This window comes from Bufo gargarizans, chromosome 11 (assembly GCF_014858855.1).
Source record: "Bufo gargarizans isolate SCDJY-AF-19 chromosome 11, ASM1485885v1, whole genome shotgun sequence".
In the NCBI taxonomy this organism is placed as follows: Eukaryota; Metazoa; Chordata; class Amphibia; order Anura; family Bufonidae; genus Bufo; species Bufo gargarizans.
The window spans coordinates 99,310,798-99,454,976 of NC_058090.1; the positions used below are offsets into that span (position 1 = coordinate 99,310,798).

Sequence of the window (144,179 nt, forward strand, 5' to 3'; positions counted from 1 at the left end):
GCTACCGGCACCACACCGAGACCATTATACATATATAATATACAGCAAGAACCAGGGAGTGACCGGGGGCTACCGGCACCACACCGAGATCATTATACATATATAATCTACAGCAAGAACCAGGGAGTGACCGGGGGCTACCGGCACCACACCGAGACCATTATACATATATAATCTACAGCAAGAACCAGGGAGTGACCGGGGGCTACCGGCACCACACCGAGACCATTATACATATATAATCTACAGCAAGAACCAGGGAGTGACCGGGGGCTACCGGCACCACACCGAGACCATTATACATATATAATCTACAGCAAGAACCAGGGAGTGACCGGGGGCTACCGGCACCACACCGACACCATTATACATATATAATCTACAGCAAGAACCAGGGAGTGACCGGGGGCTACCGGCACCACACCGAGACCATTATACATATATAATCTACAGCAAGAACCAGGGAGTGACCGGGGGCTACCGGCATCACACCAACACCATTATACATATATAATCTACAGCCGAGAGCCCACAGCATGAACCAGGGAGTGACCGGGGGCTACCGGCACCACACCGAGACCATTATACATATATAATCTACAGCAAGAACCAGGGAGTGACCGGGGGCTACCGGCACCACACCGAGACCATTATACATATATAATCTACAGCAAGAACCAGGGAGTGACCGGGGGCTACCGGCACCACACCGAGACCATTATACATATATAATCTACAGCAAGAACCAGGGAGTGACCGGGGGCTACCGGCATCACACCGACACCATTATACATATATAATCTACAGCAAGAACCAGGGAGTGACCGGGGGCTACCGGCATCACACCGACACCATTATACATATATAATCTACAGCAAGAACCAGGGAGTGACCGGGGGCTACCGGCATCACACCGACACCATTATACATATATAATCTACAGCAAGAACCAGGGAGTGACCGGCGGCTACCGGCATCACACCGAGACCATTATACATATATAATATACAGCAAGAACCAGGGAGTGACCGGGGGCTACCGGCATCACACCGACACCATTATACATATATAATCTACAGCAAGAACCAGGGAGTGACCGGGGGCTACCAACACCACACCGACACCATTATACATATATAATCTACAGCAAGAACCAGGGAGTGACCGGGGGCTACCGGCACCACACCGAAACCATTATACATATATAATCTACAGCAAGAACCAGGGAGTGACCGGGGGCTACCGGCATCACACCGACACCATTATACATATATAATCTACAGCAAGAACCAGGGAGTGACCGGGGGCTACCGGCATCACACCGACACCATTATACATATATAATCTACAGCAAGAACCAGGGAGTGACCGGCGGCTACCGGCATCACACCGAGACCATTATACATATATAATATACAGCAAGAACCAGGGAGTGACCGGGGGCTACCGGCATCACACCGACACCATTATACATATATAATCTACAGCAAGAACCAGGGAGTGACCGGGGGCTACCGGCACCACACCGAGACCATTATACATATATAATATACAGCAAGAACCAGGGAGTGACCGGGGGCTACCGGCACCACACCGAGATCATTATACATATATAATCTACAGCAAGAACCAGGGAGTGACCGGGGGCTACCGGCACCACACCGAGACCATTATACATATATAATCTACAGCAAGAACCAGGGAGTGACCGGGGGCTACCGGCACCACACCGACACCATTATACATATATAATCTACAGCCGAGAGCTCACAGCAAGAACCAGGGAGTGACCGGGGGCTACCGGCACCACACCGAGACCATTATACATATATAATATACAGCAAGATCCAGGGAGTGACCGGGGGCTACCGGCACCACACCGAGACCATTATACGTATATAATCTACAGCAAGAACCAGGGAGTGACCGGGGGCTACCGGCATCACACCGAGACCATTATACATATATAATCTACAGCCGAGAGCCCACAGCATGAACCAGGGAGTGACCGGGGGCTACCGGCATCACACCGAGACCATTATACATATATAATCTACAGCAAGAACCAGGGAGTGACCGGGGGCTACCGGCATCACACCGACACCATTATACATATATAATATACAGCAAGAACCAGGGAGTGACCGGGGGCTACCGGCACCACACCGAGATCATTATACATATATAATCTACAGCAAGATCCAGGGAGTGACCGGGGGCTACCGGCACCACACCGAGACCATTATACATATATAATATACAGCAAGAACCAGGGAGTGACCGGGGGCTACCGGCATCACACCGAGACCATTATACATATATAATCTACAGCCGAGAGCCCACAGCATGAACCAGGGAGTGACCGGGGGCTACCGGCATCACACCGAGACCATTATACATATATAATATACAGCAAGAACCAGGGAGTGACCGGGGGCTACAGGCATCACACCGAGACCATTATACATATATAATCTACAGCAAGAACCAGGGAGTGACCGGGGGCTACCGGCACCACACCGAGACCATTATACATATATAATCTACAGCAAGAACCAGGGAGTGACCGGGGGCTACAGGCATCACACCGAGACCATTATACATATATAATCTACAGCAAGAACCAGGGAGTGACCGGGGGCTACCGGCATCACACCGAGACCATTATACATATATAATATACAGCAAGAACCAGGGAGTGACCGGGGGCTACCGGCACCACACCGAGACCATTATACATATATAATATACAGCAAGATCCAGGGAGTGACCGGGGGCTACCGGCACCACACCGAGACCATTATACGTATATAATCTACAGCAAGAACCAGGGAGTGACCGGGGGCTACCGGCACCACACCGACACCATTATACATATATAATATACAGCCGAGAGCCCACAGCAAGAACCAGGGAGTGACCGGGGGCTACCGGCATCACACCGACACCATTATACATATATAATCTACAGCAAGAACCAGGGAGTGACCGGGGGCTACCGGCACCACACCGACACCATTATACATATATATTCTACAGCCGAGAGCCCACAGCAAGAACCAGGGAGTGACCGGGGGCTACCGGCATCACACCGACACCATTATACATATATAATCTACAGCATGAACCAGGGAGTGACCGGGGGCTACCGGCACCACACCGAGACCATTATACATATATAATCTACAGCAAGAACCAGGGAGTGACCGGGGGCTACCGGCACCACACCGACACCATTATACATATATAATCTACAGCCGAGAGCCCACAGCAAGAACCAGGGAGTGACCGGGGGCTACCGGCATCACACCGACACCATTATACATATATAATCTACAGCAAGAACCAGGGAGTGACCGGGGGCTACCGGCACCACACCGACACCATTATACATATATATTCTACAGCCGAGAGCCCACAGCAAGAACCAGGGAGTGACCGGGGGCTACCGGCATCACACCGACACCATTATACATATATAATCTACAGCATGAACCAGGGAGTGACCGGGGGCTACCGGCACCACACCGAGACCATTATACATATATAATCTACAGCAAGAACCAGGGAGTGACCGGGGGCTACCGGCACCACACCGACACCATTATACATATATAATCTACAGCCGAGAGCCCACAGCAAGAACCAGGGAGTGACCGGGGGCTACCGGCATCTCACCAACACCATTATACATATATAATATACAGCAAGAACCAGGGAGTGACCGGGGGCTACCGGCATCTCACCAACACCATTATACATATATATTCTACAGCCGAGAGCCCACAGCAAGAACCAGGGAGTGACCGGGGGCTACCGGCATCACACCGACACCATTATACATATATAATCTACAGCCGAGAGCCCACAGCAAGAACCAGGGAGTGACCGGGGGCTACCGGCACCACACCGACACCATTATACATATATAATCTACAGCCGAGAGCCCACAGCAAGAACCGGGGAGTGACCGGAGGCTACCGGCATCACACCGAGACCATTATACATATATAATCCACAGCCGAGAGCTCACAGCAAGAACCAGGGAGTGACCGGGGGCTACCGGCACCACACCGACACCATTATACATATATAATCTACAGCCGAGAGCCCACAGCATGAACCAGGGAGTGACCGGGGGCTACCGGCATCACACCAACACCATTATACATAAATAATCTACAGCCGAGAGCCCACAGCATGAACCAGGGAGTGACCGGGGGCTACCGGCATCACACCAACACCATTATACATATATAATCTACAGCCGAGAGCCCACAGCATGAACCGGGGGCTACCGGCATCACACCGAGACCATTATACATATATAATCTACAGCCGAGAGCCCACAGCAAGAACCAGGGAGTGACCGTGGTCTACCGACATCACACCGAGACCATTATACATATATAATCTACAGCCGAGAGCCCACAGCATGAACCGGGGAGTGACCGGAGGCTACCGGCATCACACCGAGACCATTATACATATATAATCCACAGCAAGATCCAGGGAGTGACCGGGGGCTACCGGCACCACACCGAGACCATTATACGTATATAATCTACAGCAAGAACCAGGGAGTGACCGGGGGCTACCGGCACCACACCGAGACCATTATACATATATAATATACAGCCGAGAGCCCACAGCAAGAACCAGGGAGTGACCGGGGGCTACCGGCATCACACCGACACCATTATACATATATAATCTACAGCAAGAACCAGGGAGTGACCGGGAGCTACCGGCATCACACCGACACCATTATACATATATAATATACAGCCGAGAGCCCACAGCAAGAACCAGGGAGTGACCGGGGGCTACCGGCATCACACCGACACCATTATACATATATAATCTACAGCCGAGAGCCCACAGCAAGAACCAGGGAGTGACCGGGGGCTACCGGCATCTCACCAACACCATTATACATATATAATCTACAGCCGAGAGCCCACAGCATGAACCAGGGAGTGACCGGGGGCTACCGGCATCACACCAACACCATTATACATAAATAATCTACAGCCGAGAGCCCACAGCATGAACCAGGGAGTGACCGGGGGCTACCGGCATCACACCAACACCATTATACATAAATAATCTACAGCCGAGAGCCCACAGCATGAACCAGGGAGTGACCGGGGGCTACCGGCATCACACCAACACCATTATACATATATAATCTACAGCCGAGAGCCCACAGCATGAACCGGGGGCTACCGGCATCACACCGAGACCATTATACATATATAATCTACAGCCGAGAGCCCACAGCAAGAACCAGGGAGTGACCGTGGTCTACCGACATCACACCGAGACCATTATACATATATAATCTACAGCCGAGAGCCCACAGCATGAACCGGGGAGTGACCGGAGGCTACCGGCATCACACCGAGACCATTATACATATATAATCCACAGCCGAGAGCTCACAGCAAGAACCAGGGAGTGACCGGGGGCTACCGGCACCACACCGACACCATTATACATATATAATCTACAGCCGAGAGCTCACGGCAAGAACCAGGGAGTGACCGGGGGCTACTGGCATCACACCGAGAGCATTATACATATATAATCTACAGCCGAGAGCTCACAGCATGAACCGGGAGTGACCGGGGGCTACCGGCATCTCACCGAGACCATTATACATATATAATCCACAGCCGAGAGCTCACAGCAAGAACCAGGGAGTGACCGGGGGCTACTGGCATCACACCGACACCATTATACATATATAATCTACAGCCGAGAGCCCACAGCAAGAACCAGGGAGTGACCGGGGGCTACCGGCACCACACCGAGACCATTATACATATATAATATACAGCAAGAACCAGGGAGTGACCGGGGGCTACTGGCATCACACCGAGACCATTATACATATATAATCTACAGCCGAGAGCTCACAGCAAGAACCAGGGAGTGACCGGGGGCTACCGGCATCACACCGAGACCATTATACATATATAATCTACAGCAAGAACCAGGGAGTGACCGGCATCACACCGAGACCATTATACATATATAATCCACAGCCGAGAGCTCACAGCAAGAACCAGGGAGTGACCGGGGGCTACCGGCACCACACCGACACCATTATACATATATAATCTACAGCCGAGAGCTCACAGCAAGAACCAGGGAGTGACCGGGGGCTACTGGCATCACACCGAGAGCATTATACATATATAATCTACAGCCGAGAGCTCACAGCATGAACCGGGAGTGACCGGGGGCTACCGGCATCTCACCGAGACCATTATACATATATAATCCACAGCCGAGAGCTCACAGCAAGAACCAGGGAGTGACCGGGGGCTACTGGCATCACACCGACACCATTATACATATATAATCTACAGCCGAGAGCCCACAGCAAGAACCAGGGAGTGACCGGGGGCTACCGGCACCACACCGAGACCATTATACATATATAATCCACAGCCGAGAGCTCACAGCAAGAACCAGGGAGTGACCGGGGGCTACCGGCATCTCACCGAGATCATTATACATATATAATCCACAGCCGAGAGCCCACAGCAAGAACCAGGGAGTGACCGGGGGCTACCGGCATCACACCGAGACCATTATACATATATAATCTACAGCCGAGAGCCCACAGCAAGAACCAGGGAGTGACCGGGGGCTACCGGCACCACACCGAGACCATTATACATATATAATCCACAGCCGAGAGCTCACAGCAAGAACCAGGGAGTGACCGGGGGCTACCGGCATCTCACCGAGATCATTATACATATATAATCTACAGCCGAGAGCTCACAGCAAGAACCAGGGAGTGACCGGGGGCTACCGGCATCACACCGAGACCATTATACATATATAATCTACAGCAAGAACCAGGGAGTGACCGGCATCACACCGAGATGTGTAATAATCTGCAGAATATATCACTATGTATCTGCCAGGAGGCGGAGGGTGCGACGTTCTGCAGGCTTTCCTCGTACATGGCGGTCGCTGATCTGCGGATATCCCTCATTATTCCAGGATGTCAGTAAATCTCCTCCACAATAGAGGATGAATGGGGACAGATGTCAGAAAGCTGCAGAACAGCTGCAGAAAACCGCAGCGCCCCCTGTGCCATATTATCATCCCCCGCTGCAGATCTCTGACCTCAGCTACCCTGCATTGTCCGCTGGGGGTTGTAGTGCTATGCCACCTGTATGAATGATACCATAGACAGCCTGTAACTGCAGTGAGTTCTTAAAGGGGCGCCCAGACTCCCGGATGCTTCATATTATTCAGTCAGTAGGGGCTTGGAACATCATGAGGTATTGTAATGTCTGTCTTGAACCTTATAACTAAAGTTGATTTTAAAAAAAACTACGCTTTTTATATGAACCAGGCCCATGGCAACCAATCACAAAGCAGCTTTCATTTCCTCTATGAGAGCTATGAAATAAAAGCAGTAATCTGATTGGCTAGTAAAGGAAACTGCTCCACCCTTCATCTCTCTTGGTTGTTATCTTACTTTTGTACACATTTCAATTAACTTTATTTGTAATCATTGTGTAATGAGAAGTTCTCCAGCAGACAGTATCACACAGGATAGGATTAGATACACAGCTCAGCAGGCAGTATCACACAGGATAGGATTAGATACACAGCTCAGCAGGCAGTATCACACAGGATAGGATTAGATACATGGCTCAGCAGACAATATCACACAGGATAGGATTAGATACACAGCTCAGCAGACAGTATCACACAGGATAGGATTAGATACACAGCTCAGCAGGCAGTATCACACAGGATAGGATTAGATACACAGCTCAGCAGACTGTATCACACAGGATAGGATTAGATACACAGCTCAGCAGACAGTATCACACAGGATAGGATTAGATACACAGCTCAGCAGACAGTATCACACATGACAGGATTAGATACACAGCTCAGCAGTCAGTATCACACAGGATAGGATTAGATACACAGCTCAGCAGACAGTATCACACTGGATAGGATTAGATACACAGCTCAGCAGACAGTATCACATAGGATAGGATTAGATACACAGCTCAGCAGTCAGTATCACACTGGATAGGATTAGATACACAGCTCAGCAGACAGTATCACATAGGATAGGATTAGATACACAGCTCAGCAGCAGTATCACATAGGATAGGATTAGATACACAGCTCAGCAGATCAGTATCACACAGGAGAGGATTAGATACACAGCTCAGCAGACAGTATCACACAGGAGAGGATTAGATACACAGCTCAGCAGTACAGTATCACACAGGATAGGATTAGATACACAGCTCAGCAGACAGTATCACACAGGATAGGATTAGATACACAGCTCAGCAGTCAGTATCACACAGGATAGGATTAGATACACAGCTCAGCAGACAGTATCACACAGGATAGGATTAGATACACAGCTCAGCAGTACAGTATCACACAGGGATAGGATTAGATACACAGCTCAGCAGACAGTATCACACAGGATAGGATTAGATACACAGCTCAGCAGACAGTATCACACAGGATAGGATTAGATACACAGCTCAGCAGTCAGTATCACACAGGATAGGATTAGATACACAGCTCAGCAGACAGTATCACACAGGATAGGATTAGATACACAGCTCAGCAGTCAGTATCACACAGGATAGGATTAGATACACAGCTCAGCAGACAGTATCACACAGGATAGGATTAGATACACAGCTCAGCAGTACAGTATCACACAGGATAGGATTAGATACACAGCTCAGCAGTCAGTATCACACAGGATAGGATTAGATACACAGCTCAGCAGACAGTATCACACAGGATAGGATTAGATACACAGCTCAGCAGTCAGTATCACACAGGATAGGATTAGATACACAGCTCAGCAGACAGTATCACACAGGATAGGATTAGATACACAGCCTCAGCAGACAGTATCACACAGGATAGGATTAGATACACAGCTCAGCAGTCAGTATCACACAGGATAGGATTAGATACACAGCTCAGCAGACAGTATCACACAGGATAGGATTAGATACACAGCTCAGCAGTCAGTATCACACAGGATAGGATTAGATACACAGCTCAGCAGGACAGTATCACACAGGATAGGATTAGATACACAGGCTCAGCAGACAGTATCACACAGGATAGGATTAGATACACAGCTCAGCAGACAGTATCACACAGGATAGGGATTAGATACACAGGCTCAGCAGACAGTATCACACAGGATAGGATTAGATACACAGCTCAGCAGACAGTATCACACAGGATAGAATTAGATACACCGCTCAGCAGACAGTATCACACAGGAGAGGATTAGATACACAGCTCAGCAGACAGTATCACACAGGATAGGATTAGATACACAGCTCAGCAGGCAGTATCACACAGGATAGGATTAGATACACAGCTCAGCAGACAGTATCACACAGGATAGGATTAGATACACGGCTCAGCAGACAGTATCACACAGGATAGAATTAGATACACCGGCTCAGCAGACAGTATCACACAGGATAGGATTAGATACACAGCTCAGCAGGCAGTATCACACAGGATAGGATTAGATACACAGCTCAGCAGACAGTATCACACAGGATAGGATTAGATACACAGCTCAGCAGACAGTATCACACAGGATAGGATTAGATACACAGCTCAGCAGACAGTATCACACAGGATAGGATTAGATACACAGCTCAGCAGACAGTATCACACAGGATAGGATTAGATACACAGCTCAGCAGGACAGTATCACACAGGATAGGATTAGATACACAGCTCAGCAGACAGTATCACACAGGAGAGGATTAGATACACAGCTCAGCAGACAGTATCACACAGGATAGATTAGATACACCGCTCAGCAGACAGTATCACACAGGATAGGATTAGATACACAGCTCAGCAGACAGTATCACACAGGATAGGATTAGATACACAGCTCAGCAGACAGTATCACACAGGATAGGATTAGATACACAGGCTCAGCAGACAGTATCACACAGGATAGGATTAGATACACAGCTCAGCAGTCAGTATCACACAGGATAGGATTAGATACACAGCTCAGCAGACAGTATCACACAGGATAGGATTAGATACACAGCTCAGCAGACAGTATCACACAGGATAGGATTAGATACACAGCTCAGCAGACTATCACACAGGATAGGATTAGATACACAGCTCAGCAGACAGTATCACACAGGATAGGAATTAGATACACCGCTCAGCAGACAGTATCACACAGGATAGGATTAGATACACAGCTCAGCAGGACAGTATCACACAGGATAGGATTAGATACACAGCTCAGCAGACAGTATCACACAGGATAGGATTAGATTACACAGCTCAGCAGACAGTATCACACAGGATAGGATTAGATACACAGCTCAGCAGTCAGTATCACACAGGATAGGATTAGATACACAGCTCAGCAGACAGTATCACACAGGATAGGATTAGATACACAGCTCAGCAGACAGTATCACACAGGATAGGATTAGATACACAGCTCAGCAGACAGTATCACACAGGATAGGATTAGATACACAGCTCAGCAGACTATCACACAGGAGAGGATTAGATACACAGCTCAGCAGACAGTATCACACAGGATAGGATTAGATACACAGCTCAGCAGACAGTATCACACAGGATAGGATTAGATACACAGCTCAGCAGACAGTATCACACAGGATAGGATTAGATACACAGCTCAGCAGGCAGTATCACACAGGACAGGATTAGATACACAGCTCAGCAGACAGTATCACACAGGAGGGGGTTAGATACACAGCTCAGCAGGCAGTATCACACAGGATAGGATTAGATACACAGCTCAGCAGGCAGTATCACACAGGATAGGATTAGATACACAGCTCAGCAGGCAGTATCACACAGGATAGGATTAGATACACAGCTCAGCAGACAGTATCACACAGGATAGGATTAGATACACAGCTCAGCAGACAGTATCACACAGGATAGGATTAGATACACAGCTCAGCAGACAGCATCACACGCGATAGGATTAGATACACAGCTCAGCAGTCAGTATCACACAGGATAGGATTAGATACACTGCTCAGCAGGCAGTATCACACAGGATAGGATTAGATACACAGCTCAGCAGTCAGTATCACACAGGATAGGATTAGATACACGGCTCAGCAGTCAGTATCACACAGGATAGGATTAGATACACGGCTCAGCAGTCAGTATCACACAGGATAGGATTAGATACACAGCTCAGCAGTCAGTATCACACAGGATAGGATTAGATACACAGCTCAGCAGTCAGTATCACACAGGATAGGATTAGATACACAGCTCAGCAGACAGTATCACACAGGATAGGATTAGATACACAGCTCAGCAGACAGTATCACAGGATAGGATTAGATACACAGCTCAGCAGGCAGTATCACACAGGATAGGATTAGATACACAGCTCAGCAGACAGTATCACACAGGAGAGGATTAGATACACAGCTCAGCAGACAGTATCACACAGGATAGGATTAGATACACAGCTCAGCAGTCAGTATCACACAGGACAGGATTAGATACACAGCTCAGCAGGCAGTATCACACAGGATAAGATTAGATACACAGCTCAGCAGACAGTATCACACAGGATAGGATTAGATACACAGCTCAGCAGACTGTATCACACAGGATAGGATTAGATACACGGCTCCAGCACCTACATGTAATGACAGTCACCCAGCTTTATGGTCCGCAAACAAGAAGAAAATAGGACATGCGTTTTTTGCGGACCCATTGATATGAATGGGTCCGCATCCTATCCGCAAAAAAACGGATCGGACACGGAAACAAAATACGGTCGTGTGCATGAGGCCTAACACTGAGTCTGGAGCCTGGGAAAGCTGGGTGACAACTGCACGGAGTCAATCTAGTGATGGTCACCCAGCTTTCCCGGAGTCCTGCATGGTGAATTCACCTATATACAGGAGTATAATGCTGGACACACTGAGATGTTCCGTCCCTGGGAAAGCTGGGTGACCGTCCTGACAGCTCCTACATCGGAGTATGTGAGCAGACCTCCGCAGGCCCCGCATCAGCTGTACAGCGGCGTGACGGCGCCCTCTGGAGGCACTGATCTGTATTACACGTCATTCGTCTGTATTAGCTGTGGGCGGGACCAGCAGACATACTGCATCAGCTGTACAGCGGTGTGCCTGCGCCCTCTGGAGTCACTAATCGGCATTACAGCTCATTTATTTGTGTCTGTGAGGACTACATTTCCCAGCAGCCCCTGGGCTCTTGTCCGCTGACTTTCTGTCCCCTCCGCGGTCGGTCTCCTCTCCTCGGTGCCAGTTTCTAGTCGCTGGCTGAAGATATGGTAACGGGGAGAGCTCCCGTCTCTTGTCTCATCCGCCCCTGCAGTACAGTGAGCCTATGGTCCCTCCTTTACCTCTGCTGGAGGCAGGTGGTCACCCCCGGCTCCTGGTGTGAGGGGCCCAAGCGCTGGCCCCCTCCTTCTGGCTTTTCCGTGCAGTTTCCTGCAGCCTCCACCAGGGGGAGCTCAGCGCAAAGCGGATTTTACAGCAATGGTAATTGTGGAAAGTCCTGTCGTTGAGCTCCCCCTAGTGGTGGCTGCGGAGGACAACTTGCTGACCGGGCACTAACAAGCACCTGTGGTGGGGGCGCAGCCTGGAGCAGTGGTGTATCTTGGTTTTGTGCTGCCCTAGGCGAGACTAAACTCGGGCACCCCCCTAATATAAATTTGACCCACCCCTTCCTCTGTAAACCCCACCCCTTCCTCTTTAGGCTCCACCCTTTCCTGTTTTGCATAACAATATTAAGAAATTTATCGCGATAACGATATATATCGCAATAAATACCCGTTTAAAAGAAAAAAGCACAAGGAGACGTTATACTGTATGGGGGCAGCTTCAAGGAGACATTATACTGTATGGGGGCAGCCACAAGGAGCCGTTATACTGTATGGGGGCAGCCACAAGGAGGCGTTATACTGTATGGGGGCAGCCTCAACGAGACGTTATACTGTATGGGGGCAGCCACAAGGAGCCGTTATACTGTATGGGGGCAGCCACAAGGAGACGTTATACTGTATGGGGGCAGCCTCAACGAGACGTTATACTGTATGGGGGCAGCCACAAGGAGACATTATACTGTATGGGGGCAGCCACAAGGAGACGTTATACTGTATGGGGGCAGCCTCAACGAGACGTTATACTGTATGGGGGCAGCCACAACGAGACGTTATACTGTATGGGGCAGCCTCAACGAGACGTTATACTGTATGGGGGCAGCCACAACGAGACGTTATACTGTATGGGGGCAGCCACAACGAGACGTTATACTGTATGGGGACAGCCTCAAGGAGACGTTATACTGTATGGGGGCAGCCTCAACTAGACGTTATACTGTATGGGGGCAGCCTCAAGGAGGTGTTATACTGTATTGGGGCAGCCTCAACGAGACGTTATACTGTATGGGGGCAGCCACAAGGAGACGTTATACTGTATGGGGGCAGCCTCAACGAGACGTTATACTGTATGGGGGCAGCCTCAACGAGACGTTATACTGTATGGGGGCAGCCACAACGAGACGTTATACTGTATGGGGGCAGCCTCAACGAGACGTTATACTGTATGGGGGCAGCCTCAACGAGACGTTATACTGTATGGGGGCAGCCTCAACGAGACGTTATACTGTATGGGGGCAGCCTCAACGAGACGTTATACTGTATGGGGGCAGCCACAACGAGACGTTATACTGTATGGGGGCAGCCACAAGGAGACGTTATACTGTATGGGGGCAGCCTCAACGAGACGTTATACTGTATGGGGCAGCCTCAACGAGACGTTATACTGTATGGGGGCAGCCACAACGAGACGTTATACTGTATGGGGGCAGCCACAAGGAGACGTTATACTGTATGGGGGCAGCCTCAACGAGACGTTATACTGTATGGGGGCAGCCACAAGGAGCCGTTATACTGTATGGGGGCAGCCTCAAGGAGATGTTATACTGTATGGGGGCAGCCTCAACGAGACGTTATACTGTATGGGGGCAGCCACAACGAGACGTTATACTGTATGGGGGCAGCCACAAGGAGACATTATACTGTATGGGGGCAGCCTCAACGAGACGTTATACTGTATGGGGGCAGCCTCAACGAGACGTTATACTGTATGGGGGCAGCCACAATGAGACGTTATACTGTATGGGGGCAGCCTCAACGAGACGTTATACTGTATGGGGGCAGGGGCAGCCACAAGGAGACATTATACATACTGTATGGGGGCAACCTCAACGAGACGTTATACTGTATGGGGGCAGCCTCAACGAGACGTTATACTGTATGGGGGCAGCCACAACGAGACGTTATACTGTATGGGGGCAGCCTCAACGAGACATTATACTGTATGGGGGCAGCCTCAACGAGACGTTATACTGTATGGGGCAGCCTCAACGAGACATTATACTGTATGGGGGCAGCCTCAACGAGACGTTATACTGTATGGGGCAGCCTCAACGAGACATTATACTGTATGGGGGCAGCCTCAACGAGACGTTATACTGTATGGGGGCAGCCTCAACGAGACGTTATACTGTATGGGGCAGCCTCAACGAGACGTTATACTGTATGGGGCAGCCTCAACGAGACGTTATACTGTATGGGGGCAGCCACAACGAGACGTTATACTGTATGGGGGCAGGGGCAGCCACAAGGAGACATTATACATACTGTATGGGGGCAGACATAAGGAGACGTTATACTGTATGGGGGGCGTGGACCGAAGCTGCATCGGCGGGAAAGGCTTCAGTGTCAGGGCAGTATCGGCAGTGGACTCCGCTGATAAGTGAATGGGCGGGAGTCACGTTTTCTGCTTCATGGATTGGATGGAAATTGGCGTGTGAGGAGAGAAACATCAGAGAGGGAACGCCCTGCAGCCATTGCTGGAAGAACACAAGCTGGTGGGGGCAGCGTTATGGTCTGGGGGGGTATTCGTGGCGTTCTCTGGGCCCCTCATCCATGTGGAAGGCTCCCCACCGATTTGGGTCCTGGCAGATCACATACACCCATACATGCTGATTGTCTCCCCTGGGGCGGATGGGATCCTCCAGCAAGACAATGCGGCATGTCACCCAGCCAGGAATGTCCAACATTGTAAGAGCATGACCGAGACTTCCAGGTACTACCCTGGCCCCGATTCCCCAGATTGCATCCGTGGGACCACCTCAATGGTCGTGTTCTCTCTATGGATCCCCTCCATCAGGTGTGGGACCACCTCAATGGTCGTGTTCTCTCTATGGATCCCCTCCATCAGGTGTGGGACCACCTCAATGGTCGTGTTCGCTCTATGGATCCCCCTCCAGCAGGTGTGGGACCACCTCAATGGTCGTGTTCTCTCTATGGATCCCCCTCCAGCAGGTGTGGGACCACCTCAATGGTCGTGTTCTTTCTATGGATCCCCTCCATCAGGTGTGGGACCACCTCAATGGTCGTGTTCTCTCTATGGATCCCCCTCCAGCAGGTGTGGGACCACCTCAATGGTCGTGTTCTCTCTATGGATCCCCCTCCAGCAGCTGCAGGACCACCTCAATGGTCGTGTTCTCTCTATGGATCCCCCTCCAGCAGGTGTGGGACTACCTCAATGGTCGTGTTCTCTCTATGGATCCCCTCCAGCAGGTGTGGGACCACCTCAATGGTCGTGTTCTCTCTATGGATCCCCCTCCAGCAGGTGTGGGACCACCTCAATGGTCGTGTTCTCTGTATGGATCCCCCTCCAGCAGGTGTGGGACCACCTCAATGGTCGTGTTCTCTCTATGGATCCCCTCCAGCAGGTGTGGGACCACCTCAATGGTCGTGTTCTCTCTATGGATCCCCTCCATCAGGTGTGGGACCACCTCAATGGTCGTGTTCTCTCTATGGATCCCCTCCATCAGGTGTGGGACCACCTCAATGGTCGTGTTCTCTCTATGGATCCCCCTCCAGCAGGTGTGGGACCACCTCATTGGTCGTGTTCTCTCTATGGATCCCCCTCCAGCAGCTGCAGGACCACCTCAATGGTCGTGTTCTCTCTATGGATCCCCCTCCAGCAGGTGTGGGACCACCTCAATGGTCGTGTTCTGTCTATGGATCCCCCTCCAGCAGCTGCGGGACCACCTCAATGGTCGTGTTCACTCTATGGATCCCCCCACGAGCTCTTCCAGCAGCTGCAGGACCACCTCAATGGTCGTGTTTGCTCTATGCAGCCCCCATGCCGACTCCATCATCTGTGGGACTATCTCGATGGTCGTGTTTGCTCTATGCAGCCCCCACGCCCCCTCCATCATCTGTGGGACTATCTTGATGGTCGTGTTCGCTCTATGGATCCCCCTCCAGCAGCTGTGGGATGCACTGCAGTCAGCATGGCTCCACAGACCTGTGATAACCACCAGGACCTTAAGGAGTCACTCCGGGCCTGTATGGCTGCTGCCCGCTCTGCACACTATACAGCCCCTACTGCCTTCATCCCGACTTTACTTTATTTCTTTTAGGTACTTGAGAACGATGGCCTACTGCGCCTGCGCTGTTCTGATTCACCCAGTAATGCCGTTACAGCACACAGGCCCCATCCCCTCCTGCGTGATCAAGGCGATCCGAGAAAAGTACCCAGACCCAAACGTGGAGTATACAGGTATAAATGGCCTCCTGGACAGTCTGCAGCAGCTCATAGATAGGATTATCTTATCCATGGGGATCCTGATACTACGTCCCGGGAGACTGAAGGATATCCAGGCCATGTTTGCGGTGTACGGTCATGGAGAAACGGTCATATTTTCTTCATACTGTGCTCCCTGTACAGCTCCAGCGCCTTCATACTGTGCTCCCAGTACAGCTCCAGCGCCTTCATACTGTGCTCCCTGTACAGCTCCAGCGCCTTCATACTGTGCTCCCAGTACAGCTCCAGCGCCTTCATACTGTGCTCCCTGTACAGCTCCAGCGCCTTCATACTGTGCTCCCTGTACAGCTCCAGCGCCTTCATACTGTGCTCCCTGTACAGCTCCAGCGCCTTCATACTGTGCTCCCTGTACAGCTCCGGCGCCTTCATACTGTGCTCCCTGTACAGCTCCGGCGCCTTCATACTGTGCTCCCTGTACAGCTCCAGCGCCTTCATACTGTGCTCCCAGTACAGCTCCAGCGCCTTCATACTGTGCTCCCTGTACAGCTCCAGCGCCTTCATACTGTGCTCCCTGTACAGCTCCAGCGCCTTCATACTGTGCTCCCTGTACAGCTCCGGCGCCTTCATACTGTGCTCCCTGTACAGCTCCGGCGCCTTCATACTGTGCTCCCAGTACAGCTCCAGCGCCTTCATACTGTGCTCCCTGTACAGCTCCGGCGCCTTCATACTGTTCTCCCAGTACAGCTCCAGCGCCTTCATACTGTGCTCCCTGTACAGCTCCAGCGCCTTCATACTGTGCTCCCTGTACAGCTCCAGCGCCTTCATACTGTGCTCCCTGTACAGCTCCAGCGCCTTCATACTGTGCTCCCTGTACAGCTCCGGCGCCTTCATACTGTGCTCCCTGTACAGCTCCGGCGCCTTCATACTGTGCTCCCTGTACAGCTCCGGCGCCTTCATACTGTGCTCTCTGTACAGCTCCGGCACCTTCATACTGTGCTCCCTGTACAGCTCCGGCGCCTTCATACTGTGCTCTCTGTACAGCTCCAGCGCCTTCATACTGTGCTCCCTGTACAGCTCCAGCGCCTTCATACTGTGCTCCCTGTACAGCTCCAGCGCCTTCATACTGTGCTCCCTGTACAGCTCCGGCGCCTTCATTCTGTGCTCCCTGTACAGCTCCGGCGCCTTCATACTGTGCTCTCTGTACAGCTCCGGCACCTTCATACTGTGCTCCCTGTACAGCTCCGGCACCTTCATACTGTGCTCCCTGTACAGCTCCAGCAACTTCATATTGTGCTCCCTGTACAGCTCCAGCGCCTTCATACTGTGCTCCCTGTACAGCTCCAGCACCTTCATACTGTGCTCCCTGTACAGCTCCGGCGCCTTCATACTGTGCTCCCTGTACAGCTCCAGCACCTTCATACTGTGCTCCCTGTACAGCTCCAGCACCTTCATACTGTGCTCCCTGTACAGCTCCAGCGCCTTCATACTGTGCTCCCTGTACAGCTCCAGCACCTTTATACTGTGCTCCCTGTACAGCTCCAGCGCCTTCATACTGTGCTCCCTGTACAGCTCCAGCACCTTTATACTGTGCTCCCTGTACAGCTCCAGCGCCTTCATACTGTGCTCCCTGTACAGCTCCAGCGCCTTCATACTGTGCTCCCTGTACAGCTCCAGTGCATCCATACTGTGCTCCCTGTACAGCTCCAGTGCATCCATACTGTGCTCCCTGTACAGCTCCGGCGCCTTCATACTGTGCTCCCTGTACAGCTCCGGCGCCTTCATACTGTGCTCCCTGTACAGCTCCGGCGCCTTCATACTGTGCTCCCTGTACAGCTCCGGCGCCTTCATACTGTGCTCCCAGTACAGCTCCAGCGCCTTCATACTGTGCTCCCTGTACAGCTCCAGCGCCTTCATACTGTGCTCCCTGTACAGCTCCAGCGCCTTCATACTGTGCTCCCTGTACAGCTCCGGCGCCTTCATACTGTGCTCCCTGTACAGCTCCGGCGCCTTCATACTGTGCTCCCTGTACAGCTCCGGCGCCTTCATACTGTGCTCTCTGTACAGCTCCAGCACCTTCATACTGTGCTCCCTGTACAGCTCCTGCGACTTCATACTGTGCTCCCTGTACAGCTCCCGTGCATCCAGACTGTGCTCCCTGTACAGCTCCAGCGCCTTCATACTGTGCTCCCTGTACAGCTCCAGCGCCTTCATACTGTGCTCCCTGTACAGCTCCAGTGCATCCATACTGTGCTCCCTGTACAGCTCCAGTGCATCCATACTGTGCTCCCTGTACAGCTCCGGCGCCTTCATACTGTGCTCCCTGTACAGCTCCGGCGCCTTCATACTGTGCTCCCTGTACAGCTCCGGCGCCTTCATACTGTGCTCCCTGTACAGCTCCGGCGCCTTCATACTGTGCTCCCAGTACAGCTCCAGCGCCTTCATACTGTGCTCCCTGTACAGCTCCAGCGCCTTCATACTGTGCTCCCTGTACAGCTCCAGCGCCTTCATACTGTGCTCCCTGTACAGCTCCGGCGCCTTCATACTGTGCTCCCTGTACAGCTCCGGCGCCTTCATACTGTGCTCCCTGTACAGCTCCGGCGCCTTCATACTGTGCTCTCTGTACAGCTCCAGCACCTTCATACTGTGCTCCCTGTACAGCTCCAGCAACTTCATACTGTGCTCCCTGTACAGCTCCCGTGCATCCAGACTGTGCTCCCTGTACAGCTCCAGCGCCTTCATACTGTGCTCCATGTACCCTTGATACGACGTCCTGAGAGACTGAAGGATATCTAGGCTATGTTTGTGGTGTACGGTCACGGATGCTGGGAGGCCTTGAGAAACTAGAACTTGTATCAACCCTGCTTGTCACATGGCGGGTGGAGCGGGTGCTCGGGTGTCACGTGGCTGGTGAAGTGGGTGCTCGGGTGTCACGTGGCTGGTGAAGTGGGTGCTCAGGTGTCACGTGACGGGTGAAGTGGGTGCTCAGGTGTCATGTGGCGGGTGCTCGGGTGTCACATGGCGGATGGAGCGGGTGCTCGGGTGTCACGTGGCGGGTGGAGCGGGTGCTCGGGTGTCACGTGGCGGGTGCTCGGTTGTGTGAGGAGGAGGTCTTTCAGTTGAAGTGAGCAGTGTGACGTGAGCCGGCTCTCTGTTCACTATCATCATTGCTGTGTCAGACGACGCGTTTCGGGAGCTCAGGCCGAGTCACATGTTACGTCCATATCCCAATATGGCGCCATTGTCCTCCACGTCCCGGGAATCAGACCCCACCCGTCTGATACTGACGAGCCCTTCCTGTCCGGTCTCTCCGACCCCTCTACCGGCAGAATCGGCGGGTGCAGTGCGTCTCTGCGGAGTTCCCCTTTGTAATAAGCAGGCCATGGCGGTTGTGAAGCAGCACTTCGCACTGGTCACGTCGTTGCTTAGCAACAGGCAAGGTGATCTGCAGGTGACTACTCCAACTCCCAGGGTCCTCCCATATCTCGGCACCATCATGGGGATGACAGATGGGTGAGGGTCCCGGAGGTAAAAGAATGGGTACCCCATACCCCTCGGAGACCCCAAAATGAGCAGAGAGGCAGTGTGGGCGCTGCAGGGATAGCTGGGCGTTGTACTCCCCGGACTGATGATTGCTTCTGACTGACTGCTCTGAGGAGTACGGGGTCCCCATTCTCCCGCCGATCTAATAGATCCCCCCTATCCTGTGCATAGTGAGAACTGTAGCAGTTGGAATACCCCTTCGAGTCAATATTTCAGGTACAAAACCTCTAGGAATAAATTGGTTGTGATAAATTCATCGTCTGGAGCTGGTGAAGCGAGTGAGAGACATAGTGACATAGAAACACGAGCCCCCGAGTTATTAGGTACAAATCCTCCATTATTAGAAGAAATATTACGCTATATAAAAATTCTTCACATTATTACACAACCAGTCCTGGCACCTTCACCCTCATCCAAGATGTCTTCCAGCGTCTCCACGGCGCCGGAAGTACGTCATCACGCCGCCTCCCTCACCCAACATGGCGCCCCTCATTATGCCTTACAGCGGTGAAGCCTGAACGTCAGACCGGAAGTTCCCTGCGGTTAGTGCGCTTGCGCAGTCTGCGAAGATGGCGGCGCTCAGAGCTCTGGGGAGGCTGCGGGCACCTTCAGGGGCTCTGCCCGGCCGCTGGCTGAGGGTGGCCCAGCCGGTCAGGTAATGCAGGCGGCGGGGTGAGGGGTGACCGGGGGGAGAGGTGGCTGAGGGGTGAACACAGAGGACAGCGGGGAGGTCCCGGGTGAGCCGTGACAGGGGGTCACCTAGCCGTCATGTGTCAGGGTCCTGGAAGAGCTGGGTGGCTGCCACCAGACCCTTAATGATAGGTGGGCACCCAGCTTTCCCAGGGCCCTGACTGGAAACTCTTCTTAGACTCCATGTATGTGTCACGACATGTCACCCAGCTTTCCTAGGGTCCTGACTGGTAACTGCTTAGACTCATGTATATGTCACGACATGTCACCCAGCTTTCCTAGGGTCCTGACTGGTAACTGCTTAGACTCATGTATATGTCACGACATGTCACCCAGCTTTCCTAGGGTCCTGACTGGTAACTGCTTAGACTCATGTATATGTCACGACATGTCACCCAGCTTTCCTAGGGTCCTGACTGGTAAATCTGCTTAGACTCATGTATATGTCACGACATGTCACCCAGCTTTCCTAGGGTCCTGACTGGTAAATCTGCTTAGACTCATGTATATGTCACGACATGTCACCCAGCTTTCCTAGGGTCCTGACTGGTAAATCTGCTTAGACTCATGTATATGTCACGACATGTCACCCAGCTTTCCTAGGGTCCTGACTGGTAAATCTGCTTAGACTCATGTATATGTCACGACATGTCACCCAGCTTTCCTAGGGTCCTGACTGGTAAATCTGCTTAGACTCATGTATATGTCACGACATGTCACCCAGCTTTCCCAGGGTCCTGACTGGTAACTGCTTAGACTCCATGTATATGTCACGACATGTCACCCAGCTTTCCTAGGGCCCTGACTGGTAAATCTGCTTAGACTCCATGTATATGTCACGACATGTCACCCAGCTTTCCCAGGGCCCTGACTGGTAAATCTGCTTAGACTCATGTATATGTCACGACATGTTACCCAGCTTTCCCAGGGCCCTGACTGGTAAATCTGCTTAGACTCGTGTATATGTCACGACATGTCACCCAGCTTTCCCAGGGCCCTGACGGGTGACAATGTCTGCCTCTCAGAGGTGTTGGACAGCTGGGTGACCCCAGTATGGCTGCGCGTACAGCGTCCACACCAGTAGTCGCCCAGCTTTTCCAGCACCTGTTAGGGGTGTATGTGTACAGGTGGGTCATTCTGGACTCGCGGAGAGCTGGGTGACGCCAATATTCTTCAGAACGAGGGTTCATTATTTCACTTTTTATTATTTGTTTTCCAGAGAAAAGCAATGGCAGCCGGACACGGAGTTCATGGAGCAGTACAGCGGGGCGGTCATGTACCCGAACGCCACCACCGCCAAGTGGGTGCCCGCCCCCTGGCACGGTCAGTAACTCTCATACCCGGTGCTGCAGTACCCTCCTCCTGCCAGCAGGTGTCGCAGCCTGCTCTCCGCTATGGGACCCCTTCCTGAATTCCATCTTCTCCCTTTTAGACAAAGACCCCCCTGCACACAGAAATGTCTCCAACCTCACCATCAACTTTGGCCCCCAGCACCCCGCCGCCCACGGGGTCCTCCGCCTGGTCATGGAGCTGAGCGGGGAGTCGGTGAAGAAGTGTGACCCCCATGTGGGACTCCTGCATCGGGGCACAGAGAAGCTCATCGAGTACAAGACCTACCTGCAGGTAAATGCGGACGATCTGGTGACCAGACAATGCTGGGGGTTATACTCCCGGTCATGTGAACGGTCTCCTGTCATTGCAGGCGTTGCCTTACTTTGACCGCTTGGACTACGTCTCCATGATGTGCAACGAGCAATGCTACTCCCTGGCCGTAGAGAAACTCCTGAACATCCGGCCCCCGCTGAGGGCGCAGTGGATCAGAGGTAAGTGCTCAGGGGCCGCAGAGGTCTCCACTAGGTGGCCGGACTTATATCTATATGTTATGGTGGCTTATAACATTAGGAACACATTTGTAACTTACTCACAATTTATTCTGCGCGGCCGATGCGGGTCACGTGACCCCTGGCGTCATCCACCAGGCTCCGGCGGTGACGTCTCGTGTACAGGCTTCTCCTGCCGTAGGGAGGGGCCCGGCTCTGTACACGAGACGTCAGAGCCTGTGTGTCCGCAACCCCCTCTCTCCTCTGGCAGCCATGGCCCCTGTGAGGGATCGCGCATGCGCCATCCTTACCTGTGCCGGCAGCGGGGCGGAAAGATTCAATGTTGTGCCCGTTCCTCTGCGTCTGGCGATGTGGCTGCCTCAGCAAGTTACCATTGCCCTACTCCACTGGCATCAGAAACAAAACCACCGCCAGGAACATCACAAAGTAAATCATTCTCCGTCATATAGATATAGCTGTCATATAGCTTAGCTATACATAGAGCTGCCATATATAGCTTAGCTATACGTAGAGCTGCCATATATAGCTTAGCTATACGTAGAGCTGCCATATAGCTTAGCTATACATAGAGCTGCCATATAGCTTAGCTATACGTAGAGCTGCCATATAGCTTAGCTATACGTAGAGCTGCCATATAGCTTAGCTATACGTAGAGCTGCCATATAGCTTAGCTATACGTAGAGCTGCCATATAGCTTAGCTAGACGTAGAGCTGCCATATAGCTTAGCTAGACGTAGAGCTGCCATATAGCTTAGCTAGACGTAGAGCTGCCATATAGCTTAGCTATACGTAGAGCTGCCATATAGCTTAGCTATACGTAGAGCTGCCATATAGCTTAGCTATACGTAGAGCTGCCATATAGCTTAGCTATACGTAGAGCTGCCATATATAGCTTAGCTATACGTAGAGCTGCCATATAGCTTAGCTATACGTAGAGCTGCCATATAGCTTAGCTATACGTAGAGCTGCCATATAGCTTAGCTATACGTAGAGCTGCCATATATAGCTTAGCTATACGTAGAGCTGCCATATAGCTTAGCTATACGTAGAGCTGCCATATAGCTTAGCTATACGTAGAGCTGCCATATATAGCTTAGCTATACGTAGAGCTGTCATACAGCTTAGATACGTAGAGCTGCCATATAGCTTAGCTATACGTAGAGCTGTCATACAGCTTAGATACGTAGAGCTGCCATATAGCTTAGCTATACATATATCTCTATACAGTATATATGTATGTGGGAATGTATATAGTGATCTATATCTCGTATACACATATACAGTCATGTGAAAAAATTAGGACACCCTTTGAAAGCATGTGGTTTTTTGTAACATTTTTAATAAAAGGTTATTTCATCTCCGTTTCAACAATACAGAGAGATTAAAGTAATCCAACTAAACAAAGAAAACTGAAGAAAAGTCTTTTCAAGATCTTCTGTAAATGTCATTCTACAAAAATGCCTATTCTAACTGAGGAAAAAGATAGGACACCCTTGCCCCTAATAGCGAGTGTTACCTCCTTTGGCTGAAATAACTGCAGTGAGACGGTTCTTGTAGCCATCTACCAGTCTTCGACATCGGTCTGAGGAAATTTTACCCCACTCCTCAATGCAGAACTTTTTCAGCTGTGAGATGTTTGAGGGGTTTCTTGCACGTACAGCCCTTTTCAAGTCACCCCACAGCATCTCAATGGGATTCAAATCTGGACTTTGACTTGGCCATTCCAGGACTCTCCATTTCTTCTTTTTCAGCCAATCTTTGGTTGATTTACTAGTATGTTTTGGGTCATTGTCATGTTGCATGGTCCAGTTCCGCTTCAGCTTTAATTTTCTAACTGATGGTCTCACATGTTCTTCAAGCACCTTCTGATACACAGTAGAATTCATCGTGGATTCTATGATGGTGAGCTGACCAGGTCCTGCTGCAGCAAAGCAGCCCCAAACCATGACACTTCCACCTCCATGCTTCACAGTTGGTATGAAGTTCTTTTCTTGGAATGCTGTGTTTGGTTTACGCCAAACATGTCCTCTGCTGTTGTGTCCAAATAATTCAATTTTGGACTCATCTGTCCAAAGAACATTATTCCAGAAGTCCTGGTCTTTGTCAACTTTATCTCTGGCAAATGTCAGTCTGGCCTCGATGTTTCTCTTGGAAAGCAAAGGTTTCCTCCTTGCACACCTCCCATGCAAGTTAAACTTGTACAGTCTCTTTCTGATTGTAGAGGCATGTACTTCTACATCAACAGTAGCCAGAGCCTGCTGTAGTTCTCGAGATGACACTTTAGGGTTTTTGGAGACCTCTTTTAGCATCTTGCGGTCTGCTCTTGGGGTGAACTTGCTGGGGCGACCAGTCCTGGGCATGTTGGCAGTTGTTTTGAAAGCCCTCCACTTGTAGACTATCTTCCGGACAATGGAATGGCTGATTTCAAAATCTTTTGAGATCTTTTTAAATCCCTTCCCAGACTCATAGGCTGCTACAATCTTTTTTCTGAAGTTATATTTCCCTACTGAGGCTCTCCGGCGCATGTGCAGTGTCCTGGTGTGTAGCTGTCGTTTTGCGCACGCGCAGATCGGCACGCCTCCCCACGTCATTTGCGGTGCGACCGGAAGTTAAGAGGTAGGGAAATCTCACGGAGTAGGGTAATGTACGTTACACCGCTGTGAGCTAGGGGGTGATCATGTGACTTCTTTATGCAAAGTGCAGAGCAGGGGGCGGGGAAGGGCAGATTATTCGTGAGGGCGGGCTCAGGCGTTGGTACACGCCCCCACAGGTTGTAAACAAAGCAATAATAGCAGAACCATGTAACGGTGTCAGTGCGGGGTGTCCTGTCATCGGGAAAGTCGTGATGTGGCTGGGGCCGACATTAGCGGTGACTTGTATCTCCCGCCCGCCGCCATTCACGCTAAATAATGACTTGTTATATGCAAATGAGCCTCTAGGGGCTAGTGGGGCGTTGCTGCAGAGCTCCGTCCTCTCACCGCTTGGCACGTCCTTGTAAAGGTGATTAACATCCTCGGTCTCCTCCGTGCTCCGCAAATCCTGCGCCGTCCATTTTAGTATTAGGCGCAGCGCAGTGAGTTGAGGACGGCAGCAGGCGAGTATATGTATGTCCTGATGAGTTTTATACGTTTTTTTGTTCCATAACTCTGATAACCCCTTTAACCGTCCTTTCCCTTTGTATTCCCAGTGCTGTTTGCAGAGATAACCCGTGTGATGAACCACATCATGGCGGTCGCCTGCCACGCCCTGGACATCGGCGCCATGACGCCTTTCTTCTGGCTGTTTGAAGAGCGAGAGAAGGTGATGAACTTGAACCCCGCGTCTCAGGGCTGCAGCCGAGATGTTTGCTTTCTTACAGAAACAGCGCCCCACTTGTCCTCAGGGTGTGTCTGGTACTGCAGTTTAACCCCCTTCACTTCAGTGGGCTGCAATACCAGACACAATCCATGCTCAGGAGCGGCGCTGTCTCTGAACCTTGCATAGACCCTTTAAAAACCTTCCTTTCAAGATCTCTGCTTGCTGTCCTTGAATTGGAACCTCCTTGCATTTTCTTGCAGATGTTTGAGTTCTATGAGAGGGTATCGGGGGCCCGCATGCACGCAGCCTACATCCGTCCAGGAGGAGTGCACCAGGTGTTGTATCCCTACACAGTTTACATAGGACTGCCCCTGTGGGTATATATACGAGGGGCGTCCTGATGATCCTCTGCCCGTCTCTCCTAGGACATGCCGCTCGGCCTGATGGACGACATCTATGAGTTCATGAAAAACTTCTCTATACGGCTGGATGAGCTGGAAGAGGTGAGGCAGGAGACGCCCCCATCTTAATAATGGGGGGCTGCCCCTGTACACTTACAGTTCTGGGGAGGGGACCGACTGTAGAAATGATCGCCTTCTCCCATGCCTGCATGTAATTCTTCATCTCCCCTGTAGTGGGCGCCCACAGCTATATCACCAGACTGACATATATAATTAGTTGTGGAGTAACTTCCTTTCAAATCCTCACCGTCTTCAAGATCTCTGCTTGCTGTCATTGCCTCCTTGTTTGCCTACAGAGGTGCACTATTCATTACTAGCTCTGTCATCAGCTGTTCACTGACAGCAAGCAGTGCCTATGCTTACGGGGTGGCAGAGCAGCTTACTGCCCCAGCACCTCCGGGTTCTCACAGGTCCGGGGCCCCGACAACTTCCTTCTACCTTGTGAAAGTAAATGGCTTCCTCTTGATTTAACCCTGTGGAGGGTGTCCCCCGAATGGCTCTGTGATTTACCTGCTCACCACTAGGGGGCGGTGTAGAATAACGTGGCTTGTCTAGCGGTGGTTACAGGCGCTAATCCTGTCTTGTGGCCCCCAGATGCTGACAAATAACCGGATCTGGAAGAACAGGACTGTGGGGATCGGGGTGGTCTCCGCCGAGGAAGCCTTGAACTACGGATTCAGGTAACGCCATCATTGTCCGTAAAGCATTATATCACTGCAATCTGTGGAAAATTCCTTTAAGCCAGCATGAGCGGATCTGGTGGGTGGGGCATTATTGGGCGTGGTTTAGTGACCGTCCTTGTGTCCACACAGCGGGGTGATGCTGCGGGGCTCAGGAATCCAGTGGGACATCCGGAAGTCTCAGCCGTACGAGGTGTACGACCAGGTGGAGTTCGATATTCCCATCGGCTCTAATGGAGACTGTTATGACAGGTGAGTGGGCGGAGCCATGTGACGTTACTCCTCCCCAGGCTGGAGCTGACCTCACAGACCCACCCTTCCTCCGCCAGGTACCTGTGTCGTGTGGAGGAGATGCGCCAGTCCCTGAGGATTATCCACCAGTCTCTAAATAAGATGCCAGAAGGCGAGATCAAGGTGGACGACGCCAAGATCTCTCCCCCCAAGAGGTCTGAGATGAAGGTACAAGGGGGGTGAATGGCTGCTAGGTCATGATGTGAGACGCGCTCTCTTCCACTGATGGACTCTGTGCAGATAAAGGGAAGGTTCCCGTACGACTCCCTTCTCGTCGGTGCAGCTCAGCCGCAGTACCAGCCCACGGACAGGAGTGGCGCCATTTCCTTGTTTCATGCCTCTAACAATTGTTTTCTAGCGCTCCATGGAGTCCCTGATCCATCACTTCAAACTGTACACAGAGGGCTACCAGGTGCCCCCGGGAGCCACGTACACCGCCATCGAGGCCCCTAAGGTATGGAAGGGCTGCTACTGTGGTGGATCCCAGGGCCACATAACCCTCTCTGTCCTTCCGTAGGGTTAGTGGAGGGCTGCTACGGCGGGGAAGATCCTAGGGCCACCCCCTGGGGTTAGTGACTGGCTGCTGCTGAGGGGGGATCCTAGGGCCACCCCCTGGGGTTAGTGACTGGCTGCTGCTGAGGGGGGATCCTAGGGCCACCCCCTGGGGTTAGTGACTGGCTGCTGCTGAGGGGGGATCCTAGGGCCACCCCCTGGGGTTAGTGACTGGCTGCTGCTGAGGGGGGATCCTAGGGCCACCCCCTGGGGTTAGTGACGGGCTGCTGCTGAGGGGGGATCCTAGGGGCACCCCCTGGGGTTAGTGACTGGCTGCTGCTGAGGGGGAATTCTAGGGGCACCCCCTGGGGTTAGTGACTGGCTGCTGCTGAGGGGGGATCCTAGGGCCACCCCCTGGGGTTAGTGACTGGCTGCTGCTGAGGGGGGATCCTAGGGCCACCCCCTGGGGTTAGTGACTGGCTGCTGCTGAGGGGGGATCCTAGGGCTACCTCCTGGGGTTAGTGACGGGCTGCTGCTGAGGGGGGATCCTAGGGGCACCCCCTGGGGTTAGTGACTGGCTGCTGCTGAGGGGGAATTCTAGGGCCACCCCCTGGGGTTAGTGACTGGCTGCTGCTGAGGGGGGATCCTAGGGCCACCCCCTGGGGTTAGTGACTGGCTGCTGCTGAGGGGGGATCCTAGGGCCACCCCCTGGGGTTAGTGACTGGCTGCTGCTGAGGGGGGATCCTAGGGCTACCTCCTGGGGTTAGTGACGGGCTGCTGCTGAGGGGGGATCCTAGGGGCACCCCCTGGGGTTAGTGACTGGCTGCTGCTGAGGGGGAATTCTAGGGGCACCCCCTGGGGTTAGTGACTGGCTGCTGCTGAGGGGGAATTCTAGGGCCACCCCCTGGGGTTAGTGACGGGCTGCTGCTGAGGGGGGATCCTAGGGCCACCTCCTGGGGTTAGTGACGGGCTGCTGCTGAGGGGGGATCCTAGGGCCACCTCCTGGGGTTATTGAGGGGCTGCTGCTGAGGGGGGATCCTAGGGCCACCCCCTGGGGTTAGTGACGGGCTGCTGCTGAGGGGGGATCCTAGGGCCACCCCCTGGGGTTAGTGATGAGATTTTGTCTCCTCTCAGGGTGAGTTTGGCGTCTACCTTGTGTCTGATGGAACAAGCCGTCCGTACCGCTGCAAGATAAAGGCCCCCGGATTCGCTCACCTGGTAAATCCTTCCCCGTTCTGATCCTCCAGAGCAGGGATGGCCAACCTGTGGCTCTCCAGCTGTTGTAAAACTACAATTCCCACCATGCCCTGCTGTAGACTGATAGCTGTAGGCAGTCTGGGCATGTTGGGAGTTGTAGTTTTGCAACAGCTGGAGAGCCTCAGGTTGGCATACCTGCTCCAGAGTTTGGGTCTGTGGGGTGCGGCCATTTCTGACCTCTCCTTTCTTCCAGGCCGGCTTAGACAAGATGGCACAGGGTCACATGCTGGCAGACGTTGTGGCCATCATCGGTGAGTGTTGGGGAGATTGGGGGGCGGTTACATTAAGAGGTTAATTTCTTTGATGCTGACACAGATTTTTCTGTCGCAGGAACTCAGGATATCGTCTTTGGAGAAGTGGACCGATGATGGGCTCGCTCGGACATCTGATGCTGTGGGGGGCACCTCGTCCCGTGGGACGCGTCCACTCCATAAAGTCGTCTCTAATTATTTAAACTCTGTGCTTGTAAAACTCCAGTCTGAAAATAAAGTCTCTGGTTTCTTAAAGGACAAGGTCTGTGTGGTCGTCACTGCCGCCAGGTTATGCCAGGAGTGTTTACCAGAGGACATTGGGCTCCTGGTCTGTAGAAACGCAGGGCAAAATGTGAGAAAGATGGGTGACTGCTGCCATGGCCGCCGTAGGGGTAGTCACCCAGCTGTCTTTTCAGAGAAAGTTGGGTAATAAAATGGGGGATTACAAATGGTGGCTCTGGCATTGATGACTTACCCTTAATATCATGAATTCCTTCATTAATATATGATCGGTGAGGGTCCGACACTCCGCACCCCCCACCAATCAGCTCTTCCCTGTAGTCTCCAGTGCAGGAACAGGAGTACAGCTCCGTTCAAAGTGTAGTGGTCATGCCGGGGTACTGCAGCCTAGTTTCCACTGAAGTGAATGGGAGCTGAGCTGCAGTACCCCGGCACGGCCACAACACTTTGAACGGAGCTGTACTTCCTGTTCCTGCACCAGAGCCTGCTGATCTCAAGGGGTGCAGAGTGACAGACCCTCTCCAATTATATATTAATAAACTAATGATGGTAAAGGAACCTGGAAAACCCCTTTAAGGGCTTCAATGAAACGCTCACATTCCTCTGGCTAAATGGGGGCGGGTGACATTTTGGAAAGTGGAGCATCAATACGACCTCAGGCGTCTCCATGACCGTAGTCACCTCCTCCCAAGACTTAGTAATGGGAGGCAGCACTTATCCCAGGGGCAGTAAAGCCGCCATAATTTCATCCTGTTCCTCCCTCACACGGTAACCAATATTTTGAGCAGAATAAGGAACTACCAGTTTCCTTAAAATTCTCTTCTTACAAAAACCAGAAGCCGAAAAAAAAACCCCGAGTGTCTATCTGTAGCGGATGCTGGGCGGAGAATCACTTCCTATATTGGTCTGGACACAAGACGTTTGCTGCCATAGAGTTCCGCACTGCACATCTTGGACGTACTGCAGCGCTGATCGGCCACCAAGGTCCCAAACAGCTGACTTCTGCTGGACTGCCACCACGTGAAGGTAACACGACTTTTTTTGGGATGCCATCTTGTGGCACGGGTGACAATTCTCCTGGATCTCCATCATGATGGGTCTGGTTCCTCGGTGAGATCAGCTGGTGGTTCCTGAGGAGCTGCAGACACTCTTTTGGAGTCTTGACGCTGAGATGATACTTTTTCCTGAAGATCCTTATCTGCCCCAGACTACGTGGGTGAAAATGGCGCCACGTGGGGATGTATCTTAGATACCTGGTAGATATTTGCAGTTCTCGGACATCTGGCCCGTTGCCTGGTCAGATCTTTCCTTAGCCCTCTTGTATAAGACAAGTTCGATTTTTGGCCAACATTAGAGAAGACCTCGCCCCACCGGAGAATCATTATATGGTGATCATGTAGTCTTAAGTGTGTGAGGGTGAAGTCTCATTTATTGGGCTCAGTAATGGACGGTTACAGTAGATGACACAGTTGTCTTCGCCTCAATGTCAGGCAGTTGCAGGTAAAGCCACCAGAGTTTTTTGGACACCATTGGTGATATCATCTGCTTTTGGTTTTTCTAGTTGCCGGAATGCAAGAACCTGAGATCTGCTACATCCTTGACGGCATCCTCTTCCTCTATGGAATCGTCCTCACCGCTCTCTACTGCCACCTCAAGGTGAGTGCAGTTTTGCAGGTTCTGATAGTTGGTCCAGAGTCTTTAGATCACATGGATCTCGTCTCCTTCATATCCACCCGTAGGTGAAGACGGCAAGAGCCAAGAAGGCGGCTGCCAGAGGGGAGCTTTACGAGGTGATTATGGTGACGCCCTGTCTGGACTTTGTGTAGTGACCATGTCCTGATCTAACGGTTCTTCTTGCTGCAGCATCTGAAGAGCCCGGACAAGCAGATCTACAGCGAGATTGGGAAGGGCGAGACCGAGATGGCGCTGAAGGTGAGGAGACGCCCCCAGCTTCTTGGTGGCACCAGCTGTGTCCCCTCCGTCCTACTATGAGCATGCAGCACCTGGGGTCGGGGGTTTGGTACTTTCTGGGGTGTCAGGATTCGCCATGTTTTGGGGGGGCATCTTCTAACATCCATGACAGAACCTTATGATATGACACAACCAGAAGAGCTTGCACTCTAATCCCCTGCCACATACATGCACTGAATGTGCTGGTGAGGACAGCCTGGAGAGATGAGCCCTCAGAGCTGACACTCTACCCCCACACACAGCGAGTTGTCGGGCAGCCCATCCCCCACGTGTCTGCAGCAGCCTCATAGTGAAAGAAGAAATGCTTGTGTCCATCGCTTGCTGACCGCTTCCTTTCACTGCTGCCGCCACAAACCTCACACGCTGCTTCCTGAGTTCTCATGTAGAGTGCAAGCTCTTCTGACGAGTGATACAATGCAGTTTGTGTTACACATCTGTGCCTGGGAAAGCTGAGTAAAAGCAAAATATGGCCACCGTACTCAGCTTTCCCGGGAACAGATGTAGGTGGTACTGACGGCAGGTTTATAAGTGGCCTAGAACGTTTACTCATTAACAAGATCTCTGCTTGTTGTCAGTGAATGGTAACATTCTGCGCTCCGGACCTGATAATGTCGCACAGCGGATACACGTGTTCAGACTCGGTCCTGCTGCCGGACACAGCCGGGCTCCAGACTAAAGAAATATCCAGGAGCCATTGGCGCCGAACATGAAAAATTAGGAGCCAAATTTAAAATATATATAATTGCGGTAAAATAAAATAAAAAATAAAATGTCTTCCCTGGGGTTGTCACAATACCCAAATTTTGACTCTATTTCGATACCATAAAAAAGTATTGAGATACTCGATACCACGTGAAAAAAATAAAACCCCCAAAAGGTTGCATGCATTCCGGATTTTATGGAACGCCTGGACCATAATAGAACAGTCCTAACCTAATTATTGTCGGGACAAGGTGACTAAAAAATGGCAAATTGCGCGTTTTTTATTTTTTTTCTGTTACGGCGTTAAATGCATAGGAGATATTTTTTTATATTTATACTTTTTCCAACGTGACGATGTGTAATATGTTTATATATTCTATATGTAAAATTGGGATACGGGGTGATTTAGCCTTTTAGTATTTTGGTGGTTTTTTTTTTATTATTTACTATTAGCCCCTTAGTGGATGGAACCCTCGTCCTATTCACCCTGATAGAGAATAACTGTACATTATACTGACCCCTGTAATATCTCCTGTCTTCTCTTCCAGGGAGCAGAGGGGATCTACACTGTGAGTACCAGAGCGTATCACACACAATTGGATTAGATACACGGCTCAGCAGACAGTATCACACACAATTGGATTAGATACACGGCTCAGCAGACAGTATCACACAGGATTAGATACACAGCTCAGCAGACAGTATCACACAGGGTAGGATTAGATACACAGCTCAGCAGACAGTATCACACAGGATAGGATTAGATACACAGCTCAGCAGACAGTATCACACAGGATAGGATTAGATACACAGCTCAGCAGACAGTATCACACAGGATAGGATTAGATACACAGCTCAGCAGACAGTATCACACAGGATAGGATTAGATACACAGCTCAGAAGACAGTATCACACAGGATAGGATTAGATACACAGCTCAGCAGACAGTATCACACAGGATAGGATTAGATACACAGCTCAGCAGTCAGTATCACACAGGATAGGATTAGATACACAGCTCAGTAGACAGTATCACACAGGATAGGATTATATACACAGCTCAGCAGACAGTATCACACAGGATAGGATTAGATACACAGCTCAGCAGGCAGTATCACACAGGATAGGATTAGATACACAGCTCAGCAGACAGTATTACACAGGATAGGATTAGATACACAGCTCAGCAGACAGTATCACACAGGATAGGATTAGATACACAGCTCAGCAGACAGTATCACACAGGATAGGATTAGATACACAGCTCAGCAGACAGTATCACACAGGACAGGATTAGATACACAGCTCAGCAGACAGTATCACACAGGATAGGATTAGATACACAACTCAGCAATCAGTATCACACAGGATAGGATTAGATACACAGCTCAGCAGTCAGTATCACACAGGATAGGATTAGATACACAGCTCAGCAGGCAGTATCACACAGGACAGGATTAGATACACAGCTCAGCAAACAGTATCACACAGGATAGGATTAGATACACAGCTCAGCAGTCAGTATCACACAGGATAGGATTAGATACACAGCTCAGCAGACAGTATCACACAGGATAGGATTAGATACACAGCTCAGCAGTCAGTATCACACAGGATGGTATTAGATACACAGCTCAGCAGGCAGTATCACACAGGACAGGATTAGATACACAGCTCAGCAGACAGCATCACACAGGATAGGATTAGATACACAGCTCAGCAGACTGTATCACACAGGACAGGATTAGATACACAGCTCAGCAGACAGTATCACACAGGATAGGATTAGATACACAGCTCAGCAGACAGTATCACACATGATGGGATTAGATACACAGCTCAGCAGACAGTATCATACAGGACAGGATTAGATACACAGCTCAGCAGTCAGTATCACACAGGATAGGATTAGATACACAGCTCAGCAGACAGTATCACACAGGACAGGATTAGATACACAGCTCAGCAGACAGTATCACACAGGATAGGATTAGATACACAGCTCAGCAGACAGTATCACACAGGATAAGATTAGATACACAGCTCAGCAGACTGTATCACACAGGATAGGATTAGATACACGGCTCAGCAGACAGTAACACACAGGATAGGATTAGATACACGGCTCAGCAGACTGTATCACACAGGATAGGATTAGATACACGGCTCAGCAGACTGTATCACATAGGATAAGGTTCAGTGTGTCAGCAGTACCATGTGTCTGTTCATGCTGGGAGTTGTAGTTCTCTGGTATACTTAGGGTAATTCTGTGAATTTCTCTCATGAATTTCAGGGTCTTGGACCGACAGAAAAGGCGACTTACGAGACTCTTCACTGTCTAGAGAAAAAGAGTTCCCCGATTGACGCCTGATGGCGCTGGCTGTGTCTGCTGCTTGTATATAGCCGATAATGGGGACCCCTTCCCTCTGAGTTTTGCTCTCCTTGTGTCCTCATGTCCCCCTATAAAGCAATAACATCCATGTCTAGCGGTCCAGAAAACCTTATAGTGATAGCAGCAATTGTCTGTGTTTTTCTGATTAGAGTTTATTGAAAAAAAAATATGTCTGCAGCAGCCAATCATAATTCAGCTTTCATCTCCTAGTGTGTAGTGGAAAAATGAAACCTAAATTCTGATTGGTTACTGTGAGCGGGCAGGCTTCAGTGCCCCCTGCAGGCCTACATGCGTCTGTCCGCCATGAATGTATGAACTGGCACCGTCCATGTAGGCCCGGGAGCAGAGGCTCCTATAGCACTTGTTTCAACAAACTTTATTTGTAATGAGCCCCTTTCTAATGTCTGTATAGTAAGGATTGACATTTTAAGAGGTTGCTTCTCGCTGACATTTTGTGTTTTTTTGGTTCTGTGCTATTAAATGGTCGTGGTCAAACCCTCCGAGCAGTGTGTGCAGTTATTGCCTGGCAGCTGTGGAACAACTACTCCCAACATGCCTCAGCAATGGATAATGCCTAGTTTCAGGCACGGCAGTTTTTTTGCAGATGGCACCAGCTGAAAGTAACCTGGATTCCTGGCAGTGAAGGAGGCTGCAGACACTTCAAGCATATGTTGGGGGTTGTAGTCTTAACCCTTTGTCTATGCTGGATGTACACACTTCGCTGTGTTCACGTCCTTCCTGCCCGATGTCTTGTAGCTGTGGGCGCAGTGTGAAGTCTATGCTCTCTTAAAGGGACACTACACCTGGGAGCAATTTACCAGTGGCATCTCCTGCTGAGGATGTGTGCAGTAATGGTGCCAGGCAGTGCCCATAATTCCAGGTTATGACCATTTTTTATCTCTGCTTCTGTATTGACCTCTATGGATTGCCCTCAGTTGACCAGGAGAGATGATGGTTGCTGGCGGTCTTCATGGCTACAGCGCGCCCCCCCCGTAACCCATGTGACTGCCTGGCTCCACGCGCTGCCCGCAGCTGGCACGTACAGCGCTGGCTCCTTCCTCTTTTTCCCTTTGCAGGGACTTTCCAAACTGATGAATTTCAGCAGAATATGAAGACAATTGGCAGGAAATCAAAGAATTTCATCAAGACGACTCCGGGAAAACGAACGCAAAGGGTGAGTGTGGAAAATGACTCCTTTAATTAAAGGGAGCGGCCAGCTGCCCTAATACTGTGCACTAGAGGGCGCCAGTGTGCTCCCTGACTCACAGAGTAACAGGAAAATAGGAGTCCAGGTGGTAAAGCGTTCTTCAGTTATGGGAGATGGCGGCAACACAAGATTCAAAGTCCATAGTATCATGTAATACTACAACTCCCAGCATGTGAGGTCACAGATGTCAGACAAGGAGGCCTCATTCAGACGGGTGAATTGTGGGTGCATTTTTTAGTGTCTATTACGTCTGTAAATCCCATTCCAACCGCAAGTCTAATGGTCTGAACCAATAGCATCCTAAAATAAGGACACTAACTACCTAACCGCTAACTCACAGGGGTCCATCTCTTCTCAGGCACCTCTAGGGTTAAAGGGGTTTTCCGACTCCTTGAGATAGGTCATGAGTATCTGATCGGTGGGGTCCGACACCCGGGACCCCTGCCGATCAGCAGTTTGAGAAGGTAGCGGTGTTCCTGTGAGCGCCCTCCCTGCAGTTTACCAGGCACAGCGCCGCACATCGTATAGTGACCGTGCCTGGTATCGCAGCTCAGCTCCATTCCCTTCTATGGGGCTAAAGCTGGGATGGTACATCAGTCAGAAAACCCCTTTATAAACCTGCAATATTAGTGGTGCAGACGCCGAAAAATCACCAGAAAAGGGTTTCCATCCTCAACAGGAAATGGTCACCGCTGAGGAGGATGACTAATACAGCACTGCAGACCGCCGCAGAGCATCTCTCCCCCACCTCCTGACAGATACATAGTGATATATCCTGCTGATTATTACACCTCTGACCTCTCTAGAGATCTGCAGAACATCGCTCTGTCCTCTCTACCTCCTGACAGGGGTTTATGTAGTGTAAATCTCATACCTGTGTACTTTCTGGGCAGGTAAATCCAGTTGCATGTTATGCTGATGGTCACCATTCGGAGAAGCTACCTACCTTCATATACACGGTATTTCTAGTTGTCCTATTGACTTTGCTAGGAGGTGTATAGATTTGTACATTGTGAGCTCCCCCTAGTGGTGACTGGAGGCAGACAGAGAGGGGTGCTCTGCCAGCATCTAGGAGGCACTGCTTGTGTTATCACTCTGATGGCGCTAATAATGGAGGCACTACAGTCCATGTTGTGTAGAATGGCCAGTACTTATGAATATGGGATAACGAAAATCTGTAAGCGCTGCTCCCATGTCAGGTCAACCCTGAAGGTGATTCCTAGAGGTTGATGGGGAGGAAGGTGACTCAGCACCTCCGGGAGAAGCGCCTCCATTCTCTGCACCTCTCCCATCCAGGTCCCAATCTTTCTAGTGGTCAGTCTATTATTACTCCTGGAAAACCCATTCAAATGGGTTATCCGTGTTTTTACAACTGATGGTCCATCCTTATGATATCAGACTGGAGGGGGTCTGGGGGCATCTAGAGGCGTCCGTATTGCGGCTTTGCCTCCTCCAGTGTGATCCCGGGTGTTGATGTCTGGATATCTGCTGGAATTGTACAGCCCCCCAGTTCCACCACACCAGCACTTTCCATTGTACCAGCCCCAGCGGCCGCCGCTCCCCCGTCCTCTGTGTTTGTGCAGCTGTTTGGAGTAATCTGCAAATCTCATATGAAAAGCGGAATGTGGCCACAAGATGAGGGGACACTAATGACTGAGACACAGAGAGGTGAGGGGACACTAATGACTGAGACACGGAGAGGTGAGGGGACACTAATGACTGAGACACGGCGAGGTGAGGGGACACTAAATGACACACAGGGAGATGAAGGGACACTAATGACTAAAACACAGGAAGATGAGGGGACACTAATGACTGTGACACAAGGAGATGAGGGGACACTAATCACTGACACAAGGAGATGAGGGGACACTAATGACAGACACGGCGAGGTGAGGGGACACTAAATGACACACAGGGAGATGAAGGGACACTAATGACTAAAACACAGGAAGATTAGGGGGCACTAATCACTGTGACACGGAGAGGTGAGGGGACACTAATTACTGTGACACGGAGAGGTGAGGGGACACTAATGACTGAGACACGGAGAGGTGAGGGGACACTAATTACTGTGACACGGAGAGGTGAGGGGACACTAATGACAGACACGGAGAGGTGAGGGGACACTAAATGACACACAGGGAGATGAAGGGACACTAATGACTAAAACACAGGAAGATGAGGGGACACTAATCACTGTGACACAAGGAGATGAGGGGACACTAATCACTGTGACACAAGGAGATGAGGGGACACTAATTACTGTGACACGGAGAGATGAAGGGACATTAATGACTGCAACACATGGAGAGCTGAGGGGACACTAATAACTGTGACACAAAGGTAGATGAAAGGACATTAATGACTGTGACACTGGGAGATGAGGGGACACTAATGACTGTGACACACGGGGAGGTGACAATAAAGAATGCGACACACAGGGAGATGAGGGGACACTAATGACTGCGACGCAAAGGGAGATGAAAGGACATTAATGACTGTGACACTGGGAGATGAGGGGACACTAATGACTAAAACACAGGAAGATGAGGGGACACTAATGACTGAAAAACAGGGAAAAGAGGGGACACTAATAACTTTGACACACGGAGAGGGGACACTAATGACTGACACACAGGGAGATGAGGGGACACTAATGACTGACACACGGGGAGAAGAAGGGACATTAATGACTGTGACACTAGGAGATGAGGGGACACTAATGACTGTGACACAAGGAGATGAGGGGACACTAATAACTGTGACACACGGGGAGAAGAAGGGACATTAATGACTGACACACGGGGAGAAGAAGGGACATTAATGACTGTGACACAAGGAGATGAGGGACCACTAATGACTGTGGCAAATGGGGAGGTGACAATAAAGAATGTGACACACAAGAAGATGAGGGGACACTAATGAGTGTGACACACAGAGAGATGAGGGGACACTAATGACTGAAATGCAGGGAGATGAGGGGACACTAATGAGTGTGACACACTGGGAGATGAGGGGACACTAATGACTGCGACACATGGAGAGCTGAGGGGACACTAATAACTGTGACACAAAGGGAGATGAAAGGACATTAATGACTGTGACACTGGAAGATGAGGGGACACTAATGACTAAAACACAGGAAGATGAGGGGACACTAATGACTGTGGCACACGGGGAGGTGACAATAAAAAACGTGACACACAGGGAGATGAGGGGACACTAATGAGTGTGACACACACAGAGATGAGGGGACACAAATTGACACACAGGGAGATGAGGGGACACTAATGAGTGTGACAAACTGGGAGATGAGGGGACACTAATTAGTGTGACACACTGGGAGATGAGGGGACACTAATGACTGTGACACATGTAGAGCTGAGGGGACACTAATAACTGACACACAGAGATGAGGGGACACTAATGACTGCGACACAAAGAGAGATGAAAGGACATTAATGACTGTGACACTGGGAGATGAGGGGACACTAATGACTAAAACACAGGAAGATGAGGGGACACTAATGACTAAAACACAGGAAGATGAGGGGACACTAATGACTGTGGCATACGGGGAGATAAGGGGACGCTAATGACTGAAAAACAGGGAAAAGAGGGGACACTAATAACTGTGACACACAGGGAGGGGACACTAATGACGGACACACAGGGAGATGAGGGGACACTAATGACTGACACACGGGGAGAAGAAGGGACATTAATGACTGTGACACAAGGAGATGAGGGGACACTAATGACTGTGGCAAATGGGGAGGTGACAATAAAGAATGTGACACACAAGGAGATGAGGGGACACTAATGAGTGTGACACACAGAGATGAGAGGACAATAATGACTGATGCACAGAGATAAGGGGACACTAATTACTGTGACACAGGGGGGAGATGAGGGGACACTAATTACTGTGACACACAGGGAGATGAGGGGACACTAATGAGTGTGACACACTAGGAGATGAGGGTAAACTAATGACTGCGACACAGAGATAAGGGGACACGAATTACTGTGACATGGGGGAGATGAGGGGACACAAATTACTGTGACATGGGGGAGATGAGGGGACACTAATAACTGTAACACAAGGGGAGATGTGGGGACATAATTGACTGTGACACAGGGAGAAATTTGGGGAAACTAATAACTGTGACACACAGGGAGATGATGGGCACTAATAATTGTAACACTGGGTGATGAGGGGACACTAATGACTGTTACAGAGGGGGAGATGAGGGGACACTAATGACTGTGACACACGGGGAGATGAGGAGACACTAATGACTGTGACACACAGGGAGATGAGGGGACACTAATGACTGTGACACACAGGAAGATCAGGGGACACTAATAACTGTGGCACACAGGGAGATGAGGGGACACTAATGACCGGGACATGGAGAGATAAGGGGACACTAATGACTAAAACACAGGAAGATGAGCGGACACTAATGCCTGTGACTCAGGGGAAGATGAGGGGACACTAATAACTGTAACACAAGGGGAGATGTGGGGACATTATTGACTGTGACACAGGGAGAAATGAGGGGACACTAATGACTGTTACAGAGGGGGAGATGAGGGGACACTAATGACTGTTACAGAGGGGGAGATGAGGGGACACTAATGACCCGGACACGGAGAGATGAGGGGACACTAATGACTAAAACACAGGAAGACGAGGGGACACTAATAATTGTAACACTGGGAGATGAGGGGACACTAATGACTGTGATACGTGGAGATGAGGGGACACTAATGACTGTGACACGTGGCGATGAGGGGACACTAATTACTGTGACACAGGGGGAGATAAGGGGACACTAATGACTGTGACACACAGAGGGAGATGAGGGGACACTAATGACTGCGACACAGAGAGATACGGGGACACTAATGACTGTGACACACAGGGGGAGATGAGGGGACACTAATGACTAAAACACAGGAAGATCAGGGGACACTAATAACTGTAACACACTGGGTGATGAGGGGACACTAATGACTGTTACACAGGGGGAGATGAGGGGACACTAATGACTGTGACACAGGGGGAGATGAGGGGACACTAGTGACCGGGACACGGAGAGATGAGGGGACACTAATGACTAAAACACAGGAAGATCAGGGGACACTAATCACTGTGACACAAGGAGATGAGGGGATACTAATAACTGTTACTCAGGGGGAGATGAAGGGACACTAATGACTTAAACACAGGAAGACGAGGGGACACTAATAATTGTAACACTGGGAGATGAGGGGACACTAATGACTGTGACACATGGGGAGATGAGGGGACACTAATGACTGAAACACAGGGAGATGAGGGGACACTAATTACTGTGACACACGGGGAGATGAGGGGACACTAATGAGTGTGACACACAGGGGGAGATGAGGGGACACTAATGACTGTGACACACAGGGGGAGATGAGGGGACACTAATAACTGTGACACAGGGGGGTGAGGGGACACTAATAACTGTGACACGGGGGATGAGGGGACACTAATGACTAAAACACAGGAAGATGAGGGGACACTAATGACTGTGACACACGGGGAGAAGAGAGGACACTAATAACTGTGACACAGGGGGAGATGAGGGGACACTAATGACTGTGACACAGGGAGAGATGAAGGGACACTGATAACTGACACACAGGGAGATGAGGGGCACTAATAATTGTAACACAGGGGGAGATCTAATGACTGTGACACAGGGGGAGATGAGGGGACACTAATAACTGTGACACACAGGGGAGATGAGGGGACACTAATAACTGTGACACGGGGGGATGAGGGGACACAAATAACTGTGACACATAGGGGAGATGAGGGGACACTAATAACTGTGACACGGGGGGATGAGGGGACACTAATAACTGTGACACGGGGGGATGAGGGGACACTAATAACTGTGACACGGGGGGATGAGGGGACACTAATAACTGACACGGGGGATGAGGGGACACTAATGACTAAAACACAGGAAGATGAGGGGACACTAATGACTGTGACACAGGGGGAGATGAGGGGACACTAATGACTGTGACACACAGGGAGATGAGGGGACACTAAATACTGTGACACATGGGGAGATGAGGGGACACTAATGACTGAAATACAGGGAGATGAGGGGACACTAATGACTGTGACACATGGGGAGATGAGGGGACACTAATTACTGTGAGATAAGGGGACACTAATGACTAAAACACAGGGAGATGAGGGGACACTAATTACTGTGACACACGGGGAGATGAGGGGACACTAATGACTGCGACACAGAGAGATAAGGGGACACTAATGACTGAAACACAGGAAGATGAGGGGGCACTAATTACTGTGACACAGAGAGATGAGGGGACACTAATGACTGAAACACAGGAAGATGAGGTGCACTAATAATTGTAACACTAGGAGATGACAGAACACTAGGGGAGATGTGGGGACATTATTGACTGTGACACAGGGAGAAATGAGAGGACACTAATAACTGTGACACACAGGGGGATGAGGGGACACTTATAACTGTAACACAAGGGGAGATGAGGGGACACTAATGACTGTGACACAGGGGGGATGAGGGGGCACTAATAACAGACACACAGGGAGATGAAGGGACACTAATGACTGTGACACAGGGGGAGATGGGGGGACACTAATAACTGTGACACACGGGGGGATGAGGGGACACTTATAACTGTAACACAAGGGGAGATGTGGGGACACTAATGACTGTGACACAGGGGGGATGAGGGGACACTAATAACTGAAACACAGGAAGATGAGGGGGCACTAATTACTGTGACACAGAGAGATGAGGGGACACTAATGACTGAAACACAGGAAGATGAGGGGACACTAATAACTGACACACAGTGAGATGAGGGGACATTAATAATTGTAACACAAGGAGATGACGGAACACTAATGACTGTAACACTAGGGGAGATGTGGGGACATTAATGACTGTGACACAGGGCGAAATGAGAGGACACTAATGACTGTGACACACAGGGAGTTGAGGGGACACTTATAACTGTAACACAAGGGGAGATGTGGGGACACTAATGACTGTGACACAGGGGGAATGAGGGAGCACTAATAACAGACACACAGGGAGATGAAGGGACACTAATGACTGTGACACAGGGGGAGATGAGGGGACACTAATAACTGTAACACAAGGGGAGATGTGGGGACACTAATGACTGTGACACACAGGTTGATGGGGGACACTAATAACTGTAACACAGGGGAGATGAGGGGACAATAATAACTGTGACACAGAGAGATGAAGGGACTCTAATAACTGTGACACACAAGAAGAGACAGTAATAAGTGTAACACACAGGAGAGGAGATTAACTATGGGTTGCTATAGGTAACAGCAGTTTTCCCCAGTGGGGTCAGAGGTTACTACGGAAGCCTTGTGCGGACAGTCTTTGGTCTTGGCTAGTTCATTACATTTTACTCTCTTGATACTGCTCATAGGGTACTAGCATGCCCACTTCCAAGATGGCCGCCTCTCTATGACGACTAAGGCAGTGAAGCCTCCTACTCACTCCCTGTGCGTGCCCCTACGTCGCCCACAGTTAAGATGTCTTCCCTGTTGTCATTGTTCTCTATGGGACTGAAGCCGAGCTACGGAAAGTAGAGAGGTCCAATCCCCGACCGAGCTCCGCCTCTTCCAACGGCAACGGTGCCCGGATGTTCCCGTCTCCCTGAGCTGCTGCTGATAGAGAAGCTGACGGTTCCGTAATGGTTGCTCCGTCCTGAGAGCGCAGTGAGGAGGCGGTGGCGCAGGGTGGCAGTGTGTGACAGCGCCGGCTGGTAAGAGACTGGGGCCGTGCCCGGGCCTGGTGCTCCCCCATGGCCTGAAGCACCCCAAGTACATAGCATGTGTGTATGGAGAGGGCCCAGAGCCCCCCTCATGTAGCCTGTGCCCCCAGTGCTGCCCCCCACCCAGTAAGTGCAGAATTGGAGGTGCCCCCCATGTAATAGGAGGTCACCCCCCACTGTAGTGTCTGGGGCACGGTTTGGGTCCACGCCCCCAGTGTTGCCCCCTGCCCACATGTGCCTCCAGCTGTATTTACCCCGGTGCATTGCCCCTCCCCCATTCACTGGAGTTGCACCCACTGTGCCTGATCCGCACCCCCGTTACCACCGCCATCAGGGCACTGAGGGTTCCCCTTTATTTCTATAAAGTTTCAGCGCTTTTTCCAGTTCCTCACCGTTGTCAAGATTTCTGCTTGCTGCCAGTGAATGGAAACATTCATCTGACCTGATCCGTCTCCCAGCTGAGGGTCTGTTACTGTGGCATCCAGTCCTGTGCGGATAGTTGGTTGTCAGTCTGGAGTCCGGGTGCAAATCTCTGGATCGGATACAATTGTGCCAAACTCTCAGCTGTGAGGAGCTGGAGGTCCGCTTCTGGGTCTGTTCACTGACAGCAATCAGAGATTTTGGAAATGACACAAAGCCTATTAGAGAGGTGTAGAATGTATCATTGTATAATTCTCGTACCCGGTATAGGGGCCCCCTGACTCCGGGCCCCCGTCCAGCAACACTGTCCAATGCTGGAAGCTGTGGCCATTCATTGGTGGAACATTGTGGCTCCCTCTAGGGGTGGGATCGCTGGACCACAGCCCCACCTCCAGGCTGATAGCCCCACCCACACTGTACCGCCATAGAGAGCGCTGTATTGTCAGGGTCATCTGAGACAGCCGGTCACCGGGCCCCCAGTAATTTCTCCACAAACCGCACTCATGAGGCCCCTCCAAGGGTATTCTGAGATGTCTGTGGTCTCCAGCAGCACAGAGGATTTCAGGAGAGGAGTGTGCTGATCTTGTGGAGGTCACAGGCTGAGAGTTGCATAGTGGAAGGGGCAGGGTCCTCCCAGCAGCACAGAGGATTTCAGGAGAGGAGTGCACTGATCTTGTGGAGGTCACAGGATGAGAGTTACATAGTGGAAGGAGCAGGGTCCCAGCAGCACAGAGGATTTCAGGAGAGGAGTGTGCTGATCCTGTGGAGGTCACAGGATGAGAGTTACATAGTAATAGGAGCAGAGTCCTCCTAGCAGCACAGAGGATTTCAGGAGAGGAGTGCACTGATCTTGAGGAGGTCACAGAATGAGTTACATAGTTGAAGGAGCAGAACCCACAGCAGCACAGAGGATTTGCGTCGGCCTGTCCAGCGGCGGTGCTGGGGTCTCCACAGTAGTCTGACTGTCTCTTCTTTCACTGTACAGAGGACATTGGTATTTCCTTGTGTCGGAGGCGGCTGGAGGAGGAGGAGGAGGAGGAGGAGGAGAGCAGCGCCCGGGCCTTGAGGTTCCAGCCATGGCCCACCTGAAGCGGAGCTGGGAAGAGGCCTGGTCGGAGGAGGAGTGGGATCGGGAGCACGGACTGTACAGCCTGCACCGGATGTTTGACATTGTGGGCACCCACCTGACGCACCGGGACGTGCGGGTCCTCTCCTTCCTCTTTGTGGACGTTATTGATGACTATGAGAGGGGCATGATCCGCAGCGGCCGGGACTTCCTGCTCGCTCTGGAGAGGCAGGGCCGCTGCGACGAGACCAACTTCCGTCAGGTTCTGCAGCTATTGAGGATCATCACCAGGCACGACCTGCTCCCCTACGTGACGCTGAAGAGGAGGAAGGCCGGTGAGTTCCCCCTCTTCTTAAGGTGGCGTGGCCTAATCCAATTAACAAGCGGAGGTGATGGCGCCCTGCTTACCTACTGAAGGGGGCGCTTTGGCGTTCATTGATGGGGGGAGGATGTGTAAGGAGCACAGTGCTGGTTATAATGTAAATTCTGCTTGCAGTACCTCAACTTGTCACCAGGTGGTGCTGCAGATTTTACTTCTTGCAAATAAATGTCCTCTTGCCCTGGTGTATCTTGCAGTTTGCCCGGATCTTGTAGATAAATACCTCGAGGAGACGTCCATTCACTACGTCACGCCGCGGACGCACAGCAGCGCAGAGCCGGGCACAGAACAGCCGCAAACTACTGGTAAGATGCCGTTACTGCCGCCTGGTATTGTGTGATTCAGCACTGTATACTTAGATTTCTGACTCGCTGAATTCTCCCCCAGCGATGCCGCAGCATCCCATGGTCTGCTCCCCCCCCTCCGGGCCCCAGATCTGCACAAAGAGACCCGGCAGGGGGCGACCACCCCTCAGCAGTCAGAGGAAGAGGAGGAAATCCATCACACCAGACCCTAAGGAGAAACAGACGTGCGGTAAGTCATTCCTTCAGAGCTGCATTCATAATTCTGCTGCTTCACTGTTTCTCATGTAATGCTTTGAGGAACATGATGCGTAGTGGTGGGTATGCATTGGCAATGTGGCACCATGTGACCACCATTAACCCCGCCTCTTTTCCCTCCCCCCAGACATCCGGCTGCGGGTACGAGCAGAGTACTGCCAGCACGAAACGGCCCTTCAAGGAAACGTCTTCTCCAACAAGCAGGACCCTTTAGAACGACAGTTTGAACGTTTCAACCAGGCGAACACCATCTTAAAATCTAGGGACCTTGGCTCTATAATCTGCGACATCAAGTTCTCCGAGCTCACCTACCTGGACGCCTTCTGGCGTGACTACATCAACGGCTCGCTGCTGGAAGCGCTGAAAGGCGTCTTTATCACAGACTCGCTCAAGCAGGCGGTTGGCCACGAGGCCATCAAACTACTGGTCAACGTGGACGAGGAAGATTACGAAATTGGCCGCCAGAAACTGCTACGAAATTTAATAGTGCAAAGTTCCCTGTGACACCAAGGAAACCCCTTTGAGGATACGTCTGGCGCCGCTTAGCAAACATGGCGGCCGATCATCATGGATCCCCCTGAACCTCAATCAGTTAATTTTTTTTATATATATATATGTGTGTATATATATATATGATTAAAAATTGACAAAAAAAATGGAGCTCTATGAACCCAGGAGCGGTAAACACTGTGTGGCGGTGAGGTGCGCGCCCATCCCGCTGTGAATACTGCACCTATATCATAACAATATATATATTTATGTACATATATAGATATATATAAAGCAGGACTATACATGTGGACTGGCATCCAATGTGCCCCGCCCCCTTCAGGTCACCTGATGTGGCACCTCCCCTGAGGAGCATTGAAATTTCAGTCAACCCGTATCGTGTGTTTGTATGTTTCGTGCACATTTTTATTTTATTTTTTGACAAATTACAGTTCTCGTCCTTTTGGGGCGGAGAGGTCGTGTGTGGCCGCCGGATATTCGCCATTTTTTATTATTTTTTCTATTTAGATAAAGCAAAGTTTCCAGCCTATTTTGTAGCAAAGCGCGGCCTTAATACCCAGTCACCATAGTCACCTCGTATTTGTGTGTCCTCCCTGCACCCAGGGGGGGGAACGTGTTACTGATCTGTTGTCTGTGGGGCGAGATTTCGGCGACCATGCACAATTCGATTTTGGGATATAGATCGGATTTAAAAAAAATTGCTAAAGTCAGATTTTTTTGTTTTTATGAGGTACAGTTTACATTCTTTGTGTCTTCACCCGTGTCATGACTATAAATGTTATATCATGTGTTTACCGGACGCAGAAATGGCTGCCATTTTTGTTTCAATACCCCCCCCTCCTCCCGAAACTGTGGGCACTTATTATTCGCAGCATATGTGACTCTGGAGTGTAGCCAGGACCCTGATCATCCCACCGGGGACGTCCTCAGTGAAGATCTGATTGTACCGTGTGAGCGCACAATAAACGTTACCTAGAAATGGTGCCGTTCCTCCTCTGTGGTGATCTGTCTCGTCAGTGTTACCGCTCCTTCTCTTACAGGAATCATTCAAAACGAGCAAAAATGGTTTTTGTTTTGATTTATGAAAGAAATCGGAAATGAAAAAAACGGCAAAAATTCCCACCGAGTTTTAAATATTTTTTTCTGCTCAGAAACTCCAAATAAACAATCACAAATGGTGGAATCCTGAAGCCTGTATCGCGGTGTTCTGGTTTTCTCCAGAGGAGGCAGTATTGTGTCAGTTATATACTTGTACATACAGTGGCATGCATAAGTTTGGGCACCCCCTGGTCACAATTCCTGGGCCGTCTTACACACTTTGCTCGAGGGCTGAAACGATTACTTGATGGAGTCGAGTAATTCGACACCAAAAAATCCTCTGCACATTTTTGGCATCGAGGATTCGTTTGTGTCACGTGACCATGGAGCGCTTGCTATTACTCCTGCTCTGTGGTCTCCCGCAATACTCGCCTTTCCAGCAGGGGGCCTCCGGACACTCCACAGCGCGTCCATGTTCCCGCGCCGCACTGACCTCCTGACGTACGCACGCCGCGACCTGATGCGCTGTGTGACGTCAGACGCAGAGCAGCAGGGAACGATGGAGTGTCGGCGGCGCCCCCCGCTGGAAAGGTAAGATGGTGAGACTAAGGCCGGGCGCCCGGAGTGCACAGCGTCATAGCAACCAATAACGCTGTGCACTCTGGGTGTCAGGAGGAGCGGGGGGGAGACGATTTCACAAGGGGTGGGGGAGAGCTGGGGGATCTGATGCACTTGGGCTGATCACACTGGGGGGGGCGAAGGGTGTAGGGGTCTGATGAGTTTTTATATAAGAAAACTGTCTATTAATTTTTTCTTATTAGATTACTCGATTAATTGTAAAAATAATCAATAGAATACTTCTAAAATAATCGTTTTACTGCAGCCCTACTCTGCTCCTTTGAGGAATTTTCCTCCATTCTTCTGTGACATTCTGAGCCGTCTTGCATGCTCTGCTCTTTTGAGGTCTATCCACAGATTTTCAATGATGTTCAGATCAGGGGACTGTGAGGACCATGGCATAACCTTCAGGGGACTGTGAGGACCATGGCAGAACCTTCAGGGGACTGTGAGGACCATGGCAGAACCTTCAGGGGACTGTGAGGGCCATGGTAGAACCTTCAGGGGACTGTGAGGGCCATGGTAGAACCTTCAGCAGATCAGGGGGCTGTGAGGGCCACGGTAGAACCTTCAGGGGACTGTGAGGGCCACGGTAGAACCTTCAGGGGACTGTGAGGGCCACGGTAGAACCTTCAGGGGACTGTGAGGGCCATGGTAGAACCTTCAGGGGACTGTGAGGGCCATGGTAGAACCTTCAGGGGACTGTGAGGGCCATGGTAGAACCTTCAGGGGACTGTGAGGGCCATGGTAGAACCTTCAGGGGACTGTGAGGGCCATGGTAGAACCTTCAGGGGACTGTGAGGGCCATGGTAGAACCTTCAGGGGACTGTGAGGGCCATGGTAGAACCTTCAGGGGACTGTGAGGGCCATGGCAGAACCTTAAGGGGACTGTGTGGGCCATGGCAGAACCTTCAGGGGACTGTGTGGGCCATGGCAGAACCTTCAGGGGACTGTGTGGGCCATGGCAGAACCTTCAGGGGACTGTGTGGGCCATGGTAGAACCTTCAGGGGACTGTGAGGGCCATGGTAGAACCTTCAGGGGACTGTGAGGGCCATGGTAGAACCTTCAGGGGACTGTGAGGGCCATGGTAGAACCTTCAGGGGACTGTGAGGGCCATGGTAGAACCTTAAGGGGACTGTGTGGGCCATGGCAGAACCTTCAGGGGACTGTGTGGGCCATGGCAGAACCTTCAGGGGACTGTGTGGGCCATGGCAGAACCTTCAGGGGACTGTGTGGGCCATGGCAGAACCTTAAGGGGACTGTGTGGGCCATGGCAGAACCTGCAGGGGGCTGTGAGGGCCATGGCAGAACCTGCAGGGGGCTGTGAGGGCCATGGTAGAACCTTTAGCAGATCAGGGGACTGTGAGGGCCATGGTAGAACCTTTAGCAGATCGGGGGGCTGTGAGGACCATGGTAGAACCTCCAGCTGGCGCTGTTTGAGGTCGTCAGTTGTGGATTTTGAGTTATGTTTAAAGGGGTTCTGCAGTTTTTTTAAACTGATGATCTATCCTCTGGATATATCATCTGCGGGTGTCCGACTCCCGGGACCCCTACCAATCAGCTGTTTTAGAAGGCAGTGGAGTTGGCAGTAGCGCCGGCAGCCTTCTCGCTGTTTACTGCAGGCCCAGTGATGTCACGACTATTATCAATGGCCTGGGTGGGGCTAAGCTCCATTCAAGTGAACAGAGCTTAGCCCCGCCCAGACCAATGATACTAGTCGTGATGTCACTGGGCCTGCGGTAAACAGCGAGAAGGCTGCCGGCGCTACTGCCGTCTCAAACAGCTACCCGGGACCCCCGCCGATCAGATGCTGATGATCTATCCAGAGGATAGATCATCAGTTTAAAAAAACTGCAGAACCCCTTTTAAGATCATTATCTATTTGTAGAGGCCATCCCAGTTTCAGTTTTTTTTACAGTTGTTGTTCTGTTTGTTTCCAGAATTTGCTGGAATTTCATTGAATCCCTTCTTCCCTTTACCCGCGAAATGTTCCCCGTGCCATCGGCTGCAACACAACCCCCAAGTATGATTGGACAGGTCGTCTTTTCATGAAATTCTGGGCCCTTTTTTCTCCCAACATACCTTTGCTCGTTGTGGCCAGAGACTTCTATTTTACCCTCATTAGTCCACAGGATGCACGAGGCTTGTTTAGATGTTCTTTTGCAGAATTTTGTGCTGAGGATGAAGGTCATGTGTGTGCAGGTGTTGCTGAACAGTAGAACAATGTACCACAACTCCAGAGTCTGCTAAATCTTACTGAAGGTCTTTTGCAGTCAAGCGGGTTTTCTGATTTGCCTTTCTAGCAATCCTATAAGCAGATGTCTTGGTCTTCCAGCTCTTGTATCTTCTCGCCTTCTCCTGCTTTGTGTGCCTCAGCTATTCAGGAGAACCTATGGCTGCTGTTCTGTAGGACAAGGATTGAGGAGTCTGGGTATTAATAAAGCTTTGAAAGTTTCATCACCTTTAGAACAAGTTTTAACCCTAACAGGCGACTAGAGGGGGTTGTCCGGGTTTAGAGCTGAACCCGAACATATCCCCATTTTCACCCAGGCATGCCCCCCCCCCCCCCCCCCCCCCCCCTCTGACTTGAGCATCGGAGCAGTTAAAGCCTCCGCCCGGCAGTGTGTTATTGTAAATAAAAGAGCCCTTGCCCTGCCCATGAAATGCTCTGATGCCCACATCAGGGGGGGCTGCCTGGGTGAAATTATGGGTATGTCCGGGTTCGGCTCTGAACCCCGACAACCCCTTTAAGGTCTGAGACCTCAGTCAAAAAGTTATTTGAGCCCTCAAATCTCCTTGGGTTCTCACACTATTGCAACGTTCTCTTTTCCTTTTTTTCACTCTAAAATTGTGCAAAACCAAAATAATCCACTGATATTGCTTAAAATGCTGAAAAATGTTTTTCAACTTTTACTTTATGCCTTTTGGAGATCATTTTATCTTCAACTTGCTTAACTGTTCTCAGTACCAATAATTGTGACCAGGGGTGCCCAAACATGCCACTGTAGCAGCGGTATTATAGTAGTTATATTCTTGTACATAGGAGCAGTATTATAATAGTTATATTCCTGTACATAGGAGGCAGTATTATAGTAGTTATATTCTTGTACACAGGAGGCAGTATTATAGTAGTTATATTCTTGTACATAGGAGGCAGTATTATAGTAGTTATATTCTTGTACATAGGAGCAGTATTATAGTAGGTATATTCTTGTACATAGGAGCAGTATTATAGTAGTTATATTCTTGTAATAGGAGCAGTATTATAGTAGTTATATTCTTGTACATAGGAGCAGTATTATAGTAGTTATATTCTTGTATATAGGAGCAGTATTATAGTAGTTATATCCTTGTACGTAGGAGCAGTATTATAGCAGTTATATCCCTGTACATAGGAGGCAGTATTATAGCAGTTATATTCTTGTACATAGGAGCAGTATTATAGTAGGTATATTCTTGTACATAGGAGTAGTATTATAGTAGTTATATTCTTGTACATAGGAGCAGTATTATAGTAGTTATATTCTTGTACATAGGAGCAGTATTATAGTAGTTATATTCTTGTACATAGGAGCAGTATTATACCAGTTATATTCTTGTACATAGGAGCAGTATTATAGTAGTTATATTCTTGTACATAGGAGCAGTATTATAGTAGTTATATTCTTGTACATAGGAGCAGTATTATAGTAGTTATATTCTTGTACATAGGAGGCAGTATTATAGTAGTTATATTCCTGTACATAGGAGCAGTATTATAGTAGTTATATTCTTGTACATAGGAGCAGTATTATAGTAGTTATATTCTTGTACATAGGAGCAGTATTATAGTAGTTATATTCTTGTACATAGGAGCAGTATTATACCAGTTATATTCTTGTACATAGGAGCAGTATTATAGTAGTTATATTCTTGTACATAGGAGCAGTATTATAGTAGTTATATTCTTGTACATAGGAGCAGTATTATAGTAGTTATATTCTTGTACATAGGGGCAGTATTATAGTAGTTATAGTCTTGTACATAGGAGCTAGTATTATAGTAGTTATATTCTTGTACATAGGAAGCAGTATTATAGTAGTTATATTCTTGTATATAGGAGCAATATTATAGTAGTTATATTCTTGTACATAGGAGCAGTATTATAGTAGTTATATTCTTGTACATAGGAGGCAGTATTATAGTAGTTATATTCTTGTACATAGGAGGCAGTATTATAGTAGTTATATTCCTGTACATAGGAGCAGTATTATAGTAGTTATATTCTTGTACATAGGAGCAGTATTATAGTAGTTATATTCTTGTACATAGGAGCGGTATTATAGTAGTTATATTCTTGTACATAGGAGCAGTATTATAGTAGTTATATTCTTGTACATAGGAGGCAGTATAATAGTAGTTATATTCTTGTACATAGGATGCAGTATTATAGTAGATATATTCTTGTACATAGGAGCATTATTATAGTAGTTATATTCTTGTACATAGGAGCATTATTATAGTAGTTATATTCTTGTACATAGGAGCAGTATTATAGTAGTTATATTCTTGTACATAGGAGCAGTATTATAGTAGTTATATTCCTGTACATAGGAGGCAGTATTATAGTAGTTATATTCTTGTACATAGGAGGCAGTATTATAGCAGTTATATTCTTGTACATAGAAGCAGTATTATAGTAGATATATTCTTGTACATAGGAGCAGTATTATAGTAGTTATATTCCTGTACATAGGAGGCAGTATTATAGTAGTTATATTCTTGTACATAGGAGCAGTATTATAGTAGTTATATTCTTGTATATAGAAGCAGTATTATAGTAGTTATATTCTTGTATATAGAAGCAGTATTATAGTAGTTATATTCCTGTACATAGGAGGCAGTATTATAGTAGTTATATTCTTGTACATAGGAGCAGTATTATAGTAGTTATATTCTTGTATATAGAAGCAGTATTATAGTAGTTATATTCTTGTATATAGAAGCAGTATTATAGTAGTTATATTCCTGTACATAGGAGGCAGTATTATAGTAGTTATATTCTTGTACATAGGAGCAGTATTATAGTAGTTATATTCTTGTACATAGAAGCAGTATTATAGTAGATATATTCTTGTACATAGGAGCAGTATTATAGTAGTTATATTCCTGTACATAGGAGGCAGTATTATAGTAGTTATATTCTTGTACATAGGAGCAGTATTATAGTAGTTATATTCTTGTACATAGGAGCAGTATTATAGTAGTTATATTCTTGTACATAGGAGCAGTATTATAGTAGTTATATTCTTGTACATAGAAGCAGTATTATAGTAGATATATTCTTGTACATAGGAGCAGTATTATAGTAGTTATATTCCTGTACATAGGAGGCAGTATTATAGTAGTTATATTCTTGTACATAGGGGCAGTATTATAGTAGTTATATTCTTGTACATAGGAGCAGTATTATAGTAGTTATATTCTTGTACATAGGAGCAGTATTATAGTAGTTATATTCTTGTATATAGGAGCAGTATTATAGTAGTTATATCCTTGTACATAGGAGCAGTATTATAGTAGTTATATTCTTGTACGTAGGAGCAGTATTATAGCAGTTATATCCCTGTATATAGGAGCAGTATTATAGCAGTTATATTCTTGTACATAGGAGCAGTATTATAGTAGTTATATTCTTGTACATAGGAGCGGTATTATAGTAGTTATATTCTTGTACATAGGAGGCAGTATTATAGTATTTATATTCTTGTACATAGGAGCAGTATTATAGTAGTTATATTCTTGTACATAGGAGCAGTATTATAGTAGTTATATTCTTGTACATAGGAGGCAGTATTATAGTATTTATATTCTTGTACATAGGAGCAGTATTATAGTATTTATATTCTTGTACATAGGAGCAGTATTATAGTAGTTATATTCTTGTACATAGGAGGCAGTATTATAATATTTATATTCTTGTACATAGGAGCAGTATTATAGTAGTTATATTCTTGTACATAGGAGCAGTATTATAGTAGTTATATTCTTGTACATAGCAGCAGTATTATAGCAGTTATATTCTTGTACATAGGAGGCAGTATTATAGTAGTTATATTCCTGTACATAGGAGGCAGTATTATAGTAGTTATATTCCTGTACACAGGAGCAGTATTATAGCAGTTATATTCTTGTATATAGGAGGCAGTATTATAGTAGTTATATTCCTGTACATAGGAGCGGTATTATAGTAGTTATATTCTTGTACATAGGAGCGGTATTATAGTAATTATATTCTTGTACATAGGAGCAGTATTATAGCAGTTATATTCTTGTACATAGGAGGCAGTATTATAGCAGTTATATTCTTGTACATAGGAGCAGTATTATAGTAGTTATATTCTTGTACATAGGAGCAGTATTATAGTAGATATATTCTTGTACATAGGAGGCGGTATTATAGTAATTATATTCTTGTACATAGGAGCAGTATTATAGCAGTTATATTCTTGTACATAGGAGCAGTATTATAGCAGTTATATTCCTGTACATAGGAGGCGGTATTATAGTAGTTATATTCTTGTACATAGGAGCAGTATTATAGTAGTTATATTCTTGTACATAGGAGCAGTATTATAGTAGTTATATTCTTGTACATAGGAGCAGTATTATAGTAGTTATATTCTTGTACATAGGAGGCAGTATTATAGTAGTTATATTCCTGTACATAGGAGCAGTATTATAGCAGTTATATTCTTGTACATAGGAGGCAGTATTATAGTAGTTATATTCTTGTACATAGGAGGCAGTATTATAGCAGTTCTATTCTTGTACATAGGAGCAGTATTATAGTAGTTATATTCTTGTACATAGGAGCAGTATTATAGTAGTTATATTCTTGTACATAGGGGGCAGTATTATAGTAGTTATATTCTTGTACATAGGAGCAGTATTATAGCAGTTATATTCCTGTACATAGGAGCAGTATTATAGTGGTTATATTCTTGTATATAGGAGCAGTATTATAGTGGTTATATTCTTGTATATAGGAGCAGTATTATAGTGGTTATATTCTTGTATATAGGAGCAGTATTATAGTGGTTATATTCTTGTATATAGGAGCGGTATTATAGTAGTTATATTCTTGTACATAGGAGGCAGTATTATAGTAGTTATATTCCTGTACATAGGAGGCAGTATTATAGTGGTTATATTCTTGTATATAGGAGCAGTATTATAGTAGTTATATTCTTGTACATAGGAGCAGTATTATAGTAGTTATATTCCTGTACATAGGAGGCAGTATTATAGTAGTTATATCCTTGTACATAGGAGCAGTATTATAGTAGTTATATTCTTGTACATAGGAGCAGTATTATAGTAGTTATATTCTTGTACATAGGAGCAGTATTATAGTAGTTATATTCCTGTACATAGGAGGCAGTATTATAGCAGTTATATTCTTGTATATAGGAGCAGTATTATAGTGGTTATATTCTTGTATATAGGAGCAGTATTATAGTGGTTATATTCTTGTATATAGGAGCAGTATTATAGTAGTTATATTCTTGTATATAGGAGCAGTATTATAGTGGTTATATTCTTGTATATAGGAGCAGTATTATAGTAGTTATATTCTTGTATATAGGAGCAGTATTATAGTGGTTATATTCTTGTATATAGGAGCAGTATTATAGTGGTTATATTCTTGTATATAGGAGCAGTATTATAGTGGTTATATTCTTGTATATAGGAGCGGTATTATAGTAGTTATATTCTTGTACATAGGAGGCAGTATTATAGTAGTTATATTCCTGTACATAGGAGGCAGTATTATAGTGGTTATATTCTTGTATATAGGAGCAGTATTATAGTGGTTATATTCTTGTATATAGGAGCAGTATTATAGTAGTTATATTCTTGTACATAGGAGGCAGTATTATAGTGGTTATATTCTTGTATATAGGAGCAGTGTTATAGTGGTTATATTCTTGTATATAGGGGCAGTATTATAGTGGTTATATTCTTGTATATAGGAGCAGTGTTATATACGTGGTACCTTGGAACTGAACTCTTGTTCAGGAAATGTTTTTTTACAGTAGAAATTGATTTATGAGACTTCGTGAAGTAATATCTTGGGCTCATAGGAGCCAATACATTCTAATACTCCGTACAGTATTCAAACTAAGTATTATGCGAATCGACTTCAAATGTTTCATCCCTAATTCTGGTACATAGGGGCAGTATGATAGAGGTTATACAAATCACAGCCAGCTCTAGGGGTGCGATAAGCTCAGGTGTAGGAGATCCCTTTGTACCATCCCCTACAGAAATTTAAGTCCAATTTGAAATCAAGAAATCCATTTATTTCGTCTCCATTCATCCTGTGCACAGATTACGGTCGCCAATCATAACGTGCTCGGTGTCCATTATTATACTGGTGTATTATTCAGCTGGTGTCTTCTGGGTGATGGAGCTGTATAGGTCAGGGCGGCGGTGACTCCGTACCGGCATCTCCCTCCGCACCTGCTGCAGATACAGCAGGTCGATCTCCGCATAGCACGTTCCCGTCCCCTCTGTGCACTGCGCTATGACCGCCCCCCACGGATCTACAACCATGGCATGGCCAAAGGACGTTCTGCGTTGGTTGTGAGCACCAGTCTGTGCCGCTGCCACCACGTAGCATTGGTTTTCTATGGCGCGGGCTCGCAGTAACACCTGCGGGGTAGAGGATGGGATGAGTATCACACTGTATCTAAGCACTGAAGCATTCCTGATCAGACTGACCTCCCAGTGCGCCAGTCCAGTGGTAACGGTAAAGGCCGAGGGGTACGTAAGAATTTCCGCTCCTTCCCTGGATAACGCCAAAGACATCTCTGGAAACCGCAGATCGTAGCAAACCGCGAGACCAACCTACAGAAGAATCCAAGAAGCACTCCTATGTAACCTTTGATTATCTTTATTTTTCAACGCCTCTGCTTGCTGCCAGTGAATGGTTACACCTAATACTTCTCCCAGCTGAGGGTTTGTTACAATACCCTGTGAGATCAGCCTGACAGAGTTTAGACGGCATGTAACTGTAACAACCCTTCAGCTGTGACCAGTATTGTGTCCCTGTGAGGTTTGGCTTGGAGGGACGCCATTCGGGGAGATCCCCCCCGGTGCAGCAGTAGTGACTGTGTTGCTCGGAGTTTAGGCCTGCCATTGTCCTCTCTTTACCTTCCCCCCCGGGGTGCTGACAGGTGGTACGATTTCAGCTCCGGGGACGGTGAATGCGCTCTCCCTCAGGGTGATGCCACTCTGCAGCTCCACATCAAACAGGTGGGATTTACGATAGACGGATATGACGTGTCCTGCCCCAAAACACAAAGGCACAGGATATACTGAGCATTCCTCCACACACATCCAAAGCTGCACGCATCGTACAACCACAGTGCAGTGCGGCTCTGGATGTGATGAGAGTAGATCTCAGTATCCGGCAGTAGAGTTTCTACCTGCAGCGTCCAGGATGACGTGGGAGTTGGAGATCCTCCGATCCTTGTCCCAGTCGGATCCCTTCTCATGAAATCCTCCGAGAGAAAGCCAGACGCCGCAATCCCTGTAGAAAGACAGCCCACAATGGAACTGTGAATGCAGCTTTAGACATGACTGGAGTATATGACTTGTGAATGCAGCTTTAGACATGACTGAAGTATATGAACTGTATGCAGCTTTAGACATGACTGGAGTATATGGATTGTGAATGCAGCTTTGGACATGACTGGAGTATATGACTTGTGAATGCAGATGTGGACATAGGAGTATATGGATTGTGAATGCAGCTTTAGACATGACTGGAGAACATGGATTGTGAATGCAGCTTTAGACATGACTGGAGTATATGACTTGTGAATGCAGCTTTAGACATGACTGAAGTATATGAACTGTATGCAGCTTTAGACATGACTGGAGTATATGGATTGTGAATGCAGCTTTGGACATGACTGGAGTATATGACTTGTGAATGCAGATGTGGACATAGGAGTATATGGATTGTGAATGCAGCTTTAGACATGACTGGAGAATATGGATTGTGAATGCAGCTTTGAATGTGACTGGAGTAGCCAACACTAAACAGTGAGATGCCCGGCCTCCGTAAATCAGGGTTCTCACCTGGCCAGGCCACTATAGCGCTGTATGAGGTCCCCCTGTAGGGTCTCCGCTAGGCTGAGGGTCTCCTCTGTGCTGCTGCCGATATAATCAAACGCCTCGGGGAGGAAGACCACGCAGGCGCGGCGCGCGGCGGCCTCCTGGACGAGCCGTGAGCACGTGGAGAAATTCTTCTCTTTATCCGAGGTGGACGTCATCTGACAGACGGCGATAAGCGGCTTCGGGGCTTCTGCCGAGGACGACATCTTCTGGAACCTGCGCAGATACCAGGAGGGTCACTGACACAGTCCTTGTTACACTGAGGGGGACTTAGAGGGATGTCACTGACACAGTCCTTGTTACACTGAGGGGGACTTAGAGGGATGTCACTGACACAGTCCTTGTTACACTGAGGGGGGACTTAGAGGGATGTCACTGACACAGTCCTTGTTACACTGAGGGGGACTTAGAGGGATGTCACTGACACAGTCCTTGTTACACTGAGGGGGGACTTAGAGGGATGTCACTGACAGTCCTTGTTACACTGAGGGGGACTTAGAGGGATGTCACTGACACAGTCCTTGTTACACTGAGGGGGGACTTAGAGGGATGTCACTGACACAGTCCTTGTTACACTGAGGGGGACTTAGAGGGATGTCACTGACAGTCCTTGTTACACTGAGGGGGACTTAGAGGGATGTCACTGACACCGTCCTTGTTACACTGAGGGGGACTTAGAGGGATGTCACTGACACAGTCCTTGTTAGACTGAGGGGGGACTTAGAGGGATGTCACTGACACAGTCCTTGTTAGACTGAGGGGGGGACTTAGAGGGATGTCACTGACAGTCCTTGTTACACTGAGGGGGACTTAGAGGGATGTCACTGACACAGTCCTTGTTACACTGAGGGGGGACTTAGAGGGATGTCACTGACACAGTCCTTGTTACACTGAGGGGGGACTTAGAGGGATGTCACTGACACAGTCCTTGTTAGACTGAGGGGGGGACTTAGAGGGATGTCACTGACACAGTCCTTGTTAGACTGAGGGGGGACTTAGAGGGATGTCACTGACAGTCCTTGTTACACTGAGGGGGGACTTAGAGGGATGTCACTGACACAGTCCTTGTTACACTGAGGGGGACTTAGAGGGATGTCACTGACAGAGTCCTTGTTACACTGAGGGGGGACTTAGAGGGATGTCACTGACACAGTCCTTGTTACACTGAGGGGGGACTTAGAGGGATGTCACTGACACAGTCCTTGTTACACTGAGGGGGACTTAGAGGGATGTCACTGACACAGTCCTTGTTACACTGAGGGGGGACTTAGAGGGATGTCACTGACACAGTCCTTGTTACACTGAGGGGGACTTAGAGGGATGTCACTGACACAGTCCTTGTTACACTGAGGGGGGACTTAGAGGGATGTCACTGACACAGTCCTTGTTACACTGAGAGGGACTTAGAGGGATGTCACTGACACAGTCCTTGTTACACTGAGGGGGGACTTAGAGGGATGTCACTGACAGTCCTTGTTACACTGAGGGGGACTTAGAGGGATGTCACTGACAGTCCTTGTTACACTGAGGGGGACTTAGAGGGATGTCACTGACATAGTCCTTGTTACACTGAGGGGGGACTTAGAGGGATGTCAGTGACACAGTCCTTGTTACACTGAGGGGGACTTAGAGGGATGTCACTGACAGTCCTTGTTACACTGAGGGGGGACTTAGAGGGATGTCACTGACACAGTCCTTGTTACACTGAGGGGGGACTTAGAGGGATGTCACTGACACAGTCCTTGTTACACTGAGGGGGACTTAGAGGGATGTCACTGACACAGTCCTTGTTACACTGAGGGGGGACTTAGAGGGATGTCACTGACACAGTCCTTGTTACACTGAGGGGGGACTTAGAGGGATGTCACTGACAGGGTCCTTGTTTACACTGAGGGGGGACTTAGAGGGATGTCACTGACACAGTCCTTGTTACACTGAGGGGGACTTAGAGGGATGTCACTGACACAGTCCTTGTTACACTGAGGGGGGACTTAGAGGGATGTCACTGACACAGTCCTTGTTACACTGAGGGGGGACTTAGAGGGATGTCACTGACAGTCCTTGTTACACTGAGGGGGACTTAGAGGGATGTCACTGACACAGTCCTTGTTACACTGAGGGGGGACTTAGAGGGATGTTGCTGACACAGTCCTTGTTACACTGAGGGGGGACTTAGAGGGATGTCACTGACACAGTCCTTGTTACACTGAGGGGGACTTAGAGGGATGTCGCTGACAGAGTCCTTGTTACACTGAGGGGGACTTAGAGGGATGTCACTGACACAGTCCTTGTTACACTGAGGGGGGACTTAGAGGGATGTCACTGACAGTCCTTGTTACACTGAGGGGGACTTAGAGGGATGTCACTGACAGTCCTTGTTACACTGAGGGGGGACTTAGAGGGATGTCACTGACACAGTCCTTGTTACACTGAGGGGGGACTTAGAGGGATGTCACTGACACAGTCCTTGTTACACTGAGGGGGGACTTAGAGGGATGTCACTGACAGTCCTTTTTACACTGAGGGGGACTTAGAGGGATGTCACTGACACAGTCCTTGTTACACTGAGGGGGGACTTAGAGGGATGTCACTGACACAGTCCTTGTTACACTGAGGGGGACTTAGAGGGATGTCACTGACACAGTCCTTGTTACACTGAGGGGGGACTTAGAGGGATGTCACTGACACAGTCCTTGTTACACTGAGGGGGGACTTAGAGGTATGTCACTGACACAGTCCTTGTTACACTGAGGGGGGACTTAGAGGGATGTCACTGACACAGTCCTTGTTACACTGAGGGGGGACTTAGAGGGATGTCACTGACAGGGTCCTTGTTTACACTGAGGGGGGGACTTAGAGGGATGTCACTGACACAGTCCTTGTTACACTGAGGGGGGACTTAGAGGGATGTCACTGACACAGTCCTTGTTACACTGAGGGGGGACTTAGAGGGATGTCACTGACACAGTCCTTGTTACACTGAGGGGGACTTAGAGGGATGTCACTGACACAGTCCTTGTTACACTGAGGGGGACTTAGAGGGATGTCACTGACACAGTCCTTGTTACACTGAGGGGGGACTTAGAGGGATGTCACTGACACAGTCCTTGTTACACTGAGGGGGGACTTAGAGGGATGTCACTGACACAGTCCTTGTTACACTGAGGGGGGACTTAGAGGGATGTCACTGACACAGTCCTTGTTACACTGAGGGGGGACTTAGAGGGATGTCAGTGACACAGTCCTTGTTACACTGAGGGGGACTTAGAGGGATGTCAGTGACACAGTCCTTGTTACACTGAGGGGGACTTAGAGGGATGTCACTGACACAGTCCTTGTTACACTGAGGGGGACTTAGAGGGATGTCACTGACAGTCCTTGTTACACTGAGGGGGACTTAGAGGGATGTCACTGACAGTCCTTGTTACACTGAGGGGGGACTTAGAGGGATGTCACTGACACAGTCCTTGTTACACTGAGGGGGGACTTAGAGGGATGTCACTGACAGTCCTTGTTACACTGAGGGGGGACTTAGAGGGATGTCACTGACACAGTCCTTGTTACACTGAGGGGGGACTTAGAGGGATGTCACTGACACAGTCCTTGTTACACTGAGGGGGGACTTAGAGGGATGTCACTGACACGGTCCTTGTTACACTGAGGGGGGACTTAGAGGGATGTCAGTGACACAGTCCTTGTTACACTGAGGGGGACTTAGAGGGATGTCACTGACACAGTCCTTGTTACACTGAGGGGGGACTTAGAGGGATGTCACTGACAGTCCTTGTTACACTGAGGGGGACTTAGAGGGATGTCACTGACACAGTCCTTGTTACACTGAGGGGGGACTTAGAGGGATGTCACTGACAGTCCTTGTTACACTGAGGGGGGACTTAGAGGGATGTCACTGACACAGTCCTTGTTACACTGAGGGGGGACTTAGAGGGATGTCACTGACAGTCCTTGTTACACTGAGGGGGGACTTAGAGGGATGTCACTGACACAGTCCTTGTTACACTGAGGGGGGACTTAGAGGGATGTCACTGACACAGTCCTTGTTACACTGAGGGGGGACTTAGAGGGATGTCAGTGACACAGTCCTTGTTACACTGAGGGGGACTTAGAGGGATGTCACTGACAGGGTCCTTGTTTACACTGAGGGGGGACTTAGAGGGATGTCACTGACACAGTCCTTGTTACACTGAGGGGGGACTTAGAGGGATGTCACTGACACAGTCCTTGTTACACTGAGGGGGGACTTAGAGGGATGTCACTGACACAGTCCTTGTTACACTGAGGGGGGACTTAGAGGGATGTCACTGACACAGTCCTTGTTACACTGAGGGGGACTTAGAGGGATGTCACTGACACAGTCCTTGTTACACTGAGGGGGGACTTAGAGGGATGTCACTGACACAGTCCTTGTTACACTGAGGGGGGACTTAGAGGGATGTCACTGACACAGTCCTTGTTACACTGAGGGGGACTTAGAGGGATGTCACTGACACAGTCCTTGTTACACTGAGGGGGACTTAGAGGGATGTCACTGACAGTCCTTGTTACACTGAGGGGGGGACTTAGAGGGATGTCACTGACACAGTCCTTGTTACACTGAGGGGGACTTAGAGGGATGTCACTGACAGTCCTTGTTACACTGAGGGGGGACTTAGAGGGATGTCACTGACACAGTCCTTGTTACACTGAGGGGGGACTTAGAGGGATGTCAGTGACACAGTCCTTGTTACACTGAGGGGGGACTTAGAGGGATGTCACTGACAGTCCTTGTTACACTGAGGGGGACTTAGAGGGATGTCACTGACAGTCCTTGTTACACTGAGGGGGGACTTAGAGGGATGTCGCTGACACAGTCCTTGTTACACTGAGGGGGGACTTAGAGGGATGTCACTGACACAGTCCTTGTTACACTGAGGGGGGACTTAGAGGGATGTCACTGACACAGTCCTTGTTACACTGAGGGGGGACTTAGAGGGATGTCACTGACAGTCCTTTTTACACTGAGGGGGACTTAGAGGGATGTCACTGACACAGTCCTTGTTACACTGAGGGGGGACTTAGAGGGATGTCAGTGACAGTCCTTGTTACACTGAGGGGGGACTTAGAGGGATGTCACTGACACAGCCCTTGTTACACTGAGGGGGGACTTAGAGGGATGTCACTGACACAGTCCTTGTTACACTGAGGGGGGACTTAGAGGGATGTCACTGACAGTCCTTGTTACACTGAGGAGGACTTAGAGGGATGTCACTGACAGTCCTTGTTACACTGAGGAGGACTTAGAGGGATGTCACTGACAGGGTTCTTGTTACACTGAGGGGGGACTTAGAGGGATGTCACTGACACAGTCCTTGTTACACTGAGGGGGACTTAGAGGGATGTCACTGACACAGTCCTTGTTACACTGAGGGGGACTTAGAGGGATGTCACTGACACAGTCCTTGTTACACTGAGGGGGGACTTAGAGGGATGTCACTGACACAGTCCTTGTTACACTGAGGGGGGACTTAGAGGGATGTCACTGACACAGTCCTTGTTACACTGAGGGGGGACTTAGAGGGATGTCACTGACACAGTCCTTGTTACACTGAGGGGGGACTTAGAGGGATGTCAGTGACACAGTCCTTGTTACACTGAGGGGGGACTTAGAGGGATGTCAGTGACACAGTCCTTGTTACACTGAGGGGGACTTAGAGGGATGTCACTGACACAGTCCTTGTTACACTGAGGGGGGACTTAGAGGGATGTCACTGACAGTCCTTGTTACACTGAGGGGGACTTAGAGGGATGTCACTGACAGTCCTTGTTACACTGAGGGGGGACTTAGAGGGATGTCACTGACACAGTCCTTGTTACACTGAGGGGGGACTTAGAGGGATGTCACTGACAGTCCTTGTTACACTGAGGGGGGACTTAGAGGGATGTCACTGACACAGTCCTTGTTACACTGAGGGGGGACTTAGAGGGATGTCACTGACACAGTCCTTGTTACACTGAGGGGGGACTTAGAGGGATGTCACTGACACGGTCCTTGTTACACTGAGGGGGGACTTAGAGGGATGTCAGTGACACAGTCCTTGTTACACTGAGGGGGACTTAGAGGGATGTCACTGACACAGTCCTTGTTACACTGAGGGGGGACTTAGAGGGATGTCACTGACAGTCCTGTTACACTGAGGGGGACTTAGAGGGATGTCACTGACACAGTCCTTGTTACACTGAGGGGGGACTTAGAGGGATGTCACTGACACAGTCCTTGTTACACTGAGGGGGGACTTAGAGGGATGTCACTGACAGTCCTTGTTACACTGAGGGGGACTTAGAGGGATGTCACTGACAGTCCTTGTTACACTGAGGGGGGACTTAGAGGGATGTCACTGACACAGTCCTTGTTACACTGAGGGGGGACTTAGAGGGATGTCACTGACACAGTCCTTGTTACACTGAGGGGGGACTTAGAGGGATGTCAGTGACACAGTCCTTGTTACACTGAGGGGGGACTTAGAGGGATGTCACTGACAGTCCTTGTTACACTGAGGGGGACTTAGAGGGATGTCACTGACACAGTCCTTGTTACACTGAGGGGGACTTAGAGGGATGTCACTGACACAGTCCTTGTTACACTGAGGGGGGACTTAGAGGGATGTCACTGACAGTCCTTGTTACACTGAGGGGGACTTAGAGGATGTCACTGACAGTCCTTGTTACACTGAGGGGGACTTAGAGGAATGTCACTGACACAGTCCTTGTTACACTGAGGGGGGACTTAGAGGGATGTCAGTGACAGTCCTTGTTACACTGAGGGGGACTTAGAGGGATGTCACTGACACAGTCCTTGTTACACTGAGGGGGACTTAGAGGGATGTCACTGACAGTCCTTGTTACACTAAGGGGGGACTTAGAGGGATGTCACTGACACAGTCCTTGTTACACTGAGGGGGGACTTAGAGGGATGTCACTGACACAGTCCTTGTTACACTGAGGGGGGACTTAGAGGGATGTCACTGACACAGTCCTTGTTACACTGAGGGGGACTTAGAGGGATGTCACTGACACAGTCCTTGTTACACTGAGGGGGACTTAGAGGGATGTCACTGACAGTCCTTGTTACACTGAGGGGGACTTAGAGGGATGTCACTGACAGTCCTTGTTACACTGAGGGGGACTTAGAGGGATGTCACTGACCAGTCCTTGTTACACTGAGGGGGACTTAGAGGGATGTCACTGACACAGTCCTTGTTACACTGAGGGGGACTTAGAGGGATGTCACTGACACAGTCCTTGTTACACTGAGGGGGGACTTAGAGGGATGTCACTGACACAGTCCTTGTTACACTGAGGGGGACTTAGAGGGATGTCACTGACACAGTCCTTGTTACACTGAGGGGGGACTTAGAGGGATGTCACTGACACAGTCCTTGTTACACTGAGGGGGGACTTAGAGGGATGTCACTGACAGTCCTTGTTACACTGAGGGGGGGACTTAGAGGGATGTCACTGACAGTCCTTGTTACACTGAGGGGGACTTAGAGGGATGTCACTGACAGTCCTTGTTACACTGAGGGGGGACTTAGAGGGATGTCACTGACACAGTCCTTGTTACACTGAGGGGGACTTAGAGGGATGTCAGTGACAGGGTCCTTGTTACACTGAGGGGGACTTAGAGGGATGTCACTGACACAGTCCTTGTTACACTGAGGGGGACTTAGAGGGATGTCACTGACACAGTCCTTGTTACACTGAGGGGGACTTAGAGGGATGTCAGTGACAGTCCTTGTTACACTGAGGGGGGACTTAGAGGGATGTCACTGACACAGTCCTTGTTACACTGAGGGGGACTTAGAGGGATGTCACTGACAGTCCTTGTTACACTGAGGGGGGACTTAGAGGGATGTCACTGACAGTCCTTGTTACACTGAGGGGGGACTTAGAGGGATGTCACTGACAGTCCTTGTTACACTGAGGGGGACTTAGAGGGATGTCACTGACAGTCCTTGTTACACTGAGGGGGACTTAGAGGGATGTCACTGACACAGTCCTTGTTACACTGAGGGGGACTTAGAGGGATGTCACTGACAGTCCTTGTTACACTAAGGGGGGACTTAGAGGGATGTCAGTGACAGGGTCCTTGTTACACTAAGGGGGACTTAGAGGGATGTCGCTGACAGTCCTTGTTCCACTGAGGGGGGACTTAGAGGGATGTCACTGACACAGTCCTTGTTACACTGAGGGGGGACTTAGAGGGATGTCACTGACAGTCCTTGTTACACTGAGGGGGACTTAGAGGGATGTCGCTGACACAGTCCTTGTTACACTGAGGGGGGACTTAGAGGGATGTCAGTGACAGAGTCCTTGTTACACTGAGGGGGACTTAGAGGGATGTCACTGACACAGTCCTTGTTACACTGAGGGGGGACTTAGAGGGATGTCACTGACACAGTCCTTGTTACACTGAGGGGGGACTTAGAGGGATGTCACTGACACAGTCCTTGTTACACTGAGGGGGACTTAGAGGGATGTCAGTGACACAGTCCTTGTTACACTGAGGGGGACTTAGAGGGATGTCACTGACACAGTCCTTGTTACACTGAGGGGGACTTAGAGGGATGTCACTGACACAGTCCTTGTTACACTGAGGGGGACTTAGAGGGATGTCACTGACACAGTCCTTGTTACACTGAGGGGGACTTAGAGGGATGTCACTGACACAGTCCTTGTTACACTGAGGGGGGACTTAGAAGGATGTCACTGACACAGTCCTTGTTACACTGAGGGGGGACTTAGAGGGATGTCACTGACACAGTCCTTGTTACACTGAGGGGGACTTAGAGGGATGTCGCTGACAGTCCTTGTTACACTGAGGGGGACTTAGAGGGATGTCGCTGACAGTCCTTGTTACACTGAGGGGGGACTTAGAGGGATGTCGCTGACAGTCCTTGTTACACTGAGGGGGGACTTAGAGGGATGTCACTGACACAGTCCTTGTTACACTGAGGGGGACTTAGAGGGATGTCACTGACAGTCCTTGTTACACTGAGGGGGGACTTAGAGGGATGTCACTGACACAGTCCTTGTTACACTGAGGGGGACTTAGAGGGATGTCACTGACACAGTCCTTGTTACACTGAGGGGGACTTAGAGGGATGTCACTGACAGTCCTTGTTACACTGAGGGGGACTTAGAGGGATGTCACTGACAGTCCTTGTTACACTGAGGGGGACTTAGAGGGATGTCACTGACAGTCCTTGTTACACTGAGGGGGGACTTAGAGGGATGTCGCTGACAGTCCTTGTTACACTGAGGGGGGACTTAGAGGGATGTCACTGACACAGTCCTTGTTACACTGAGGGGGACTTAGAGGGATGTCGCTGACAGTCCTTGTTACACTGAGGGGGGACTTAGAGGGATGTCACTGACAGTCCTTGTTACACTGAGGGGGGACTTAGAGGGATGTCACTGACAGTCCTTGTTACACTGAGGGGGACCTAGAGGGATGTCACTGACAGTCCTTGTTACACTGAGGGGGGACTTAGAGGGATGTCACTGACAGTCCTTGTTACACTGAGGGGGACTTAGAGGGATGTCGCTGACAGTCCTTGTTACACTGAGGGGGGACTTAGAGGGATGTCACTGACACAGTCCTTGTTACACTGAGGGGGACTTAGAGGGATGTCGCTGACAGTCCTTGTTACACTGAGGGGGGACTTAGAGGGATGTCACTGACACAGTCCTTGTTACACTGAGGGGGACTTAGAGGGATGTCGCTGACACAGTCCTTGTTACACTGAGGGGGGACTTAGAGGGATGTCACTGACACAGTCCTTGTTACACTGAGGGGGACTTAGAGGGATGTCACTGACAGTCCTTGTTACACTGAGGGGGACTTAGAGGGATGTCACTGACAGTCCTTGTTACACTGAGGGGGACTTAGAGGGATGTCACTGACACAGTCCTTGTTACACTGAGGGGGACTTAGAGGGATGTCACTGACAGTCCTTGTTACACTGAGGGGGGACTTAGAGGGATGTCACTGACACAGTCCTTGTTACACTGAGGGGGGACTTAGAAGGATGTCACTGACACAGTCCTTGTTACACTGAGGGGGACTTAGAGGGATGTCACTGACAGTCCTTGTTACACTGAGGGGGGACTTAGAGGGATGTCACTGACAGTCCTTGTTACACTGAGGGGGGACTTAGAGGGATGTCACTGACATAGTCCTTGTTACACTGAGGGGCGACTTAGAGGGATGTCACTGACAGAGTCCTTGTTACACTGAGGGGGACTTAGAGGGATGTCACTGACACAGTCCTTGTTACACTGAGGGGGGACTTAGAGGGATGTCACTGACAGTCCTTGTTACACTGAGGGGGACCTAGAGGGATGTCACTGACAGTCCTTGTTACACTGAGGGGGACTTAGAGGGATGTCACTGACACAGTCCTTGTTACACTGAGGGGGGACTTAGAGGGATGTCACTGACACAGTCCTTGTTACACTGAGGGGGGACTTAGAGGGATGTCACTGACACAGTCCTTGTTACACTGAGGGGGACTTAGAGGGATGTCGCTGACAGTCCTTGTTACACTGAGGGGGACTTAGAGGGATGTCAGTGACACAGTCCTTGTTACACTGAGGGGGACTTAGAGGGATGTCAGTGACACAGTCCTTGTTACACTGAGGGGGGACTTAGAGGGATGTCACTGACAGTCCTTGTTACACTGAGGGGGACTTAGAGGGATGTCACTGACAGTCCTTGTTACACTGAGGGGGGACTTAGAGGGACGTCACTGACAGTCCTTGTTACACTGAGGGGGACTTAGAGGGATGTCACTGACACAGTCCTTGTTACACTGAGGGGGGACTTAGAGGGATGTCACTGACACAGTCCTTGTTACACTGAGGGGGACTTAGAGGGATGTCACTGACAGTCCTTGTTACACTGAGGGGGACTTAGAGGGATGTCAGTGACACAGTCCTTGTTACACTGAGGGGGGACTTAGAGGGATGTCACTGACACAGTCCTTGTTACACTGAGGGGGGACTTAGAGGGATGTCACTGACACAGTCCTTGTTACACTGAGGGGGGACTTAGAGGGATGTCACTGACAGTCCTTGTTACACTGAGGGGGGACTTAGAGGGATGTCGCTGACACAGTCCTTGTTACACTGAGGGGGACTTAGAGGGATGTCACTGACACAGTCCTTGTTACACTGAGGGGGGACTTAGAGGGATGTCACTGACACAGTCCTTGTTACACTGAGGGGGACTTAGAGGGATGTCACTGACACAGTCCTTGTTACACTGAGGGGGGACTTAGAGGGATGTCGCTGACAGTCCTTGTCACACTGAGGGGGACTTAGAGGGATGTCACTGACAGTCCTTGTTACACTGAGGGGGACTTAGAGGGATGTCGCTGACAGTCCTTGTTACACTGAGGGGGACTTAGAGGGATGTCACTGACACAGTCCTTGTTACACTGAGGGGGACTTAGAGGGATGTCAGTGACACAGTCCTTGTTACACTGAGGGGGACTTAGAGGGATGTCAGTGACACAGTCCTTGTTACACTGAGGGGGACTTAGAGGGATGTTGCTGACACAGTCCTTGTTACACTGAGGGGGGACTTAGAGGGATGTCACTGACACAGTCCTTGTTACACTGAGGGGGGACTTAGAGGGATGTCAGTGACACAGTCCTTGTTACACTGAGGGGGACTTAGAGGGATGTCAGTGACACAGTCCTTGTTACACTGAGGGGGACTTAGAGGGATGTCACTGACACAGTCCTTGTTACACTGAGGGGGACTTAGAGGGATGTCACTGACACAGTCCTTGTTACACTGAGGGGGGACTTAGAGGGATGTCACTGACACAGTCCTTGTTACACTGAGGGGGGACTTAGAGGGATGTCACTGACACAGTCCTTGTTACACTGAGGGGGACTTAGAGGGATGTCAGTGACACAGTCCTTGTTACACTGAGGGGGGACTTAGAGGGATGTCACTGACACAGTCCTTGTTACACTGAGGGGGACTTAGAGGGATGTCACTGACACAGTCCTTGTTACACTGAGGGGGACTTAGAGGGATGTCACTGACACAGTCCTTGTTACACTGAGGGGGGACTTAGAGGGATGTCACTGACACAGTCCTTGTTACACTGAGGGGGGACTTAGAGGGATGTCAGTGACACAGTCCTTGTTACACTGAGGGGTGACTTAGAGGGATGTCACTGACACAGTCCTTGTTACACTGAGGGGGGACTTAGAGGGATGTCAGTGACACAGTCCTTGTTACACTGAGGGGTGACTTAGAGGGATGTCACTGACAGAGTCCTTGTCACACTGAGGGGGACTTAGAGGGATGTCACTGACACAGTCCTTGTTACACTGAGGGGTGACTTAGAGGGATGTCACTGACACAGTCCTTGTTACACTGAGGGGGACTTAGAGGGATGTCACTGACAGTCCTTGTTACACTGAGGGGGGACTTAGAGGGATGTCACTGACACAGTCCTTGTTACACTGAGGGGGGACTTAGAGGGACGGCTCGGTTTCAGACGGTCACAGAAGCACAGCTCCTCCTGTACAGCGCTGGGCACTAATAATAGATGATGTGACATCCCATGCCGGAGAATTGTGACAACTGTCTACAGCTCCGCCCCTGCCTATAGGCCCCGCCCCTGCTTATGCACTCAGTCCATTACGACTGACAAAGACATAGCTTCTGGCGCACTACAAGTCCCAGCAAGTCCTCCATTCCACACTGAGACTAATGGTCCATCACAGACTTGAAACTATATACTGTATAAGGAGTAAACAGACCCCGCCTCTTTCTGGGTCACAGACGCATATATAAGGAAAAGACATGACGTCACTCACCAGAACCCCGCGGTGACGCTGACTGCGCGCCCCAGCGGCCGCCCCCCGCCCCACATCCGCCTCTTTCCCTCACTCAATATGACTGCGCGAGCGCGACCGGAAGTCACGTGACTGTCAGAGCTTCCGGTGTGCGGAGCAACGGCTCAGTCTCAGCTAGAAGAGAAGGAAGATGGCGTCAGCGGCGGCCAAGCAGATAGCGGCGGAGCAGGTGCCTCATCCCCTGTACATATAGATATATATATATATATATACTGTGTGCAGACCGACCCGGCCGCCCGCGCATGTCACGTGTCCCGGGGCCCCGCCCTCTAGACAGTGTGTCAGGCACATGTCTGATGTCTCCTCCTGCAGCATCATAACCTCCTGTAACGTCCTATAATTGTGTGGTGGAGACACAGGTCTACTTACCTCCTGCACATGGCCTCCTCCGCCTGCGTCCAGCTGTTCTGGCCTGAACATACATGATTATACAGGGTTATACCTCAGTGCAGACCATCGCTGTGCATCGTTATACAGGACATTAGATCATAAGTCGGGAATGATGCAGAATCTCCAGCTTGGAGGCCTCCCTAACAGAGCATTGCTATACATGGAATATCATCCACTGTATGGTGGAGCAAGGCAAACAGGGAGCAGAGCAGTGATGTAGGAATATATCACCTATATGTGGAGAGCTGTGATGTCACTGATGTAATATATCATTATATGTGGAGAGCGGTGATGTCACTGATGTAATATATCCCATATATGTGGAGAGCGGTGATGTCACTGATGTAATATATCACCTATATGTGGAGAGCGGTGATGTCACTGATGTAATATATCATTATATGTGGAGAGCGGTGATGTCACTGATGTAATATATCATTATATGTGGAGAGCGGTGATGTCACTGATGTAATATATCACCTATATGTGGAGAGCGGTGATGTCACTGATGTAATATATCACCTATATGTGGAGAGCGGTGATGTCACTGATGTAATATATCATTATATGTGGAGAGCGGTGATGTCACTGATGTAATATATCATTATATGTGGAGAGCGGTGATGTCACTGATGTAATATATCACCTATATGTGGAGAGCGGTGATGTCACTGATGTAATATATCACCTATATGTGGAGAGCGGTGATGTCACTGATGTAATATATCATTATATGTGGAGAGCGGTGATGTCACTGATGTAATATATCATTATATGTGGAGAGCGGTGATGTCACTGATGTAATATATCACCTATATGTGGAGAGCGGTGATGTCACTGATGTAATATATCACCTATATGTGGAGAGCGGTGATGTCACTGATGTAATATATCACCTATATGTGGAGAGCAGTGATGTCACTGATGTAATATATCCCCTATATGTGGAGAGCGGTGATGTCACTGATGTAATATATCCCCTATATGTGGAGAGCGGTGATGTCACTGATGTAATATATCACCTATATGTGGAGAGCGGTGATGTCACTGATGTAATATATCATTATATGTGGAGAGCGGTGATGTCACTGATGTAATATATCACCTATATGTGGAGAGCGGTGATGTCACTGATGTAATATATCACCTATATGTGGAGAGCGGTGATGTCACTGATGTAATATATCACCTATATGTGGACAGCAGTGATGTCACTGATGTAATATATCCCCTATATGTGGAGAGCGGTGATGTCACTGATGTAATATATCACCTATATGTGGACAGCAGTGATGTCACTGATGTAATATATCCCCTATATGTGGAGAGCGGTGATGTCACTGATGTAATATATCCCCTATATGTGGAGAGCGGTGATGTCACTGATGTAATATATCATCTATATGTGGAGAGCGGTGATGTCACTGATGTAATATATCATCTATATGTGGAGAGCAGTGATGTCACTGATGTAATATATCCCCTATATGTGGAGAGCGGTGATGTCACTGATGTAATATATCCCCTATATGTGGAGAGCGGTGATGTCACTGATGTAATATATCATTATATGTGGAGAGCGGTGATGTCACTGATGTAATATATCATTATATGTGGAGAGCGGTGATGTCACTGATGTAATATATCACCTATATGTGGAGAGCGGTGATGTCACTGATGTAATATATCACCTATATGTGGAGAGCGGTGATGTCACTGATGTAATATATCACCTATATGTGGACAGCAGTGATGTCACTGATGTAATATATCCCCTATATGTGGAGAGCGGTGATGTCACTGATGTAATATATCCCCTATATGTGGAGAGCGGTGATGTCACTGATGTAATATATCACCTATATGTGGAGAGCGGTGATGTCACTGATGTAATATATCATTATATGTGGAGAGCGGTGATGTCACTGATGTAATATATCACCTATATGTGGAGAGCGGTGATGTCACTGATGTAATATATCACCTATATGTGGAGAGCGGTGATGTCACTGATGTAATATATCATTATATGTGGAGAGCGGTGATGTCACTGATGTAATATATCATTATATGTGGAGAGCGGTGATGTCACTGATGTAATATATCATTATATGTGGAGAGCGGTGATGTCACTGATGTAATATATCCCCTATATGTGGAGAGCGGTGATGTCACTGATGTAATATATCACCTATATGTGGAGAGCGGTGATGTCACTGATGTAATATATCCCCTATATGTGGAGAGCGGTGATGTCACTGATGTAATATATCCCCTATATGTGGAGAGCAGTGATGTCACTGATGTAATATATCATTATATGTGGAGAGCAGTGATGTCACTGATGTAATATATCATTATATGTGGAGAGCGGTGATGTCACTGATGTAATATATCCCCTATATGTGGAGAGCGGTGATGTCACTGATGTAATATATCCCCTATATGTGGAGAGCGGTGATGTCACTGATGTAATATATCATTATATGTGGAGAGCGGTGATGTCACTGATGTAATATATCATTATATGTGGAGAGCAGTGATGTCACTGATGTAATATATCCCCTATATGTGGAGAGCGGTGATGTCACTGATGTAATATATCACCTATATGTGGAGAGCGGTGATGTCACTGATGTAATATATCACCTATATGTGGAGAGCGGTGATGTCACTGATGTAATATATAACCTATATGTGGAGAGCGGTGATGTCACTGATGTAATATATCACCTATATGTGGAGAGCGGTGATGTCACTGATGTAATATATCCCCTATATGTGGAGAGCGGTGATGTCACTGATGTAATATATCATTATATGTGGAGAGCGGTGATGTCACAGTAAATGCTTGCAGTGTCGTTATCTCCTTTTATTTCTGCTCCTTCAGGTGGTGGCCGGGTTCAATCGCCTCAGGCAAGAACAGAGAGGGTTAGCATCCAAGGCGGCGGAGCTGGAGATGGAGTTGAATGAGCACACGTGAGTACAGTAGACATATCTCGGTGATGTCACCAGTGAATGGAGAGGTGGCATTCTCAATGAAGTCACCGTGTGTCTGTTGACTTCAGTTGACCCTTTGTTTCCCTGCTCCGCAGACTGGTGATTGACACTCTGAAGGACGTGGATCAGAGCAGGAAGTGTTATCGTATGGTCGGAGGGGTGCTGGTGGAGCGGACAGTGAAGGAAGTTCTTCCAGCTTTAGAGAACAATAAGGAACAGGTAAGGATCATTGTCCTCCTCGTCTCCGACCTGCTGGGCTTTGTGGTCTCACAGATCATTATTAGCAGTAACTGTAATCAATCTCACGGCAGATCAATAATATCATTGAGACGCTGAGCACACAGCTGCAGGCCAAGGGGCGCGAGCTGAACGAGTACCGGGAAAAACATAACATCCGTCTCATGGGCGAGGATGACCAGAAGCCACCCAAGGAGAACGGAGATGGACCTGGGAGCAAACAAAGCTCTGCTGGCGTCTTGGTGTCCTGATCTCCCCTCGTATCGGCCATCTTTATGTCTTATTTAATGGAGGACAGATCGGAGACCTTCTGCTGGGAACGCTGACTCTTGCCTCCAATCTGTGCTCTTCACAAATCGGGTCACTTTTCATCGAAGCCATCAGATTCAGAACGATCCATGGGGTTCACGTTGGGCATGTCAACTGTTTCTTTTTTTTTTTTTTTTTCCTTTGTTAAATAAAGTTATTTGTTGTTCCGGTTACAGGATGTCTATACTTTATTATCCCTGCATTAAACACTCATCAACCTAAACAGTCGAGGGTTGGTCCAAAACTAGCCTGGAATGGTAAGGAGGACAGAGATCCTGGTAGAACCTCCTGCAGATAACAGCAGCTCCACAATGAGAATCGGCAGCTCCGGGGCTTCTTGCCCTGGTGGCTGGGGTAGGTTATTTCGTTGACTAATCTTCAAGGCTACCTCTAAGGTGTCCTGTGTATTTGGCATCTGTTATCTTCTCAGGTAAGTGACGCACATGCATCCACATGATGTAAGGCGGTTCCTCAGACTCTGATGCTCCTGTGCCCATTGTAGGTCCTGTAGAGATGGGCAGAGGTCAGCATGTGCACTAGGGCTGCCGCTAACGATTATTTGCCGATTCATTTCTACGATTAATCGGGAAAAATGACAAAATTACAAAACAAAGCGGTTTATATGATTTTACTTGAAAAATTATGTTCAAAGGCCATATTAAAACAAATTGTGGATGGCACTGTTATGGGGGGATCTGTGGACAACACTATTATGGGGAGGATCTGTGGGTGGCGCAGTTATGGAGAGGGGGATATGTGCACTGTTATGGGCATAACAGTGCACAGATCCCCCCCTCCCCATAGCAGTGCCATAGACAGATTTCCCCCTCCCCGTAGCAGTGCCATAGACAGATTTCCCCCTCCCCGTAGCAGTGCCATAGACAGATTTCCCCCTCCCCGTAGCAGTGCCATAGACAGATTTCCCCCTCCCCGTAGCAGTGCCATAGACAGATTTCCCCCTCCCCGTAGCAGTGCCATAGACAGATTTCCCCCTCCCCGTAGCAGTGCCATAGACAGATTTCCCCCTCCCCGTAGCAGTGCCATAGACAGATTTCCCCCTCCCCGTAGCAGTGCCATAGACAGATTTCCCCCTCCCCGTAGCAGTGCCATAGACAGATTTCCCCCTCCCCGTAGCAGTGCCATAGACAGATTTCCCCCTCCCCGTAGCAGTGCCATAGACAGATTTCCCCCTCCCCGTAGCAGTGCCATAGACAGATTTCCCCCTCCCCGTAGCAGTGCCATAGACAGATTTCCCCCTCCCCGTAGCAGTGCCATAGACAGATTTCCCCCTCCCCGTAGCAGCCCCGGCCCTGCTGCTCACAGCAGACTAATCACTCACTGCATCTTTATTTTACCTTACAATCGTGACGCTCCAGTAACAACTAACAGGCAGAGCGGACGGCGGCGTAACTTCACTTACTCATGTGACGCACTGCTCCGCCCACTTAATGAATGAAGGAGGCGGAGCAGGCGCGTCACATGAGTAAGTGACGTTACGCCGCCGTCCGCTCTGCCTGTTAGTTGTTACTGGAGCGTCACGATTGTAAGGTAAAATAAAGATGCAGTGACCTAAAGTAAACCGCCCGCCCGCATAGCAACGAACCGGCGATTATTCGATAACTGGATTCGTCGACAACGAATCCAGTTATCGATTATTATCGATTACATCGATTAATCGTTGCAGCCCTAATGTGCACGATGACTGGTCAGTGGCTACAAAGCCTCATACGGCCTGACACCTTCTATCATCAGCAGCAGATTGTACTACAGTAGCTCTATGGTCGGACCACGCGGCTAGCCTTCACTATATCAATGAGGGCCCATCAGGCTGTCCATGGTTCACTAGTTACGCTCTCTTGGAGCAGTAGTGTTAAAAAAATAAATAAAAAAAATACAAGTGAGCTTAAAAAAGGCAAATAAATTGCAAAATCATAACTTTTATTTCTGCAAATGCGTTGGAAAAACTGAAAAATGTAAAGTATAAACCGAAAACCTGTCTGAGCTTTCCTCTGGATGACTGAGCTGATATTTGGTGGCAGAGCCAACGTTTCTGAGAACTGCTTGACGTCGGTGCTTCTGGCCCCACTGAACAGGTCTCCGGTCCTGGACGATTCCATTCCATTTTGGGGCTTTTACCTAATAAACCACATTTTTGATGATTGGGCGGACCCCTCCATTACCTCAGTCCTGTTTGTCGGTAACCAGGATGCCGTTCTCTCACTGGTCAGTTCTGGGTCATTGTTGCCCATTTCCGGGACATTTCTTCTTCGGCACAGGGCAGCATGATCCTCTGCAGTATTCTGATATATTCACACCGATCCCTAACCCCATGGTCTGAGAGACAACCCCATATCCTGACCCCCCCCCCCCCCCCCCCGTGTTACTGTCTTCACAGTGTACTGTGGCTTGAATTCGGTGGACTCCTGACCTACTGTCTGCGGCCCCCGAATTCATCAGGTCACAAAATGCTGTGCCATCTCTCTTTGGGCCAGTCACCGTGTTCCTGGACAAATAACCATTCAGGACATGTCTTTTTTTTGGGGGGGGGGGGGGGGGGGGGATTTTGCAGGAAGTTCTTGCTGGTGACTTGGCTTCACTTCATTGTCTTCTGACTGTAGCAGGAATCACTGGTGACTTCAGATCTTCTCTCATCTTTCTGGAGGGGGATCATTGGTTGAGACTTCACCATTTTGGCTATTCTTCCATCCATTCGATCTGTAGTTCCCGCCTCCTTCCGTGTCTTTCAGGTTTTGGTAATAATTCGCTGCACTTCTCTATATGTTTTTCCCTCTTCAATCCACTTTTTAAACAAAGTTCCTCATCAGAACAAAGTCTGGCCCGACCCATTTCCCCCAGTACTACAGAAGGAAAGGCATTATAGGCAACATCTGCCGCCCTCCTACCTTAACTAAGGGCCAGAATTAGTTGTGTGTCTTTTGTTTTGTTTTTTTATCTACGCCACTTAAAGTGAATGATTTACTCTGTAGAGTGATTGATCAGGTTGATATTGGAGGCCTCAATCTGCTGTACTTACCGCCACCGGGAACACCCAACTGGCCATTCTGGAAATGCTCTGCCCCAGTCGTGTACAGGACACCGTTCGGCCCAGAGTCGCTCAGATCTTTACACTTGCATATTTTTCCTTCTCCAACACGTCAAGATCAGAGTGTCCACTTGCTGCCTGATACATGACGAAGTAATCAATGGACGTCAGTGGTTTTATGGTGTGGCGGATCAATGTATAGAAATCCTGGCAGACATGGAAACGTTCATCATTACCTAAGACATTTTACTTTCTTTTGTAATCCTTTCCACATTACCAAAATATCACGGCTTTGTAGAGTAATGGAGGCAGAGATCAATGAAATGCTCTTCTTGCAGAAGGTTGGAAAAACATTTCATTGATGTCTGTATCTTCAAGTCTTTACTGAAGTCTTCCTTTGGGTCCCATTGCTGTAACAAAGCCATCTTTCTTCCATCACCAATATAACCATGTTTTATTGGGTCAGACTGGTAAAGCCAGGAGAGCCACTCTGGTGGCACAGCTCGAAGCAGGTGATTGCGCAGTCCTAGTGTTGTGACTTCCTATTCAGTCAGTGTCTCTACGTTCGGAGACCTGATGCACTTAGTTTTGCACCTTTTATCGTGTTCTTCATAACCATTTTTCTGCTTTGTGACATGCTTTTTGTAGATGTAGCTCCCCTCCTTTCCAACCCCTGTTCAGTCTTTGCCCATTATAAGAAGTCCAGTACATAGATCTCCGGGCATGGCGTCTTTCCATCAGCGCTAAATCCACCCACGAGGTAGAGGCGGTCATTGAGCAGGCAAGTCCGGTGGCCGACTCTTTTGTGGACAGGATCTGATCCGGGGAAACGAAACCAGCTCATTGGGTTGTATCCTGTAGAAAGAGACAGGAGGTGACATTCTAGGGCAGGGGTAGGCAACCTCCGGCACTCAAGCTGTTGTGAAACTACAACTCCCAGCATGCATACTTGCTCTGCTATAATAAAAACTGACATAGAAATAAATGCTGGGGATTGTAGTTTCACAACAGCTAGAGTGCCGAAGGTCGCTAATGCCTGTTCTAGGGGTCATGCCAACAAAACTTGACGTAAACCCTAAAAATCAGAGCATCGGCCACCGATCCTCAGAAAAAAACTCACGTGTGTCACAGACGTATAGATCGTTGCAGACAGCATCCCGGCTCCTGCTGAGAGTTTCTCCACCGAAAACCACTAGAAACGGCCCAATCACTGAGCAGGAATGATGCCGCAGGCTCTTGGGAGCTTCACGTTTGGCTTTTTCCGAGGCCACAAGTTGGGAGAACTTCTCCAACAGACTGGAACAGGTAGCAGTGTCCTCCTGGAGAATGTAGACAGGATACTTGGGTTGAATACAACCTAGAAGAGGTGTGTTTAACCACTTGGAGAAAGTATAGTCAAACAGAGGGCTCGGAGATAGTAGTACAAACCAGAAGGCCAGAGACAATACAAACCAAAGGAGTCTATCTAACCGTTCTGAGATAGAACAATCTAATGTCATGTACTTATCGATTCCGGACGCTGAACGTTGGGCTAATCGGGATCAGGGCCGGAGTCGCATGCCTCCTGGGGTAGGACTATTTAAATGGAGAACTGCTGCCTGTAATTGGTCTTCCTGCCTCACCAGCTCCCTGTGTGGTTCTCTGGATCGCTGACCATTTGCCTCTGACATGGCCTCCTGGTATTTGATTCTGCTAAGGCAACTTTCACATCAGCGTTGTGCTGTCCGGTTTTGAGATCCAGCACAGACTCTCAAAACCGCCGCATAACGCTTCAGTTTTCTCTCCATAATGGAGGCCATTATGGCATAAAACATGGTAAAAGGCAGAGTGGACCCGGCATGCATGGTCACCAGAAGGCAAGCAGCGTTTTCCTGTGCAGCATGGGAAACTGAACAATCTAATAAAAACCGGATCAGTTATTAGGATGGAAGTGTTTTGCTGTGGTTTTGAGCTGTATCTGACAGCTTTTGAATCCTGATCTGGTCCTGGTTTTGCGTTCTCTGACTTCTCATTTACCTCTTTTGGTTTAGGTCTCTGCACTTAGTCAAGTCAGGGACAGTTGCCAAGTTGTGGGCCACCGTTTAGGGAGGATTGTGCAAGGACAGGGCTGCGCTGTTACCTACCATTCATGATAGAATCACAGGCCATACCAAACCTCTCTGTGGTGTCTTCCTTTTCTGTCATGGATCCAATGCGGGCCTTGATAGTCCAAATGCAAGGTCCCGACCCATCTGGTCCAACACCAGGAGAATACTCAAGTCTCCACCACTAGTGACTGTTCCCTCAGAATCTTGAACCCCAAATTAAGTTACTCTTTAGGGTCAGTGCAACAGAGAATAGGTACAGTTATTTCTCTCCCGAAACGGGATCCCCGGGAATGCTCCTACCCCTGACTCTCCTGAGCTATCATCTATGGATTTTTCTTCTCTTAGTTTACTGTACGATGAACCTGACAGAGTTGTGTATGCTGAGCCCCAGCTGCTCAGGGATGCAGACCCTGTAGAGGACTACCGTGCAGACTTATGGAATGACCCGGCCGTAGGATGTCCGTTCTGCCAGGGTCTGTCTGATACACTCAACCCTTTACCTATCTTGATGACTTGGAGAACGTTCCTCCTCACCCTTTCACATTCCAGCCCAGATTTTCCATCCAACTTTTCCAAGGTGTCTGCTTCCACTGATGATCCTGCTCAGCTGGGTGTTAACCAGGTTTCCTCAAGACAGAGAAGCTTCAGGAGGGGAAAGCATTATGTTTCTCCTGCTGCAACGCTGACCAACTACTCTGGTCCTGTCCATAATGGCTGTTGTCGGAAACCACGTAGACGAGAAGGTATTAACTTTTAAAGACGTTCTCCCCAAATGTATCTCCTATAATTCTTGCAAACAGTCTGGTGTTGTTTTTGTAGATACTGGATCTGCTGCCAATTTTATTGATTTGTATTTTGCTGCTGGGTCTTCCTGTACTTTCTCTCCAGGACCCTGTATGGGTCGTTGCTGCTGACACCACACCTTTGGGTCAGGGTTTTGTTAAATATTACACCCCCAAAATTCATTCTGGGGTCTGTTCCCTGTTTGTAATGGACCATTTGCCAGGTAACGTGATCTTGGCTATGCCATGGCTACAACTGCATAACCCTGTTATCAACTGGACTTCTGCTGAGTTGGAGGAATGGAGACCCAAATGTTGCAGCGCCTGGACAATTAGGCCTGGGTTAAAGGGTATTCTGGTTACATTATCCTTCCCTATCCCAGCATAGGGTATTACTATTTTATCTGTGGGGGTCTTACCACCAGTTACAAGAACGGGGGCCCAGTACCTCTTGCAATGACCAGAGCAGCCATTCAGCCATGTGCGTGGCCACTCCATTCATTTCTATGGGAGTTCAAGAGATGGCAGAGTACAAGGCTCGACTGTCTCCGGAATTCCTATAGAAATCAATGGAGCTCGCACACGTGCCCAGCGGTAGGAACCCTACAGATCTAATAGTTATCCGCTATCCTGTGGCTGGGGGATAACTTAATGTAACCGGAATATCCCTTTTAAGGGCTAGTTCACACGACCGTGCTGTAGACCGCAAATTGCGGTCCGCAACGCGCGGACACCGTCCGTGGGGCAGGCGCATGGGGATCGCAGACCCATTCACTTAAATGGGTCTGCGATTCTTCCGTTCTGCTCTATCTTTTTGCGGTGTGGATGAACGGAACCCCAGAAAGCACTCCGTAGTGTTCCGTTCCGCATCTCTGGATTTGCGGACCCATTGAAATGAATGGGTCCACATCCGTGATGCGGCATAGACACGGAACGGTGCCCGTGTATTATGGATCCGCAAATGCAGTCTGCAATACGGCAGCGGGGATCACACGTTGGTGTGCACGAGCCCTAAGGCCGATACTTCTGTGTCAGTCTTTCTGCAGGTTCCAAACCAGAACTCATCGCGTCGGCCGGTTTTAGTATTTTCACTCGTTTCCCTGATTTAGCATCTGAGATCAGAGCTGACCACGATCACCTGGGCCCCTAGGACCTGAGAAAACATCAGTGTATACAAAAAAGGGGATGTAAAAAACACTCTTGGGGTTCTGTTTTTTTTGTTGTTGTTGTTTTTTTTGGGGGGGGGGGGGCAAAAGTATTGCTCTCTACTAAGATTCTGCGAAAGTACCTTCGGGTATACTCGCTCCTCATGAAGTGTAAGAAATGTCACCGCCTTGTTACCTCCTAGGAAATCTCCTGCTCCGGTCGAGGTTTGGGGAGGTGGAGGATGAGGTCTCCAAAATATTGGGTGCTAAGTGCAGTGGTTCATTGAAAAGGTTATGCTCCAAATGAGAGGTCCTGAGTATCAGTTAAGGCTATGCATGATGATTAATCAACCCGGAGAAACCTGCTCTTCTGCTTGGGGGTCCAGTGCCGCCTTGTAGAAGCGGTGGGTACTGTCACGGACTTGGCCAACTGCCCTGCCATAGCGAGTCTGGCTGAACGATGGCGGCGTGGCTCTGTTGCTGCAGCAAGCAACCCCACTGAAAGTTGGGCTGATCGACCTGGGGGCAAACTATTGAAATGGGCAGCTACTGCCACCGATGCCTGTGCCTGTTCTTCCTGCTTGACTCGCTTCTCTGATTTTGCCTCTGACGTCATCTCCTGGTCTTTTACTTTATTTGACCTTGCTTCATCCAGTCCTGGTTTTGGCCTCTTTCTGTCTGACTTCATATTTATTTATTTTTTACCCCTGTTTAGGTTTAGGCCCCTGCACTTAGTCAAGGCAGGGACCGTCGCCAAGTTGCGGGCCTCCACTGAGGGTGGATCGTGCAAGTAGGGACAGAGGCGCGGGTGGAGTACAGGGCTGCGCTGTTCCCTACCCTTTATGACACCTAAAAGGGTGTATCCAACTGTCCAGCGAGAATACGGTCTAGAATGGTATCTAACAACTCACTGCAACTGCAGTGGATGATGGGATTTGTGGTCCTTCTGTGACTTTCACCCATTAAGTAGTTTTTGGCTCGTACCTGGATTGTCCCTGCCTTCCAGTGCCCGACCACGTCCACGGTAGCGGATTCCCTCCCTCCAAATACGTAGAGAGACCACCCAGCTCGGCTGCCATGTTGACCGTCAGACTGGAGCAGGGCGGCTGAGTGCCCCGATCGTGACGCTGCGCGAGATTCCTCCTCTTTGTACCTGGAGAATGAGACAATAGAATAACAGGAGTCTGCCTTTCCTCTTACAGCTCTCTGCACCTCCTTCAGTGACTTCAGTAAAGACTGACACAGCTCAAGCAGTAGGAGACTAACGCTCCAGGGGAAAGCTGGGTGACCATATATTATACTCATCAGAAATGAGCTACACTGATAAGGCAAGGGTCACAGCCAGAGAGCACTTACCTGTAGGTCTTGGCGCCGGTTTTGACCTGTAGCGTGTATACACTGGCGTAACGCCTTTGTGTGCGCAGTCCTCCCTCCCTGCCGACCACGCAGAGCTCGCGGTCCGATATCTTGGTGCAGGTGTGACTGCTCAGCCCCGCCGGGGGGCGACTGTGTGGCTCCTCTGCCCACGAGGCCCACTCTCCGCTCTCTATATCGTAGCTGAGGACTGACGATAATCTCTGTGAGCCGTCCCACCCCCCGACCACACACAGCCACTTGTTGCCAATCGCCACAGCGTCGTGGTGACTTTGCCTATACGGACCGCCCGGTGGGCCACTCTCCACTGCATTCTGCGCTGGGTCAAAGGTCACAATATCGCCAAGAGGAGGCTCTTTATGGTCAGCGGATCGCATGCCGCCATATAGATGCAGCTTGCCCCGAAGCGGAGTACATGTGTGGTAGGCACGGGCAAATCGGAGATCAGAAGCCACCGGGGTCCATGTCGGCAGACCTGCTCGAGACATCGCTGCGGCTGCGTCAAGACAGGAAGAGATATTAGGCCCTTCTACACAGGACAATTATCAGAAACTAACGATCGCTCATTCCTGATAAGTGGCCCTTGTAAATGTGCCGCTGATCACCCAACAAACGCCGGTACATCTCCCAGTGTGAACTGGGAGCCGCTGCCCACAACGTGCTGGTGAGCGGCTGGATGAACGAGCAGACTGACGATCATTAGTCCCCCGTCCCATGGGAAAGGCGCTGATCAACTTGTATACTGTCAATCATGGCTCATTACTGCCCCTCTGTGGCCCATGTAAGACGACTCTGGGGGCCGGGAATCCCTACTGAGACCTACCCAGCACTGAAGCTATCCTTACCGAGAGGTGCCCTCTGGGTGATCCCTACAGAGACATGTCCACTAAGCGATCCCGACAGAGGCGTGCCCACTAAGCGATCCCTACAGAGGCGTGCCCACTAAGCGATCCCTACAGAGGCGTGCCCACTAAGCGATCCCTACAGAGGCGTGCCCACTAAGCGATCCCTACAGAGGCGTGCCCACTAAGCGATCCCTACAGAGGCGTGCCCACTAAGCGATCCCTACAGAGGCGTGCCCACTAAGCGATCCCTACAGAGCCGTGCCCACTAAGCGATCCCTACAGAGGCGTGCCCACTAAGCGATCCCTACAGAGGCGTGCCCACTAAGCGATCCCTACAGAGGCGTGCCCACTAAGCGATCCCTACAGAGGCGTGCCCACTAAGCGATCCCTACAGAGGCGTGCCCACTAAGCGATCCCTACAGAGGCGTGCCCACTAAGCGATCCCTACAGAGGCGTGCCCACTAAGCGATCCCTACAGAGGCGTGCCCACTAAGCGATCCCTACAGAGGCGTGCCCACTAAGCGATCCCTACAGAGGCGTGCCCACTAAGCGATCCCTACAGAGGCGTGCCCACTAAGCGATCCCTACAGAGGCGTGCCCACTAAGCGATCCCTACAGAGGCGTGCCCACTAAGCGATCCCTACAGAGGCGTGCCCACTAAGCGATCCCTGCAGAGGCGTGCCCACTAAGCGATCCCTACAGAGACGTGCCCACTAAGCGATCCCTACAGAGACGTGCCCACTAAGCGATCCCTACAGAGGCGTGCCCTCTAAGCGATCCCTACAGAGGCGTGCCCACTAAGCGATCCCTACAGAGGCGTGCCCACTAAGCGATCCCTACAGAGGCGTGCCCACTAAGCGATCCCTACAGAGGCGTGCCCACTAAGCGATCCCTGCAGAGGCGTGCCCACTAAGCGATCCCTGCAGAGGCGTGCCCACTAAGCGATCCCTACAGAGACGTGCCCACTAAGTGATCCCTACAGAGACGTGCCCACTAAGCGATCCCTACAGAGGCGTGCCCTCTAAGCGATCCCTACAGAGGCGTGCCCACTAAGCGATCCCTACAGAGGCGTGCCCACTAAGCGATCCCTACAGAGGCGTGCCCACTAAGCGATCCCTACAGAGGCGTGCCCACTAAGCGATCCCTACAGAGGCGTGCCCACTTAGCGATCCCTACAGAGGCGTGCCCACTAAGCGATCCCTACAGAGGCGTGCCCACTAAGCGATCCCTACAGAGGCGTGCCCACTAAGCGATCCCTGCAGAGGCGTGCCCACTGAGCGATCCCTACAGAGACGTGCCCACTGAGCGATCCCTACAGAGACGTGCCCACTGAGCGATCCCTACAGAGACGTGCCCACTGAGCGATCCCTACAGAGGCGTGCCCACTGAGCGATCCCTACAGAGGCGTGCCCACTGAGCGATCCCTACAGAGGCGTGCCCACTGAGCGATCCCTACAGAGGCGTGCCCACTGAGCGATCCCTACAGAGGCGTGCCCACTGAGCGATCCCTACAGAGGCGTGCCCACTAAGCGATCCCTGCAGAGGCGTGCCCACTAAGCGATCCCTACAGAGACGTGCCCACTGAGCGATCCCTACAGAGGCGTGCCCACTAAGCGATCCATACAGAGACGTGCCCACTAAGCGATCCCTACAGAGGCGTGCCCACTGAGCGATCCCTACAGAGGCGTGCCCACTGAGCGATCCCTACAGAGGCGTGCCCACTGAGCGATCCCTACAGAGGCGTGCCCACTGAGCGATCCCTACAGAGGCGTGCCCACTGAGCGATCCCTACAGAGGCGTGCCCACTGAGCGATCCCTACAGAGGCGTGCCCACTGAGCGATCCCTACAGAGGCGTGCCCACTAAACCGTTCCTACAAAGATATAACAGAATAATCCCTACTGAAAAATGCCTTGTCACGCACCACTAAATCCCATTCAATGACCCATGAGCATCACTATCTCCACATGCATCCAGGGTCCTTACTGGAAAGCCGACTCCGGAGCCCATCACAGGGTCACATTTCCTGGACAAGATATGAAATATGTCCAAGACTGCAGTCTCAGCGTCTGTGACATCCAGTACACAAGGAGTTAATACATGGTGGGTAAAAAAACCGAAAAACGCACACTCACCTCACAGATGCCTCACTGTTACTCCTAGGCCTCAGCAATCTCCTAGCCACGCCCACATCTCCCGGGCAACCGCTGTACATAAGCCATGTGCTTGAGGAGGCTGTGACTATAATACAACCAGCAGACTGAGCACCAGAAGTGGTACTGTGCAGTGTGTATACAGGACAGGGGAAGTGGTACTGTGCAGTGTGTATACAGGACAGGAGAAGTGGTACTGTGCAGTGTGTATACAGGACAGGAGAAGTGGTACTGTGCAGTGTGTATACAGGACAGGAGAAGTGGTACTGTGCAGTGTGTATACAGGACAGGGGAAGTGGTACTGTGCAGTGTGTATACAGGACAGGAGAAGTGGTACTGTGCAGTGTGTATACAGGACAGGAGAAGTGGTACTGTGCAGTGTGTATACAGGACAGGAGAAGTGGTACTGTGCAGTGTGTATACAGGACAGGGGAAGTGGTACTGTGCAGTGTGTATACAGGACAGGAGAAGTGGTACTGTGCAGTGTGTATACAGGACAGGAGAAGTGGTACTGTGCAGTGTGTATACAGGACAGGGGAAGTGGTACTGTGCAGTGTGTATACAGGACAGGGGAAGTGGTACTGTGCAGTGTGTATACAGGACAGGGGAAGTGGTACTGTGCAGTGTGTATACAGGACAGGAGAAGTGGTACTGTGCAGTGTGTATACAGGACAGGAGAAGTGGTACTGTGCAGTGTGTATACAGGACAGGGGAAGTGGTACTGTGCAGTGTGTATACAGGACAGGGGAAGTGGTACTGTGCAGTGTGTATACAGGACAGGGGAAGTGGTACTGTGCAGTGTGTATACAGGACAGGAGAAGTGGTACTGTGCAGTGTGTATACAGGACAGGAGAAGTGGTACTGTGCAGTGTGTATACAGGACAGGAGAAGTGGTACTGTGCAGTGTGTATACAGGACAGGGGAAGTGGTACTGTGCAGTGTGTATACAGGACAGGGGAAGTGGTACTGTGCAGTGTGTATACAGGACAGGAGAAGTGGTACTGTGCAGTGTGTATACAGGACAGGGGAAGTGGTACTGTGCAGTGTGTATACAGGACAGGGGAAGTGGTACTGTGCAGTGTGTATACAGGACAGGGGAAGTGGTACTGTGCAGTGTGTATACAGGACAGGGGAAGTGGTACTGTGCAGTGTGTATACAGGACAGGGGAAGTGGTACTGTGCAGTGTGTATACAGGACAGGGGAAGTGGTACTGTGCAGTGTGTATACAGGACAGGGGAAGTGGTACTGTGCAGTGTGTATACAGGACAGGGGAAGTGGTACTGTGCAGTGTGTATACAGGACAGGGGAAGTGGTACTGTGCAGTGTGCATACAGGACAGGGGAAGTGGTACTGTGCAGTGTGCATACAGGACAGGAGAAGTGGTACTGTGCAGTGTGTATACAGGACAGGGGAAGTGGTACTGTGCAGTGTGCATACAGGACAGGGGAAGTGGTACTGTGCAGTGTGTATACAGGACAGGGGAAGTGGTACTGTGCAGTGTGTATACAGGACAGGGGAAGTGGTACTGTGCAGTGTGTATACAGGACAGGGGAAGTGGTACTGTGCAGTGTGTATACAGGACAGGGGAAGTGGTACTGTGCAGTGTGTATACAGGACAGGGGAAGTGGTACTGTGCAGTGTGTATACAGGACAGGGGAAGTGGTACTGTGCAGTGTGTATACAGGACAGGGGAAGTGGTACTGTGCAGTGTGTATACAGGACAGGGGAAGTGGTACTGTGCAGTGTGTATACAGGACAGGGGAAGTGGTACTGTGCAGTGTGTATACAGGACAGGGGAAGTGGTACTGTGCAGTGTGTATACAGGACAGGGGAAGTGGTACTGTGCAGTGTGTATACAGGACAGGGGAAGTGGTACTGTGCAGTGTGTATACAGGACAGGGGAAGTGGTACTGTGCAGTGTGTATACAGGACAGGGGAAGTGGTACTGTGCAGTGTGTATACAGGACAGGGGAAGTGGTACTGTGCAGTGTGTATACAGGACAGGGGAAGTGGTACTGTGCAGTGTGTATACAGGACAGGGGAAGTGGTACTGTGCAGTGTGTATACAGGACAGGAGAAGTGGTACTGTGCAGTGTGCATACAGGACAGGGGAAGTGGTACTGTGCAGTGTGCATACAGGACAGGGGAAGTGGTACTGTGCAGTGTGTATACAGGACAGGAGAAGTGGTACTGTGTAGTGTGTATATATACAGGACAGGAGAAGTGGTACTGTGCAGTGTGTGTATATACAGGACAGGAGAAGTGGTACTGTGCAGTGTGTATACAGGACAGGAGAAGTGGTACTGTGCAGTGTGTATATATACAGGACAGGAGAAGTGGTACTGTGCAGTGTGTATATATACAGGACAGGAGAAGTGGTACTGTGCAGTGTGTATATATACAGGACAGGAGAAGTGGTACTGTGCAGTGTGTGTATACAGGACAGGAGAAGTGGTACTGTGCAGTGTGTATACAGGACAGGGGAAGTGGTACTGTGCAGTGTGTATACAGGACAGGGGAAGTGGTACTGTGCAGTGTGTATACAGGACAGGGGAAGTGGTACTGTGCAGTGTGTATACAGGACAGGGGAAGTGGTACTGTGCAGTGTGTATACAGGACAGGGGAAGTGGTACTGTGCAGTGTGTATACAGGACAGGGGAAGTGGTACTGTGCAGTGTGTATACAGGACAGGGGAAGTGGTACTGTGCAGTGTGTATACAGGACAGGGGAAGTGGTACTGTGCAGTGTGTATACAGGACAGGGGAAGTGGTACTGTGCAGTGTGTATACAGGACAGGGGAAGTGGTACTGTGCAGTGTGTATACAGGACAGGGGAAGTGGTACTGTGCAGTGTGTATACAGGACAGGGGAAGTGGTACTGTGCAGTGTGTATACAGGACAGGGGAAGTGGTACTGTGCAGTGTGTATACAGGACAGGGGAAGTGGTACTGTGCAGTGTGTATACAGGACAGGGGAAGTGGTACTGTGCAGTGTGTATACAGGACAGGGGAAGTGGTACTGTGCAGTGTGTATACAGGACAGGGGAAGTGGTACTGTGCAGTGTGTATACAGGACAGGGGAAGTGGTACTGTGCAGTGTGTATACAGGACAGGGGAAGTGGTACTGTGCAGTGTGTATACAGGACAGGGGAAGTGGTACTGTGCAGTGTGTATACAGGACAGGGGAAGTGGTACTGTGCAGTGTGTATACAGGACAGGAGAAGTGGTACTGTGCAGTGTGTATACAGGACAGGGGAAGTGGTACTGTGCAGTGTGCATACAGGACAGGGGAAGTGGTACTGTGCAGTGTGTATACAGGACAGGAGAAGTGGTACTGTGTAGTGTGTATATATACAGGACAGGAGAAGTGGTACTGTGCAGTGTGTGTATATACAGGACAGGAGAAGTGGTACTGTGCAGTGTGTATACAGGACAGGAGAAGTGGTACTGTGCAGTGTGTATATACAGGACAGGAGAAGTGGTACTGTGCAGTGTGTATATATAGGACAGGAGAAGTGGTACTGTGCAGTGTATATACAGGACAGGAGAAGTGGTACTGTGCAGTGTGTATATACACAGGACAGAAGTGGTACTGTGCAGTGTGTATACAGGACAGAAGTTGTACTTTGCAGTGTATATATACAGGACAGGAGAAGTGGTACTGTGCAGTGTGTATATACAGGACAGAAGTGGTACTGTGCAGTGTATATATACAGGACAGGAGAAGTGGTACTGTGCAGTGTGTATATACAGGACAGAAGTGGTACTGTGCAGTGTATATACAGGACAGGAGAAGTGGTACTGTGCAGTGTGTATATATACAGGACAGGAGAAGTGGTACTGTGCAGTGTGTGTATACAGGACAGGAGAAGTGGTACTGTGCAGTGTGTATATATACAGGACAGAAGTGGTACTGTGCAGTGTATATATACAGGACAGGAGAAGTGGTACTGTGCAGTGTGTATATATACAGGACAGAAGTTGTACTGTGCAGTGTATATATACAGGACAGGAGAAGTGGTACTGTGCAGTGTGTATATATACAGGACAGAAGTGGTACTGTGCAGTGTGTATACAGGACAGAAGTTGTACTGTGCAGTGTATATATACAGGACAGGAGAAGTGGTACTGTGCAGTGTGTATACAGGACAGGAGAAGTGGTACTGTGCAGTGCGTATACAGGACAGGGGAAGTGGTACTGTGCAGTGTGTATACAGGACAGGGGAAGTGGTACTGTGCAGTGTGTATACAGGACAGGGGAAGTGGTACTGTGCAGTGTGTATACAGGACAGGGGAAGTGGTACTGTGCAGTGTGTATACAGGACAGGGGAAGTGGTACTGTGCAGTGTATATACAGGACAGGAGAAGTGGTACTGTGCAGTGTGTATATATACAGGACAGAAGTGGTACTGTGCAGTGTGTATACAGGACAGGGGAAGTGGTACTGTGCAGTGTATATACAGGACAGGAGAAGTGGTACTGTGCAGTGTGTATATATACAGGACAGAAGTGGTACTGTGCAGTGTGTATACAGGACAGAAGTTGTACTGTGCAGTGTATATATACAGGACAGGAGAAGTGGTACTGTGCAGTGTGTATACAGGACAGGAGAAGTGGTACTGTGCAGTGCGTATACAGGACAGGGGAAGTGGTACTGTGCAGTGTGTATACAGGACAGGAGAAGTGGTACTGTGCAGTGTGTATACAGGACAGGGGAAGTGGTACTGTGCAGTGTGTATACAGGACAGGGGAAGTGGTACTGTGCAGTGTGTATACAGGACAGGGGAAGTGGTACTGTGCAGTGTGTATACAGGACAGGGGAAGTGGTACTGTTCAGTGTGTATACAGGACAGGAGAAGTGGTACTGTGCAGTGTGTATATATACAGGATAGAAGTGGTACTGTGCAGTGTGTATATATACAGGACAGGGGAAGTGGTACTGTGCAGTGTGTGTATATACAGGACAGGAGAAGTGGTACTGTGCAGTGTGTATATATACAGGACAGGGGAAGTGGTACTGTGCAGTGTGTGTATATACAGGACAGGGGAAGTGGTACTGTGCAGTGTGTGTATATACAGGACAGGAGAAGTGGTACTGTGCAGTGTGTGTATATACAGGACAGGAGAAGTGATACTGTGCAGTGTGTATACAGGACAGGAGAAGTGGTACTGTGCAGTGTGTATATATACAGGACAGGAGAAGTGGTACTGTGCAGTGTGTATATATACAGGACAGGAGAAGTGGTACTGTGCAGTGTGTATATATACAGGACAGGAGAAGTGGTACTGTGCAGTGTGTGTATATACAGGACAGGAGAAGTGGTACTGTGCAGTGTGTGTATATACAGGACAGGAGAAGTGGTACTGTGCAGTGTGTATACAGGACAGGAGAAGTGGTACTGTGCAGTGTGTATACAGGACAGGAGAAGTGGTACTGTGCAGTGTGTATATATACAGGACAGGAGAAGTGGTACTGTGCAGTGTGTATATATACAGGACAGGAGAAGTGGTACTGTTCAGTGTGTATATATACAGGACAGGGGAAGTGGTACTGTGCAGTGTGTGTATATACAGGACAGGAGAAGTGATACTGTGCAGTGTGTGTATATACAGGACAGGAGAAGTGGTACTGTGCAGTGTGTATAAAGGACAGGAGAAGTGGTACTGTGCAGTGTGTATACAGGACAGGAGAAGTGGTACTGTGCAGTGTGTATACAGGACAGGAGAAGTGGTACTGTGCAGTGTGTATAAAGGACAGGAGAAGTGGTACTGTGCAGTGTGTATACAGGACAGGAGAAGTGGTACTGTGCAGTGTGTATATATACAGGACAGGAGAAGTGGTACTGTGCAGTGTGTATATATACAGGACAGGAGAAGTGGTACTGTGCAGTGTGTATATATACAGGACAGGAGAAGTGGTACTGTGCAGTGTGTATATATACAGGACAGGAGAAGTGGTACTGTTCAGTGTGTATATATACAGGACAGGGGAAGTGGTACTGTGCAGTGTGTGTATATACAGGACAGGAGAAGTGATACTGTGCAGTGTGTATACAGGACAGGAGAAGTGGTACTGTGCAGTGTGTATATATACAGGACAGGAGAAGAGACTGATCCATCCACAAGCCTCTTAGATGGTGTTTTGCACACTGCTCCAGGTCTCCCATATTTGATGGGTGCCTTCTCCCTACAGCCTTCTCCCTCCATGCGCAGCGCTTACATGGGGCTGTAGCACCCTCTACATGAATGTAATGGCACCTTTGTTATTTTCTTCAGACATCCAGGAGCAGGCGGCGTTCAGTGGGTAGGAGCGCAGGCTGCTCTGCCTCTTCCTTTGCCCGCCCTCCTATTTCCTTGTATCATCCCTAGGTCCAGCTGAGGTCCCGCGCCTGCGCACTGCTTCCCTGGCCGGGGCATGCGCACTAGTTGAATTTATGCTGCGCCCACAATGGGCATCACAGTGCGAATGCCCCGGCCCGGCGAAGCCGTGCGCAGGCGCGGGATCTCGACCGGGCCTAGGGATGGGCACTTGCGAGTTCTCATTTGCATATGAAATAAACGCCGTTTTTCCTGCTTCTGGATGTCTAAGGAAAATAACAAAGGTACAGGGGTGGCACGGCGCCATGTAAGCGCTGCGTCTGGTCGTGGAGCGGTGACGGACTCCCTTTAAGATCTCTCCACAGGTGTTCAATAGGATTCAGATCCGGACTCATTTCTGGCCACTCCAGCGCTTTGTTTCCGTCCATTTCTGGGGGCCGTCGCCGGATCCGGCAATCTGCATGCTGCGGTATTTTCTCCGTCCAAAAACCGTACAGTGACTGAACTGAAGTCATCCCGATGCATCCTGAACGGATCGCTCTCCATTCAGAATGCATTAGGATAACACTGATCAGTTTTTTTTCAGTATTGAGCCCCTAAGACGGAACTCAATACCGGAATAGAAAACCGCCAGTGTGAAAGTACCCTGAGCCAACCAGCGGCTGTGGTAGCGTGATACAGAAGCGTGTACACCATCTACAGGTCCAGGAATCTGCGGCTGCAGTACCACTAGTGACCCATAGATGGGGACACGTGCCCAGTCCTGCCTGTATACCCAGCTTGTCCAGGAGCTGATCAGACTCTCCGGCTCTTGTGATGTCTCCATACACACACATTGGTGTCCTGGACCGCAATGACAGGTTCCTCGGCGCGCCATCTCCGCTCCTTGTCCCCACCATTTCCCTTTCTGCCATTTCACCTAAACTTTGCACAACGCTCTAATATTTGACTTCCGTCCCTTAATATTTGCATAGAAATATTCTCCAAATTACAATCTGGTCCTGTGAAAATGAAATCCCCTCCCCCACCGCTCGCCCTGTGAGGACTGTATTCCACCTAAGATAGGGACGGGGGCAATCACCCAGCTTTCCCAGACTCCAGAATGGCAACTAGGGGCAGGGGCGGATCTAGAACAACTGGGATCCAAGCGATAGGTAGGTATGCTGTGGCAGCACACAGAGTTAACGTGTGGCGGTCCCGTGTGGCACGTGTGACTGGTCCATTGATGTCTGTATCCTTTGTAAATAAGTCATGCCACCATTCAGACAGTGGCGCCACCTGGAGGCCAGGAGTGGGCAGTGCCGGCATGTGTGTGGAGTGCAGCTGGCGCTGCATTGTAACCTTTGTTCAGTGTCTGGGGCTCTCCTGCGTCGGCAGCACCCCCTCTTTTTTTGTTCAGGGTGCATATGTTTAGGCTCATGTGACACACACACGGCGCGGCTCGGCGGTGTGTTTCTATGCAGTGGCGTGGGGGGAGGAGCTCTGCGTATTCTGCATCGTGGGTTAAGGGGTGTGTGAGGCTCGCAGCCCCCCCAATATTCCTGCTCCACCTCTGGGGCCAGTGTGAGGGGTGTAATGTGATCTGTTTCTAGGTTGTCAAGGGGGGATTATGGTGCGCTTGACGAGGGGGCCCGTGTGGCAAGATTGGGGGGAGCTATAATGCCACGGGACGCTGCTCTCCTATTGAGCGCTCCGACCTCTGTTCTCTTTGTCAGAAGGCTGCCTGCTCCCCGTACCCCTCCCTCCTGCCCTCATCCTGCCTGCCGAGCCTGGCGCATCCCAGACAAAAGGTTACTGGCTCCCTGCACCTCAAAACGCAGGTGCCGCTTATCTCCCCCCCTCACAGCATCCCGCTCCCAGATCCTGACTAAGCACCAGAAATAAAAAAAATAAAAAAATGCAACGTCCTTCCATCGATCAACACTGTGAAGACGACAAGGCCGGACAGTGCAACCGGATATCACAAAGGGTTAATAATAGTAACGATAATACGACAATCACAATGAGACGCCATCTTTATTACACCCCCCGGTCATTACTAATCCCCACCTGGAGGTGATTGAGGGATCGCTTAAAGAGCAGTTCCCTAATGTAATAATATCAGAGCCATTGCCTGCACAGGTGGGAGCGATCCCGCTAACTCTACAAGGTGGTGGTGGATTTTAGGGGGCTCCGTTTTACGGGACAGAAACCCTGAACTCAGGGGGGTCCGACGCCTCACTGATCGTCGGTTCTGCAGTAGCATCTTCTGCTGTGCGGTGGATGGAGCCGAGTACGGCTCACATCCATAGGAGCTGGAGCTACTACAGAACAGCACTGGACCTCCGCGGGTCACGTACTGACGGCCAACCCTATAAAGGGCTTGTCCAGCTTTTTGCACTTCAAGTGCAAAGAAAAACCTCGTACTCACCTGCTCCATTCCAGCTCCCTGCCCAGTGAACGTTTGGACGGACAGGGTCAAATGCACCGCAACGGTCGCAACGCTAACCTACCCTCAAGCTGACGTCACCGCTGAGACTAGCGCACGTGACCCTGTCCATCCAGAGGTTTACAGGACAGGAACTAGAAGACCAGTGAGGACAGCTTTGGACCCAGGAGCCGTAACGGAGAAGTTTTTCGACAGGCTGCAGGAGTCTGTAAAAAAAAAAAAAAAGTTCAAAAATCTGGCGCATTTTACAGTAGCAAATCGCGTCCGCATGCTGCGAACGTGCGGTTCTGTTTACAATGCGTAGGGCGGAATCCGCAGCAAAATGTGCGACAAATCAACATGTGGGTCTGTCCTGCGTGGACAGATCTGCTTCTATTAGATCGGGCTTATTATGTGGACATTAGGGCAATCTCAGATAGCATTTTTATGCCGATTTCAGCAGTTTTTCTACACCAAAAGCTACATAAAAAAGCGCCTACAGTATGTGTAGTGAAAAATGTACTGGATTATTAGGAGTGAACTGTCCCGCACCCCTCTATCCCCCCTCTCTCCTCGTAGCCATGCAGCTTGCTTCTATCCCGCTAGCCTCCAACAGTTAAAGTTCATGCCCTGCCCTGTACTGACATCCGAGGGGCCACGCACCCCATCGATCACAGAAAAACTATAAAGCAATATAAGGACTGACTCCAGGGAGAGGGACAAGAGTTCACGAGCAGAGAAAAATCCTTCTCTCCACAAGGCACCAACTATTATACGAAAAATCTGCCGAATGTACAAAATTTTACTGAATTCCAATCAAGAATTTTGCAAAAAAAAAAAATATATATAATTTTTTATTTTTTTTTGCAAAAGCAGTCAATCTAATTTCCACCTTGCCAGTTTGGAGGACGGGGGTATCCGCTGTAGCTCTATGGCTGCAAGAGGTGAACTGTCTCCCTGCCATATGAAATCCTGCATGACATGAAGTCGGACTACATGTCCCACAATGCACTTGTCGGGCAGGATATATACACACGGGGGTCTCAGGTGGCAATGGTTGGCTGCGGCCATCTGCCAGGCTGGGAGAGATCAGATCTATCGATTATCAGTTATTAACATTTCGGGAGTGCGTGGCCCAAACCCCCCTACCCTCGCCTTTACCCACCCCCCCTCCTGGGAGGCACAGGAGACGGCAGCACAACGGGTCATTGGGCAGTGAGATCATGCCACACACGCAGTAATCTATGACCTCAGACCTGGCCAATCAGACGCTTCGTTGACCGATTAGAATGTCAAGGGGTCACCTGGATTTAGGACCCGGGGTTTCATTTAACCCCCACGTCGTAACGACTGGAGGGTTTAGACTCGAGCCACTGCCCTGTTATCCTGTGCCAGGGTCACCAAAGCACTTAATGGGTTAAAATGCAGCAACTCCCCCTACTGCATCGTGAAGTTCACGGCGCCCCCCTTTCCGTCCTTGGTGGTAGAGGGTTAAAGCGCTGCCACGAGGGGTACACAAGAAACATGGCTGCCGCCAGCACCCTTTGTTCTCTGCATGACTGCAAGGATTTTTTTTTTTCATTCAAGGTCCAGTAGGGAAAAGAAGGAAAGGGGCACGGAGAGGCGGGCACCGGAGCACAGGGGAAGGGGCACACGTGGAAATGTTGATATAGTGGGCAGAGGGGGGTGTGGTGACTCTCTACTGAACACGCTGCAAGACCAGGGGTGTCCTCTCGGTCCTGTTACCCCTCCCCCATGGCACTAGTAGCCTCCACAGATGCTGGACATGCTGATGGCATCCGTGTGTGTGTGTGGGGGGGGGGGGGCATTCATGAAGTCAGGTGCACACAATTACTGTCTAGACAGTCACCGGGGAAGGAGCGGCTGTGACATCCCATTGGGGATACTCACCGCGGCCGTGCAACGCCTTGTAACGAAGCAGCCGAGATGATCGCAGCCGCCACCACGTGCTGCGCTCACCCACATCATTTATTAACAGCCCTCATTTACACAGCAGCATCAAGAGGGGGCAGATGTTTGACATGGAGCAACACAAGGGGAGTGGAGGAAAGATGTACGCCGGTCCGGGCAATCATGGGGGTATAAGAGTCCGGCACCAGATAAGGAGGTATCGGGGGAAGGCGGCCATCACAACGTTACTATGACAGGGTGACCCCGAGTGTTCCCATGTAAGAGGGAAAAAGTTACACAGCTGGAAACACGCGCACGCTGTGGGCCACGTGACAGAAACTGATCGCACGCCTGTAATTAAGAAGAAAAAAAACACCTGATCCTGGGAAAGCTGGGTGACAACCCCTGACAGAGCTGTAGTAGCGGCCATATGGTTTGTAATCCTGCTTTCCAAGAAACAGATAAACCTGCATGGACTCTTTCCGCCTGTTAGCAGAACCACTTACCTTGTCCAAAGGAGCTTACAATCTAATGTAAAGCTTAGCATCAGCACTTCCGCACTCCTGTATACAGTATATACAGAGAAGGGGGGGGGGGGGGGAAGGCATCTCATCCAGCCAATCAGGACCCCACAACAGTGCCGTCTACAGATGGGTGTACCTTCCAGAAGACATTTTGCATTCTTTTTACCCATGAAGCATTGCCTGATAAATAGGTCTCCATACACCACTGCGTCTCTTCAATGAGAAGCGGTACCCCCGAGCTATGCTCTTTTTACCCAAATTCTTGCACAGGATACATACATAGGCGTTATGTATTCTAGTCTGTCCTGCAGGTGTTATGTCGGAGGACCCAGTGACCCCCCCCCCCAGGCCCTGCGTGTCTTCCTTGTCTGCCCCTATGTCTGTCCTTCCGGTGCTTTGGTGGAGGTCTCAGTGACCCCTCTTTAGGCCCCTCTCTGTCTTCCTTGTCTGTCCTGCAGGTGTTCTGGTGGAGGTCCCAGTGACCCCTCTTCAGGCCCCTCTCTGTCTTCCTTGTCTGTCCTGCAGGTGCTTTGGTGGAGGTCTCAGTGACCCCTCTTTAGGCCCCTCTCTGTCTTCCTTGTCTGTCCTGCAGGTGTTCTGGTGGAGGTCCCAGTGACCCCTCTTCAGGCCCCTCTCTGTCTTCCTTGTCTGTCCTGCAGGTGTTTTGGTGGAGGTCCCAGTGACCCCTCTTCAGGCCCCTCTCTGTCTTCCTTGTCTGTCCTGCAGGTGTTCTGGTGGAGGTCCCAGTGACCCCTCTTCAGGTTCCTCTCTGTCTTCCTTGTCTGTCCTGCAGGTGTTTTGGTGGAGGTCCCAGTGATCACTCTTCAGGTCCCTCTCTGTCTTCCTTGTCTGTCCTGCAGGTGTTTTGGTGGAGGTCCCAGTGACCCCTCTTCAGGCCCCTCTCTGTCTTCCTTGTCTGTCCTGCAGGTGTTTTGGTGGAGGTCCCAGTGACCCCTCTTCAGGCCCCTCTCTGTCTTCCTTGTCTGTCCTGCAGGTGTTTTGGTGGAGGTCCCAGTGACCCCTCTTCAGGTCCCTGTCTTCCTTGTCTGTCCTGCAGGTGTTTTGGTGGAGGTCCCAGTGACCCCTCTTCAGGTCCCTCTCTATCTTCCTTGTCTGTCCTGCAGGTGTTTTGGTGGAGGTCCCAGTGATCACTCTTCAGGCCCCTCTCTGTCTTCCTTGTCTGTCCTGCAGGTGTTTTGGTGGAGGTCCCAGTGACCCCTCTTCAGGCCCCTCTCTGTCTTCCTTGTCTGTCCTGCAGGTGTTTTGGTGGAGGTCCCAGTGACCCCTCTTCAGGTCCCTGTCTTCCTTGTCTGTCCTGCAGGTGTTTTGGTGGAGGTCCCAGTGACCCCTCTTCAGGTCCCTCTCTATCTTCCTTGTCTGTCCTGCAGGTGTTTTGGTGGAGGTCCCAGTGATCACTCTTCAGGCCCCTCTCTGTCTTCCTTGTCTGTCCTGCAGGTGTTTTGGTGGAGGTCCCAGTGACCCCTCTTCAGGTCCCTCTCTGTCTTCCTTGTCTGTCCTGCAGGTGTTTTGGTGGAGGTCCCAGTGACCCCTCTTCAGGCCCCTCTCTGTCTTCCTTGTCTGTCCTGCAGGTGTTTTGGTGGAGGTCCCAGTGACCCCTCTTCAGGCCCCTCTCTGTCTTCCTTGTCTGTCCTGCAGGTGTTTTGGTGGAGGTCCCAGTGACCCCTCTTCAGGTCCCTCTCTGTCTTCCTTGTCTGTCCTGCAGGTGTTTTGGTGGAGGTCCCAGTGATCACTCTTCAGGCCCCTCTCTGTCTTCCTTGTCTGTCCTGCAGGTGTTTTGGTGGAGGTCCCAGTGACCCCTCTTCAGGTCCCTCTCTGTCTTCCTTGTCTGTCCTGCAGGTGTTTTGGTGGAGGTCCCAGTGACCCCTCTTCAGGTCCCTCTCTGTCTTCCTTGTCTGTCCTGCAGGTGTTTTGGTGGAGGTCCCAGTGACCACTCTTCAGGTCCCTCTCTGTCTTCCTTGTCTGTCCTGCAGGTGTTTTGGTGGAGGTCCCAGTGATCACTCTTCAGGCCCCTCTCTGTCTTCCTTGTCTGTCCTGCAGGTGTTTTGGTGGAGGTCCCAGTGACCCCTCTTCAGGTCCCTCTCTGTCTTCCTTGTCTGTCCTGCAGGTGTTTTGGTGGAGGTCCCAGTGACCCCTCTTCAGGTCCCTCTCTGTCTTCCTTGTCTGTCCTGCAGGTGTTTTGGTGGAGGTCCCAGTGACCCCTCTTCAGGTCCCTCTCTGTCTTCCTTGTCTGTCCTGCAGGTGTTTTGGTGGAGGTCCCAGTGACCCCTCTTCAGGCCCCTCTCTGTCTTCCTTGTCTGTCCGGCAGGTGTTTTGGTGGAGGTCCCAGTGACCCCTCTTCAGGTCCCTCTCTGTCTTCCTTGTCTGTCCTGCAGGTGTTTTGGTGGAGGTCCCAGTGACCCCTCTTCAGGTCCCTCTCTGTCTTCCTTGTCTGTCCTGCAGGTGTTTTGGTGGAAGTCCCAGTGACCCCTCTTCAGGTCCCTCTCTGTCTTCCTTGTCTGTCCTGCAGGTGTTTTGGTGGAGGTCCCAGTGACCACTCCCTGTGACTCATGTCTTCCTTGCCTGCCCCCCCCCCCACCTCTCTCTGTCATACCAAATGTCTCAGACGTTTACGTTCTCTTGAGTGGAAGGACTCCCTGTTACAATCAGTATGGTCGTAATATGAAGTCTATAGGCAGATATATATTGTGTACCTGACTTAATGCAGCAGGATCCTCTCCCCAAATCCAAGATTAGTCTGATTGATGGATAACTTGCTCCATCCTCCGGTAATGAATCTGCAATGGAAACATAATGGACATAAAAGGGTTAATTGGTCTTATGTCAGTCATCCCAATGACGACTCCCCCCCAATGAAAATGGAAGCCGGTACGCCATATCAGTTTGGGGGGGTCCTATGGCACGTGCTTCCTGACGTACTAGTGACATCTCCACCATTGACACACAAGCCCCAATGAGATTTTCGCTCTGTTCGGGGCATGCATACATGAGGGTGGGTCAGTCGGGGAAGGGGTGCATATATTTTGGTCTCAGGGTGTGTAATGAGATACTCTGCATCATTAGACCGCGCCGTGTGCTCGCAGGTTCTCGTCCCAGGAGGGGGAAACACCTGCCAGGTTAATTTGCAGCGACGCTGCTGGAATTCCCAGCGAGACGCGGTGGAGACAGGAGTCCTGCATAACAGGGGGTCTCTGCGGAGAGATGACAGAGCCATGATCTGTGTGAGCAAACACGGCGGCAAAATCAGAGGACGTACACGCACCTGACGAGCCCCGCCGGCCGCGTGCTGGATATATACAAACCGTATATACCACAAGGACCTAACCCCTGAAAAATCTGACTGTTCACACACGGCGTACGTTGATTTCGGCAATCATTCAGATGTACGGGATGGTCGCAGAAATCTGCTGTGTGTGAACAGGATTACCATTAAGACAAGGCTAAATGGCAAGCAACGATTGTGAATGTAACACCATGTGACTGCAACATGGTCGGCGAGAAAAATCCCCAAAATTCTAGATTTTCCACCACAGAGTTCGAGGCGTGTCGTCTGCAAATCCTAAATGCACTGGATTGGTGATAATCCGAGATCGTGGCGGGCGTCTGACCATTGGTACCCCTATCTACTGCCAGAACGCAACAGAACAATGTCCTAAGACTACCAGAATACGATATGGCGCCATATTACTGCCATGAATCACGACTGAAGGGAAATTGACAACCTAAAAAAAAAAGACTTGAAATAAAGCACAAATTGTGAAATTTTGCCTTCATCTGTTTTTTGGGGTAGGATCAGTTGCACGCACTTTATAACGGTGGCGCGGTTTTTAAACAACACCATTTGTAACTGAAGGTTCACAATATTTTCTGCCAGAAATAAGATTCTGTTATTCTACGCCCGGTGAGGATTCGCACGCGTTCGCGTTATTTCTGCCCCACGTTGTAATTATTCACTTGTTATTTTAGACGTTTTCATCTTCCTTATAAACTTTTAATCGCTCGGACTGCAAAACAATGATTTCCTAGGAGAGGAAGCAGCATCTGCTGTGTGCACTCACGGGAGAGAGGGTCCTGCCCCCCCCCCCCAACCTCTTAACCCTTCTCCTGCCAGAAGACAGATCGCAGCGGGGACCTATCACCTCACGCTGCGAACACTTAGCCTGAGCCCAAGAGGGAGGAACACTGCGAATCCTAACGATCAGGCAGCAGCTGCTCTGATGGGAGAAGACCCCGCTGCCAGCCAGAAAAGAGAATCCTCAGTGCACTGGGATGGGCACCCAACTTTCCTCAAGTCCTGAATGGAAAAATCCTACGCAGCAGATGACATATTGCAACTCAGGAGTCCAGGAAAGCTGGGTCAATAAGCAACACGTCCAGTACTATGGCTTATATTAATGCAATATAGGTCACGGCCATGTTCGTGGTCACCCAGCTTTCCCTAATACAGATAAACCTGCGAAAGGCTGAAGAAGAGAATTTAGACTGAGCCGGCAGCGCTCTGACTGGAAGCCATGACAGTCAAAGGACAGCAGCCTACCTGTGACATCTTCAGGACCCAGCGCACCCAATGACGTCACTCATCCCCAGTGGACTGCACCGAGGTATCAGCTTCTATAACGGGTGGATGACAATGAGATGACACATCACCAGCCGAGGACGAAGACACGGCCATTAAATACTGAATCTGCTAATACAAACCTGGCATTAGCAGCGAGCGGGATGATGTCATCATGCAACTAAAGGACGATGACATCATCAGCAGAAAACAGAAGATACACAAACCAGATAGATCAGCAAATGAATATGAAGTAGGGGGAAAACGATCGGTTGCCGGAGATTGCATCAGAAATAAATAAAAAGAGTAATAGATTTTTTTTTTTTTATGAACAAAAATGTATACAAAAAAAAAGCAAGAGAGAAATGAATCCGTGAATAACTATGTGAGTCCAACATGGCCGCTGGTTGTGGTATTGGCAGAAATGTTGTCAGGAGTCTGGAAAAGCTGGATGACAACCCTAATATATACCCATTTTTCTCAAATACTCTAAAGTGAAACTCCAAAATGTACGACATAAATGCACTGCTCACCGTCCCCCCAAATTACAAATGTGCCCCCAATACGACGGTCAAGTGTCAGTGGTGTCACTGGAGCCTCCTCTGAATGTATAGCGCTATGGCAGCACATGTGATGTATTTTACAATGTCGCTTGCTTTTTATGACTTTGCCGGAGTCAGGTCCAGCCTCTCATATGACCGCCATTTTGTTTTTGTTGTAAGTAACTGATATAATGAGATGACATGGAGGTCGCAGGACTGAGAGAGCTTAATCACGGCCCCTGGCAGTCATGGTAGAAACGAGGCCGAACCTATGCCATTTTTCTGTCACAGACAAGGATGAATACGTTCCCTGACCCTCCGTAAGCACTCCTCAATTTTACTCAGATTCCTCCATTTTACATCACCTCAGTTTTGACCTCACCCTAATCTTCACTGTCCCCTCGAGTCCTGTCCCCCCGCTAACCACCACAGAAGCCCCAATACCCTGTTGTCTAAAAATTTTACCTCACAATTCCTCAAAACCCCTCCATATTGAAAGCCCTTCCCTTTAAATTGCCCAAATACCTCACCCCTCAGCGGCCCTGTCAGATTCTCTCCATCCTCTTTTATCTCCCTCTGCCAGGAGAACTAATATGGCGCCATCAGTCACATAGCTTCTCATGAATGTGTAGCTCTGGAGCTGGGGTCAGCCTCATGAGCGCTCCAGCCTCCTCTCTGTGGGCGCCATTTTGTTTTCTGATGTGATCTATTACCACAGTATTGGGATCAGTCACTACCCATGTTAGTATCTGAGGTAATAATGGGACGTATCATAGACAAGACCAACAAATGAACCCAAATAACCCCCAATTCTACAACCACCCTCCATTTTATGCTGATAATACCTCACCCACTCAGGTCCTGACCCTTTCTAACCGCTTAATGCACCCCGGACCCCAAAAACTTCCTCAGGTAAAACATTTACCTCACACCGGCCAAGTACAAACCTGAATACACCGTGCCCCCCAAAGTCACTTCAATACTAATGTCACCCCATAATATGCTCCCCATTATGTGATTTCCTGAAATATTTTAGACGAAACCCCTCTCTTGTAAATATCCCAAATTACCTCAGCCTGGCCCATCACACTCCCTCACGAAACCCACCTCACCTTCAGTCTGAGGTAAAACTCCCCAATATGTCCCCCACCCTTCCCCCCAACAACCCCTCCAATTCCTCTACTGCCACCCCAGCCTCAATACCTGCCCCGGAGTCTCCATTACCCCCTCATATCCCCCACTCACACCTACAACCCCCCAAATCTCCATTACCCCTCATATCACCTCAGTAACCATTCTGCCCTCCTTACAACCCTCCAAATGCCAATTACCCCTCATAGCACCCCAATAACTGCCCTAAGCTCCCATTACCCATCATTTTTACCCACTAAGGCTACTTTCACACTTGCGGCAGAGGATTCCTGCCGGCAGTTACGTCGCTGGAACTGCCTGCTGGATCCGGCAATCCGGACGCAAACTGATGGCATTTGTCAGACGGATCCGGATCCGTCTGACAAATGCATTGAAATACCGGATCCGTCTCTCCGGTGTCACCTGGAAAAACGCATCCGGTATTAATTTCTTTTGCATTTTTAAAGGTCTGCGCATGCACAGACAGGAAAGCCGGATCCGTTTTGCCGGAACACTTAATGCCGGATCCGGCACTAATACACTTTAATGTATATTAATGCCGGATCCTGCATTCTGGCAAGTTTTTAATATTTTTGGCCGGAGGGAAAACTGCAGCATGCTGCGGTATTTTCTCCGTCCAAAAAACGTAAGAGGGACTGAACTGATGCATCCTGAACGGAACGCTCTCCATTCAGAATGCATTAGGATTTTTTTTCCGGTATTGAGCTCCTGTGACGGAACTTAATACCGGAAAACAAAAACGCTAGTTTGAAAGTACCCTAACCGCTCTGTCCTCCCTACAACCACCCTCCCAAAATCCCCATCACCCCAATAACTCCCCCAGAGCCCCCATGATCCTTCATATCACCCTACAACCCAGCAGAATCCTAATTACCCCTTTGACCTCACCACTGCTGCCCCCCATTACCAGCCCTCACTCTACGTCCTGACAGACCCCTCTCAGAACCCCAGGTCACCCCCTCATCAGCTGCCCGAATCCTTTACCCCTCACCTATCCTGCCAATAACAGCCCCCAATAAACATCACCCTCTGCCCCCAACACTCTTCCACCCCATCCCCTCCAAAAACTTCACCTCCCGTCCTCTGAAAACTTCCATCCCTCCCTCCCCCTGTCGGGGGGATGTAGAACTACAACTCCCATCATGCCCCGGGACGCCTGCCAGGGCGCAGGCAGGGAATTTCAAACAAAAGAGTTTCCCCGCACGCTGCTGCCGCCGGGCGGGGCCTGGTATCGTCTTACCCTGGTGAGAGGAGGGGCCGGCTGGAGCAGGAGGAGGAGGAGGCCCAGTCTCCCAGCCTCCTCCCTCCTCCTCTCCCACTGTCTCCCTCTCTCTCTCTCTCTCTCTCCTCTGGTTCCTCTCTCTTGCCCCTCTTCTTTGTTCCCCAGCCTTTGTTAGCCATGCCTAGCCTGGTGGTATCAGGGATGATGGAAAGGAATGGGCATGGCATGGCAGACCTCACCAAGGACAGGGTGCTGGAGGATGACAGAGCCCTGCAGATCGCCCTGGACCAACTCTGCCTCCTGGGTCTGGGGGAGACAGAAGAAGACACCAACAACAACAACAACAGCAGCACCAACAGCTCGAGCAGCGGCCAGCACCCCCAAAAATCGGGGGAGAGCAAGCTGTGTGCCCTGTACAAGGAGGCAGAGCTGAGGCTGAAGAGTTCTAACACCACGGAGTGTGTGCCAGTGCCCAGCTCCGAACACGTGGCTGAGATTGTGGGCAGGCAAGGTGAGCCTTTGTCTCCATCACTGCACCATGTGGGGGCATCTGGGCAGGGGGTACACCATGCCATACCTGCCTGCAGGGGAGGGCTTTGTCTGGGCACCACAAACAACTCACACATGCATGCTTTGTTTGCAGACTGATACATTGTAGCAACATCCCATACCTTACATTATTTGGGGTGGGGGGGTGGGTCCTTTGTTTTGTATCCCTTCCATAACACAACATGCCCCCCCTCCCCCACTGCACCTCCAAAACAAAGGTTTGTCAAAAACTTAAGCGTGTATTGCGGTCCTTTTGTTTGGGGACCTTGTCACCGATACACACCCCCTTGCCCGTCATGTGTCTGTCCCGTCTTTACGTTTATTTCTATGTTATTTTTTTTATGTTGGGGGGGGTGATGGTGCAGATGGGTGTTCAGGGGATCTGGGTGCTTGGACCCCTTCCATGTGGCTGGGGTAGTTGGCGTGATTCTTTTGTTGTCTCGGCACTCTTTCCATTGTCTCCAGCATGTGGGCACTTCCTGAGAGATGCTGTGGGAAAAGTTTATGTAAGGATACGCCGCTGCAGTCTGTCTGTGTAGAGCGCTCAGCCTCCCGTACGCACTCGGTTGGGGTCTTGCCGTCCCTTAGGCTCTCGGAAGTGTGGGCTGTGTTGGTGCTGGGGGCAGGATGCACACTACTGAAGGTTGTCGCCTTTGTTTGGGAGCAGAGTGCTGATGGTTGGAGGGAAGATGAGATTGGGGGGGGGGGTTACTGGATGTTCCTAGACGACTTCAGGACCTGCACAACTTCCTTGGTTATCATGTCAATTGGCTCTTTGGAGTTGGGTGAAAACTTGTGTGGATGGTTGTTGTTGTTGCTTGGAACGTACCGCTGCCTGGAGCCCTATTTTAGAAGCCAGGCTTTTGTTCTCGGCTACAGGGATTAGGGTAGGACTTGTCAGGGTTAAAATGATACCACACCCACCTTCTCTGCACACAAGAGATCCCAGTGAGGCTGTTTCGGGATAGATCTAGCAAAACCAAATTATACACTTTGGCCCAGCTCACATGGGACAGTATTGGTGACCAGATACAAAAATATTCTAGGCACTCTCAAAAGCACACCGTAGACTGGTATTTGTTGTCTAGAGGGTACTTGGATTAGAACAAAAGTCTGACCCGCAGAGCTGGCAGTCCATAATGGACTATCCCAGACTGGTCTACCATTAACCTATGCAGGCAGGGGCAACAAGGTCTCCAACGTTTATCACATGGTGACTGTGCCAGTGAGGCCAGGACTGTTCGAGCAGGAGAGAAGTTTTTGGTGGGTGTGTGCAGTAGCTGGCATCTCTCTCAGGTCCAGCTCTTCTTAACTGTATCTCTCTTTGGCTCCATCGTCTCCAAAATCCATGGTGAGGTCCAGCTTGGAAATCGAGGCTTCCTTTTTAAATAATTTGGGTCAGAAGGTCAGGAAGGTGTTTCATTTCTGAGAGTTGAGTGTCGAGCTTAGGATAAAGTGAGCCTGTGGTGTGTTCTGTGTAACCTTTACCCTCTGCGGATATTGGGAAGATAGCGTGGGGTGCTGCAGTAGTGAGCGCCGTGTTCTTCGGACCCCTCATCCCCACCCCTTTCACCGAAACCTGCCTTTCCTAGAGTGATGAATGATATGACATCACCATCATTTTCGCATTGTCCTTTGTGGTGTTTTTGGAGTTTATTGGCTGTTGTGGGCACCTAGACAGTGCATTTTGGTTTTCTGTATATTGGTGGCTTAGTACAATGGCCTTCTCACCCGTCTTCATCTTCTCGCACACACCCACTCAGTAACCTATACCCTCTGTCACTCCAGCTTCCCCCCCCCCCCCAAAAAAAAAAATGAAAGAAAGAAAACATTTAATGTCAGTATTAAGTAAATCATAAGATTTCGACCAAGGCCAGCTCCGTAAAATTGAAATATCGTCCACAAGACCTGTCAAGTTGGCTCTTTGTTTGGTGGTGCACATGCTACCATTATGGCTGGAATTAAGCTGCTCTTCCTTCTTGATACAGCTATCTGTTTTATGGCCAAAGCTTATTCCAAAAACATCCCAAAGACAGGCCTGGGTGATGTGATGGGAGAGGGCATTGGGTACCAAAACACAAATTACCAAGGCCACCATGTGCTCGAGACAGAGGGTGCTGCAACAAAGCCTGCCTGCTCGTTATGTGGTGCAGACAGCGTGTCACGAAACTGAGCAACTCTCGTAGTAACAGAGATTATTTGTGTGTCTCGTTCTCAGTCGTTGTGTCTCGGAAATGGCTGTGGAGATGAGAGGATGGAAGTCGAGTTGTAGGCACTTGTCAAATTATACAGCTGCAGGCGGTGGGGATGATGTGCTGTGTAGACTAGAAGGCATTGTTCTTCATGAGACATTATTATCATGTTTGGTCAGTTTTGTGCTGTGCATTCTTAAATTTTCATGTCTGCGAGGCACCAGCCAACCTTTGTGTGGTGCAGCAGCATGCTGTAGTGCAGGAAGTGAGGTTTTGCAGGCTCTTTGTCTGGAGAAATATAGACTTTTTTTTCTTCTGCACATGTGCTCTGGAGATGCAGAAATTGTCCCAGCTTTTGTCTGGAGGAGCAACAGAAAAAAAAAAAACACCCCACTACGCTCCATATCTGTCCGCCGCCGTCCAGTGAGTGTCGTCACTTGGGTTTCTCTCCAAGAATGAGCGCAGCGTGAGACTAATTTAAATAATTCATCTCCAAATCTTTAAAAAGATTAACTCCTGAGGAGGCTTTATTTAAGTTAGTGGTGACCAAGCTCCAGAGCCAGGGCCAAAAAAACTGAGTGTGGGAGATATTCCTAAAACCAGAAGGGCCATGGCTGCTACTCGTGAACAAAGGGACCATGGAGATGCTCAACATCTAGAATCCAAAAGTGGTTCAAGGTTCTCCAGAACTCTTGGAAGTGGCTGTGTCTGTTAACCCCTCAGTACCTGAAGCCACTCTGGTGTCCAAAAAAGGTTGATTTCAGGAGACTCGTTTAGATGTGTTTTTTATTTTTTTGAATTTGATGTATAAACTTTGCTGAAATCTCAATTCCCCTTTATTAAGTGTCTACCGGTTAACGGCCTTTGTTGTACTGGACCCTGACATGTAGACAAAAGGTAGAATTTGCACCATTTTTTCCCCCAGCGAGCAGAATGCGCAGGTTGTAGCGAAAACAGTTAGGGGGGTGTGGTCCTTATTTTACAGTCGCGAGGAGAGCCATGCGTGTTTCTAGGAAGGCATTGCAGAGGAGAGCAGCAAACGTTTCAGACTGGGTGGGGGTTTCTCATTTTTTTTTCTGTTTTTGTTTTTTCAGACTACTCTTTGTAGACCAGTTCTAAAATTTCATATTTTTTATTTAAACAATGTGATTATTTTTTTTATTTTTTTGTTGTTAGATTATTTTAATATTTTGTGGTGACAGGTCTATCAAGGGGCTACAATCTAATATCTCTATTTTAGACCTGGACGAAGGGCCTTTTGAAGGTCCCTGGGATGTATAAGTAATCTGTGGTATGGCTCGGTGTCTATTGTGTCGGGAATCGATTCCTTAGTGGGAGTGACTGCATGTCATGGAATCCAGCATAAAAGGAGGCGGCGTTACGGGGCATACAAAGTTTATTCTGTGAATTTACAATTCTAAATATAAGTCTGGTAAATTGATGGCTTTTGTGACCTCATCCAGCCCCTTTACGAAAGGCCTAGAACTGACCGGAAGATTAAAAGGGTATGGTTTAACGTTACAATTTCACCGTCGAAATGGTTGTTCATTGTGAATTTCCAATGAACGCCTAAGGCTGTTTGATTCAGAATATTCCAGGGAGCTATACATTGGCAGCATTGGCATGCACGTGGCTTGGCGCTGCATCTACAGAGCTTAATGACTTTCTGCAGCACCCCCTTAGAAACCCAGAACCTAGAAATTATATCAGTCATCTCCCTGATAGGAGGATTTTGCCATTGGTGGCTGAGATGGGGCGGTGGCGTTTGTGGGGCGTGGCGATGGTTGGCAGCAGCTTACTCACGCGGTCAATGGAGCAAGCGCAGTGTTGGTAAACATACGGCACCCTTGGTGTGGAGCGCATGTTCATGGGAAGCTGGAGTGACACCTACTGCATTTCTCTTTTTTTTAGACCCACACTAAATTTTGTAATCCCCTTCCCCTAGCCAAGAATGATTTATCTACCTTATTTCTTGCTAAAACTTTGCGGGGGGAAAAAGGGACATTTAAAGCCTCGGCAGGTCGGTCCTTCAAATTAATGTTCTTGACCTTAACCTTATCCTCATGTTTTTTCTTTTTTGTTGTTTGCCAAACCTTTTAGAACCTGTGTATGGTTTTTGTCACATCAACATCTATAGGAGGTCTTTTCTATATACTGTATATTATAAGCTATGGCCCACCACTAGTTGATCGGTTGGCTTCCTTCATGAACACTCTTGAAGACTTTCCTAAAACTGCCATAATTTATGGTTTCAAATTTGGTGCTGGACAGGGTTAAATTAAGTGTTTTAAGAGATTTGAATACTATTCATATGTTCTAGACCTGACCAGGGGAGCTTTTATCTGAATATAGGACATCTGGTTACTACAACTTATCTTCCTGCTATACGAGACGTGCGAGCATCTGGCCACTGCGCTATCTTGATCACATGGGATATAGTTACTTTGGAAGGGATCGGCACACAAAGCCGATAGGCTGTGCCCACCTCTGTGACAAGGGGCCCTTGTTGACCCTTCCTATTGTTCTTTAGGAGACTTAATATATTTTTCTTTTAGCTCTGCGTCATGCCTGGTTGACTCAACCAATGAATAGGGCACTTGATCAAGAGAATTGGTATCGTTGAGAATTAATACCAGGATGGGAAAACCATGAGAGATAATCATGCATGGTCGTGATGGAACAGACTTTGATCTTGACCAGACTGTGAAACCTCTCAGTTTGGGGGAGGAAGGCAGATTATATAACACGTCATTTTTTGAGTGTCAGGAAATTTATAGTCAAAAAGTGTTATGGGCCCATGGGTGTGTAAGACAGCCAGGAGGACCAGCATGAAACAAAATTGAGGTGCACGATTGACCAGGTCATGACTTGTTACATGGAAACTGAGTTATGGTGGTCAGCTTTTAGGTGTTTCTGAAAAGCAAATAATTTAAGAAAGAATATTAGGCTACGTCTTTGTTGTTCATTAGGCATCCCCACCCATACCCCCCACACACCCACCCCACTCCTTCCCCGTTACCCTCTCGTATCGATCTCATGTTCTTCTCTTCTCTTGGCTGCTTTCCAACCCCAAGTAAAGCCAATTTTAGCATTCAAAAATGACTCGAGTTGAAGTATTTGCAACCTGCATCTATTATCAAGATAGCATCAAGTCATTTGGCAGCCATCTTGGCCTGTACATGTCCTCCTCATGATGGTCTTCATGGTTGACCTCTTATACTGTCATGGACCTCATAAGGTACTTCATAGTAGTCAAAGTTTTACAATCTGGCTAATTACCTTTTTGGCAGGCAGAAGTTTTCCATTGGCAGTCACAAACAATCTTTTGCTCTAATTTTTTAAACTCTGGTCAGTCACAATCAGCCAGACTTTTATCTCATGTATATGGGCCTCTTAGAGCAATATATGTTGTCACCATGATGATGTTAATGTTTCTTTAAACTCATTTCGAAGCCTCTGACATGACCCCATAGAGCTGGCCAAACTCTCTTTCTTCATTGTTGGACTATGGTCAGAAAGCCTAAATCCCCTGTGGAGAGAAATGGGGAGCCTCATAGGTTAGGTTTTTAGTTAGGTTGTCCTATATGTATAAGAATAAACAGGATTACGGGCATCCGAGACAACCTATCTCGTTCATTATAAATGATTTTTCCCTAACGATAGCTTATACAAAATGACAGCAGTTATTTTTAGACAGATTGGTTGCACTTTGTTTTCCAGTCTTAATCTCCCCCCCCCCCTTGGGCAAGATGCACCAGATTTAAGAGGTGCACACCTCTTAATAATTCTGTCCGTCTGGACAAGTGCGCAAAAACTATAATCTATGCCGGCGAGCGAGCTTAGATCGTCCCTCAAATCTAGCCAGTTTCCTGGTATAGACAATAATAAATCTGCCTGGCCTGTCTCTATAGCGCCACCTGCTGTTTGCTCTTTTTCGAATTTCTCTGTCCTGCTCACTGAGACGAAAGCCCAGGCTCAGTGCCATCCTTCAACTACCACCAGCTGCAGCAGAAAGGTCAACACCTGAGAAAGCATATGTCCCCTAAACTGCCCTCTCCCCTTCACAATGCACACTGGGTTTGGATGAGCGTGCATTTGTATTGACTAGGGACAGAAGATTAAGCCCTTCAAGATATTTCCCTTGAGAACAAAAGATCAGGCAGATTGAAATCCAACTGCCCTATCCATCTTTCCCTCGACAACTGTCATCATGGAAGAACTGCTTACCTCCATGTATATTAGATGGTTAGCCAGTGCCGACTAAATCGGTGGGTGCACCTGACATTCGTCTAGACATATTGGATTAGAAAGGCAGCCACCGATAGACAATAGAATCGCTTGACTGTTTGCAGCCTCTCTGCTGGCACCACAGTGTCAATCACACATTGAGCTGAACAGCTGAGTCACGTCTGGCAGTCTGGTTGCTAGGAATACATTGCCTATCGACTCCAGTCACACCGTAGAAAACCTCTAGCAACTAGTCTGTCTACGGTTACTCCGATCTTCAGAGGCCCGTTAGGAATAAACCAGGATTTCCATGTCAATAATATTTTTGCAAAAACAAATTAGGGTTGAGAATAACTTTAAATGGACATTCCCTTTAAGACCATTTTCAGTGGCTGCAGTTGCAAAGCACAGACCTTTTTGGGTAGTTGACTATTGATATCTATTAAGTTCTTCGTTCAATGCCTCGTGAAGTTTGCTGTGAAAAGTATTTCATCCATCTCTGATTGAAAATGTGACGTAAGGCAATATCGTGGGCAGAGGACAGGTGTGAGGGAGGGAACAACAGCCGACTAGAACACCACGCAACAAAAAATAACTTTTTGTCTGCTACTGGGCAAAAACCATTTGTCCTATACTAAATTGAGTGTGCAGATTACAAATCCGAAGTCAGAATTGTTGTAACACGTCACAAAATTTTGCTAGGCATAGGTATGCCTAAATGAATGGAGCACTTGGAAAGCATTGAGTTTTACTCCAACAATTCCCTGATCTACATCTAAGTTTGTGTAGTAAACAGTGTATGAAAATGTAATGGAATAACAACATTTCAAAAAGTCTAGTTTTTCAGTTTAAAAAACTGACTTGAGCGAGGCCCAGTGCTGTTAAAAGTGCTTTTGTGAACGGTTATATTTTCCCATTGCAAAAACCAGCAGTAGTCCGCCATCATGTTGGGATTCCAGCGGCCTTGATACCTGTTCTCCATTGTAGAAATATCTTTATGGAACCGCTCTCCATGTTCGTCACTTACGTGTCCCAAATTGGGTGGGAAAAAGTCAAGATGGGAATATAAGAAATGCACTTTCAATGACATTGGGCAGCCAAGTTGTTCATGTGCTGTAAGCAGGTTGTCTACTAGTTCAGCAGAGTCTGCAGCTCGTCTGCTCCCAAGGAAGGTCAGCACTACGAGCACAAACGCATCCCGAGCTGCGAGACGCACTCGCTCTGTCAGATTCTTGCGCTGATCATAAGTAGTGTTTTTGCCACATATGTAGCAGAAATTGTCTGGATCGTAACACATTTGCGTTTATCCATCATAAGTTTCAAAACTGATAGCACTATAACAGATCACTTTATCCAAATCTGTCCAGCTTGCCTTATATACTTAGGCTAGTTTCACACTAACGGCAGCGGACTCTGGCAGGCTGTTCCGTGCTGCCGCCGAAACTCCGCCCCCACCCCCATTATAGTCAATAGGGACGGAGCAGCAGTCGGGGGCACACGTGAACTAGCGGGAGGACGGATCCGACAGGCTGTTAACCCACCGGAACAGCCTGCTGGAGTCCCCTGCTGCTAGTGTTCAAGTACCCTTACTACTGACATCAGCCTGAGTGCGTCCGAACAGGTCTGGACATGTCCATTGGAATATCTACAATATAATGCATTAATATTATAACTGAATAGGCTTTGCATGTATAACTTAACCCTTTAAGGACCTCTGCTGTACATAAACGGCAGAAGTCCGGTCCCTAAACATGGCACCCACTCGCACGTGCAGCGGGCGCCATAGCCGCCTGGTTTCTGCCATAAGGCTGATCGCATACTTTTTCCCTTTCAGATGCCGTGGTCAAATGTGACCATGGCATCTGCGCAGTCCGGAAGCGAAAGTCGCACACTTCCGCTCCGGTGACATCGTTCCCCGGCTGGGATCGGGGAACCTGTTACATTGATCTAATAGGCTGATGCCTTAAGCAGGTTTCGGTGCCTATTAGATGACTATACCAATACAGGCCACTAGGTGGCAGCATTGTATTGGTATAGTGCAGGCATGCTCAATCTGCGGCCCTCCAACTGTTGCAAAACTACAACTCCCAGCATGCCCTACAGCTATCAGCCTACAGCAGGGCATTGTGGGAGTTGTAGTTTTACAACAGCTGGAGGGCCGCAGGTTGAGCATGCCTGGTATAGTGCAAATGAAGTGTTCAATGGTGTTTATATAGACATCAATGAACACAATAGGCAATCCAATGATTGCCAGTTATTGTCACCCAAGGTGACTTAAAAAAAAGTTTTTGCAAATATAAAAAAAAAACTAAAAGTTCAAATCACCCACCTTTCCTTAAAATTAAAATACTTAAACAATAAAAAAATAAACATCATGGGCATCGCCCATACTATTAAAATATAACAATATTAATGTCATACGGCAAATTTGCCATTTTTTTGTCACTTCAACTACCCAATAATTTTATTTTTTTTATAAAAAGTGATCAAAATGTCGCACACAGTTCAAATTGGTATCACTGAAAAGAACAGATCGTCCCGCAAAATATGAGCCCTCACACAGCCCCATACACATAACTACCAAAAATGTATAGGGGTCAGAATATGGATATAAAAAGTTTTTGTTTTCCCTCAAAGGTTTTAATTTTAAAACGCAAGGAAAATTATACAAGTGTGGTATCGTTGTAACCGCACTGACCTGGAGAATGAGGATAACAGGTCTATTTTACCACATAGTGTACAATGGAATTTTTTTCCCACTTCCTACTACATGGTGTGCAACCGTAAATGGTGCCATTAGAAAGTACAACTTGTCCCACAAAAAAAAAGCCATCAGGTGAATGGAAAAATAAAAAAGTTAGGACTATTGGAAGGCGGGGAGTGAAAAATGAAAACGCAAAAATGAAAAATCCCAGGGTCCTTAAGGGGTTAAAATCTAGACGTGTCAGGCGAATTCAGAGTTCATATTTGGAATCGGCGCGCTCATTTTAGTGTAAATCACGTTTTTCTCTCAGTAGCAAAATCATTGTTGCGCGGTGTAATCGGACATGTTGTTTTGTCCACAGAGGTAGAAGGACCTTTCCTTTTGAGATTATCCACCCCACTTGGGAGAATATCCCAAGAATGCCAGATAATACCGCTGCCTAATGAGGGCAGATGATACGGGACATATGCTGTTGTTGACACAGCTTGTGGCATACAGTCCTCCATATGGGCTCTACGTATGGATATAGAAACACATTGTGCGCAGTGCCAGTCCCGTCCCGTTCGCACAGCCTTGGTGAGATTCTAAGAAATCCTTTGTGGCCGTCTCTGGCCCCCTCACACGCCCTCCCCAGAGAATGAGGCCTTTTCAGAAGGGATTAATTCAACCTTCTTGCAGCAAGTGAGGCTCTCAGGCCGTTACAGTTAACCTGTTCGTGGCCTGGCCAGTCATCGGACGGTCTGGGGTTTCCTCTTTTTTTTTTTGGGTGTTTAGGGTTAAATCTAACTTAAAAGAAAAATGTGGGGAAAAGGTGCCCAGTTTTACTATCTGCATCTTGATCTTTCCCTTAAATGACCGGTGTAGGTTTGCAGTTTGACCCAAATCAACCTAAAAGGGGGTTGGGGAGTCGGCCATTTTGTTGTCGAGTCCCAAGATTTAGGCACATGTTAGGATGATCAACATCCAAGAAGTTTATGATCTAAGATGTTGACACAGAGTTACGTGGACCGGATGAATATTCACGTCAATAATAGCTTGATAATTAGGGTCCTTATTGTGATGCCATGAAGATTGATTAGAAGCACAAAATGGCTGTCTCCACTGTACAGCTGACAGGCCCGAGGCAGTACATTCACCTAAATGGCTGCCAGAACCCTTTGGAGATTATAGATTTATTATTGGGTCAAGATGAGTGGTAAATCCCACATGACCTGCTTCATTTTTGTAGTCAAAAAGAAAATGTCAATATCTGCCCATAATGGACTTTTTTGAAATTTTTGTTCTTCCCCCACAGAATAGAAATGAGTGGCTTTGATGTGGCCACATTAATGTCCATTGACTGTAGTGATGCAGGACCTTAAAGCTTGAAATTTACTCCTTTTAATATTTATATTTATTTCCAGTGATTTGGTTAGAAGTAGGACATAACCCCCTCTAGGAGCTTAAGGTCTACTGTTGTGATTAGAGGTCTGCCGAAAGCGATTTTGGTTGACCACAATTCACATGAAGCCAAAAATATTTTATTTCATTTTTGTTTTAGGGTTAAAAATAGGAATTTGAAGTATTTCTAGAACTCTTTCGTGGGCAAAGTTAACAAAGGCAACACTGGTCGATCCAGACGATTCTTGGAGCAGCTGATCATAGCCGTAGCTGCTGATTCTATGTGTTCCAGGTCACCGTGTCCCAACGACACGTGTTACACTTACTAAACAATTGGACAAGTTTATGAATGTTGTGTTTGAGATTCGGGTTTATGAGGCTAATTTTATGAGGGTTCAGGGACATGCAGCAGACCCTCCTCCCCCCTTAGATTTGTTGGGGGGTTGTGACAACCTTATAATAAAAACCTTGAGGCTTTTAGTAGACTATTAAAGCAGACTTCATTTCCTAGAGAGCAGAGACCCTTGTGAAACGGCCAACAATGTGCGCTTTGTTTGCTCTTCGAGAGACCTAGGCAGTATTCTGGGAGGGGAGGGTGGTGTTGCTAGATTAATAGCCCCCCATAGGCTGGGTCATTGCATGCACCTATTTATTAACCTCTTCTCTCCCAGGTATGGGCTTTCCTGTCTTTTGTCTGTTGAATGCCTTGGTTGTCTTGGTGTACAATGAAGTTTAATATTCTCTACCTCTGACGTCAACGTTGTATCACGCTAGTTTTAGTTTGTTGCTTCTCTATATTTTGGCCAATGTGTCTGCCATCTGCCCCTCACTGTATTCTTCTTCTGTACTCTTCGTATGGTCATATAATGGTGATGTAGTGAGCTACTTGGGTTCTGACATTTCTCCAACCTGCCTCTTTGTCGTGACCTTGTGCAGTCTGCTCCCTTGGTCTGTTGTGGCCTTGTTTAGCCTTCCTTCTTGTAGTGTTGCACCCGTTTCTGTTCTTCCCCCTCTTCGACATGGTCAGTGCAGTTGACCTACCATCCATATCCATGTCTACATGTATGTCCAGTCTGTGACTTCAAGACTCATATATGTTTGTTCTGCGCCGTCATCTTTCTATTCCCTTCTTTAGCCTCTAAAACCTTCTAGACAAGTTGACTTTAAGTAATTTAAGTCAAATATACTCAAGAACTACACATATGTATTGAAATTGCCAAGTCAGATAAAAATTGCTTAACCTAGTTATAGGTTGTGTTTTTTTTTTTAAGTGTCATGTAATAAAAAAAAAATGTTAAAACATATTTTCATTTCTTTTTAGGCTGCAAAATCAAAGCGCTAAGGGCGAAAACGAACACATACATTAAGACGCCTGTTCGAGGGGAAGAGCCGGTTTTTATGGTGACTGGACGTAGAGAAGACGTGGCCATGGCAAGGCGTGAGATCATTTCTGCCGCGGAACACTTCTCCATGATAAGAGCTTCCCGGAACAAAGCCGGCAATGCTTTCGGCAGTGCCCCAACTCTACCCGGCCAAGTCACAATCCGTGTCAGAGTCCCCTACAGAGTTGTTGGATTAGTAGTTGGACCCAAGGGGGCTACCATTAAAAGGATTCAGCAGCAGACAAATACTTATATTATCACGCCAAGCCGTGACAGAGACCCGGTGTTTGAGATCACTGGGGCTCCAGGAAATGTGGAACGAGCACGAGAAGAAATTGAGACACACATTGCGGTACGAACCGGCAAAATCTTGGAATACAACAACGAGAATGACTTTCTGTCCAATAGTCCAGATTCTGGCATGGAAAGTCGATACCCAGAGAGCTGGAGAGTTCATGGTACAGCAGCAGGTTGCAAACCTCTTTCCACCTTCAGACAAAACAGTCTAGGATGCATTGGTGACTGCCCGGCAGAACCCGTTTATGAGACGCCAAGACTGAATGATCAGAATGAATTCAACTACGGCTACTTGTTCCCTAACTACAAGCAGGATGTGTATTACGGTGTGGCTGAAAGTGGTGGACCCATGTGGGGAGGACAAGAGAACAACAGCCCAACCCCAGGCATCTTCACAAAGCAGCAGCGCTCGGGGAGCAGCGGCACCATCCAGACCAATGCCACCCAGAGGTCTCCAGAATCCAGCCTTACTAGCTTGCCAAGGAGAAACCAAGGCGATACTCTGCCAGGCTTCACCAAACTTAATGCCACTAGGAACTCTGTTTCTGGAAGCCGGGAGTGCATGATATGCTTCGAAAGCGAGGTCACAGCTGCACTGGTGCCCTGCGGGCACAACCTTTTTTGTATGGAGTGTGCTGTACGCATCTGCGAACGCAATGAACCTGAGTGTCCAGTTTGTCACGCGTCCGCCACTCAAGCCATAAGGATATTTTCCTAAGAGACTTTGGGAAAAGGGAATAGGTGGGTAAAGAGATGATGGACTTGTGGTGCATAGAGGTCAAGAAACAATATTTAAACTTCATAATAAAATCTTAACTATAATCAGAATGTTACAAAAAGGATATCTGAAACTTGCGATTTTTTTATTTTATTTTTTTGAACATTTAGAGGTTTGGTGGTTAAAAAAAAGGGGTTGCCGATACCCTTTTCCAGCAGTCACAGCTAATTTTTGGGGCTCCGGTGCCCACGAGAATCCATTTTCTTGAGTCCAGATGTAACCTTTTAGTTTTCTGACTTTTTTATTGGAATAGAAGAGTTTTTAAGGAGCAAGTAATTACCCCACGGTCGCAGCCCCGCAAAAAGTTATAGCTTGCTGCTGTAAAACCATCAGGAATTTTCTTCGACTTTTTTTCTGTTAGCAGTTAAGTCGAGCTTTATCAACCTCTACTGCGGTTTGAAGATATGCAGCTGATATATATATATATATATATATATACACTTATGATCTCTGTAATATTAAAGGGTCAAGTGGAAAGAGGGGTCCAACTGAGGTCAGAGATGTCCTCTTTCTACTTTGACCTTCTTAAGCACTGTAGAAGATTTACCTCTCTAAAATTAAAGCGGGCAGAGTCGGCAGATGGGCTCATAAAAAAATCGGTGGATACAGAATGGAAGGCACTCAGGGGTACCATCAGCCAGGTCAGATTACTGGGCATTTACAGGCCCCACTTCCGGTGCCCACTGATGCCTTTCTCTCACATCCCGTCTGACTATCGACCGGAATCCTATTTCATCATTACAAGCAAAAAAAAAAAAGTTATAATAAAAAATAAAAACTGTAATTATCAATCTCTGGGAATCTGCAACATGAGGACACAACGATTACCTCACACTCAACAGAATGCAGCTCAATCTACCATTTGCAATTTTATGGTCATTTGCTGTAAAGAAGATTCAGAATTCTGATGTAAAATTCCTGCCAGTTTTAATTTTTAGCGCCAGGACAAGAAACAAAACTCAACAATCAGGACTTTATATGCATGGAGGTCTTGCTTATTTTTAAGAAAAGAGAAAAAAAATATCTACAAAAAAAAGACTTTGATTTTACTGTGCACTGAAGCTGGGCCATCAGGATTTCTGGTCCTCCTCAACTCAGACAACTGCCGCTTCATCTGTTAGGCCTCTGCGGCCATCACAAGGAAAATACTTATTTTTTGTTTTAAAGCGGGAGCACTGGTAATTCAAAAGGGAGGAACACTAAACTTCAAAACTTTTTGTGTTTTTTTTTTTTCTTTAATGAATGCAAAGAAAATAAGACTTCTTCCTCTTAACTGGACCAGACGGAACGTTTTAAGGAAAATGCAGAAACGTTGGACCAAAGTTTTATGAGCTGGAAAAAAAATAAAAAGTTCTAGAGGGTGCCATGTTTAGTCTTCAGCTTTTTTAAAGATGCTTGAGACCACTTGTCAAGTTAGGGTTTCCTCTTGCCCTTGGGAATCACACAACATGAGTCAGTCTAACCAGGGGGTTGTTATATATAGACTGCTCCGTATTCCTCATCCACCTTCCAGGGTTACATTTTTTTCCCAATTTTTGGTGCTTCCTGGATAATCGTTTTATTTATTTCTAACTATGTGATTTTTGGGACTAGAACAACACTTGATCATGGCATAGTGCAACATAAGGAGACTCCTTCTTTCAGACTATTTTTGAATTGTGAACTGTATAATATCCACAGTCGCCATATCAGAAAATCGTATATATGACACATTGAGATATCTTCATGCCATTTTCCAGTGGTGATACGTTCCATGACTTCCAATCCCTACTAGGGGAGATCCTGCCCTTCATCTCACCTTGGGTCAATAGGACAGGAACTTCCGTCACATTGCACGTGTGAAAGAACCTTCCCGAGTCTTTCATCAAACACTGCTTCAATTGCATAAGAATGTAGGCACTAGGGATGTAATATCTGTGTGCCCCCCTCCGCCAAAAAAATAAAAAATTTCGGAATTGATAGGGGAGGGAGGTATTATTTAAACTTTTCTTTCATATACATATATATATATATAATTTTTTTTTTTTTTAGATTTTCAAAAAGTTTTCGACTTGATGTAGCGGTCATAATACCTTGTTACAAATTAGCAGTATTTTTTTTAAACAAATGTAGCATTTTACTTTGAAAAGGGACATAACGAGAAATATTTCAGGTCAGTTTCGGGGCAACTACTCGGACAGATCTCAAAGGACAGGATAAGACTCCATGATGGAACTTTTATTTTTTTTGGGTGTCTACCTTGTCACTAGTGCAGTTGAATATTTTTAATGACGCTTCAAAAGTCTTCAGTGAGAATGTATTTGCTACACTGGAGCACATTAATCTTTCCTACCATTCAAAGTAGTCTTTGCTATATAGCTTTAGGTAAAACTTTTCTGCTTGCATTACTACAACCTACACCCCCCCAGATTTAAAATGTAAAAAAAAAAAAACTAAAAAAAACCCTGGCATCATTTCTCTCGACTTCTTCTGAAGGTTTTAGGTTGCATGCAAAAAGCACTTTGAGGAATGGCCTGCATGGATAGGACTTTGGAGTCATTTTTTATTGAGAACCTAGCACTACATTTTTAAGGTCTTAGAGGCTGAAACATTTTTTAGAATTTGTGGTCCCCCTTGGTAAATTCATTGAGGTCCACAATTTGAAAATATACCAGTCCCACCAGTCGTATTGGAGGCTGTATTTCCTTCAAACTTTTTATTTTATTTTATACATTTTTTATTTTTTTTTGCGATCTGTTGGCCACTGCTCAAAAACCTAACACTACCTTACGTATTTTTGAGGCAACAGCCTTACCTGAAAAGCCTCAGCACGCGGGGGCAGCAGCCCATGTGTGGACTGAAACAGCCAGTCTGTTCAGGAAGAAGCAGTGATGTCACTGGTAGCACGGTGATGTCATCAGCTCTTCATGAGTAAATAAGCTCTGGTCCAGGCTGACAACTTATGATTTGTGGGAAAAGACCTGCTTGACGTGTCATTTCAAACATATTTAGAAGGTTAAAGTCCAAGAGCTATGGAAACAAAGATGGAGGAATAGTACAAGCATGGACATGACGGTTGGTGTTGCCATACTATAACGTGGGTAGTATTTTATTGCTCGGCCTGTTCTAAAAACTTCCTCCCTATGTTCATTGGGTTTGAGTATCAGTAATCCATAGTAGGCTTTTAGAGTTTTGGGGTTATTTTCTAACTGCACTAAGAAAATGTCCTCCAGAATCTTGTTGCTCCAGGTTACTGCACGTTGTACCCAGTTTTTATATATTTTTAGCTTCTCCCTCTTGTGTCTGTACATTTCAAAGTCCTTTTTACATGTGAATATAGTGACAATTATGGCACTTACCCGCTCAAGGTGTGACCCCGCCCCCCCCCCCCCTCTTGAATTTGGGGTCTATACATTTTTCCTGGTGCCATCGTGTTCGAGGTGGGATTTTCCATTATACAACACATATATGATAATTTATAGTACATTGGTATAGGGTATTGAAGGAGATGAAACACTTATTTGGATGGAGATTTTTTATTTTTTTTACAGATTTAAGACAGTGGACCTGGCAGTGTGGGCAGCCATTTTGTATTCATGGACCCAACTCATGAGTCACTGGGAAGAAGTTGACCTGTTATCACAGGGGTTCAGCCAGCTCCAAAGAAAATGGCTGACCTTACATGTAGATAATCAGAGCCTATTGAAGGCAGAATTTTTTTAAAGTCAAATATTGATCCTTTCCACTTTCTAAACACTGAAAGAAAAGTGTGCTATAATACATACCTTATTTTAGACACCCAACTCGGTCTTGTGTAGAAAGAGAACTGGGAACCGTGAGCAGACATATTCGAAATAATATACAACAATATTGGGGTTGCATACTTAAGCTTTTTTTCCCAATAAGTCAGGTGTATTGCCAAACCATCCATCGTTCACCAGACTTTTATAATCTCCCTTTTGAATCCAAGTTTTAATTAATCTCCACTGAAGAATGTAGGACAACGCATCTATAGACACTAGAAAGAGAGATATAGAACAATATACATAACGACGCAAAAAATATACTGTGATATGATCATCAAAAATTATATAGAGAAATGTTTTATTCTACACAAAGACCAAATTTTCTTTATATTTAAGGAAGCAGTATAAAAATAGTTTTACTTTGCCCCAAGATTTTTAAAGAAAATCATATTTACAAAAAAAAACTAAAAAGTTTGAGAGGAGAGTTGTTTTTTTTATTTAAGAGTCTATTTGTAACCCACGATGAGGAAATGACTGTTAATAGATCTGTAACTATTTCGTTTTTAATCAAAAAGTAAAATAAAAAAAAATACATAATAAAAATAGAGGCAAAAAAAAAATAAAGGACACTGCTTAAAAAAATTAGATCATTTCTTTATAATTTAATATTCTATTTTAATAAATGCATTTATTACGTGTAAATGTAAGCAGGACACATGCGCTGAAGAAAAAAATACTTTTTATTGGGTAATTTATTAAAATAAAGGATTTTATTTTATGATAAAGTAATCCTTAAGCTTTCGAAACATAGATATGTAGACGGGAAAAAAATTAAAACCTTTTTGTAGCCAGATTTTAAACTTTTAAGTATTTCTTTTTTTTTTTTAAGTCAATTTTTTTGTGTGCCGAACATTTTATGCTGTCGATGAAGAATTAGCTATTAATGCCTTGTCTTGTGATTTTATCACATCATTTGTGTTTTAGAGAGTATTGAACAATTAATGCCTTCATGCCTGATGAAAACTTCGAAAAATGGTTTTGGTTCTTTTACTTAGGAGGACCTGGCGGTGGGTCCGTGGCCCATCCAGCCATTCAAGGAGTTAGACTGACCGACCATCGTCAAAGGGGCTTTAATACACCGCGTGCTGTTTTAGTGATGTAAATGCAATATATTGTAGCTGGGGATGTTAGAAGCTTATACAGTGACTTAGGTAGTTCATCGTACGCTTCATTTTTTGGGTAGACCAGCAAAAAATTTGTTGCTTTAACAGTTCTGGAAGTCCACATTTTGTGTGTTTATTCTGAGCTTTGTTTTTCATGTGTTTTTTTTTATATTTCTTCTATATTTTTTTTTTCTCTATCTCATTTAATGTTGTGGTTTTGAGGGGTGACTGTTCTACAATAGAGTTTGATTTGGTTGACTAGGAAGTCTATATGTAGAGGTTTTCATCTCTGCCTTGGATGCAATGTGTGAAGAGACTGCAGGACAGAATTGTGAATGGTTGTGTCAAAAACTGGTCAAAATATCCAATTTATCTTTAGTACTTTTTGAGTGGTTCAGTATTCACCCCTCTTCCTTCCCAGATGGCCCCTTTGCATGAAATCTATACAACCCCCCCCCCTCAAAATGAAATGTAGTGAAGGCCTTGTGTGATGAGAGAAGACCAAGCCTCTACTGGGTGCCATTTTTATTCATAGTTTTTATCATTTCTGTTTTATCACTATCACGAATGGCTGGACATGGTAGCAGCAAATCTTAGGCATTGTCTAGACCCGCAACTTTTTATTTTTTTTGAATTTACAGGAAAAATTTAGTTCTTCCACAGACTGTAAAAAGTTATATCTGAGCTTTTTTTTTTTTTTTTATGTACCAAGACTTTGATATTTGCGCCATATTATCTCGCTTGTGATTAGTCCTCATAGTTCCAACCTATAGATATTGGAATCACATTGTGCCATACATTGGAGAATTTTTCAAAAAGATAACCTTGTTGATAGTAAACACAGTCAAATATCTTCTGCTTGATACATTCGTGAAATTATAGGTGGGCCGCCAAAGAATGGGGCACCATTTTCCTCCAGGACATTGGCCCTAGTTTTGTATAGAAATGTTTTAATAGAGATTCTTCATCCTGATGAAGCTAAGGGAATGAGCCGAAAATGAGGCATCCCATTTTTATTTAGTTTTTTTTAAGGCATGAGGTTTGTTTTATTTTGTAAAAGACACAAAGGTTGATAAATAACCTAACTCCCATTGTGTATAAAACCTGAATTACTTTGAAACCACATGGACAGTGTAGGACGGCCATACATGTTAGATTATTGTTGACCAAACCCATTGAATGTGTATGGGGGCCTTCCATCTCTTCCCAACAGTTGATGTTGAGAGGATAAGGATCGGACAGTTCAACTTCTACATGCCTGATAAGTTCTGCTCTCGGAGAGATAAACCACCACCAGATGTCTATGGAGCCTTTGGGCAAATAAGTTATCTAAAATGTATGGTCGGCTGGACTGCAATGTTTTAACCTTTTTTGACCAACCTTGTTGTCCTCTCGTGTCGGACGAGGTAGGCTTTAAGCCTTAGACTATTGGAGAGAATTCTAGTCTCAGTTGGATCTTCCATCCACTAGAAAGGGTCAAAATAGAGGCAGTAAATGTCATTTTTGTAATTTTTTTAAAATTTTGTTTGTATTTTCGCAAACCAGATTACCAAAATGTAAGGATTTTCTTAAATATTAAATCACGTGTATATACATTTTAGGTAAAAATGAAATGATTTTATTTGATTTTTTTACTCTGCGACGCTGTTTGTAACCTTATATGAAAACAGCCCAGCAATAAACTGCACTAAAGGAGAGAATTGCTAGCAAACGTGTAGCCAAATGCGGATTATGGGGTTATTTTAAACCCCCAATTATTTCAGGGGGGACAAGTCCCCCAGAAATTGAACTTTTTCTTACATTTTGTTGAAGAACTTTATAAATATTTTTTTTTTCTTTATGTGGTTGGTATTTAAACTTGTATGTGCAGGGGTTAAAGTCCAAATATTGTTTTCCCTCCTCGCCCCTCACAAGTTTTTAATTTTAATTTTACACTTTAAAACCAAAAATTTTTTTTTGTTTTTGTAGAGTTCTATTTTGATTCCTCTGCAGAAAAGTGGGCTTTTATTTTTAGATTTTTGTGTCTTACGTTGTAAACAGATAAAAAAAAAATATTCCTGCTATAGCACTTAATATATTGGAAAAAGAGGGGTCAAGCTAGTAGATGTGTGTCCACGCTTGTCTCGTAACCTTTTTTTTATTTTTTATTTGCAAATAGCTTTAACATTTAGGGCCCAGGAAACTATAAGCAATCTGAGCCAAAATGCATAGGCGAAAAAAGTAAATCATAGCGAAAAATATCAAAAAATGTCAAAAATGTAAACAATACTAAAAAATTATATAGAAGATAATTCATACCAGGATGGCTATTTAATACTCATAATAAATGGGAAGATTTATGACATATATGACTCGCTGGTGTCTTATAACATTCATACTCCATTTTTCTTAATTTTTACCTCATCTTTTCAGTTTACAGTTGGGAATGCGGGTACAAACAGTGTGTATCGACCCAGCTGTTTTTTTTATATTTTTTTTTTTTTACTTGAACAAAACTGAATGAAATTCTGTCTTGAGAGATATAATCACACTTCATGCACTTTATATTATTTTTAATGTTTTTTTTTTTCCTCTTTAATACATTTCATGAGAAAATATACGAATGGAAAGAGAAAAGGGGGCAGGGTTCAAAGTATATGCATAAAATATATACAGCGCTGTTTTTTTTATATATGTTATGGAAACAAAAAGAAATTCTGATAAAATAGTCTTGTTCTTCCGCCTCAGTTTTCATTTTCTTTAGGAAGGAATGAAAAGATGAAAAAGGCATCTGAATGGTCACCTGAGCAAATCCGTGGATTTATAACTTCCAATGATGGGTCTCTGTACGTACCCATGGCGGTCCCTAATGATTTAATAACTGGTTCTCTTCTACCACTAATACATAGTATATGTGTAGTTGTGTGGTTTACTCTTTTAATTGTTAAGTTCTGGGGATGACTCAAAAACTGCTCTTCCCTACAGTTTTGGTTAAACTTTCAAATCATTATGACACCCATGAAATTACTGGGCGCCTCGATACCAACAAGATGTCCTAACATTTGCCATAAATTCATTGATGTATGAGAATTTGGCTGGACGACTATCGACCATCTATCATATCCAATCTTAAACACATGAGCCGTTTGCAGAACGTAGACGTAGTCCTGATTTTTTGATGTCTTCATTTTATGTTTTCATATTTTTGTATATTTTTTTTAAAAGCAGATAGTTAAAGCATACATGATGTTGCACAAGTTGTAGAAAACAAAGAAGGGAAGGGTTAATGTATTAAATGTGCTGAATTGACATTAAGAACTTAATTTTATTAAAGTATTATTACTTAAATATTTGAGTATGTCTGTCTTTTATTGGTGATCAGGGTGTAGTACTGATCACTATACTGTAGTCACCTCTCACCAGTGATGTATATACAGTGATATCACCGCTCTATGTCCTGGTGATCTGGGTGTAGTAGTGATCACTATACTGTAGTCACCTCTCACCAGTGATGTATATACAGTGATATCACCGCTCTATGTCCTGGTGATCTGGGTGTAGTAGTGATCACTATACTCTAGTCACCTCTCACCAGTGATGTATATACAGTGATATCACCGCTCTATGTCCTGGTGATCTGGATGTAGTACTGATCTATATACTCTAGTCACCTCTCACCAGTGATGTATATACCGTGATATCACCGCTCTATGTCCTGGTGATCTGGGTGTAGTAGTGATCACTATACTGTAGTCACCTCTCACCAGTGATGTATATACAGTGATATCACCGCTCTATGTCCTGGTGATCTGGGTGTAGTAGTGATCACTATACTCTAGTCACCTCTCACCAGTGATGTATATACAGTGATATCACCGCTCTATGTCCTGGTGATCTGGATGTAGTACTGATCTATATACTCTAGTCACCTCTCACCAGTGATGTATATACAGTGATATCACCTCTCTATGTCCTGGTGATCCGGTGTGTAGTACTGATCACTATACTCTAGTCACCTCTCACCAGTGATGTACAGTACAGACCAAAAGTTTGGACACACCTTCTCATTCAAAGAGTTTTCTTTATTTTCATTACTATGAAAATTGTAGATTCACACTGAAGGCATCAAAACTATGAATTAACACATGTGGAATTATATACATAACAAACAAGTGTGAAACAACTGAAAATATGTCATATTCTAGGTTCCTCAAAGTAGCAACCTTTTGCTTTGATCACTGCTTTGCACACTCTTGGCATTCTCTTGATGAGCTTCAAGAGGTAGTCACCTGAAATGGTCTTCACTTCACAGGTGTGCCCTGTCAGGTTTAATAAGTGGGATTTCTTGCCTTCTAAATGGGGTTGGGACCATCAGTTGCCTTGTGGAGAAGTCAGGTGGATACACAGCTGATAGTCCTACTGAATAGACTGTTAGCTGCTTTTTTCTTGCCATAATACAAATTCTAAGTAAAGAAAAACGAGTGCCAATCATTACTTTAAGAAACGAAGGTCAGTCAGTCCGAAAAATTGGGAAAACTTTGAAAGTGTCCCCAAGTGCAGTCACAAAAACCATCAAGCGCTACAAAGAAACCGGCTCACATGCGGACTGCCCCAGGAAAGGAAGACCAAGAGTCACCTCTGCTGCGGAGGATAAGTTCATCCGAGTCACCAGCCTCAGAAATCGCAGGTTAACAGCAGCTCAGATTAGAGACCAGGTCAATGCCACCCAGAGTTCTAGCAGCAGACACATCTCTAGAACAACTGTTAAGAGGAGACTGTGTGAATCAGGCCTTCATGGTAGAAGATCTGCTAGGAAACCACTGCTAAGGACAGGCAACAAGCAGAAGAGACTTGTTTGGGCTAAAGAACACAAGGAATGGACATTAGACCAGTGGAAATCTGTGCTTTGGTCTGATGAGTCCAAATTTGAGATCTTTGGTTCCAACCTCCGTGTCTTTGTGCGACACAGAAAAGGTGAACGGATGGACTCTACATGCCTGGTTCCCACCGTGAAGCATGGAGGAGGAGGTGTGATGGTGCGGGGGTGCTTTGCTGGTGACACTGTTGGGGATTTATTCAGAATTGAAGGCATACTGAACCAGCATGGCTACCACAGCATCTTGCAGTGGCATGCTATTCCATCCGGTTTGCGTTTAGTTGGACCATCATTTATTTTTCAACAGGACAATGTCCCCAAACACACCTCCAGGCTGTGTAAGGGCTATTTGACCATGAAGGAGAGTGATGGGGTGCTGCGCCAGATGACCTGGCCTCCAGTCACCGGACCTGAACCCAATCGAGATGGTTTGGGGTGAGCTGGACCGCAGAGTAAAGGCAAAAGGGCCAACAAGTGCTAAGCATCTCTGGGAACTCCTTCAAGACTGTTGGAAGACCATTTCAGGTGACTACCTCTTGAAGCTCATCAAGAGAATGCCAAGAGTGTGCAAAGCAGTAATCAAAGCAAAAGGTGGCTACTTTGAAGAACCTAGAATATGACATATTTTCAGTTGTTTCACACTTTTTTGTTATGTATATAATTCCACATGTGATAATTCATAGTTTTGATGCCTTCAGTGTGAATCTACAATTTTCATAGTCATGAAAATAAAGAAAACTCTTTGAATGAGAAGGTGTGTCCAAACTTTTGGTCTGTACTGTATATACAGTGATATCACCGCTCTATGTCCTGGTGATCCGGTGTAGTACTGATCACTATACTCTAGTCACCTCTCACCTGTGGTGTATATACAGTGATATCACTGTGATATCATATAATTTACCAAATACAGTCTTCTGGTAGCAGTTGCTCCCACTTGGCAAATCCTGCCCCCCGAGCAGTTGGCGGCCGGGTTGACATCAGTGCTTGGCGCGTCCGCAGATCAGGCAGATGGTGGTAATAATAACACAGTCCTCGGGTCCTTGTGATTCATGATGCCACATAATCTCTCATGCTCAGCTCCACCATGGAGCCATTGTTCTGCTCCATGCTGTGTTTTCCTTTTCCAAGTCCAGGACCATCTCCTCAAAGCCAACAACAGCAGTGAGAGGCCTGAGCGTGAGGCGACCTGTCACTTCATCAGGGAACTGTAATACTGGTCCTCATAAAAGAAGTATTTCCAGCATTAGATAATAATTGCTTTTTACATCTGGCCAAAGTATTCCACAGCTCTGTACATGTCAACGGGCACGTGTACAGACAATATCAGACAGTAAGTGATGGGTTAAACAAGAGGAGTGAGGACCTGATCTCAAGAGCTTACAGTCTATGAGGAGACATAAGAGGAGTGAGGACCTGATCTCAAGAGCTTACAGTCTATGAGGAGACATAAGAGGAGTGAGGACCTGATCACAAGAGCTTACAATCTATGAGGAGACACAAGAGGAGTAAGGACCTGATCACAAGAGGTTACAATTTATGAGGAGACACAAGAGGAGTGAGGACCTGATCACAAGAGGTTACAATTTATGAGGAGACACAAGAGGAGTGAGGACCTGATCACAAGAGGTTACAATCTATGAGGAGACACAAGAGGAGTGAGGACCTGATCACAAGAGGTTACAATCTATGAGGAGTGAGGACCTGATCACAAGAGGTTACAATCTATGCGGAGACACAAGAGGAGTGAGGACCTGATCACAAGAGCTTACAATCTGTGTGGACCTAAACACAAGAGGTTACAATCTATGAGGACCTGAACACAAGAGGTTACAATCTATGAGGACCTGATCACATGAGGTTACAATCTATGCAGAGACACAAGAGGAGTGAGGACCTGATCACAAGAGGTTACAATCTGTGTGGACCTGAACACAAGAGGTTACAATCTATGAGGACCTGATCACAAGAGGTTACAATCTATGCAGAGACACAAGAGGAGTGAGGACCTGATCTCAAGAGCTTACAATCTATGAGGAGACACAAGAGGCGTGAGGACCTGAACACAAGAGCTTACAATCTATGAGGAGACACAAGAGGAGTGAGGACCTGAACACAAGAGCTTACAATCTATAGAGGATACACAAGAGCAATGAGGACCTGATCACAAGAGCTTACAATCTATGAGGAGACACAAGAGGAGTGAGGACCTGAACACAAGAGCTTACAATCTGTGAGGACCTGAACACAAGAGGTTACAATCTATGAGGAGACACAAGAGGATTGAGGACCTGATCACAAGAGCTTACAATCTATGAGGAGACACAAGAGGAGTGAGGACCTGATCACAAGAGGTTACAATCTATGAGGAGACACAAGAGGAGTGAGGACCTGATCACAAGAGGTTACAATCTATGAGGAGACACAAGAGGAGTGAGGACCTGATCACAAGAGCTTACAATCTATGAGGAGACACAGGAGGAGTGAGAACCCTGATCACAAGAGCTTACGATCTATGAGATGATAGAGGATACACAAGAGGAGTGAGGACCTGATCACAAGGGCTTACAATCTATGAGGAGACACAAGAGGAGTGAGGACCTGATCACAAGGGCTTACAATCTATGAGACACAAGAGGAGTGAGAACCCTGATCACAAGAGCTTACAATCTAATAGGAGATGTAGGCAGGGGCGTAGCTATAGGGGAAGCAGCTGCTTGGGGGCCCGAACTCAAAAGGGTCCAACCTAGGTGGAGGGCTATAAGATGTTATTGTCAGGGCCCCCTCAACAGTATTGTAAAATGAGATTATAAACAGAGACACTGTAGGAAATTCACAGAGCGGCTGGCGGGCTTTGTCTGAGAGAGCAATATTGACTAGCCTCAGGAGTGGGGTTGCACGAGAGTCGGAGGTTGCAAAGAATTTGCTGGGGTGGGGGTGCCCCGTTCAAAAATTTGCTGTGGGGCTCAGTCATTTCTAGTTACACCACTGGATGGAGGTGACACCATGAGTGAGAGTCCTGCTGACTCACAGCATGGAAGCATCAGTGCAGTGATTGGCACAGGGTGGAGGAATTGGTGTAGTGACTGGTGCATGACTGGCAGAGGAATCAGAGCAGTGACTTGCAGGGCACAGGAATCAATGCAGTAACTTGCATGGGGCAGAGGCAACGGTGCAGTCACTGGCTCTGGGCGGAGGCATTGGTTCAGTGACTGGCACAGGGCGGAGGTGTCAGTGGAGCAGGTGGACAGATAGGCTGATCGATCTATCCTGAACACAGAGGGGAGAGATTAGTGAGCTGGAAGAACTGGATAAGGTGATAACTGCTGGATTGGCGATGGTCCGACCCCTGTGGCAGACATCCAAGTACGGTGCTCAGATGCTGCTCCATTTCACCAGGACTCTTGTTCTGGCCATTGTTGGATGTCCCAGCTGTAGGACCCCCACTGATCTATCCAGAGAGTAGGTAATTGCCTCATACTGGAATAACCCTTTAAATTAAAGCTAGGATGTAGACTGGTAATTACTTGCCCTCAGTCTCCACCAGTCCAACCAGCTCCATGACATGGGCTATGGTACAAGATGGCCGGCTAGTGTGGCGTCATTAGGGCACTGATCCCTTGGGTACTTCTTTCCATTGGTTGGTGGTGGAGAGAATCTCGGACTCCGGCAATGGATCTGTCCAGGTCATGCTACTCAGGGAGGCCTTCTTTATGAACTAGGGCCCCATGCACCGTCTCTCTCCCAGTAGACGGCCATTACCACAGGCACCTCACCGCGGCAGCCCCTGAATAGGGGGCATTGTCTGGACCCCCATCAGACGTGAGAATGAATCATCTGAACAGTATGGGCCTCCCGTTGTCAGTGGCAAGCTGCGCCCTGGTTCTTATAGTGCAGACTACAAATACATGTCATAGAATATTCACGATGTGCAGAATCCAGGGCGAGCGGCTACACGTGGATTAGTCTCACTGAATGTGCGGATCTACTACAACTGCAGAAACCTATAGAAACAGAGGTTGCAATAACGTGAGATCACCAGCAGGTGGCAGCATCAAGCAAGGATGCGTCATCTCGTTACAGACAGCAGAGGGCAGTGCTGTCCCCTGTAATGAGCAGTTCTTTGCAGTGTGTAATGTATTGTGCTTCAGAGCTGACCATCTAAGGATTTCTAGCACTGGTCCTAGGAGCTCACAATCTCTGATAGCGAAGGACATACTGTGTTATAGCTCTTTACCACCCCCCTCCTCTTACATTCCACAGAAGTTAGAAGCCATATTTCTGCTCAGGTAACAAAATCACCTGGGGTTCACTGCAGATTTCTGTACGGCAAATATTATACCTCATACGAGGTCTGACTGATGGCCCTAGTGTAGGGTATGAATTAATTTAGGCGTCTCCTCTGGGGTCTAAGGTCTCAGTCACGGACAGCACACGTTCCCATTCATTCCGTGGGTTTAGCACGGAATCATGCCCTATTTTATCTGTGTTTTTAAAGATCCTTTACGCCCATTGTTTTCCCTTACGTCCTAACCAGCAGCACAAGTGGGGAGTTCTCCCCTGTAAAAACTGGTAGGACAGGTGGAATTTTTATTGATTAAAATTGCTACCAAGACAATTAAACAATTAACCCACCCCCTATAAAGGGACGCCCGCCCCTAAACCAGTGCTTTTTTATCTGTCCTCAGGACAGGTTCAGGCGCTGCCTGTTACCTTACAGATTCGTTTGCTGCCAAGTCTTGGTCCTTGTGGCCGATTTTTTTCCTAAGTTCGGCCGGGTTGCGGCTTCTGCCGCAGTTACATGGAGCGGGGGACCTGTTAGCACCTCTATTTCCCGGCAATATCACTTTGGGTTCGGCCTGTATTTGTCCACGGTCCCGGCTGCCGCGCTCAGCGTTTCGCGTGCATGCGCCATACCCGGAAGTCTAGTCTATTCTAAACTACCTTCCAAGTTGTTTTTCAGATGGCATCTCTCAATAGCGACTAGCATGGGAAATCCTCCCATAAACAGAAGCACCTAACTTGTGCCAACTGCAAGATGCCGATGCCGGACTCCTATGAATATAATAGGTGTCCTTTATGCAGTCTTCCTCCGACGCAATCCACGATGGGTGACATGTTCGGCTGGATGAAGGAATTCATCCATTATGGGGATCAAGAGCGCCCTTTCTTCTAAGAGGGCCAGAGTTTCCTCGCCTATGGCTGAAGACATCATTTCGATTGAAGACCGTTCCTCCTCCTCTGATGAAGATGATGCCACTTACCTTTTTCCTGCTGGGAAGACGCAAAGACTTCTACGCTCCATCCGATCAAGGGATCATGATGTTGAGCAAGGGGAAGACCAACCGTCCAGCTCTAGGGGGCCAAGGGCCTTTAAAGTGGATACAGCTTTAAAAAAAGCTTATGTTAACTGAATGGAAGCATCCTGAAAAAGGTCCAGTTCTCACGAAGAGATTTCAAATGATGTTTCCTCTCCATGAGTCGGAATCAGAACTGTGGATACCGCCTCCGAAGGTCGATATGGCGATCTCCAAGTTGTCTAAGAGGACCCTAGTTCCTTCTGATGACGGAAGTAACCTTCAGGATCCATTAGATCGGAGGGCCAAGTGCACTCTGAGGTGCAGCTATTCCGCAGCTGCAGGGTCTGCTTCAGTTGCAGTTGCTTCCTCAGAAGTCGCAGATTTTAATCGGTCCCGCGTTCTCAGAATCCAGGCAGACCTGGAATCTATAGTCTCCAGAACTGACGTGCTAGACCAGTTCAAGACCTTGCTCCTTGGAACTGACTTTTTGTGTGACGCTTCCACACAGCACCTGAAATTAGCCGCCAAGGGCATGGCTCTCTCTTCCGCCAGTCGGCGGCCCCTATGGTTGCGTCCCTGGGTTGCCGATAACGCCTCCAAATTTAATCTGTGTGGCTTACCATATGAACCAGAAAGACTCTTTGGTTCAGAATTAGATAAGATAATGGAGAGCCTGGCGGATAAAAAGGGGAAGTCCCTCCCCCAACAATCCTTTAGGGGCCGGAGTAGGCCCAGAAGTTCTAGAACCCAGGGGCCCTCCAGGTCTCAGACGTCAGGAGTCATCCAGACGCGGACGGGGTCGTGGAAAGGACCGTAGAAAGGAAGCGGATCTATGACTCTCCCGCTTACCTTCCCCCATCCCCTCCAAATCGTCTGTGCGATGTTCAGAATTTCAGTTCCCCTCCAGTTGGAGGTCGTCTAAGTTTATTTCAGCAGGCCTGGCTGCAAAATATTCCGGACCAGTGGGTCCTAGAAATAATTATGTTGGGGTACAAAATAGATTTTCTGTCCCCTCCCCAAGAGAAGTTTTAACCAGAACCCTAAACCAGACCAAACAGTCTATCTTAGAGGATTCTGTCCTTATTTATGTAAAAAAAAAAAAGGGCCCTAGAGGAAGTTCCTCCTTGCGAACAAGGGCTGGGAGTATACTCCCCATTTTTCTAGTCCCGAAGCTGTCGGGCGGTTCATAAGACCAAAGCGCTTCAGAATGGAGACCATTTGATCACTTATCAGCGTCCTAAACCCTGGCGATCTAATGATCTCCTTTGATCTAAAGGATGCTTACCTTCATATCCCCATTCATCCAGCTCACAGGAGATTTTTAAGAATTGTGGTCTCTATAAGAGGGGTGGTAAAACATTACCAGTTTGCTGTGCTGCCTTTTGGCATTTCTTCCGGCCCCCACACTTTTACAAAAGTTGTGGCTCCGGTCGTCGCCCAACTCAGGCTTCAAGGGCTAGAAATCATGCCATACCTAGACGACTGGCTTCTAAAAGCCGCCACTCTAGACGTTCTTTTATCTCATCTTCAGCTGGCTCTTCAGTCTCTCTAGCGCTTGGACTGGCTCATAAATTCGGAAAAAATCTGAGATCATTCAATCTACTTCCAGGATATTCCTGGGTTTTCTTGTAGACCTCGAACGGATGACTCTTTCCCTCTCTCTAGAGAGGAAGGATCGAGTGATAAGAGCCGCGCAGTTCCTCATGGCACCTTGGCGGGTGTCCATCAGAACACTCATGAAGATGTTAGGCCACATGTCAGCATCTGCGGAAGCAGTTCCTTGGGCCCTATGGCACCTATGTCCACTTCAGGAAGAAGTGTTAGCAGTCTGGAATCGCAACCTCAAGCGGTTGGACAAGACGCACTCCCTGTCTACCGAAGTCTGTTCCTCCCTCAGGTGGTGGAGGGACCTATCAGATAAGAGGTCCTTGATTCAACCTCATTGGATCACGTTGACCACAGACGCCTCCCTTCTAGGTTGGGAAGCCCATCTGGAGGACAATCCAGTACAAGGTACCTGGAGTCCGCAGGAGAGGCTTCTCTCGTCCAATCTGAGAGAATTGAGAGCAGTTCGGCTCTCTACCACTTTGCTCCTCTTATCCGCGGGAAGGCGGTAAGAGTCCGCTCGGACAATGCGACGGTAGTCGCTTACATAAACAGACAGGGAGGCAAGATCTCAACCTCTCCTCCAGGAAGTTGGTTTAATTCTTGCTTGGGCAGAAACCAGTCTATCCCTCCTTTCGGCTGTTCACATCAGAGGGAATCTCAACATAGTTGCAGATAACCTGAGTCGGGGTCTGCCAGTTCCAGGCGAATGGTCATTCAATAGAGACGTTTTCACCCAGATCACACAACTATGGGGTGTTCCAGAGATCGACTTGATGGCGACCCGCTTAAACGCCAAGGTGGACAGATTCTGCTCCCTCTACAAGGAGGACAATCCTCTGGCGATAGACGCTCAGTCGATAACATGGAGGTTCAGGCTGGCTTACATATTCCCTCCAATTTCCATGATACCAAGGGTATTGACGAAAATCAAGCAAGACCAGACCCCGGTCATTGCGATAATACCATTCTGGCCAAAGAGGTCTTGGTTCACCCAGCTCATGAAGATGAGTCAGGGCACATATTGGAGACTTCCCCTAACGCAGGACCTTGTGTATCAGGACACAGGTCCCTGCCTAGATCTGAGGAGACTCAGTCTGACAGCCTGGAGATTGACAGGTCCCTACTAGAAGCTAGAGGGCTTTCTGCAGAGGTCTTGAGAACCATTTCACACTCCAGGGCGGAGTCTACAAACAAAGCTTACTCAGGGATATACAAGACCTTCCTTCAGTGGTGTGCTGATAAAGAGGTTGTACCCTCAGATCCTCCTCTTTCAGCAATTCTACAGTTTCTGCAGGATGGCCTGGAAAAGAGTCTAAGCCCGTCAACGCTCAGAGTTCATACCAGTGCGCTTTCTGCCTTTTTAGGCAGACCTTTAGCTCAAGACCCCCTACTCAAGAGGTTCCTCAAAGGAGCCGAAAGATTATAACCTAGAATCCTGAGACCTATCCCTGAATGGGATTTATCTGTTGTTCTGAAGGGGCTATCCTCTCCCCCCTTTTAACCCTTAGAAAATGTGGACCTTAAATTTTTATCATTAAAGGTCACATTTCTACTGGCCATAACTTCGGCCAAGAGGGTTGGAGAACTTCAGACCTTAGTGGCCGCTGAGCCTTATGCCCTCTTCCTCCAGGACAGAGTTCTGTTGAGGTTTATACCGACCTATGTCCTCAAGGTACCATCATTTAGAAATACTAATCAGACCATCACCTTACCGGTTTTAAGTCTCTCTCCCTTATCTCCAGAGGAAGAAGCCCTCCATTTCTTGGACATTTCAAGAAATCTCAGAATCTATCTGAACAGAACTGCGGACTTCAGAAGATCCAAACACCTCCTGCTGTCCTTGTCGGGGAAAAACAAAGGTCTAAAGGCCTCTAAACCCTCTTTGAGTAGATGAGTAAAAGAGGCAATCCATGAAGCTTTTCTAGCTCAGGGGTTGGCTCCTCCATCCTTTGTCACTGCCCACTCTACAAGGGCAGTATCTACTTTGTACGCAGAGAAAAGTTTGGTTCCGCTGGAACAAATCTGTGCTGCAGCCTCTTGGAGCTCCCACAGCACCTTTATAAAGCCTTACCGCCTAGACTCTAGGTGCTCTGAGGGAGTGGCATTTGGACGTACTATTCTCAGTGCCGTCCTCTCATAAAAAAATATAAAAAAAAAGAGAGAGAACTGGGAACCCTCCCAATTTGTCTGTTGCTCCTTGCTAGGTCCCCACTTGTGCTGCTGGTTAGGACGTAAGGGAAGCGTTAATTTTAACGTAAATTTGTTTTCCCTTAGTCCTAACAGCAGCACACAAATTTCCCACCTTATTTTTGTTTGTGTACTTGCTGATAAAGCACTGGTTTAGGGGCAGGGCCTCCCTTTATAGGGGGTGGGTTAATTTTTTAATTGTCTTGGTAGCAATTTTCATCAATAAAAATTCCACCTGTCCTACCAGTTTCACAGAGGAGAACTCCCCACTTGTGCTGCTGTTAGGACGTAAGGTAAAATTTACGTTAAAATTAACGCGTCTACGGGTCCTTGGTCCTTAGTCTACGTAACATGGATGGCATCTGTATTTCATGGACCATTAGGAGGAGAAGCTCTGAAAAATAATTTTCAGCTGTGTAGTGTCCGTGGAACACGGATGACACACAGAGCGCAGAAACCGAACACACGGACCGAACACGGATTCTTTACAGAAATTTTCACGGATTTCATCAAGGGCACAGATGTGTGAATGAGGCCTAAATCTGAGTGTATGATCTGGGGTCTGAATTTATTTAGGTGTCCGATCTGAGGTCTTAATTTAGTTAGGTGTCCGATCTGAGGTCTGAATTTATTTAGGGGTCCGTTCTGAGATCTGAATTTATTTAGAGGTCCGATTCGAGGTCTGAATTTATTTAGGTGTCCGATCTAAGGTCTGAATTTATTTAGGGGTCTTATCTGAGATCTGAATTTATTTAGGGGGTCTGATCTGAGGTCTGAATTTATTTGGGGGGTCTGGTCTGAGGTCTAAATTTATTTAGGGGTCCGATCTGAGATCTGAATTTATTTAGGGGTCCGATCTGAGGTCTGAATTTATTTAGGGGTCCGATGTGAGATCTGAATTTACTTAGGGGTCCGATTTGAGGTCTGAATTTATTTAGGGGTCCGATCTAAATTTATTTAGGGGTTTGATCTGAGGTCTGAATTTATTTAGGGTGTCTGATCTGAGGTCTGAATTTATTTAGGGGTCCGATCTGAGGTCTGAATTTATTTAGGGGTCCGATCTGAATTTATTTAGGGTGTCTGATCTGAGGCCTGAATTTATTTAGGGGTCCGATCTGAGGTCTGAATTTATTTAGGGGTCCGATCTGAATTTATTTAGGGTGTCTGATCTGAGGCCTGAATTTATTTAGGGGGTCCGATCTGAGGTCTAAATTTATGTAGGGGTCCGATCTGAGATCTGAATTTATTTAGGTGTCCGATCTGAGGTCTGAATTTATTTAGGGGTCCGATCTGAGATCTGAATTTATTTAGGTGTCCGATCTGAGATCTGAATTTATGGGGTCCGATCTGAGATCTGAATTTATTTAGGGGTCCGATCTGAGATCTGAATTTATTTAGGGGTCCGATCTGAGGTCTGAATTTATTTAGGGGTCTGATCTGAGATCTGAATTTATTTAGGGGACATGATCTGAGGTCTGGTTAATGCCAAATCTGTAACAGGCCCCGTGTACAGTGTGCTGTTCATTAATACTCATGTCGCAGAGGGGCGGCACACCCCTGACCACAGACTTCTGTGCAGTAAACTCTGCAGTCTTCCGAGGAGCCCAGTTGCTGTATGGGGCCTGTACAGGGCACTATGTGTAAGAAGTGAGCGTAAACCACAATATGGGCCTCTATCTGTCCCATGGTGTGATGGTATTATTTTTATAGAGATATCACTGGTAATATTGGCCTTTGTGCAGTGTTTTTTATTCAGTAACTGTGTAGTAATATTACTTATCATTACACTATGTGGTGGTAGTCATGATGTGGCAGTGTTATTTGCACCGTATATAGTGGTATCATTGGTAATATTGGTCTTTGTGTAGTGGACTTTATTCAGCAGCAGTATGGTTACATTATTCAGTCACTATGTGGTAGTCATGGCGTGGCGGTATTATTGGTAATATTGGTGTTTGTCTAGTGGATTTTATTCAGCAGTAGTATGGTAATATTATTCAGTCACTATGTAGTGGTAGTCACAGTGTGGGTGTATTATTTGCAACATGTATGGTGGTATTATTGGTAATTGTGTATTCTGCATTTTGTTCAGTAACATTAAGGAGGTAATATTTAATCACTGTATGGTGGTAATATTTGATCCTAGTATAGTGCTATTACTTGACAATGCCATATTATAAACGGTTTTCTGTGTGTGGGAGACATTCACCCTGGTACGTTTAGGACCCTAGAAATGCCCCTGGAGGCCCTAGAGATCAGCGCTGCAGGTCTTTGAATACCGCCATCTAAACGTGACTGTACTGGACTGTTGGTACAGACCTCCCAACTTTTGAAAATCACAAAGAACCACGCCTGTAACTCCACCCAATGCATCTCTCTACACACCCTATCGAGCCCAGTCCCCTTAGTGCCCCTAAAGTCTACATTGTGCCCCCTCGCAGTAGTTATGCCCACATTGTGTCCCATCACAGTAGTCACATAGGTGTAAGCAAGGAGTGAATAGTAACAGGGTCAAACCCCGTAACGCCCATTCTTTATGCTTCCGAATCCCGAACGGTTTGTGCGGCTGAGACTTGCTTTTCCAGCAGCTGCCAGCAGAGGGCATCATCACTCTCCTGTGCTGTGCAGAGGACATGAATGGGGTGTGTGCTCTGTGCTGGGGGGGGCGACTGCGGGCATTATAAGCCACAATTTTTCTTTGTTATGTATGGCACTCTGGGCGTTAGGTGGGTACCATATAGAGTGTGAAGACCCTGGCCAAATCATAGCACTATATGTGCACAGTATGGCACTACGTGGGCTCCATAAGTCCAGGATCTGAGATTTTTTTTGTGTTGTTGCTCTATATGACAATGTATGGCCCTCTATAGGTGCTGTAAGACACTGACCAGACATGGCTGGCGGTACTAGCATACGGCACTCACTGTGTGGTATTTGTGCGAGAATAGCCGCAGTCTGGGCACTCGTGTTCGCAACACAATCCTGCAGCCGCCCCTAAGTCGGGTTATTCATAGAAATCCTGCCCATTATGGGGTTTATTTTTACTATTAAAGATGGCGGCTGCTGCCAGGGTGCCTGGTGTTCTGTACGGTGCCATCTGCTGAGCGTGTGAATGACTCATAGGCAAAAACATCCCATTACACCCCCTCCTGTGTGCTCGCCGGCAGTGTACAGGGAAAGTCTGACTGTACCCGTGGTCACGCCCCGCCGCTCTCGCAGTCCTCCGTTTTGCCCAGTATTTTGGGTTGCCAGGCAACGTGCTATAAAAACAACATAAAGAGATGACTCACGGGCAGGATCTGCGCCATTGTATCGCTAATGATTAAACCGGGCAAAAGTCTGAATATCACCCAGAGAACATAGCGGGGGTCTGAGGGGGTGTATGCCCCGGGGGCAGGAAACTGGGGTGCAGCTTGTTTTTCAGTGGCCTTTACTGTTGATTTGGGGGCCGCACATTAGTCACCACGCTCCTTTTGTCATTCAGGACTGTGGGAAACACGTCCATTCATCAGGCCAGGGTGGAGTGCTGAATGTGTACAGAGGGAACCCCGCTCATACTAGGGAATCCTGACCGTAACCACAGCTTCTCTGTCTGCACCGTCACTAAGGAAATGGCTGAAAATAAACAGCAGACACAGCGCCAACCCTGGGTGGTCCCACAAACACTGAGCACTCCTCCGAGCGGGGCCCCAACCTGCACCAAGGGAACTGGGGTACAGGATAATGACACTGGGGGTACAGGATAATGACACTGGGGGTATAGGATAATGACACTGGGGGTACAGGATAATGACACTGACACTGGAGGTACAGGATAATGACGCTGACACTGGGGGTACAGGATAATGGCACTGACACTGGGGGTACAGGATAATGGCACTGACACTGGGGGTATAGGATAATGACACTGGGGGTACAGGATAATGACACTGACACTGGGGTACAGGATAATGACACTGACACTGGGGGTACAGGATAATAACGCTGACACTGGGGGTACAGGATAATGACGCTGACACTGGGGTACAGGATAATGACACTGACACTGGGGGTACAGGATAATGACGCTGACACTGGGGGTACAGGATAATGACACTGACACTGGGGGTACAGGATAATGACACTGACACTGGGGGTACAGGATAATGACACTGACACTGGGGGTACAGGATAATGACACTGACACTGGGGTACAGGATAATGATGCTGACACTGGGGGTGCAGGATAATGACACTGACACTGGGGGTATAGGATAATGACGCTGACACTGGGGGTACAGGATAATGACACGGGGGGTACAGGATAATGACGCTGACACTCGGGGTACAGGATAATGACGCTGACACTGGGGGTACAGGATAATGACACTGACACTGGGGGTACAGGATAATGACACTGACACTCGGGGTACAGGATAATGATGCTGACACTGGGGGTACAGGATAATGACACTGACACTGGGGGTACAGGATAATGACACTGACACTGACACTCGGGGTACAGGATAATGACACTGACACTCGGGGTACAGGATAATGACACTGACACTCAGGGTACAGGATAATGACACTGACACTGGGGGTACAGGATGATGACACTGACACTCGGGGTACAGGATAATGACACTGACACTGGGGGTACAGCATAATGACGCTGACACTGGGGGTACAGGATAATGACACTGACACTGTGGGTACAGGATAATGACACTGACACTCAGGGTACAGGATAATGACACAGACACTGGGGGTACAGGATAATGACACTGGGGGTACAGGATAATGACACTGACACTCAGGGTACAGGATAATGACACTGACACTTGGGGTACAGGATAATTACACAGACACTGGGGGTACAGGATAATGACACTCGGGGTACAGGATAATGACACTGACACTCGGGGTACAGGATAATGACACTGACACTCGGGGTACAGGATAATGACACTGACACTCGGGGTACAGGATAATGACACTGACACTGGGGGTACAGGATAATGACACTGACACTGGGGTACAGGATAATGACGCTGACACTGGGGGTACAGGATAATGACGCTGACACTCGGGGTACAGGATAATGACACTGACACTGGGGTACAGGATAATGACACTGACACTGGGGGGTACAGGATAATGACAATGACACTGGGGGGTACAGGATAATGACAATGACACTGGGGTACAGGATAATGACGCTGACACTGGGGGTACAGGATAATGACACTGACACTGGGGGTACAGGATAATGACGCTGACACTCGGGGTACAGGATAATGACACTGACACTGGGGTACAGGATAATGACACTGACACTGGGGGGTACAGGATAATGACAATGACACTGGGGTACAGGATAATGACGCTGACACTGGGGTACAGGGTAATGACACTGACACTGGGGGTACAGGATAATGACGCTGACACTGGGGTACAGGATAATGACGCTGACACTGGGGTACAGGATAATGACACTGACACTGGGGGTACAGGATAATGACGCTGACACTGGGGGTACAGGATAATGACGCTGACACTGGGGTACAGGATAATGACACTGACACTGGGGGTATAGGATAATGACGCTGACACTGGGGGTACAGGATAATGACACGGGGGGTACAGGATAATGACGCTGACACTCGGGGTACAGGATAATGACGCTGACACCGGGGGTACAGGATAATGACACTGACACTCGGGGTACAGGATAATGACACTGACACTCGGGGTACAGGATAATGACACTGACACTGGGGTACAGGATAATGACACTGACACTGGGGGGTACAGGATAATGACGCTGACACTGGGGTACAGGATAATGACACTGACACTGTGAGTACAGGACAATGACGCTGACACTGGGGTACAGGATAATGACACTGACACTGGGGTACAGGATAATGACACTGACACTGTGGGTACAGGATAATGACACTGACACTCAGGGTACAGGATAATGACACTGACACTTGGGGTACAGGATAATGACACTTGGGGCACAGGATAATGACACTGACACTCGGGGTACAGGATAATGACACTGACACTGGGGGTACAGGATAATGACGCTGACACTGGGGGTACAGGATAATGACACTGACACTCGGGGTACAGGATAATGACACTGACACTCGGGGTACAGGATAATGACACTGACACTGGGGGTACAGGATGATGACACTGACACTGGGGGTACAGGATAATGACACTGAGACTCGGGGTACAGGATAATGACACTGACACTGGGGGGTACAGGATA

At 48.2% G+C, this 144,179-nt stretch overlaps 7 protein-coding genes across 8 annotated transcripts; 5 read left to right on the forward strand and 2 right to left on the reverse strand.

Moving 5' to 3' along the window:
* Nucleotides 1–20,744: 20,744 nt before the first annotated feature.
* Nucleotides 20,745–29,734, forward strand: NDUFS2 (NADH:ubiquinone oxidoreductase core subunit S2). The gene is made up of 14 exons (XM_044272606.1): nt 20,745–20,871; nt 22,126–22,229; nt 22,339–22,529; nt 22,609–22,729; nt 25,935–26,047; nt 26,305–26,379; nt 26,470–26,547; nt 27,100–27,185; nt 27,318–27,437; nt 27,515–27,644; nt 27,835–27,930; nt 29,103–29,186; nt 29,419–29,476; nt 29,556–29,734. Exons 1-14 carry the CDS (start codon nt 20,786–20,788, stop codon nt 29,591–29,593), a joined length of 1,380 nt encoding a protein of 459 aa, XP_044128541.1. The 5' UTR covers nt 20,745–20,785; the 3' UTR covers nt 29,594–29,734.
* A 730-nt stretch (nt 29,735–30,464) lies between these two features.
* On the forward strand, nt 30,465–35,281 carry FCER1G (Fc fragment of IgE receptor Ig). The gene is made up of 6 exons (XM_044272014.1): nt 30,465–30,742; nt 31,278–31,372; nt 31,456–31,506; nt 31,580–31,648; nt 32,938–32,958; nt 34,683–35,281. Exons 2-6 carry the CDS (start codon nt 31,286–31,288, stop codon nt 34,758–34,760), a joined length of 306 nt encoding a protein of 101 aa, XP_044127949.1. The 5' UTR covers nt 30,465–30,742; nt 31,278–31,285; the 3' UTR covers nt 34,761–35,281.
* Nucleotides 35,282–43,687: 8,406 nt separating this feature from the next.
* DEDD (death effector domain containing) lies at nt 43,688–47,775 on the forward strand. The gene is made up of 5 exons (XM_044271946.1): nt 43,688–43,848; nt 45,263–45,678; nt 45,920–46,027; nt 46,110–46,256; nt 46,410–47,775. Exons 2-5 carry the CDS (start codon nt 45,354–45,356, stop codon nt 46,784–46,786), a joined length of 957 nt encoding a protein of 318 aa, XP_044127881.1. The 5' UTR covers nt 43,688–43,848; nt 45,263–45,353; the 3' UTR covers nt 46,787–47,775.
* Nucleotides 47,776–56,767: 8,992 nt separating this feature from the next.
* On the reverse strand, nt 56,768–71,623 carry NIT1 (nitrilase 1). The gene is made up of 6 exons (XM_044272026.1): nt 71,514–71,623; nt 58,581–58,832; nt 57,923–58,026; nt 57,648–57,781; nt 57,216–57,341; nt 56,768–57,146 (listed from the first exon to the last, which is right to left on the reverse strand). The coding sequence occupies exons 1-6, from the start codon at nt 71,567–71,569 to the stop codon at nt 56,874–56,876; spliced, it is 945 nt and encodes a 314-aa protein (XP_044127961.1). The 5' UTR covers nt 71,570–71,623; the 3' UTR covers nt 56,768–56,873.
* On the forward strand, nt 71,574–75,661 carry PFDN2 (prefoldin subunit 2). Its single transcript, XM_044272027.1, has 4 exons — nt 71,574–71,721; nt 74,833–74,921; nt 75,038–75,161; nt 75,254–75,661. The coding sequence occupies exons 1-4, from the start codon at nt 71,683–71,685 to the stop codon at nt 75,428–75,430; spliced, it is 429 nt and encodes a 142-aa protein (XP_044127962.1). The 5' UTR covers nt 71,574–71,682; the 3' UTR covers nt 75,431–75,661.
* A 2,942-nt stretch (nt 75,662–78,603) lies between these two features.
* KLHDC9 (kelch domain containing 9) lies at nt 78,604–86,942 on the reverse strand. Of its 2 annotated transcripts, none has more exons than XM_044272496.1 (5): nt 86,899–86,942; nt 83,902–84,415; nt 83,530–83,698; nt 79,652–79,850; nt 78,604–79,386 (listed from the first exon to the last, which is right to left on the reverse strand). In XM_044272496.1, the coding sequence occupies exons 2-5, from the start codon at nt 84,405–84,407 to the stop codon at nt 79,223–79,225; spliced, it is 1,038 nt and encodes a 345-aa protein (XP_044128431.1). In that variant the 5' UTR covers nt 84,408–84,415; nt 86,899–86,942; the 3' UTR covers nt 78,604–79,222. The 2 variants fall into 2 exon arrangements, with proteins under 2 accessions (XP_044128431.1, XP_044128432.1); XM_044272497.1 differs by lacking the exon at nt 86,899–86,942 and adding an exon at nt 86,750–86,798.
* An 18,767-nt stretch (nt 86,943–105,709) lies between these two features.
* On the forward strand, nt 105,710–119,137 carry MEX3A (mex-3 RNA binding family member A). The gene is made up of 2 exons (XM_044272687.1): nt 105,710–106,075; nt 117,938–119,137. The coding sequence occupies exons 1-2, from the start codon at nt 105,742–105,744 to the stop codon at nt 119,011–119,013; spliced, it is 1,410 nt and encodes a 469-aa protein (XP_044128622.1). The 5' UTR covers nt 105,710–105,741; the 3' UTR covers nt 119,014–119,137.
* Nucleotides 119,138–144,179: the final 25,042 nt, after the last annotated feature.

Bases quoted from the DNA above. Each gene is read 5' to 3' on its own strand.
- NDUFS2 (XM_044272606.1), top strand. From the start codon at position 20,786: ATGGCGGCGCTCAGAGCTCTGGGGAGGCTGCGGGCACCTTCAGGGGCT. The intron at 26,380-26,469 runs GTGTTGTATCCC...CGTCTCTCCTAG, and splicing joins GTCCAGGAGGAGTGCACCAG to GACATGCCGCTCGGCCTGAT. The intron at 27,438-27,514 runs GTGAGTGGGCGG...TTCCTCCGCCAG, and splicing joins AATGGAGACTGTTATGACAG to GTACCTGTGTCGTGTGGAGG.
- FCER1G (XM_044272014.1), top strand. From the start codon at position 31,286: ATGCAAGAACCTGAGATCTGCTACATCCTTGACGGCATCCTCTTCCTC. The intron at 31,373-31,455 runs GTGAGTGCAGTT...ATCCACCCGTAG, and splicing joins CTCTCTACTGCCACCTCAAG to GTGAAGACGGCAAGAGCCAA. The intron at 31,649-32,937 runs GTGAGGAGACGC...CTTCTCTTCCAG, and splicing joins AGACCGAGATGGCGCTGAAG to GGAGCAGAGGGGATCTACAC.
- DEDD (XM_044271946.1), top strand. From the start codon at position 45,354: ATGGCCCACCTGAAGCGGAGCTGGGAAGAGGCCTGGTCGGAGGAGGAG. The intron at 45,679-45,919 runs GTGAGTTCCCCC...TGTATCTTGCAG, and splicing joins GCTGAAGAGGAGGAAGGCCG to TTTGCCCGGATCTTGTAGAT. The intron at 46,257-46,409 runs GTAAGTCATTCC...CCCTCCCCCCAG, and splicing joins TAAGGAGAAACAGACGTGCG to ACATCCGGCTGCGGGTACGA.
- NIT1 (XM_044272026.1), bottom strand. From the start codon at position 71,569: ATGTGGGGCGGGGGGCGGCCGCTGGGGCGCGCAGTCAGCGTCACCGCG. The intron at 58,833-71,513 runs GTGAGTGACGTC...GTATCTGCGCAG, and splicing joins AGCGTCACCGCGGGGTTCTG to GTTCCAGAAGATGTCGTCCT. The intron at 57,342-57,647 runs GTAAAGAGAGGA...ATTCTTCTGTAG, and splicing joins TCAGCACCCCGGGGGGGAAG to GTTGGTCTCGCGGTTTGCTA.
- PFDN2 (XM_044272027.1), top strand. From the start codon at position 71,683: ATGGCGTCAGCGGCGGCCAAGCAGATAGCGGCGGAGCAG. The intron at 71,722-74,832 runs GTGCCTCATCCC...CTGCTCCTTCAG, and splicing joins AGCAGATAGCGGCGGAGCAG to GTGGTGGCCGGGTTCAATCG. The intron at 74,922-75,037 runs GTGAGTACAGTA...CCTGCTCCGCAG, and splicing joins ATGGAGTTGAATGAGCACAC to ACTGGTGATTGACACTCTGA.
- KLHDC9 (XM_044272496.1), bottom strand. From the start codon at position 84,407: ATGTCTCGAGCAGGTCTGCCGACATGGACCCCGGTGGCTTCTGATCTC. The intron at 79,851-83,529 runs GTACGAGCCAAA...TACATTCTCCAG, and splicing joins GGAAGGCAGGGACAATCCAG to GAGGACACTGCTACCTGTTC. The intron at 79,387-79,651 runs GTGAGTTTTTTT...CTCTTTCTACAG, and splicing joins TCTATACGTCTGTGACACAC to GATACAACCCAATGAGCTGG.
- MEX3A (XM_044272687.1), top strand. From the start codon at position 105,742: ATGCCTAGCCTGGTGGTATCAGGGATGATGGAAAGGAATGGGCATGGC. The intron at 106,076-117,937 runs GTGAGCCTTTGT...ATTTCTTTTTAG, and splicing joins TGAGATTGTGGGCAGGCAAG to GCTGCAAAATCAAAGCGCTA.